Raw genomic sequence first — 141,301 nt, forward strand, 5'->3', positions numbered from 1 at the left:
TCGAGCAAAAATTTATTTTCTATATAAAATTCGTAAACCGGTTTTTTGGTAAAATTGAAATTCGAAAACCGGTTTTCTGAAATGTCGGTTTTTGTATAAACCCAAATACCGACATATTTATATACTAAAAATACTAAATTTCACCACTTGCCTGTATTCCGGGGATCAATGTTCGTCCAAAATGTCCAAAATGTTCCTGCGCCGTTCTTTTGTCACTTATCCAATATCCTTCAAATTGTATTCTAAACTTGATACCACGTTGTACCACTAGTATTCATACTAAACAACCAATTAATATTCATCTTTCGACAATATTCCTTCAATTGATGTCCTACAAAGTTCTGAAGATCGTTATTTGTTGAAAGTCGATGGTAAACTTTTACATTTTGACGTCAGAAGAAATTTGTTTGACAAAACAAAAGATCGAGGATTCGCCAATCGCGATGCGGTGTCAAAATTTGACAAAAATCGAAAAGTCAGATAATTGATCCGTGAACAAGTCATAGTATTTTAAAATAGTAATAGAAATTCAAAAATGGTGTTATTGTAATAATTTTGGGTAAAAAACGTAGCCAAGTATGAGACCATGTCAAGCGATATAAATGCAAGTTAAATTAAATAAATTCATTAAAATGGATAGCCAATACACGTACATCGATTTCTGTTATTTTTCATAGTACAATCATAATTACTTGTATTATCTATAAAGATCATAAAAATTAGTACCTAAGGGGACGTCCATTTCACTTGAGGTTTTTAGAGAATTTGACAAAAATCACGAAATATCACGTGGGGGAAGGAAGGGTATATTAAAATATCACGTGTATTTATTTTTTTCTGATTTTTTTTTTTAAAATCTAAACATTTTGAAAAAAAATCAACAATTTTACAATTTTTGTGAACGTGATGTTTAGTGGGGGAGGGTGAGTAATTTTGAATATCGCCAAGGCGGAGGGGGGGGGGTCCAAAAATCTTTAAAAAAATCGATCACGTGATTAATGAATGAACGCCTCCTAAGAGGTACCAAAAAGGTTTTTAAAAAACGTCGACAAAATTTCAAATTTTGATTCACACATTTCTTTAAATTTTGGTCTCAAACGATTCAAAATGACGTCAAGAAAACATAAAATTAGCATTTAAAGATCATAAAAATTAGTAACAAAGGGGTTTTTAAGAAAACATGGACAATTTTTTTTTTCGATTTTGGACTCAAGCGGTTCAGAATGACGTCAAGAAAAAATAAAATTAGTATTTAAAGATCATAGAAATTAGTACCAAAGGGGTTTTTAAGAAAACCTCGACAAAATAATTTCTTTTCGATTTTGGTATCAAACGATTCAGAATGATGTCAAGAAAAAATAAAACTAGCATTTAAAAATCATAGAAATTAGTACCAAAGGGGTTTTTAAGAAAAACTCGACAAAATATTTTTTTTTTCGATTTTGATCTCAATCGATTCAGAATGACGTCAAGAAAACAAAACTAGCATTATGAGCAATACTTTATCTTTATCTATTTTTATTTCTGTTTTTCTCGCTTTTAAGTCTTAAATTCAATTTTTTTTAATAATTTGGAAAAAATAGCACTCATTTATTCATATTTATAACTTTTATTAATTGACCTATAAATTTTCGAAAAATCGGGACAATCCGGGACAAAAGGTCTAATTGCGGGACATAACTTGCTTTAAGAAAAACCCGGGACACAAGATAGAAATCCGGGACTGTCCCGGCCAAACCGGGACATATGGTCACCTTACTTAAGGCAAATTGCTAGAACTTCCCGGATCGAAAATGAAACTATTTAAAAAGTTAAAATATATCAAAATATAAACATATTTTAAATTTTACAAACAAATCTCTTTTATTCATTTTTTGAAAATTTTGAATAAATGAGATTTCTGAGAATTTTGAATTTTTTGAAAAAAAATGACTTTTTTGTAAAATTTAAATTTTTTGTTTATATTTTGAAATGTTTTAACTTTTTTAGTCAATGACGATATATCAAAGCGTGTAAGCGCCGCGTCGCATTAGTACAGATAATTGTATCAAAAAATTTTTTTTTTCACAAGTATAATCAAAATCTGTACGTATTAATAAAATCTCTATAAGGTGAAAAGCAGGTGAAAAGCAGGTGAAAAAACTCCGATGAATTTTTGTAATAGGTGGTTAAACCTATAATATTTTAGTATGTTATTTTAGAGTACAAAATTAAAAAGTGGACGCAAAATTTTGCACTTTTTCGCTAATTAGAAAAAACGGCTCGGCCGATCGTCGCACAAAACTGAGAAACTCTAGTCCTTATCGAGTTACATCGAATAGCTTTGAAAATTTTGAGATCGCTTTTGACAAAACGTCGATGAAAGGTCAAAAATCAGCTTACACACATACACACATATTATACATTTTCTAAATTTGGTCTCATTCGATTCAGAACGACTTGAAATGTCGAGAAAACACAAAATCAGCAAATCGAATGTTCTAACAAAACATAAATTTTTCGTTCGGGAAGATAAATAAATACCCAAGTTTTCTATTCAGGTAATTTACTGATATCATTTTTTACATTGTGAGTTACACATAATGTAATAATTTTATTTAATAATAATTTTTATTTATTTGTCTTATAATATTTACAAGTAGAAGCGTCTCATTAAATGAATTCGATGACGAGGGACACATATCCACAGAGACAAAAATAATTCGTCATAAACAGATTATAAAATAAATATATAATAACATAGATTCTGATAAATATTTTTGTCTCTGTAGATGCAAATCCCGAAAACGGCTTTCTCTATAATGATATGTGCGTAAAATAATAAATGATAAAGGTAAAAAAAACGTTGAAAAAATTGAAAGAAAATTAGTTTGTGGTTGGCTAAATTTTAAATAAAAGTATATATATTATATATATATATATATATATATATATATATATATATATATATATATATTTGTAAACATTGATGAACTTTATTTTAGGTTTTTCACTTAAGTATTTCTAAGTTTTAAGGTAAGGTAGGACGAGGCACAAAGATCTAATTTGACTTTGAGCATTTTATAGTAAAAACCAAACCAATTATGTCAGAACAAATAACATATATCAAACAAACAACTATCTGACTAGTAAAACTTCCCAGCCAATTCTTCATTGTAAAAATGAGTTTTTTGCTGTTTTTCAAAAATTTGTCACCTGCCAAGGGCCAAATAGATTCAAAGTCTCATTTTTAATTTTAAAGAGATTTTACGAAATAATAGTTACAATTTTCAACCAATGCAAATATAAATTTCATGGGTACATTTTTTCAGAGATAAACTGTATATAACCTTGATCTGGTATTTCGTCAGAAATATTTATCAGCAGAGCTGGAATAACTATTTATTTAATATATCTCTTGTAAAATTGTTTTTTTTAGCTTAATTTACGTGTTTATTTACTATTTTTTGTTGTTTACACCTTTGCCAGGGTAAAGGATCAGTTGGCCCTTATTGCCCAACCCACGTGTAAGTTTTATATAAAAAAAAAACTGTTGAATCTATTTTAAAATTAACAATACATCTTGTAAAACATTTAATTAATATATGTACTTAAATATTATATTAAGGTCTCGTAAACTTAACAACAGTGCTCACGACGAAAAAAAACTAACGACAAAAGAAAATACTTTTGTTATGGATTTTTAAACTTTGTCATATATCTCCGTCGTAAGAATCAAGGTGATGGCTGGTTATACATCTTTTGCCCTCTACTTTCAAATATTGTTGTTAAAAAATCACGAATAATCACGTGGGGAAGGGAGGGCTTTTGTAAAATATCACGTGTATTTATTATTTAACCAAATTTTCAAAAAAAAAAACGAAGGGCGGTCCCAAAATCCCTAAAAAATCGATCACGTGATAATGGACAACCCCAAAAGGCTTCCCTATAGGGTAATGTCGTTCTAATATGTTTTGTGACATAAAAATTGCGATTTTCTAGAAATTTTGAAAAAAAAGGGGGGGCGTCCATTGATCACGTGAGGCTTTTAGAAGGAGAGGGAGGGGTTGGCATAAAATCACAAATAATCAAGTGGGGGAGGAAGGGGTCTAGTAAGATATCACTCGTACATATTTTTTATGTAAATTTAAAAAAAAAAATTTTTTATGTTTTTTCGTAAATTGGAAATGTTTGTTCGGAAAATTTGGTGGGAGGCTGTTAATTCTATTTATGACGACGTATCACCAAAGGGAAGGAAAGGTCCAAAAATCTCTAAAAAAAAATCAATCACGTGACCCCAAAGGGCTTCAATATATGCCATGTCGGTCTAATATGTGTGACATAAAATAGCGATTTTCCAGAAATTTTGAAGAAATAAATTTTCTTTGCGTACTTTCAACTAAATTATCTAATAAAGTTACCATTGACTGTAAGTGGTTGGTTGTAATTTAGAAGCCAATTAAAATAAATTTAAAAAAAAAGTTACCATGGCATTGTAATTCTATATATCACTACGTATCATCGAGGAAAAGAGGGGGGATTCAAAAATCTTTAAAAAATCGATCACGTGATTAATGGACGCCTCCAAAAGATGTGACATAAAAATAGCGTTTTTCCAGAAATTTTGGAAAAAAAAAGTTTTCTTGGTACATTTTTAACTAAATTATCTAACAAAGTTACCATAACCCATAAGAAAAATTTTAACTGATATTATCGTTGCGATTACCCTGTTAAATTTTATCAATTCTTATCCTTTCATCAATGTTTACAATAGTTAAAATTTCAAACTCAAACCAATATATCACAAATTTCATTTTCCTTATGGTGCGATAACGTACATCAATTACAAATTTATCTTCAATATTCGATGCAAAAATATTGGATTACATCTTATTAGTAGCAAAACAGTTTTACATATTTTATCCTTTTTTGAGCCTATTGGAACACAAACACCAGCATATAATATATAATAATATATAGATATACATTTATAATATACATGTTATATACAGACATAATCGGATTTTATTTTTTTAATAATATACCGAAGTATTGAAATGATCACAACTTAGGGACTGCGTTGCATTGGAACCGAGTCGGAAATTATAATTATAATATATATATATATATATATATATATATATATATATATATATAATTCTTCTGTACGGTTGAATGATTTGATACTTCTCCTAAACGGTTATTCGGATTTTGATAATTTTTTTAGAGTTTGTCAAAGGAAATTTTGAAGATTTATTGAACGATAAAACTATAGTAATATTGTAGAAATAAATGGCAAAAATTACAGAAAACCACTTATCATTGTTTGACATTGACTGTCATCTGCTAAAAATGTCAATTCACTTGAAATTTAAATTTAGCTGAAATTATGAGCCTAGATAATATTAGAATGTACTATACAAGAAAAATGTAATGTCCACATTGTTATTACCGAAAAGCAGCCGAAATGTGCCAAAAATTAAAATAATATAAGAAATGGACAGCCCTTAATAAAAATAAATTGTTTTTTCAATTAACATTTAAGCATTTGCAGAAACCCAAAAAGAATCTTGACCAAAAATTTTGTCAGATGAAATTAAAATTAAAAGAAAATTTATTCCAAATTAAATAAAAATAGGGGTGACAATTCTTGATGAAAATAAATAGGTTTGCATAGTGAAAAGTGTTCGAATTTCAAATTATAGAAAATTAAAATAAAGAAATTTCATAACATTTTTTTTTAAATTTTGAGACTAATTTAAATTAGTTAGTTTAATAAATATCATTTTGTAAAGTAAAAAGGGTTGTATGTAATTTGTCCATTACGCATTAAGAAAAATATAATAAAAAATTGACCGCAAAATTAAAAAATAGTATTAGGGTTGGACAACCCTTAATGATAATAAATTGTATTTTTATTAAAAAAAAAACTTTTTCTTCAAGCTTTTCTTCAAAAATCTGAATCTGAATTATGTCAAAAATATTCAATGATAAAAAAAATGATTGAATTGCTAAAATGGCTATAAAAAATAGGGGTTGGTGATAAAAAAGAAAATTATATAGATAGATAAAATATATATTAATATATTAATAAAAATTAAAATAAATATGAAAATTGGTATAAAAATTTAAGAAAAAAATGTTAGGAGTAGACAACCCTTGATAAAAATAAATATGTTGAATTATTTGTAAGTAATTTATCCATTATGCATTAAGAAAAATTAAAATAAAATAAGTTGACCCCAAAATTTAAAAAAAGTATAAGGAATGGACAACCCTTAATAGTGATGAATTTTATTTTAAAGTAAAATTTAAGGTTTTTCTTCAAACTCAAAAATTTGAATTAAAATTATGTCAAAAATATTTTAAATAAAAGATAAAAAATGATTGAATTGCTAAAATGGCTATAAAAAATAGAGGTTTGTAGTAAATAAGTAAGAATTTTGGTTTGAATGTATTCTTAAATGCCACATTATAAAAATTAAAAACAAAAAAAAATGCCAAAAATAAAAAAAAATAGAACGAACAACCCTCATCACTTAGGGGTGTATGTCTGAACGTCGAACAAAAAAATCAAAAAAATCTAAAAATTATATATATATATATATATATATATATATATATACATATACATATACATATTATACGTACAATACATATATATATATATATATATATATATATATATATATTACTATAACAGCACCCTTTTTTGCATTAATTTACTAAATAACATTAATTTTACAAACGTTTCGAGACTAGGTTTGTCTCATCATCAGTGTATTACAATCTAAAATCTAAAATATGAATGTAGCACACTTACAACGATTTGCAATTTTTTTTAAACAAACCGTTACCTATCAAAAAATATAATTTGGCGACATCTATTTTTCAACTGGGCCCTATTCCTTCTCATTCCTATTTGATATTTCATGAGTCACCAAGTTGACCTTGTACAGAGGTTTCAGTCGCCTACAAGTTAGAATTGTTTACACATAGTGCTATTTTAGATTTCATATTTTAGGTTTTAAATTATAATACTGATGATGAGATAATCCTAGTCCCGAAACGTTTGTAAAATTAATATTATTTAAAAAAAAGTATTAAAAGGAGTGCTGTTTGTTCGTATTTCTAAATTAATATCTAATAGATGTGTGTGTGTGTGTGTGAGTGTATGTGTGCGAAGCACCAGAAATATATAAAAATTGATAAATATATTTATGATGTAAATTATCAGAAATTTGGAATTATGTAGGGAATTTCTACTGTATCCTAATGCAACACAGTCAGACATTGAAAACCACAGACAAATATCACTGGACTTTATTAAAAAAGATTCTTTTTCACCACAAAAAGGCCATTTTTTACTTATTATAAAAAAAGCAATAAAATTATTTTTTTTCAGGAGATAAATATTTTGTCCAGAGTTATAAGTCCACAGTACAAATGTTATTAGTATGTATATAGAGAATATTATCACATTGCCGCATTTAAAAAAAAAAAAAAATTATCAAATCAAAATAGTTTAAACCAAAAACAGTCAAAGCATTTAATTTATTTAACAATGAACATTTCTCAAGACAAGTAAGATTTTTCGCAAAAAATCTTACTAACCACTTAGTATCTTAAAATTACTTCGAAGTGCCAAAATATATACTTTAATTTTTATTGTGTGAAAACATGGACATTTTTTTTAATTTATGAATTTATGCGTGTGTGATTCGATGAATTATGTTAATTTGTATTATTTAAAGTCGTCTAATAAATTCTATATTCATTATAAAAGTTCGAATATTACACCACGTTGTAAACACAGTTACAATGTGGTAAAATAATCTGTTTGTTGACTGTGCCTAATTTTTTTTAAATTCATTTCCAATTTTTTACCAGAGCCTGAACACGTTCTAAATCATAGGAAATTTAATAATAATTATGTCAATTTTTAAAAATAAATTTATATCTTGAAACTATCTTTCCTGAGCTTCGACTATTTCAATCATCACACAATTGAGCATATAATTTTTATCATTTTGTAATGCAAATTTTCAGGCCCTTGCGCAAAAGGTACTATTTTACACATCAGTAGAAAAAAATATCACCATAAAATTATTACTAGCAAAAAAAAAAATTCTTCAAATATTTAAAATTAAAAAAATAACTTAGTAGTTTAGTATTTAGGGCATTTTTTTACATTTTTCAAAACGACTTGAAATTTTTATTCCGGATATTATCAATTATTTACAACACTATTAAAACATTTACTAAAATCCAGTAAAATCTGTTATATACACTTGGATATTGAAATTTTGAATAATTCGCAGTTATTTAAGAATTTTCCTAATTTGCAATATGTGAAAATTTAGGACATTTTTTTACTATTTTTAAAACCAGCTAAAATTTTCATATTGGACAGTTAATATGTGCACATTAATAAAAATTAGATAAAATTTACTAAAATCTAGTAAAAACTGTTTAATACAGTTGGATATTAAAATTTTGAAAAATTCGTAGTTGAAATGCGAACTTTAGTATTTCGATTTGTAATACATATATGGATTTAGAACATTTTTTTACTTTTTTTCAAATACCTTCAAATTTTTATACCGGACATTAAATTTTGTTTACATTAGTAAAAACTGTTTAATACAGTTGGATATTGAAATTTTGAAAAGTTCGTTGTTGAAATGCGGACTATAGTATTTCCATAACTTGCAATATATGATTTTTGAATACTTTTCTTCAAAAAAACATTTCATTTTCATTTGGTACATATCAATTTGTTTACATCAGTAAAAACTAGATAAAATTTACTGAAATCCAGTAAAAACTGTTGAATACAGTTGGATAATAAAATTTTGAAAAATTCGTAGTTGAATTGTGGACTTTAATATTTTCATTTGCAATATATGGATTTAGAACATTTTTTCACTTTATTTCAAATAGATTTAAATTTTTATACCGGACATTAAATTTTGTTTACATCAGTAAAAACTAGATAAAATTTACTAAAATCTAATGAAAACTGGTATATACACCTAGTAAAACCTATTATAAGAAAATAAATAAATGAAAAATATGAATATTGGTGATACCTTCGAGCGCATTACTAATGTGTAAAATATACCTTTTAAAATCATCCGCCTACACACTAATAAATATTTATAATGTTAATAAATTTTGTAATAAATCACAAAAAATTATTATTAATTTATTTATTTTAGTGTGCAGACGTTCCCACCACGAAACACTTTTAAAACGAATTTAAATCACTATGAAATATATTTTGTTGCAATTTAATATTGTCATGTTAACATTATTTACCAAACGTTATTTCATTGAAACTTTGTTGTTGTTTTTGTTGAACAAACCAAAATTTCACAAAAACAACGTTAAAAATTCATTGTATATAAATTTTATATCTAATGCTTCTAATAATTTTCGTGAATCGCTCCAGTAGAATATTATATTGGAAACTGTGATACCAATAATAATTTGATAAAGGAGTTAGTAATAGATTTATATAGCTTTCATGTAATAAAATTTATAATAAACAAAAGTTATTTTGAATTGAGACTTAGGGGCCAGTTATAGGATTATCTTCGCTATGTATTTGCTGTGCAATCAGACGTTCTACACATAAAACGTAACCTCCAAAACGCACAAGCATCAAATAACAATTTTATCATAAGTGCAACTTTCTGATGTGCATTGATAACACATGTGAAGTTAGGTTTTATGTGTAAGTTGACCATACGAACTACAAAATAGCTTTTTAACAGTTCATACGAATGTAGACCCGTAACATTTCTATTTAATCGCAGAATTGGCCTCTTAATTATTTTAATGAAGATACACAAATTAGAAATCGTTGTTTTAGGTATTTTTATTTTTTCCATATCTAAATGACTAAATTATTTTTTTCCTTTGAATTATCAAGATACCCTTAATGAGAGCAACTAATTGATTTTATTTAAAACTATCCTTCTTATATTTGATCTTAAAGTGAAATTTTTATATACTTAAAGATTCCATTATTATATCTATTTTATTACGAGAAAGCTCTATAATTTTATTATTTCAAATAATAAAATGCAAACAAATTTGTACCACAGCTCTTTATTTAATCCTAAACAAATTTTCGTAAAATAATTGTAGTAAAAATAAGAATTTGTTTTTTTATATATCATTGTTTCTTAATATGCATTGAAAACACTTCAACATTGTTTATTTAGAATTACACAATTCCCGAAATAACATTTCAATAATTTCATTTCATATCCTAAAAGTAGATCTATACTCCAAAAATTAATGATAAAATAATTAATTAAAAAATAATTAATGCCTTGCGATAAATTTTACTATGCAGGCAACTTGAGGACAAACAAAATTTGTAAAATGAGAAAAATTTTAGTCGAAATTAAGGACTAATTTTCGACTGGAACCAGAATTTTGACGAAAATTTTACTTCTAGATCATGAATTCCAAGTAGTTTTACAAAAACTGAATGTCAACGTTTTTCACACAGAAAAATAATACAAAGTGGTGTAATATCCAAAACTTTGAAATTGCCATCGACCATACTTATAAAAAAATCTTATAAAAAAATATATATCTTATAAAAAAAAAATTAAAAAAAAGAAAAAGATAAAGCAAAAATTAAAAATAAAAAAAAATAAAAATAAAAAAAAATAAAAAAATAAGAATAAAACAAAAACAAAAAAATAAAAAAAAAGAAATAAAAAAAATAAAAATGAAAACAAAAAATAAACATAAGGAAAACAAAAAGAAAAAAAAAGAAATAAAAACGAAAAAAATTAAAAAAAAAAAATAATAATAATGAAAAAATAAATAAAAGAATGATTTTTTTACCTATCATCGATATAAAAAAAAATTGCTCTTCTAAGTTAGTTAAACAAATTTATACAAAGTAAAAAAACTTGGACCATCTTGGACTTAAAAAAAATATAAAAACAAGAAAAGCAATCAAAAATTAAATCATTTGGAAACAACAAAAATTGCTCCGAATTGAATCCATCTTGATTATCAAAAGATTATGATTTCAAACTTTGGACCAAGTAGGGCTGAATTTGCAGCTTTTTTATTTTTACTTTATACGCTATTATTGTTCTGTGTGAAAAAAATCTGTTCTAATGGGGCAATTCTGCTGTAACAGAGCTCATAAAATTACTTTGTCATGACAACGCTCTCTTATTCTTGTTCTTGGTATTGAAAATTATGAGAATGTCTTTCTATTTGCCGCACGATCAGGCGTATTTCACATATCAAGCAAGGAAGAATGTTATGATAACATAATCTTCGATGATTCGAAGTTGTCATAACATTTTCCATTGCTTGTTTATATGTAAAATACGCCTGATCGCACAGCAAATAGATTGACATTTTCACAGTTTCACTTACAAGTAACAAGCATAAGATAGCGTTCCCATGACAATACTCTGTTATCGAATAATTGCCCCATAAGTTACCCTGCATAGAAAATCCATAAACCTAATTTGTCTGTGCAACTATTAAATAACGAGCAAAATATTCTACCATTTATGGTTTAAAGTGCCATTTAACATGTTTCACATACCCATTCGTAACCAATTTCAAGAAACTTATTCAAAAAAATATTCTATTAATTACTAAAATCCTATATAACAAATCACCGACCACAAAGACACAAAAAATTAATAACAAATACAATAAATATATTTCTAAAAAATACAAATCAGATGATGAAACTGTACAATATTTTTTACTCTCAATTTGTATTACTTTCCTTACTTTAATAGATGTAAAACCGTTGTCTCAGACAAAAAATAATATACGTTTAGCATTTATTTACTATTGTTGGACTTAAGCCTAATATCTGACATCAGGTGATAGAAGAAAGGCAGTTTGATTGAAATTCGTTATGTGGTGCTGTTGGTTCGCATAATTTGAATAAAAATAAAAAATAAAAAAATAATCAGTTACTTACATCTTATATGATTACTTATGTGGCTTCAAAAAAATTTGCTATCGAACCCAAAATCAAATATGTAAAATATATCCTTTTCCACTGTTTTCAACCAACGATTTTCTTCATTCACAGATCGAAGTAGTCATTGTTCTGAGCGAACAGTTCGTGCTATTTCTTCGTGGGCGTGCCCCTTTGTGTCAGACCCTCGAATCGCTTAAAGGTATAATTTATGAAGACCCAATCCTTGTAAATCACTTCACCGTCTTGAGGCATTGGTGCTGATGCTGGATGAAAAAAAAAATTAAGTATATAGTAATAATATATTGGTGTGCAATTGTTCCTGAAGTTTTGCAAGAAGCACTAGTTCTTGCTAATAGTTTGTTGAAAATAGTCAGGAGCACTTCTGGTCAGTAGCAAAATTGTTTTAGATCACAAAATTAAAGACCAAAAAATACAATTAGCAAGTATTTTATATATAACTCACGAATTTCTAGTTTGACATCAGGGAAGTCATCGAAATTGGAGGTATCATCTATGGATCTAACTTCAACTGGAATTGCAGCAGGTCTTTCTCGTGTGTGCTCCCAATCGACTCCAGCAAAGAAAGAGGAACATTTCAATTCGTCTAGGCCTCTGTTAGAACCCAATCTGGGGGAAAAGAATTATTCAAAAGAATTAGAAGTTGATACATATTTTAGATTAAAATTATAAATAGATATTCATATATTATTTCATAAACAAATATGAACTTAAAATTCATATATTTATATAATAAAGACAAAACCTCTATGTGGACTTTGTTGTTTAACAAAATATCTGTATAAAATTGAATTGTTTTGGTAATATTGATTATCATATTTAATATGTAATATGAACAATTATATTTGACACCAAAAAAAACATTCAAAGCAAAATATGAATCTAGGTGTAAGTGACAATAACCGGTTTGATAATAAGAATCAAGATCTAAAAACTTATAAAATAATGATTAAATCTTCATAATTTGTCAAAATTGATATCTCTCAATTAAACCACTTTTTACAAGCTTGTAATATTTTAGGGTGTACATTAAATCCACACATACATTTTTCAATGTTGATTTCAAACAATTAAGATTTTCTGGTAATAAGAAACTTCTTTTGGTTATGAGATAAAGAAGTTAAAATGTGTACCTATTATTATTTACTTTTTCTCAACATTTTCATATAATTATTTAAATTAATATTGCTTATTATTTTTATAAAAAAAATGACTATGAGTGTTATAAAAACTAAAAGAATTTATAATTCACCGTCTATCAGCTTCGCAGCAAAATTTAACAATTGTTTCCCTGGCTTCTTCAGATATTGGTACTTCAGGAGGGAATATTAGAGTTTCTCTCCAATTCATGACCTAGAAAGAAAAAAAATAATTTATTAATTTAACTTTACCATAAAAAATATTATATGTTGTTTCAACGACACAGCACTTAAATACTTTTTGAAATTTTTGAACTAATAATACTCAATGGTAAAAATGAATTACCTATATATTAGCAGCACTCGCTTTATATATTAGGGTGGTCTAGATAAGTTCCTAACTCAAAAAGCAATGGAATCTTTGTTTAAGAAATTTTGATAAGCTATTTAGGAACCACGTGTTTGATTCGTTCAGGGCCGTGTTGTCAAATCGTTTGTTTATGACCCTGTCGTTATGCAATTGCAAAAACAACCCCTCAGCGAATCATCTTTTAATTACGTTCTCTTCAAAATGTTAAATTTTTGCGTCGAAAAAATCTATATTATGATTTAAATTATTTATATGCTCAGTTAACATGGTCTTGAAATGTTTGGTATTTTTTGAGTTATTTTTATATAGATAAAGGCGTTTACTCAGGTTCTGACTTGTTTATCTGTTATAAAAAAGATCACAATTAAAGCAATTAATCGGATATACTACGTTGCTGTTCTTAACTGCTTCAAGAAGAAATGTGGCATTTCTATCTTAGATTCCGAATAGTAAATACATAGTTTTGACATCTTATTAAAAGTTATTATTATGAGAAAAAACTCATATAAGCCATGGTGACATACTTAAATAATTTAGTTAAGAATGTATCAAAAAACTTAGTATCAAAAATATTTATTTTGCCAAAATTCCTGGACAAGCGCTACTTTCATGTCACACATATATGACTGTCTTAGCTCCATATTAAAACTTCTTCGTGGCCTCCTATCAAATCGTGTTTGTCAGACATATATATCTGACATGTCCCACACATAAAGTCTTAGCGTCAAACACATATGACTAACAAAGGAATTAACGTGTTAAACTCTATGTTACTTCCAATATTTGTCTTTGCCTAACTCTGTCCCTTATATTTTCCTCTAACCTTTCTATATGTTTCCTGTGGGTTTTCACTGCAGAACGGCGGGTATCCGATTAACATTTCGTACATGATGACACCCAACGACCACCAGTCGCACGCCCTTCCGTATCCTGTTTGCAAGAACACTTCCGGGGCGATGTAGTCAGGTGTGCCAACTGTACTGTAGGCGAGTGCCCTCCGGTTCTTCTTCCAGCTCTCTGCTCGCCTCTTTGAATCCAGGGGGCTCGATGAAGGCGCCACTGGAATAAAAAATTGTAATAGAAATAACTTTAATGGAAATAAATATTACAGTTGTGCCCCGACATACGAGTGTTCCTAGATACGAGCTGCCAAAGCACGAATCGAGCTTTGAGTAAGAGCTTTCTAGCAAAATGTTAATGGCAAAATGAAAATATTAATACTTTCATCAGTTGTAACAATGATTTTCCAATCAGAAATATTTTGGCTGTTTTATGGCAGTAGTGGGCGTCCATTAATCACAAGAGGTTTTTTAGGAGAGAAAGGTTTGACAAAAAATCACGAAATATTACGTGGAGGGGTATAATAAGATATTACGAGTATTTATTTTTTAACAGATTATTTAAAAAAATCAAAAATTTGCAAAAAACAATAAAAAATTTTACAGTTTTATCACGTAACCAAAAATACACGTGATATTTGGTAGGGCGGAGATCCAATAATCCTTAAAAACTCGCTCAAGTGTTTATTGGACGCCCCCTAAATTATTTTATAGCAATTTTAATTATATGTTAATATAAATTGTGTAAATTCAACTATACGCTTTTTTTGCTTTTTGTACATTTACATAATATTATTAACTTTCCGTAGGGTAAGTAATCGTAATCATCCAAAAACTGAAATTGAACTTTTTTGCATTTCTTCACGTTTTGAAGGTTTCTGAACATTTCGGCACATCTTAGAGAAAAATGGATGTGTGTGTATGTATGTGTATGTGTATGTATGTATATATGGACACAATTTTTTGTCCACGTCTTTGGGCATACGGATCAACCGATTTGAATGGTTCAAAAAACATTCGATTCCTATTGATAGGGAGATGTGCTGATTAGTTTTTGGCAAAGGCAGGTCCAGCCGTTTGGGAGATACGGAGAAAAAAGTGCAGAGTTTGAGAAAACGGAACATCCGATTTGAATGATTTAAAAAACATTTAATTTGTAATGATTGGGAGAAGAGGTGATTAGTTTTTAGCAAAGGTAACTCCAGCCGTTTATGAGATACAGAGTTAAGTGTGCAAAAAATTGCAGTTTTTAAGAGAACTAAGCATTCGATTTGAATGATTCAAAAAACTTTCTGCTTGTGTTGACAAAAAATTGCTTTTGAGCTAAGATTTTTTTTTCAATTTCCAAAAATCATTGTTTTCGAACATCCAAAATAATTCAGATTTTAATTTTAATTCTGGCTAAAGTTCTAAAGCTCACTTATATACTTGAAATAAATAATTTTAACTTTACAATTCAGTTTATATAATTCTTATAAATATTATACAATGTCCGTTATTTTAAATCCGATTGATGAAAGTTTTGTTTATTTACTTTTGCGCAAACATATATAAGTTACAGTATTTATAATAATCTATTTGAAAACATTTAATATTCCTCGAACATTAAGGTACGGGAAGTTCCAGCTATTTGCCTGAAGGCACGATGCCATACACCACGAGTTTATTTTCATAACCAAGGACACAAAAAAGCGCCAAGTCTCTTGAATTAAAGCGTAAAATTATTGAAAAATATGAGGATGGTTAGAATTACATATCTAATAATTAATAAATAGTGAATTTATTTTTAATATTTACAAAACTTAACAATAAGGTAATCACAGTCCTGTAACAAATTCCAATATTTTCTAGATTGACTAAATCTTGAAACAAAATACTTGACAAGTAAAATATGTGAATTTTGTATGTTACATAATAATTTTATAATTTTCCTGATTATTATTTATTACGTGGGCTCAATTTTCGGAGCAATTTTTTTGTGATATGAAATGGCCGAAGGTGCATCATGTAGTACAAAAATGCAACATTCAGGTAGAGGACCAGAGACACAAATGGGTTCAGTTTTTAGGACTTCAAGTGAACTTGAAGGACTAAGCCCAGAAGAAGCCGAATTGAAAAGGGCTGAATGGACCCAAGAACTTGCAATACTGGAAGACGAAATCGGTACTCTACGATCTGTTTTAGCATGTAAACTTCAAAGAAGTGGAGAACTCAAGGCTAATTTAGGTATATCAGTTTGGAAAGAACTTACTGAAGAAGTCAATCAGAGTCTACGTACAGTAAAAGACAGTCAAGTCTTCGGCAATATTGAAAATTGTATAGGACAAATAAGTAAAGCTGTGACTAGTGCGTCTATTTACCAGAAAACAGAATCGGTGCTGAAATCTACTGCTGAAAAAACTACATCTTTGTTAGGAGGAATAACTGACGGTTTGACTTTCAAACTTGGTCAGATGAGGAACTGTAAATCTTTCAAATCGCTAGAAGAAAAAATGGGCTTAGCCTATGAAAATGTCAAGACAAAAGTTTCGTCAGCTTGTTCTACAACTCCGATTATTCCTGAAAACTCAAATAGCATTTAATACGAAGTAACTCTTGATGTTTCATTCCATTTTTAAATTTTAATTATTAAATGTGCCTGCTATTATTATAGCTTTATTGAAGAGGTATTTTATAAATTAGTATTTTCGTTAAATATAAATTATAAAGAGAAATTATTGTTTTTTCAATGTTTTTATATGTGGAAAATTGCTTCGAGATAATAAATTAAATAGTGGTGTATGGCATCATGCCTTAAGGCAAATTGCTGGAACTTGCCGTACCGTGATGAATAATTTAAGAAATATAAAATGTTTTCAAATAGATTATTATAAATACTGTAACTTATATATGTTTACAGAAAAGTAAATAAACAAAACTTAATCAATCGAATAAAAAATGAAGAACATTGTATAATATTTATAAGAATTATATAAACTGAAGTGCAACGTTAAAATAATTTATTAGATGTACATAATTGAGCTTTAGAACTTCAGATAAAAAAAATAAGCTCGGTATCTCCAAAACGGCTGGACCTGCCTTTGCCAAAAATTAAACACCACTTCTCCCAATCATTACAAATTGAATGTTTTTTGGATCATTCAAATCGGATGCTCCGTTCTCTCAAAAACTCGATTTATATTTTCTGCACACTTTGCTCCGTATCTCCGAAACGGCTGGACCTGCCTTTACCAAAAGCTAATTACCATTTCTCCCTATCAATAGGTATCGAATGTTTTTTGAACCATTCAAATCGGTTCATCCATACGCCCGAAATCGTCGACGAAAAATTTGTCTCCACACACACACACACATCCATTTTTTCTGAGGTATGCCAAAATGTTCAGAAAACTCTGAAACGTGAAGATATGCAAAAAAATCATTTTTGATTTTTGGCCCATTACTATAACTAACCCTACGGAAGTTGATATATGAATTAACCCTTTCCACTCGGATGCCGGAAAATTCATATAAATCCCAGAATTTGCCAGTGGAAAGAGTTAAACTCGTATATGGGATATCACTACACATATATTTGGATTTGTTTTGAAATTTCTCTATTAAAATTGCCACCTTCGCTCAAATAAGAATTCTTCAATAAAACCTACAATTGCAAATTTTATTGCAAAAGTTCAATAGAATATTGAAAAATTTAATATTGTTTATGTAGTTTATGTAGTAAATCCAACGATAGGGATTCAACTGGGTGTAAATGTATGAATATATTTTAATTATCTTTTATAATATTTACAGAAATCTGAAGGTTTCGCTTGACTAAGGTCTCTGTAGAAATCTGTCCTATGTGATTTTTTCAATCCTGTACATAAACCAAAATCTGATAATTTCAAATGCCCTCTGGCATCTAACAGTAAATTATCTGGCTTGATATCACGATGTATGAAACCCTGAAAACAAAAAAAAAATTAAAAAATACATCAAATACCACTTGTATTATAAAATATTTTTCTTAAATCATAGTTTACCAATTTGTGTATCGAATCAATGGCTAATGCTGTTTCGGCTATATAAAATTGTGTACATTCTTCTGATAGAGTGTCCTTTTTCATCAATAGCGTCATCATATCACCACCGGGGAGAAATTCCATTATTAAATATAAATTTATGGGATCCTGAAAAATAATAAAATAATCAAATGTTTAGAATAACAAAAACAATAAACTAATTTGCTTCTGAGATTGATATTTTTCCTCTGTCTATGAGCATTATAAAAAATAAAGCCAAAAATATTATCCTCAAATGACAGTTATAAATAGTGTTTTATAGTTTTTATCAAGTGTTTTATATTAGTTAATTTTATTTAGTATTGAATATTTTGTTTTGTTCTCTTTATTTAGTGTTTATGAACTCTAAAATACTATATATTTTTTATTGGTCTTTAGCATATAAGGTACACACTATAAAATGTGAATCTATTGCATTGGCGGTACAACTAGTGTAACCGCTTAAAAAAGGTGATTTTTGGAAATTTATATTAAAAAAAGCTTTATCAATAATTTCAAAATTTTAAGAATATATTTACACATGTTTTAAGAATACATAGTAAAATCTTTAAAGAAAAAAATTAAACATTTTTTAAGTTATCGTCGACATCCAACGGCGCGAAAAAAAGGCCCTTCACTGCTGCAGCGATTCCGGCCTTCTACGTGGATGAAATAAAAAAAAAAAAAAAACTCGTTAAACTAGATAATATTGTCTGTAAAATGACCTACGATAAATAAAAAAATCAAAAATTTGCAAAATGGCGGCGTTTTAAAAAAAAGTTGAAGTTTACCCAAAATTTTGGTCGTTTTTGGACTGCCAAAATTCGATTTTTGATCCGATCAGAAAATCGATATTTCATTTTACGGAGAACTATATATAGAACATGTAAAAAAATTGATAGTGTTCGGATCATTTGTTTTTGAGTGGTCACTGCAGCAAATTTGGAAAATGCTGTTTCGAGAAAAACGCGTTTAAAGATAAAATAATCGTTATACTATATACTATATATACACTCTTTAAATGGCTGTGACTCAAAAACTATTCAAGATATCGATTTAAAATTTTGGTATGTTATTTTTAAAGGTGTAACCTTTTGAAATATGGAAAAATTGAAAATTCGATTTTTTGAAAATTTCACACTAGTTGTGCCCCTTAATGGTATCGTAGATTGATAACATACTAAATTTATTAGTAGTTTATTTTTTAAGTTTTTACCTGAAAACTATAATACATTTTAACGACCCATTGATGGTCTGCTTCTACTAACATATCCCTTTCTGCTCGGACATGGGCAACCTGCTCCTTTTCGAGCATATCGGCTTTTCTTAAGATTTTCATGGCGTAGACATGTCCAGTGTCCTTTTTCTGAACAAGGCGCACTTCGCCGAATGCACCTCTGCCTATAACCTGAGGAAATAAAAATTGTAAAATTATCGAATAAAACTAATATAGGTATTAAATAAATTTATGAAAAATTATAATTTTACTTTGAGTGGTTCAAAATCTTCGACGCCTAGCCTTGAACGTTTTAGCCTTAAGAATTCGGTTTCCTTCTGTGCATGTTGCTGCCTTTTCTCCTGTTTCTGGGACTCGGATAATCCTTCATCTTTCAAAGATTCTTCTAATTTTGCCAACCTGAAACAAGATAATTGATAATTAATAAAACAAAACATATATGCAGAATAAATAATATGATATAATACATTTTTTGTACATATTTTTTATTCTAAAAAATATAAGGAGTCAATAACGTGATCTATTTTTAAGGATTTTTGGAAGTTTTAGAAAAGTTTAATTAAAAAATAAATACACAAGATATCTTACTCTCCCACGTGATTATTGGATGGCCCTTAAGTATATTCGATATTGAAGCATATATGTATCAAAAAACAGTAGTTATCATTTAATCAATAATTATCTAACAATAATTTTTCAAACTCAAGATATTTCAAGCACCTCTTACAATTAGAATAATATGTATAATATTGATAATAACAAAAAATAGCAGAACTGAAATTGCACTTATATTTTACTTTGTATAATGAATATAAAACAATAATATTGTTACTTTTTACTAGCCTCATATTAATAAAACTAGGATTCTGGAATTTTAAACCTGAATTTAAGCAATATTCGAACAATTGTCAAGTAGCCTTTAAAAAATAAAAAATTGATAAGAGTTGATATAGTTGAATGCTGATATATGTAAATTTAGATTTTTTTCGACGTCGAAGAAAATTCTTCAAATGTTTATTTGCAGCCAAATAGTATAAATAATAATCAATAAATAATTAAATATTTATTATGTACGATGTGTATCATTATTCAGCACGTTTAACAAATTCAAAAAAATATTTTACAAGTTTTTAAAAAAATGCAAAATTAGTACAAGATATATCATCATATCTACTTAATTATCTATTAATTTTTACTTCCACTATTGGCTGCAAATTCCCATGAAAAGTTGCATCAGGCATTAACATTAGACCATCAAGAATATCGGCTTGTAGATATCAATTTGAAGAGCATATTAAATATTAATTTAGCGCATATTTAGATAAGATATATATATATATATATATATATACATATCACTTTATTGATTTATCATTTATCGACTCGATCACTGAAAGATTGACGTCATTGTATATCGAATGATTCCACAATATTTGCCAAAATACTTTGAGTTTGCAAGTACTTTTGAAAATATTAAATCAATATTAATTTATGATATTTCAACAACTAATAATAGCAAATAAATTAGTATAAAAACATATTAGTAGTATTTCTCAAGTAAGAAATGTGTAAATCATGTTCAAATTAAGAAATCATTTCCAATAAAAAAAACAACTCTCCCCATATCTTACCTTTACGACGAATGTAATTACAAACATTGAGAAGGTCACAAAATAAACTTTTTAAACAAATTTTTGAGACAATTAATTATGTCCTAAATTGACTTATCCGCCAAGACAAAAAAATAAAGAACTCTTTTATCTAAATACAATACTGAAAGAGTGGAGCTAGAAAATCATCCAAATCAACTTGCTAAATGTCAGGTTTCTTCAAACATCTCAAGAAAATCAATCAAATCAAAAAGCAAATCAACTAGATTTATCAAGTGAATGTGTAATATAGATTTTTTTGTATCTTCAATTTTCAAATTTAAAATGACTGCCACTCAGTAGCTTTTTAAAATTTTATCGCCACATATTAGTAACCAAGATACTGAATACCTTTCCAGGCAAATTGTAATTACACGAAATAAATTTGTAAATTATAAATTATATGTAATCTTCTATGTGAATAAAAATGAATGTATGTCTGTCTGTCTGTGTAATTGCAATGCATTCATAAACTATACGTCCAATCGTCGTAAAAATTTGGGTGAATCCCCGAAAAAAATATTAGGTGAATCCCCGAACAGATTTTTGGATATTTTGATTGAAGCCAAGTGGTAGAAGTTGGCCGCCCGAAGATTTTTTTATTTTTTCAGTCACATGTTCTTATGATGCGTTAATAAAAAACACATATTTTTAACCCTAAATTTTTAACTTCCTACCACAAACCTCTATTTTGTAAGAATTATTATAGTAATTACATCTTTTTTAATTAATTGGTAATTGGTAGATTAGCAGACTGAAAGACAAGGTAAACAGATAAATAGTTAAACAGGAAGATAAATACAGGCGTAGACAGATGAACAGGTAGACTGGTAAATTGGTAGATAAATAAACGGGTGGACAGATAAATTGGAAGATATGTGAAATCGTGAACAAATTGGTTGACAGGTAAATTAATGAACAGTTAAATTGTTGAATAGGTAAATTAGTAGACAGCTAAATTGGTAGACTGATAAACAGTTTAATAGGTATATTGGTGGACAGGTATGGTTGCAGGTAAATTAGTGAACTGGTAAATTGGTTGACTGAAAAACAGGTTGACAGGTGAAATGGTAGACAAGTAGAGAGGTGGATAGATAGTCATATAGACTGGAAGACAAGAAAACTGGTAGACTAGATATAAAAAAATGCATTTTTTTTTTCAAATTTAATTTATTTGAAAGTAAAACACGGCAAAGCGTGAACGCGTACAGCTACTTATATATAAAAAAAATATTACCTATTAGGATAGAGGTTGAAGTTTGACAAACGAACACTTAGTTAACGTTACTTTAACAAGTTAATCGCCACTATATCAGGACAGAAAAAAATCGAAAAAAAAATCAGGTTTTGTGCCAAGCTTTCGAAACATACTGCAAATATGTCGAATGCATCAGACAATTGTGATTGACGTGACATTCTACCAAATTGCGTATTTCAGATACATCTGACTGACAAGTCGATCGACGTTAATTTAAATTCGCCTTTAATTCAAATGAAAATATTTCTCATAATCTCACCTTTGTTGCCTCTCCCCATACTGTGCTATCAGATTGGAGTAGTAATTCTCTAGGGTAACCTTAGCCTTGGTGGCCTTGTCCAAAGTGTGACCGCTGAAACAGACCGAACCCTCGGCAGCGGCCATTTCTAGCGGTCCGCCTGAAAAAAAAAAATAAAAAAAATTAGAAGAAAAATTAAATTTCGATACAAAGTTAAATCTCTGACACAAAGTTAAATCTCCGACATATTTATTTCAAGACTAACAAGTTGCAATGCAGTACCTAATAATAAATCATGATCTGGTTTATAATATGGCCCAGTGTGCCATCTTTATATATAATAAAGCATAATATGGGCGTTTGTCCACGAGTTATGATGGCAGATTTAGAAATCTATTTTTGTTCTTCGTATAATATCTCATTCTCTTCGCATAATATCGCATGTAAAAGCACTGGCTTAATGTAGTGATTGTTCTCATATCATAAATAATATAACATAAAACAAATGTATTCTTAGTGGTTAAATATTAAATTAGAAATATGTACAAAAAGCACTTTTTTGCACTAATTTATTAAATAATATTAATTTCACAAACGTTTCGAGACTAGGTTTATCTTATCATCGGTGTATTATAATATAAAATTTAAAATATGTTTATTTAAAATAGCAAATTTTCTTAGTAAAAAACAACAAGCTGTAAGAGTTAACACATAATGCTATTTTAAATATTTATATTTTAAATTTTAAATTATAATTACTGATGATGAGACAAACCTAGTCTAAACGTTTGTAAAATAATATTATTTAATAAATCAATGCAAAAAGAGTGTTGTTTGTACATATTTCTGAATTAATATAATATATATATATATATATATATATATATATTCATAAATATTATGCATATAAGATAAAAGCAAACACAATCGAGTTCATTGTTCGATTGCCGTGAGTAATTTCATTTACTTTGATAAGGGATTTTGTTTTTTTTTTCATTTGGCCTGATAAATATAACCACATACATAATATTTTCAATTGCACTTTTTAAAAGATTTTAAAATAAATACTATAAAAATCGTTCATCGCCATGATAATATCAGAAAAAATCACACGATCCATGGTAACTTTATTAGATAATTTTGTTAAAAATGTATCAAAGAAAATAAAAATGCAAAATTCCTGGAAAACACAATTTTTTATATGACTATTTAATTTAACTTTCCTTTGTTTATTTTTTGTATTAACCCTTTCCACTCAGATGCCGGCGACAAAATTCATATTAATTTCGCAATTCGCGAATGAAAAGAGTTAATATGTTGTTGGGCATAACTAAATAATATTTACATTTATTTTGGAAACAAATTTCAATTTTCAGATCGAATTTACGATTAAAATGACTTATTAACCAGAATAATCTAGATGTGTCGCATACAAATATTTTGTAAATGAAACAATGTTGTGTTTTATAAGAATAAACAGAAAATCAAGTAAAACATTCCTACAGTGTGGCATTCAGAAATTATTAAATATTTAGAATAAATATTGATTGAACGATGGTTAAATATTTTCAATAAAAATTTCAGTTTTAGGTCATATTGGTAAAAAAAAAAATATCTGCAGATTTTTGTGGAGCTTTTCTAGAGCCCATGTCTTTAGTCTAATCAATTAAGGACATAATAAATATAATAATGCAAAAATGAAATTGAAATTATATATTTATGTTTACTTAGTAGAATTAATTGATTCGACAAATAAGTAGGAAAAAATATTAACTTGGGATTCATTCATTCCTGTACTTTTGCATTAATGTATATGCTAGCTTAAAATTGTACAGTAAAAACTACTATATTTTTGTAAAAGACTTTTGAAGTATAATTCTATACAATCTTGTTACAATTTCATTCAATAGAAAATTCACTATTTCACTTTCATATATTCTTTATAGTACAGTCATTATAGTAAGTTCACCTCAGAATTCGAGATACCCAGCTGTAAGTCTGTAAATACTTGTATTTTGCACCCTAAAAGTTGTCTCAAAACCTACATATGTTGCGTACACCCTACCATATGCAGGTTTTGGGACAACTTTTAGGGTGCAAAATAGTAATATTTATAGACTTACAGCTGGGTATCTCGAATTCCGAGATTCTTACCTAATTTAAGCTTAAATGACAGGACTATTACCTAGAAAAGGAGTGTCTATCAATATATATAGATAATGAAAACTCATGCCTCAACTTTTAAATTTGTCACATCATAAACTTCGGATATATTATTATTACCTATGACAGGAGTGTCCTTTGTTAAAAAATGACTCATGTCGCAATAATAAATCATTGTCCAATATCATTCGCTGTAATAATACATTAGTTACACGTTACGTCATGTATGAATTAAAATCGCACAGACTTAATTAACGTAGGCCTGTCTTGAATATGATTATTTAATCATTGTAATACAAGAGAGGCTGATTTTTGATATTGTGCCAATAGGTCATGTAATGAAAAAATATATACGATATAGTAGTCAGAATTTATACTAGTGATGTAGATTTTTTTTTCCGTTGAGTTCTGGGATACACCTTATATATACACAGTTAGTACTGGTGAGTCAGTTATCCGTTTCAACATATAAAACATATCGTCGAGAACGAAAGAATAACACTAGGAACTATACTGTGACCTGTTTTGACCTAATGGCCCAGATGTGAAAAGACAGGAATTTAATGGTACACATTGCATTCCATACAAGTATACATATGAACAAGAAAATAATGTAATAAAAAATGTTAAAAATGTACTTAAAAAAAAAAGATTTTAATTCTCTTTAATTTTTTATTATGTTTGATTATATTCACTTGTACCTTAATGTGGTACCACATTTTGTGTTAGTACAAGTTATTCAATTCTAAGGCACAAATACGATATTTTGTCTAAGATTTCATCAACCTACGCAGATTTTTATTAACAATTGTGCATTTGACATTTGATATTAGTAAATCTTGGAGAATGCTAAAAGATTCCATGTAGAAATCATCAAGGACGCACTCGTATGTGTATGAACCACATATCGGGTTGCGTTTCCGAGATAACTATTAAATAAATCGTATTGGACAAATGGACTTCTTGCAAACAATGGAGGTCATACAAATTCTCTTTGCTTTTATCGATAAAAATATATCGAATATCGTTATTTGTGTAAGATAATTGTATTTGCGTTGGAGAAGTTCAGTTCCATTCATTCTACTGATTAGAGGCTGCTCCTAAAAGTCCCAACGAAGTTAAAGGTCGACTATTTAATATGAATGATTTTTTTATTTCAATTTATTTTTTATTTATATTTCTGGTATGTGTGTAAAATATGGCGCATGTGCTTTTTCTGTTTGATAGTCCACGCTTCAATCGGCATGTGGTTTTAAAACCAGATCTAAATTTATAAATGCCTATGTGCATATATTTTGTCTATATTTAAACTATATAGATTTTGTGTTACTCAATAAGTGCATCGCGGTCTGTTCTATTTCAAAATTAATCACTTATTTTTAAATAAACATACTTAAATAAATAATTTTTTATGTTGGACTCGAGGAATTGTTAAATAGTTATAATATACACATAACATTGTCTTAAATACTTTAATTTTCTATAACAAAATATTATAATAATAATAATAAAAAACATATCAAGAACAGATAAGTTAATGGCTACTTTGTATGATGACAAATAAATTTATATAAACCAGTATGGCATCGTGCCTTAAGGCAAACTGCTGGAACTTCCTGAACCGTAATGAAATATTCGAAATTTTTTAAATGTTTTTTGAATCATTTGAATCGGGTCGAATCTCTCAAAAATTGCCATTTTTTACACTTTTATCCTGGGTCTGCCTTTGCGAAAATCTAATAATTGTAATAGTATAATTGTAAAAGTAATAGTATTGTAGATTCATCAATTGTCCTGAAAATTGTTGGATTATCTGAAAATTTTACAAGTTGTCTTAAAACATTGTAAATTGTCTGAAAATGTGGTTGCAAAATATAGATTGTTTAAAAACGTTTTTTTGGAAATGTGGAAAGGTGGAAATAATGCATAATGTATGAAAATGTTGTGAATTTTCTAAAAATGTTGCATACAGTGTGAAAATGTTGTAAACACTTTGAAAATATTGTAAGCTGTCTGAAAATGTTGTATACAGTATGAAAATTTTGCAAATTATACTGAAAATTTTGTAAATAGTGTCAAAATGTTGCTAGCTTTCTGAAAATTTTGTAAATAGTGTGAAAATGTTGTAAGTTATATGAAAATGTTGTAAACAGTGTGAAAATGTTGTAAGTTATATGAAAATGTTGTAAACAGTGTGAAAATGTTGTAAGTTATATGAAAATGTTGTAAACAGTGTGAAAAAGTTGTAAGTTATATGAAAATGTTGCAAATTATACTGAAAATTATACTGTAAATAGTGTGAAAATGTTGTAAGTTGTCTGTAAATGTTATAATCAGTGTGAAAATGTTGTAATTTGTCTGAAAATGTTGTAAACAGTGTAAAAACATTGTGAGTCGTCTGAAAATGTTGAATATTTTTTTAAAATGTTGTAGGCAGAGTGAAAAAGATATTTATTGTCTGAAAATGTGGTAAAACTGTGAAAATATTGTAAGTTATCTGAGATTTCTGTGAAAATCTGTAAACAATAAGAAAATGATGTAAACACTGTGAAAATGCTTAAATCACTGAGAAATTTGTCTGGAAATCTAAACAGAACAACTTCTCATCATTACGAATTGAATGCTTTTTGAATCATTCAAATCGGTTGAGCGGTGCTCTCGAAAACGTCGATGAAAAGTAGTATTCACACTCACACATGCTCAGAAACGTTTGAAACGTAAAAATATGCAAACATTTTCAATTTCAATAATTTACTCTACGGGAACTTAATAAGGCATTGTAAAAATAAAGGATATTTCTTTGGAAAAACAAATATATAGATGTAGAAGTTACTAGAAATATATCTAAAGAACTACAAATATGCATAAATATTTAAGGATATGTGTAGATATAATTATTAGTTAGAAATAATTATATTAGACTGTACGTGGATTGATTTGACTTTGGAAACCAAGAAATATAATTAAAATATATCTGTTATCCCAATGAATACGTGGTTGAGTCAATTTTTGCAAAGCTTGATTTCAAAGTTCTATTACTCGTGTAATATCGCGTATTTGAAATTAATGGTTTAAATTTTATATAAAGTACTTCATTTACTTTTGTTCCTAACTAATAGTTTTTCAATTTAATAACTATTTTTAAAGTAATAGTTAATACCGCGATTTAAAACATTTTTGTCGAAATTCCACTTAACCACTTATTCACTCGGATAACAGATACATTTTAATTATATTTATTAGCTTCCAAAGTTACATCAAACCACGTACTCTTTCCACGATATATTCTCTTTCCAAATAAATTCAAATATAATAATATTGAAGTTGTTACACATATATGATTGTATAAATATGTGAGTGTTTGCATAATAAACACTTTTTTTGAATTTTAAATAGCGCGGGCGACGACGTTACCGTTAAACCTGTATTTGCTTTGTTTCTTGCACTAAGTACATTGTATATATTTACATCTATATGTCGGTTAATGCAATAGTTTTCTTTTTATTTATTTTTGGCCGTAATAAAATGATAACAGAGAAAAAAATAGAACAACTGCTTCAGCGATTTCGTAATTTAGTTCCAAAAAAGGTAAAGGAATTCACAAAAGCTTAGCACGAGAATTTAAATCAGAACTAGGTATCATAATAACTAAGAAATTGTATTGAAAAATCAATATGAAAAAAGAGCAAGTTTTGATTGAAATAAAATTGTACGATTATACAAAGCACATTGTAGACAACTAAATTCAGAACGAATGTAAATGTATATAACTTTAAACTTCATTCTAAATACAGATCTGTAGCGGGTTGCCAACACGCATAGCGGCTTGTCAACACGCATCACATGTCTCTGGACAGATTGGCCCATATAGTGACAGCACTGAGAAAAACAAAAGGAAATTCAAGTGTCAGATCGGACACGGTTTTTGTTTCTCCCTAGTCCAAAATTAAAATTCTTGAATCTTTTTTTTTATTGTAAATAAGTAAATACCAACTATATTATAAATGATAAATATGATAACACTTAGTGTCGTTACTATTTTATTATAAATAAAATATATTACATATGGACCACACCTCCATATTTTGGTGACCCCGAGAGTGAACTAGTAACACACATACAAGAAGGTAAGAAGATCAAGACATATTTTGAAGTAGCACAAAAAAAAATAAATTGAAGTCTCAAGAATTACTAAGAAAAGAATTTTTAAAAATATAAATAATTATTATAAATGGCTCACAACCGCCATACTAGAAGAACATTCTAATCCTACAACTGAGACCCCGACCACGCACTTCAAGATCAACAATAACACGTGCTCAATAAATCACTTATTATCATGGTAAATAAGTCGATAATAAGCACCATGGCAACAGACAGGGAGCAAACAATTTGGCAACCGCCACATACACTCAACCGCTAACTCACCAGCGAAGGGCCACATACACTCAACCGCTAACTCACCAGCGAAGGGCCACATACAATCAACCGCTAACTCACCAGCGAAGGGCCACATACAACCAACCGCTAACTCACCAGCGAAGGGCCACATACAATCAACCGCTAACTCACCAGCGAAGGGCCACATACAATCAACCGCTAACTCACCAGCGAAGTGTCAAATATACTCAGCCGCTAACTCACCAGCGAAGGGCCACATCTACTCAACCGCTAACTCACCAGCGAAGGGCCACGTAAGCAATCAACAAACTCAACAAGCCAACACGGCAATTTATCACACAATCTCAACCAAAAGAAATTTACAAGGAAGTTCAAGAATGGCAGTCAGAGATGCGAAACAATCTTTTTCATTAGGGCGGAGTGATGTAGCGGGTTGCCAACACGCATAGCGGCTTGTCAACACGCATCACATGTCTCTGGACAGATTGGCCCATATAGTGACAGCACTGAGAAAAACAAAAGGAAATTCAAGTGTCAGATCGTACACGGTTTTTGTTTCTCCCTATTAGTTTTTGCCAAAATGTATAATTCTTGAAACCTTTCTTTTCTATTATAAATAAGAAAATACCAATAACGTTTTATTAATGATCAGTATGACAACACATAGTGTCGTGGATATTAATCATATATAAAATAAACGAAATATAAATAATATTTTATGAAATTTATTATTGTCTATCATTTTGGTATTTAATTTGGACCAAGCCTCCATATATATATCAATCATTTTTCACTTCCAAATGGAACTTTTTGTGCAAAATCCTTTTTTTTCGGAAACGTTGCAACAAAATCGTATCTCTTAAATCCATCATTTTAACAGTAAGATATGCCAAAATGATCAATGATCTTGAAACTTAAAAATATTTGGAATTTATAGAGAAACAAGAGATATTTCTTGGTCACAACTTTTAATATTACAATTAACTCAAATATAGTATAACTTATTATCATGTTTAGATTTTTTCCTACAACTGTATCTTTTTCTTATTCCATTATATTTTATGGTACAATTTTAGTTCGGCTGTACTTTATTTACAAGCTTTTACACAACCCACATTTTATGACACATTTCAGATGTACAAAACTCGAAAAGATAAGAATGAAAAAAAAAGTAGTTTTACCCATATATGCTAATGTACACAATGGAAAAAGTGTGTTACGACAAGTTCAAACAGTCAACAGGTGCTTGTTCCTTCTAAATAGGAAAACTAGGCAGAGGGCACACGACAGTAATGTAATGGAGAATTTCCATAAAAATATTTCGAAATGAAAATATAATGTAAATATGAACTAGTTGTGTATGGCATTGTACTTCGAAGCAAATTGCTGGTACTTCCTGAACCAAAAATTATAATTTTTAAAAAATCTTTAAACTTTTTTAAAAACTTTGAAAATATTGAGATTGTGCAGAATTTTGAAATTCTTGAAAAAAATTTTGACCTTTTTGAAAAAAACTTAACTACTTACTACTGAGGCAAAAGTAATTTTTACCTCAGTTACCGATAGAAATAATTTACATAATAATATTTTAAATAAAATGAGTACGAGTCACAATTAGTGCAACACAAAAATATTGATAAAGGGATATAATTTTTATTACCACCACTTAGAACGAATTTAAATTATACATAACATATAAGGAAAGCAAATATATTTTTTATTTAATTATTGAATTTTTGTCATTGGATCTCCGACTACATTTTTCTGCAACTTGATTTTAATTTTACATTCCGTTCACCATATAAGAATTCATCACTTCTATTAAGAAGCTGTTAAGGTTATTTATGTCAAAGAGGCGTTACAATGACTATAATAATAATATTCATTTGTAAAGAATTATTAGACGTGAAAAATATTTAATTAATATCTGTCACATTTCTGAACTAATAAATACTAATAATAGTAAGAGGAAACGTATTTTAATAACTTTCTGTGCACCCCTGATCTAAAATAAGTCAAGAAATTTGATGCAAAATAGAGTTCTGACTATTTTGAATTTAAATTTACAAAGTTCAAAAGATAAACAAAACAAATTTCAGATATTTGTTAGGAACAGTGATTACCAAATGAGGTAACAAAACAATTTATTCAACTAAAAATTTTAATAATTTGTTCAAATTTCCGACCAATATGGATACCATGAGCAAAAATTAATATTCTGTAAATAAAAAAACCCACAGGAGAATTGAAAACGATGTTAGAAATCATATTTAAAACCAAAAATTCTATATAGATTCTGTATATAAATTTATTAACAAATTTGTGTAATTAATGAGTATATTAATATTAATTCTAGAAAAATAGTTTACAATATTAAATTAAATTTAAATTTCTATTCAATTTGTATTTGCAATAAACTACTTCATTGTCTATGTACTAAATTTACAAGATAGGTTCCATTAAAAACAACATCCTTAATAGTTATTTAAGACACGAAAACAACATCTTATTTAATTTAATCATAGCAAGATGTAAATGTTCATTCTTAATTTAAATTGATTCATGAGACTAGAAAAAATGCTAATAATAACAATATTCATTGTTAAATGAGTAAAGTACGGGTTTAAAAAAAATAAACTAATAATAGTTTATTTATATTACAATAAATATCTTATATCAAATACAGTATTTTTCCACATTATGTGTCAATTGGTCAAAGAAATTATCAGATTAATAGATTTAAATCTGTGGAAAAAATTAAATGTACCAAAAGATCAGAAAAGCGAAAATAGTGTAAGAAAAATAGCATTTGAAAATACAGAGAAGACATTTCAATAGAATAAGAAACTAGTGGTGCATGGCATCGTGCCTTACGGCAAATTGCTGGAACTTTCCGTAAGGTAGTTAAAGATTCTTCAGAAAACTTGTGTATGTATGTTTATAAAAAATTTGTTCATTTTTTTAATTAGATTTAGAATATTAATTAGATTAATTTTGATAATTTAGAATTTTCTTTAAAATCTTGAATATTTTTTGGATTTTTTTTGGAAAAATGGATTTATTTAAATTTTTTGAGAATTTAGAAATTTTTGAAACATAAGAAATCGATTTTTTTTAAATTCTGATATTTTTTGAAATTTTTCAAAATTTGGATTTTTTTTGAAAATGAAAAATTTCGAAAATTTGAATTTTTTGAAACGAATTTTTTTTGAAAATTTGTAATTTTTTTTGAAAATTTTCAAGATTACAATATTTTTTAAAAGCATTTTTTGCACACCGTTTTTACAAGCAAAATAAAAATAAAAGGTTTTTTGAATTAATCTAATCGGATGATCTCGAAAACTGCAGAGCAATTTTTACACCCTCTGCGCTTCATTCTCTCAAAAACAGAATTATCATTTTTGCTGCCTTTGCCAAAAACTAATCAGCACATCTCCTTATCAATACGAATCGAATGTTTTTTGAATTAATCAAATTGAATCGGTTGATCCGCGATTCCAAAATCGTCGACGAAAATTTGCATCCGCACACACACATATAATTCTATTTTTTCTAAGGTATGCCAAAATGTTCAGAAACCTTTGAAACGTAAAAGGTATGCAAAAATTTTAATTTTTTTATTTTTTTGCGATTACCCTACGGGAAGTTAAAACTCAAAATTATACTAATACTAACTTACTATGATATATAGAATTTTCAATAATATGTAAACAATTTTACAAGAAAAACATAGGTAAAAAATTAGAAACTGGTTTCTCTACAAATACTCGGACTCGAGGATACTGATATTGGTTTATATTCTGAAAGTCAAGGTTTAGAACTGTTCTTTTATATTGTCTGAAGTAAATTTTTAACGATAATATGCTCTTTTATCACTTTCGACTATTAATTCACATTAGTAGTAAATATAATAAAACCACCTGATACCTAGCAGCAGTGATATTTATATTTACTTAAGTATAGATAGATCATAGATTATGAAGGAAAATATTACTATTACCATCATTTGCAGGACAACCAATTAGATGTTTTTTTTAAATAAAAATGATGACTAAAATAGTACAATAATTATTTAATTGCCTTCTAAAAGAAATTACTAAAAATAATCATTATAAACAATTATCATCATAACAGCTTGTAGAAATCAAAATTCTGAGTCTTGTTCAAAATACAAAAAACATGGAAAGGATATGTCCTTTCAAACATTATTCTCCTTTACCAAATCTAGGCCAGGAAAGAGGTCCTAGGTCAAACATACCTAATGGTGATAAATGTGTTAGCCAAAGTATTAAAAACCCATAAAAATAAATGAGAGTCCGAGAAAAAAAAACAGTACCAAGGCCGTTGATTTTATTGGCAATCAGTTTTATGAGTAAGACGGAAAGAGGCAGAAAGAGATTGTCAATTTTATGCGAAATCAATACCGAAGAAAGCGAATGGTATTATTTTTACGAGCTCCAAGGACATTATGAGCTCCACTTGGATGGATCATTGGGAAGGGTTGGAGTCGGTGGATAAAATGGAGATAAGGACGACATTGAAATGAAATTCAGTTGTTTTGTATATTTTAATAAATACATTTTTATAAATAAAGATTTTATTCTTGAACTAGTATGAAATTAATTTTAAACTTTTCAATTATTATTCAAGAATCAAAACTAAAAAATTCATAAATCGCTGTTTAAGAGGCCTTCCATTAATCACGTGATCATTTTTTTAAGAATTTTGGACCTTCCCTCTCCCTTGAGAGAGCGTCCATTAATCACGTGAGGTTTTTTGGGGTGAGGGGTTTGATAGAAAAATTACAAAATATCACGTCGGAATGGTTTAGTAAGATATTACGTGTATTTATTTTTTACGTGAATTTTTTAAAAAAAATTCAAACTTCTAAAAAAAATTATGATTTTTTCTTCAAAATAAAAATACTTGTAATGTTTGGTGGGGGGGACGGAGATATTTTTAAATATCACCACGTATCACCGAGAGGGAGGGGGAGTCAAAAATCTCTAAAAAATCGGTCACGTGATTAATGGACGCCCCCTGATATTCAAAATTACCTTCCCTCCTCTCCTCCAAATGTATAATTTTTTTTTTAAATTCAGGTCAAAAATAGATGCATGTGATATCTTGCTATACTACTCCCTCTCTCACGTGATATTTCGTGATTTTTTGTCAAACCCTCAAAAGACCTCTCGTGAATTAAAGGCGCACCCTAACAAAAAACCCTATTTGCAATCAAACAGAATCTTGGTTTTGACGAGAATCTAATATAAACTTAGATTTTGCCCTCCTATTAGCATTTTTTTTTTATTATTAATTTATAAATAGTAATAAAAATTACATAAAATTCTATGAGCTCTTCTGCTATGGTTTAACAACAAAAAAAATATATATAATAAATATAATAATAATATAAATAATAATGATAATAGTTTTAAAAAAAATATATAAATAAAAAAATAATAGTTTTAAAATCTGCTTCTGGAGAAATATCAAGAAAAAATATGTAGTAACAAAGTTATAAATTTTACTAGAACAAATAGAAACAAAAGATTTAAATCCCTTAAATAAACAAATATCAGCAGGTGAGTGTTGCTATTCTTTGAAGTTAAAAAAAAAGAAAGATTTCAGACCCCAAAAAAATTATATCGGACATCATCATATAAAACACTAAATTATTCAATCATCTTCTCATTTTGGAAATGCATTCGTCTTTGCATAAAAGTAATAAACATATTTAAAAATGAAAATAATTATTACTGAAAGACACTCAAAAGGCTTAGAATATTCAATTAAAAGCATCAGTTTCATTCGAATTTATAGGAAATTTATTTATTTGTAATAATAAACTATGTTAAGCTGGAATTAACAAATATGTGATTTTGGAAGTAATGGAAAAATTCTATAATTATAAATAATCCAAAGAAACAAAATAATTATCAAAGATTTCTGGTTATAAATTTATCTGTTCCAATTACAACATCAGCTCTGCCTTTAAAAGTCGAAAAAACAGTATTGTTCCGAGTTTTATAAAATGTTTCTTCAATCGGAAAATTAATCTCGTTCTCGGTCGTTTTTTTGTTTCTTCTGTTTTAATTTAATTTTGGAACAAATTTTAAAGTAATTCTAGAAAAAAAAACTACAAACTGCTACATACATTTTTAGTATGCAAATAAATCCAGAAACTTGAAATAGCAAGATTTTTGCGAATTACAATTCTATATAAAAAAAACAATTTTGAAAGAACGTTAACGAAACTCTACTTTTGACTCAATCATATCATAAATGCGACCGTCGACATGAGTTTTTACTATCATATTTTTTCAAATTTTAATGATTTTTTTAAAATTAACCCACTAGTCGTAGGGACGTGAAATTTTAGTATGTATGATTATGATCATGTATGAAATCATAAAAAAAATCATTAAAATCGTCAAATTTTTACCAACCAATATCTTTCGAACAGATTTTGAATTTTTAAAATCGATTTAAAACATGGACGAACTAGTGGTGCATGGCATTGTGCCTTAAGGCAAATTACTGGAACTTCCCGTACCAAAAATTAATTTTTTTAAAAAAGATTCAATTTTCTTTAGAACTCTGAAAAAAAAAACGATTTTTTAGATTTTTTAAATTTTTGTAAAAAAATGTATTTATTTGAAAAACTTGATTTTTTATGGTTTGAAATATTTTGGAAATTTTGAACAAAGCAATCGGTTTACGTCAGATGCGTAGAAATGAAATATCGAAGCGCGTGGGCGCCGCGTTGCAGTATTACGGGTAAACAATGGTACGAAACATACAGAAAAGTGAAACAAATTTATTATTATTAAAATATCTATAAAATGTGTAATAATTTGATGTGCATTAAAATTTGTATCCGCACCCATACATACTCACAAACTCGGACACACACACGTTAATTTTTTCTGAGGTGTGCCAAAATGTTCAGAAGCCTTTGAAACGTGAAGATATGCAAAAAAATTCTTTTTCGATTTTTTTTTGTAATTATGTACTATAACTTATCCTACAGGAAGTTAAAAATGTTTCACTTTTATGCTAATTATAAGAAACGGATTGGTCGATCGTTGTGCAAAACTATAAGCTTATTGAAATCCCTTGGCTTTTATTTTTGGAAATTGATATAGCAGTTTTTGAGAAAACGTCGACGAAAGGTCAAAAATCGTATATGTCTCAATACCAGTATTGTGAGCAGAGCCAGTCACACATCAATCTCGCATATCTCAGAAACTATTAAATGTTCCAACTTTAAATTTTTGTCAAATATTTAGTAAAGTGTAGTAACAATGTGTGTCAAGTTTCATCAAAATAGAATTATGCATTTTTGAAAACGTACAATCTGTTTCAATACCAGTATTGAGAGCCTAGACTTTTCAACCTGATTTAACATTTTCATACACATATGTGCGAACATTATAGAAGGCTCCTGTGACTTGAGTATCACATAATTCATTGATACCAAAATACCAAAATTTATTAGGAAGTAACATGAATAATACTTTCTATATCAATAACTCTTTTTACAAAAGTGTTTTTTTTATTACCTGTAGCCCCACAAAAAGCGTTCCGTCCGATCCTTCCGAACCATTTCAGCATCCTACTCAAGGATGCCTTGTGCAGATTTCTGACCTGTTGTTCAGGCACAGGTTGACTATTCGAAATTGTCTCTATTTCAGATTCGTTAGGTTGGCAACCGTACAAAGCTTCGTAATGTTTGCCAGCCTGTGCAATCACGCACGCGTTTTGCTGCTTTTCTGGCCCATAAAGGGCCACCGTCGAATCTTTTCTACTGGGGGGATACATGGTAAAAAAAATTTGGGAAAATTTTGGGATGATCACGTAATATCCATTTTTGGAGGATGCTACATGGCGGATTCACTGCGTCTTGGCCTAAAAATTTGGCACTACTTTAAGTATGAAATACTTAAAGGTAATAAACTATTTTTCACGCCTCGTTTGATGTTTTGGCACCATATGAATAGGCACTAAATCACTTAGTGTAGAAATCCATAAAAAATCACAAATAGTTTGAAATTTGTTTGGGTCTTATAAATATAATATACAAATGCACTTGCAACTTTTAATTTATTAAATCTTGGAACACACTTAAAATTTTTATAATAAATTATATATAGTTTATTTCATACTATATCACAATTTCTTTAGTGTTTTTATTCTATAATACTTATACGATCACAGAGCGTACGTTACTAATTTTTTTTTACCTCAGTTCATTTTATCACAATTGTTTTATTCACTGCTAAATATATTTTTATCTAGTTAGTATTAGTATTTTGCCTTGCGGCAAGTTACATGAACTTCTCAATATGTGTAAATAATCGACCTAATCAATGAAAAATAAATTCATTTATGAGTGATTAAAAGTACTCCGAGTGGATTTATTAAACATAATTGTAAATAAACGAACACGTTAACTCGGAGTATTTTGTAAAAGAAAATTTTTATAAACCAATATTTTTTTTATTGTACCAGTTTCCGTAGGACTTTAATAGTTTAGTATGTTCATCAAGACCAAGTACTCTATCGTTATACCAAGTAAATTTAACAAACTTAAAAAAAACTACTCATATTCTCAAACTTTGGTGAAATTTTAAAATTAAACAACTTGTTGTAAGGCCGTAATATTTCAGTAAGTTCTATAAGACCATGATATATATCACCAAAAAAAAGTTCCATAAAAATCGACTTAAATTTTTTGCAACAGTTAATTACAAGAAAACAGCTCGGTAGATTTTCACCTAAAACTAATCAGTATAATTTCCAATTAATATCTTTCGAATAGTATTTGATTTTTTTACAATTTATTGGGTAGAATGAGCTTAAATGTGGACGAAAAGTTTAACACTTTTTTTCAAATTACAAAGAAACGGCTCAGCAGATCGTCTCACAACGATAGTCCTCATTGAGATACACCAAATGGCTTTCAAATTTCTGAAATCGGTTCAGGCGTTCTTGAGAAAACGTTGATGAAAGGTCTAATTTTGACAAATGCCAAAAAACGATACTAATTTTTGCAAACTTTGACGATTTTTTAAAATTAAACGACTTGTCGTAGGGCCGTAATATTTTAGTATGATCTATAAGACTTGGTATCTACCGTCAAAAAAATCATAAAAATCGACGAATTTTTTTTCAACACTTTATTATAAGAAAACAGCCCTGCCGAACTTCACCAAAAACTAATCACCACGATAACCAACCAATATCTTTCAAGCAGTTTTTGAATTTTCAAAATCGATCCAGAATTGCGGGCAAAAACGTGGACTATTTTTTTTTCACTTTTCTGCAATTAACAAAGAAACGGCTTGGCTGATCGTCGCGCAATTAGTCCTCATCGAGATACATCGAATGGCTTTTAAATTTTTGAAATCGGTCCAGCCGTTTTTGAAAAAACGTCAATTTACGGCAAAAAATCTGTTCACATACACATACACATATACACACACATACTTTTTACGTCGAGAAAACATAAAATTAGCGAATCGAATTTTTTGATGAAAACAAACTTCTTCTTCGGGAAGTTAATAAATGCTAATATTCTTAACTCACACTTAAAATTTTTACAATAAATTATATGCAGTTTATTTCGTATTATATCACAATTTCTTTATCGTTTTTATTCACAGAGCGTACGTTACTATTTTTTTACCATTTTATAACAATTTTTTCATTCACTGCTAAATATATTTTTAATTAATTAACGACGATATATTCGCGTCTGAACACATGTTTATAATTAAATAATAAATTATTCCGTAACGATTATTATTTATTGGCGTAGAAATAATAACATTCGTTAACAATGCCAATTATAAAGTTTTCATAGAATATCATGTTCCTTATCGGGAAGCTAATTGAAAGACACACACTCGTGTGATTTACAATATGAGAATTGGTTTTTGCCTGGGTGCTCCCATTAATCTAGGAAGATCAACAGTATAAAAGTTTATATACGCCCTGACGAGATATGAGATGGCCAATTGTATAATATAAAGTGGGTCAATAGGTCAATTTATATAAAAACCAAAATCTAAGGTGTTAATAAACTTTAAAGAAAAACAATATTCAGCCTGTATATGGATTACAGTACAAAACCCAAATTTGGAGACTTGGTTGATGACAGCAAATATTATTTTCACCAATGAAGATACCACAGAGATACATATATACATCACTGATTTTTCAAATAGAGTTAGGAATTTTTTAACAATAATATTTGAAAATAGAGGGCAAAAGATGTATAACCAGCGAGCACCTTAATTCTTGCGACATTCCTATCAGGAGATATATGGCAATGTTTGAAAATCCATAACAAAAGTATTTTCTTTCGTTAGTTTTTTTTGGTCGTGAACACTGTTGTTTAGTTTACGAGACCTCAATATAATTTTTATGTGCACGTTATTTAAATGTGTCATAAGAATATTAATTTTGAGTTAGATTCAACAGTTTTTTTTATATAATCTCTAGAAAGACTGGCATGTGGGTGGGTTAAAAAGGACCAACTGAACCTTCATCCTTGCAAAAGTGTGAATAATAAAACATAGTAAATTAAGTTAAAAAAAAACTACTTGACAAGATATAAGTCAAATAGTTATTTCATCTCTGTTGATTATTGTTTGTGAAGAAATTCCAGATGAAGGTTATATACAATGTTATCTCTAAAAATGGAGGTTCATTTAAGCAATAATTACCTGAATTAGTTACTTAAAAAATTGGTAACCTTTTTCCATGAAATTTATATTTAGTATTAGTTGAATAATGTAGCTATTATTTCGTAAAATTCCTTTGCAATTAAAAGTAAGACATTGACCCCTGGCTGTCCCATTATACCCTGACTGTAGAGTAAAAAAGACCAAATGACAAATTTTTGAAAAAGTGTAAAAAGCACATTTCTACTTTGATGGGGGAGTACTGAACATAGTCAGACAGTTGTTGTAAAATACCTTTAAAATTAAAAATAAGACATTATATTAGTTTGACCCCTGGTTGACCCATTTAACCCCGCCTATAGGGTAAAAAGAACCAGGTGAAAATTTTTTGAAAAACAGCAAAGAAAACAAATTTATACTGTGATGGGAGTTTTACTGAACACAGTTAGTTAGTAGTTGTAAATCCTTTTAAAATAAGACATTGTATTTGACCCCTGGCTGAACCATTTTACCACGCCTATGGGGTAAAAAGGACCAGATAACAAATTTTTAAAGAACACCAAAAAACACTGCTCTACTATAATGGGAGTTTTACTGAACATAGTCAGATAGTTGTTGTGTAAATCCCTTTAAAATTAAAAATAAAACATTGTATTTGTTTGCCCCCAGGTTGATCCATTTTATCCCACCTATGGGGTAAAAAACACCAGATAATTTTTTAAAAAACAGTAAAAAACATTTCTACTATGATGCGAGTTTTACTAAAAGTAGTCAGATTCTTCTAAAATTTTGTCAGTTCTTGCCTAAACAAAACCTCTACAATGAATAAAAATTTAACGAGAAAGGGTCACCAATTTTTTGGACAATTTTATATAATTGAAGTATCAAAAACTTTAAAACATCAATTTTTACTTTATTGTTTTACTTTAGATATTGTATAGACATTTTTTTTTTTGGTTTTGCTCGGTTTAAAAGTTTGACGCTTTTTTATGAAGATTACATATTTCAATATATTTCTTTGAATTTATTTATCGAATGTATGCTTAATGTCATAATTCATTGATCAGCTTTATATAAACTTTGCACATCTCAAAATTTTGATTCACTTGTCGCTAAGTTAGAAAATTCTATAAAACAAATGAAATTTTACCCATAAAAAACTTTGATTGGAGTGCGGACTATCTTAAAGTTAATATTAAGAGCTCAAACTTTCAGAGAATAGTTTATTATTTTGGAAGCATTTTAGCCCCAGGAAGCAACAAAAATCGGAAATATCCATATTAAAGACCACACTTACATATTATGAATTTTACTTTTTTATTTTGAAGCATATTTATAAAATTTTAAATCTTTAACACATCCGAATAACAAATTCATCCAACTTGCTTTTTTCTTAGCACATTCACAATTTCTCACAATCGCGCGACCATTTTTAGACAAAATCATTTTTTAAACTTGGCGCTGGACCGCTTAAGGATGCTGTTTCCGCCAACTAATAATTTTATGAAAAATAAAAAAACAATTCTGTCACATCTAAGCATCTTAAATAATCGACCATGCGCGCGATTTACAAACCATTTTACGAATGTGATTTCTCATTGGCATATTTGAACTGACGGCAAAATATTAGTCATTCACATAGATGTTTTATATATTTGTTCACACCGATTGTATAAGCTATAAGGAGTCAGGGTTTGGAAACCTATTGATTAGGAGGTCTACTTTATATTTTCAAAAGCCGTCTAAAAAAATTTGCACCATTACGCGTGTATGTATGTAAATATTTACTCTGGCTTGTGCTCGAACAAAAGTTTATAAACACTTTTTTTTGTTTTCTAATTCCAATTGAAATTAAACATAATATTTACAATCAATTTATAATTTCTATTTGTATTTTAAACAATTTCAAAAATATTTATAATTCTTCAAATTTCCTCGTCGTTAAGTAATTTACCTCGGATATCAATTTATTAAACATTTGTTCAACGATAAATGTTTATAAAACAATAAATTTGTAAACATAAATATTAAAGCCGATATCGTACTTTATCTTTTCAATTAAGCTAAAATACGTAGATCAGGTTGAGTGAAAATTTATTTATATTAAATATTTATATATAAATACGACTTCAATGGGAGTGATATCGTTTTATACAATGGCAAAATGTGATTCATAAAAAATGTTTATAAACAAACATTTGATTGATTATTATTTATCTAATAGTATTATTTATCGAATAGTAAACAACTTGTCAGCATTCTCTGCTAAATGTGATTATTTTTATAGATTGCAGAATTAAAATAAAATCAAAAAAAAAAATTGACTTGTATATTCAACAACAAATGTTTTTAAATAATTGAAATTTTTTTAAAGACTGTCATCAGATTTTGTTAATACATAGAAATTGTCAAAGCTGAATAAAGAAATATTTATAATGTTTTTCCACCTTGGGTTAAAATCGATTAAATTTTATGAATATGTTTTAAAATAAAAAAGTAAAATTCATAATGTAAGCAAAACGAGAAATTGAAATAAATACATATGTAAGTGAGGTCCTTAATATGGATAATTTCGATATTTTTTTGCTTCCAGGGGCTAAAATGCTTCCAAAATGATATAAAACTATTTTCTGAAAGTTCTAGCTTTTAATATTAACTTTAGGATAGTCTGCACTTCAACTAAAGTTTCTTATGGAAATAACATGGGTAAAATTCCATTTGTTTTTTAGAATTTTATAACTTAGCGACAAGTGAATCAAAATTTTGATAATAACATTGTATTTGCTTATTTTGATCATAAATAAAACAAATTACAACAAAAATTTGAAATATCTTATAAAACAAGCGTTTACTTAGGAAGAACAACCGAGAAACTTTGGTTGGAGTGCGGACTATCTTAAAGTTGATATTAAGACTTAAAACTTTCAGAGAATTTTTTTTTTGTCAATTTGAAACCATTTGGCCCCCTGGAAACATAGAAATAAAAATTTTCTTTTTTTTTATAATCCGTAATTATAAAACCTTAAGTTTTCACTTTTTCTAGTCTAAACATTCACAATTTTTTACACTGAACATTTTCTAGAGCAACATTTGAAGGGTCAGCTAGTATATATATATATATATATATATATATATATACCGATTATGTCATATCAATGATTTATATATGGAGATTATTGAACAAGGCCTTGGAACAAACATATAAAAGTTGGCTATTCATAGCATAAGTCAAACAGGAGTCAATTTGTCATTAGTATTTGTTTTGTAGTAAAGTAAAGGACCTGATAAAAAAAATTCATTTAAATTAAATTTATTTAAATCAAATTTATTTAAATCAAATTTATTTAAATCAAATTTATTTAAATTAAATTTAAAAATTTCGCTGTACAAAATAAAAATATTCATACACGAACAAGCAAAGCGATATTGATTAAAATAGAGACAAATTTTTAAAAAAACTAGCTGTAAGTGGAATTCTGTCTTGAGGCAATTATGGCATCGTGCCTTAAGGCAAATTGCTGGAACTTCCCGTACCGTAACGAAATGTTCGAGAAATACTGAATGTTTTCAAATAGATTATATATATTGTAACATTATCTAATATTTATCAGAATTATATAAACTGAATTGCAGAGTTGAAATTATTTGTAAAGTATATTAGAACTAGAGTCAGAATTAAAAATAAAATCTGAAATATTTTCGATATACACAAAACTAAAAAAAAAAAAAAAAAAAAAAAAAAAAAAAAAAAAAAAAAAAAAAATTGAACGAAATTTTTTTTCCAAAATCAATTATTTTGTTAAGACATGCAGAAAGTTCTTTGAATCATTTAAATCGGACGCTTAGTTCTCTCAAAAACTGCCATTTTTTACATATTTAGCTCCTTATCTTCAAAATGGCTGGGCCTGCCTTTGCCAAAAACTGATAATCACTTCTCAAATTGAATGTTTTTTAGTTCATTCAAATCGGATACTCCGTTCTCTCAAAAATTCGATTTCTATTTTCTGCACTCTTTGCTCCGTATCTCCGAAACGGCTGGATCTGCCTTTGCCAAAAACTAATCAGCTCTTTTCCCTATCAATAGGAATCGAATGTTTTTTGAACCATTCAAATCGGTTGATCCGTGCGCCCGAAAACGTGGGCGAAAATTTGTATCCATACATACATACACACACACACACACACACACACACACATCCATTTTTTCTGAAGTATGCCAAAATGTTCAGAAACCTTCAAAACGTCGAGAAATGTAAAAATTTTCAATTCCGATTTTCGGCCCATTACAATAACTTACCCTACGGGAAGTTAATAAACAGAATTCTAAATAATTTTTTTTAACTTGTCCGTGTAGTTTACACGCTTAGCTAATAATTAAACAAGAAAAAACAAGAAACTAGAAAAAAAATTTTTTTTAGAAATTTGTATCCAAGAGATCTTAGAAGTCTAAGATTTCTAAGTATTCATATAAGCACAAGCAAAAAAGATGTTAATTAAAGTGAATGCAATTTTTTTTTTTTAAAAAAAACGTCTTTACAAAATTCGAAAAATATTTTAATATGCCCTTTCACCTCTTTTAATGCATTAGTTATTTAATATTTTATATATTGATAATTAACATACAAAAAGTGTCAGATACTAGACATTATTTCCTGAGGTTATAAACTATAAATAATGGCTCTAAAATGCAAATCAAATTTGTTTTTAGGTCTATAAATACTGATGATATTTGAAACATAACTTGATCATTAGAAAAGAATTACAAAATATTATTTAAAAGTGTTTAAAGCCAAAATGGGTAACTCTTTATTACTTATTACACCAGCCCCCAGTCTAAAAACTAAATTCAATTAGTCACGCGGTCATTTATAAATTGGTATTATATTTCTGCATTGATTATTATAATAATATAATTAATAATATTATTAATGCGTAGCTCTTTTTATATGTGAAATAAAATACTGACATTGATTTATAATTTATTGTTGTTTCTGGTGGTGCAATCTGATATGCTTGCATAATCATATTAATCCAAGGTAATAAAATTCATATCATATGGTTGTAATTTTTTTGTAAAAAATGTATGAACTTCGTTCTCATAAATATTCATAAAAATGATGAAAATTAGTTAAAACGTAAGTTACTATCATTATGGTTGATGATATGAATAAATGGATAGAGAAATCTTAAAAAGTTATCGGAGATTTAGGCTTGTATTATCAGAAATCAATTTAAACACTTTATGAATTCTGTAAAAAATCAGAAAAATAAATACAACATCCTAATAGCCTACCTAGATCAAATTCATAAATTTAAAAACCATCCTTAAAGCTTATTTCGAGTCTATTAAGGAAATAAGAACTGCATCACTAAAAAGTTGTTTCTAGATTTATTTTTATCCTTTTTAAACAATTTATTTATTGTCTCGTGTATATAGATGAACATTTGTTCAAATAAAAGTAAAAACAAATAACTTTCATCTAGCTAGTTCATTCTGTTCCTGCTCCTTGTAGGCACAATATGGCGTGACGACCCGGGCGCCAAAAAAACCGGGTCACGCGTTGTCGATATATCGAAGGAATAAGGTCAGTTTTAATAAAATACGTATAAAAATTATTTTTTGTTAATAAAATTAACGTTTGTGTTTGGAACCTTTATGGATAGACAAATTTGGATACCGTCAGGGTAAGAAGTCAATTTAGATGCTCGAATAAAAAAATGTTCAACATTACAAGAAGAAACACATCCACACTTTTAAAAATTTTATAATCATATTTATGTACTCAATTAACTATTTTTTACAATATATTTTGAGAAACATATCATTTATATAGTAGTCTGAACCGAATTCTGTTTAAAAGAATTGTTTTTAAATTATTCTTGTGAACAATTTTCAAATATCTTATTTGTATTAATTTAATGTAATAAAAACTGAGATTAAAAATTTCAACAACCTTTCAATATAGTCTTAAGATTTTTTAAACTAGTGTTTTTTGCTGAAAACTATGTGATTAAATCAGTAGATGAAGACGATGAAGTAGAATATATAAAACATTATCAGAATGACATAGTTTTTGCAATATGGTTTTGATACTTTATAAAATTTTGTGAACATTTACAGGCAAAATAATTGATTACTAATTCGATTTCTATCATTTATCCATTATTATCATTATCAAAAATTTACAAAATACTAGTAAAAAAAAACAAATAGCATTTATAATTACAATGTATAAAAACGAGTACAGACAGAAGTTCTGAAAACAATCAGAGCGTGTCGCAATATAGTGCAGATGGTTTAGTTTTTACATTTATAAATAGAGATGAGAAGTATTGAAGAAAAATTATACTAAAATCGACAAAAATAATGATATGCATACTAATGATATTTAAATAAAAAAAGTATTTGAAATTTGTTTTGATTTGATTCAGCACCATATTATAAATATTAACTTTTAGTATTTGAATTAAAATTGGAAGTGGCATTATTTAGACATATATTTTTTGCTTAATATAATATAATATCTGCACAAATCTACTATCTACAATTTTTGAAATTGTACATGGTAAAAGAGCAATTTGCATGGCAAAAAAGTAAATCAAAATTTTGTTTTAGTTTTATTCATTTTATTACTTCAAAAATATTTATATTTAAGAAAACATTATAAATAACATTACCATGTTAATTTTTGAAAATATTTACTCTATTTACTAGATTTTTTGCATTAATTTTAAATTATCTCCGAAAACACCCTTCTGGAAATAGTACTGTACTCGATTTTTAATTTCAGCACGATGAAAACCATCTCTGAGAGTTATGGAGAAAAAAAGGCAAGTACATTGACAGACTAATTGGAAAATATATAAAGCAAATATTTGCAGTTATTAGCAATTAACACAAAAAATAATTATTCGCAAAAATCGAAAGAATAAGATATCCATAATATCCAAATTCTACCAATTTCATAAGAAGATAATCGTAAAAATCTAACGAAAGAAGAACGGAATTAGATACTCTTCTTCTATCGAATTCTAGTTCTTTTCCCTCCACTAGTTTCGATAGAATTTTCTATTTATTATTCTAGGAATAGTATAGTGTAATGTAGTGTATGTTCTGTATATATTGTTTAAATTCAAATGAGTTCCATGTCAATGGAACGTTACTACTAGATGGACTGTGACGGAATAAAAATCAGCGCATCGTAAAAGTTTGTTAGGCGGCACGAGCTATTTCAAAACCAGAAATAAATAAAAGACATCTTCTTGTCAGCAGGATCGGAAATAGATTACGAAAAATTCATTCGAATGTATAGAAACAATGAACTAATTTAATGAGATTAAAAATTCTAGACGCTAATCGCTATGTCAGTCATATGTATCTGACGATAGGAAGTTCTACATAAACCATGTAGAAGGAGAGCGATTGTAGAAGGAAAAATAAGTTTTAATTATATTTGGACAAAATTGTTTTATCACATTGTATATGTAATTATATGCTGTGATGTTAAATGTAATGTTATATCTATTAGTGAAGTTGATAATGGTGTTTTTCTCCCACCATCTCATAAATCCACCATTTTTATGTTTATATGTTCATATTAAAAACTAAGTAAAATAAACTCTTTTGGTCGACAGCAAAAACGTATAACATTAAAATAAACTAGTATGTTTTCAAATTCTTTCGAATTCTATTAAAATTCTGGCAAAAAAAAATTCTCATTGTTTTTTCAATTATGTATCTAATAAAGTTATCATAAAGCCATGTGAAACTTTCTCTAATATTATCGTGGCGATTAACGTATGAATATAACAAAGTCTTCATCCAATATGATGATGCAAACAAGAATTTTATGTTATATATTTTAAATATAGTGAGAAAGAATAGCTCAGTCAGCAGAGTGCCCGACTAACATGCCAGGGATCTATTGGATCGGTCCTTGGCAATAGCATAAAAATTTCTAATGTTGAGTTAAAAATTAAATAAAGTTTGAATTATTGATTTGAAATTGTATAGAAATAGAATTAAGAAGTAGAATTTAAAAATAAAATACTCAAATTAAATATGTATATGAATTAATCTAACTAGTTTCGAGACTTAATGAAAGTCATGTTTAAGCTAAAGTATAAAAATTCTAATAACCTAAGACCCATTCTCTTATAAATATAATGGGAGTTCATCCCAATGTAACATACAGAGCAATCGTTACAGTTCATTTTTTCATCTCTCTTGTTGATTTTTCAGATTCAAATTTAATTTGCTCGTAAGTAGAGTCCTTTTTCTACTTTGCTTATCAGTAGTGTTCTTTTCTTACTTTACATCGAGCTGGTCAGTTCATTTTATTTTCTCTCTCTCATTCCCAAGTTAATTTGAAATTAGATGGAACTTCATTTTTTTAGGTGAAATTGAATAAAAATTACAAGTAAAAAAAACAATTAGAATTGGAAAAAAGAAGAAATCAGTTGTAAAGAGCATAAAGAAGAAAATTGCATAGAATAATGTAGGATATATATCTTATATATAAAATTATTCTGTACGGGTGTATGATTTGATATTTCTCCTAAACGGTTATTCGGATTTTGATAATTCTTTTTAGAGATTGTCAAAGGAATTTTTTAAGATTTAATGAACGAGAAAAGTATAGTAATATTGTACAAAAAAATGGCAAAAATTACAAAAAAAACACTTTCATTGTTTAACATTGAAAGGATTTGAACTAGTCATCTGCTAGAAATGTCACTTGAAATTTGAATTTAGCTGAAATTATGAACCTAGATAATATTAGAATATAATATACTAGAAAAATGTAATGTCTACATTATTATTGCCGAAATGCAGCTGAGATGTGCCAGAAATTAAAATAATATAAGATACAGTCAACAGTATATGTTTGGCAGATGAAATTATATAATTCAGTTTAATAATAACGCAATAAGTCCAAAATTGCATATACATTATTTTTTAAACTAATTCATGTTGCATTTTGGTTCACTTTACTAAATTATTTAACAATACAAAAAAATATTTCTGCTTATTAAAAAAATTATTTACAATGTTGTTTAATGTGTCAAAAATTCATTTGTTCGACATTGGATATGGAATATTTAGCAAGTTGATCTTAGAATGAAGAGCGCTCATAAGAACTAAATTTTACAAATTAATTCACCTAAGATTTGAACGTTGTAAGAACACCTAAGATTGTAGACGTGGGTACAGGACAACGTCTGTCGGGTCATCTATATATATATATATATATATATATATATATACTCAAAATTGCGCTTCTGTCGCTACCGGTAAAATATAAAAATATTTATTTGCGTCTGGGATTAAAATAGATTAGAAACATTAAGTGTATTTAAACAAGAATTGTGTTATTATCTCATATTCACGGTTTCGAGTATTTTCGCGATTGCAAAGTCAATTAGCAAAACATCATAATAAGAAAAACATACGACACAAATATATATTGAAAGAATTCAGATTGACTTGAAATATCAAAAAACGTGATATGAGCAAGTCGTATTTTCTGGCAATAACAGGCTTGAGAAGTTAGAATTATAACAAATCGACTATTTACAAATATATCCTTTAAGCAAAATATTGTTTGAAACTAAAAAATTGCACTTTTTAAAGCTTCAAGTTAGCAAAATATTTAGGAACTTCAAACAGGGTCAATTTATCATCACCTCACCATCACTAATATTAAGCACATTTTTCTAATCACATTTCTTATTTTCAACACCAACATTATATTTTATATATAAACGTTATTTTATCATTTCTTATTTTTTGATAAAGTCACATTATCAAATTAATTTTACCGGAGCTGCACGCAAAACAGCGGTTTTGACACTACCATTATCACTAGATGATAAAAACTATTTAGTTCATATATGACATAAGCCGAATAATCAGAGAGCCGACGACAAAATTAGAAAAGAAAAAATCGAGTATGCCAGGACCAGAACTTTGAAGAACTTTTATAATTGAACCAGTTTTCGTAGGCCTATAAAATTTTAGAGCATTCGTTGCGAATTGTCAAACAAGAATTATAACAGGTAATTGTGAAGGAAAACTAATTAGAACAAAACCTAAATTCGGTAAGTTTTTGAACTTTTTAATTACATACACACAAGGGTGGTCCTCAATATGGACATTTACGAATTTCCTTGCTCCCAAGAGTTCAAATGGTTCCAAACTGATAAAAAACAATTCTCTGAAAGTTTTAGCTCTTAATATTGTCTTTTAGATAGTGCGCAATTCAATCAAAGTTTTGTATGGAAAAATTTTCAAAAATTTTAAAAATGTTTTTAGATGTAATTTAGCGAACAAATGAATGAATAAAACTCATTCATTTGTCGCTAAGTTATACCTAAAACATTTTTTTTTAATTTTCAAATTTTTTTCATGCTTTTTCCTTATGAAGTTTTATTGAATTGCGCTCTATCTAAACGTTAATATTAAGAGCTAAAACTTTCAGAGAATTGTTTTTTATCAATTTGGAACCATTTGAGCCCTTGAGAGCAAGGAAATTCGAAAATGTCCATATTAAGGACCACCCTAATACACACACATATATAGATCAAACGATTCAGAATGATTTGACACTCAAAAAAAATTGCTGAAAATAATCATTTAATTTCAAAGAGTAGTTTTGATATATAAAAAATTATATAAATTTTTTTTTGAAAATAATAAAAAAAAGATTGTTATTCCTTAAAGTTTTAATTTTTTTATTTATTTTATTATTTTGATTTAAAAGTCTGTCTAAAACTTTTCTTAAACTATTAAAATTGGGGAATTTTATTTATATAGACGTTTTTAATAATAAGAATTATTAATGAGATTACGATTAATAAATCTTATAGAATAAAATTTTAATGGAAAATATATATTCCATCTGTTAATTTTACTATTATTCATATACTATTCCGGATTCCGGAGTAAAATTTATGTGACCCTTGGCTCTCGGCTAACCAGGTGATCCGGTGGTCGAGGCACTTAAAACATTGTAACTAATTAGCGAGTTGATTAACACGTTCTTGCTTAAAAATATCGAAGAATGAATAATGATTTAGTAATATCGCTAATCACATGCCAAGGTTTAATTTCTTGTGTTATGAAAATTATTTTATGCAATTGCAAGTATTGAAATATATTAACAAAATAATATATAAACAAAAAGAAAAATCCTTTGATTTATTTTTTACCAATATGATGGCTTCAAAGTATTTAGATCGCGCGCAAGAAAAATGAAATCTGTAGAAGATAACCTCCGTTTTCTACAAGAGACAAAAGATAGCAGATGTTTTAGTCGATATTAGGTTAGGAACTAAAAAAGAGTGGATTTTTGTTAGGAAATCAAAGAAACTAAAATCTTTATTCCAAAATGCATTGTCCATTTTCATCATTGACTTTTTGTCATCTTTCTGCATCATCATCTCATTTTCAAAAAACTTCTGGTTTTTATTAAGTTAGGTCTAATTTGACACCATCATTAATTTTTTTTTATTCAAGAAGTTTTGTAAAAATCGAAACAACTAGTGGGGTGTATGACATCGTGCCTTAAGGCAAATTGCTGGAACTTCCCGTACCGTAACAAATGTTCGAGGAATACTGAATGTTTTCAAATAGATTATTATAAATATTGTAACATTGTCTAATATTCATAAGAATTATATAAGCTGAATTGCAAAGTTGAAATTATTTGTTCAAAGTATATTAGAACTTTAGTCAGAATTAAAAATAAAATCTGAATAATTTTCGATACAAAAAAAAAATTTGAAAAAAAAATTGAAAAAAAAAATTGAAACAAATTTTTTTTCCATAGTTAATTATTTTGTTAAAACAAGCAGAAAGTTCTTTGAATAACTCAAATCGGACGCTTAGTTCTCTCAAAAACTCCATTTTATGCACATTTAGCTCTGTATCTCCAAAACGACTGGACCTGCCTTTCCCAAAAACTAACCACCACTTCTCCCTATCATTACAAATTGACTGTTTTTTGGATCATTCAAATCAAATGCTCAGTTCTCGCAAAATCTCGATTTCTATTTTCTGCACTTTATGCTCTGTATCTCCGAAACGGGTGGACCTGCCTTTTCCAAAAACTAATCAGCACATCTCCTTATCAACAGGAATCGAATGATTTTTGAAACATTTAAATCGGTTGATCTGTGCGCCCGAAAACGTGGACGAAATATTGTATCCATACATGCATACATATACACACACACTCATGGAAAGAGAAAGTGCGAATGGGACTCCGCTCATTTAAAAGAGTATAAAATCAATGTAAGAACGATTCATTCTAGACATTCTAGATCCTCCCCCAGACCAGAAGCAAGGTCATAGCGGAGGTTTTAGTCGGTATTATACCCAGGCGGTATTGAGTCCGACATACCCAGACAAAAGACCTAGCCTGGGATGCGTGAAGGCATTTCTTTCGCTATACAAAAAAAAAATCACACACACGCACACATCCATTTTCTCTGAGGCATGCCAAAATGTTCAGAAACCTTCAAAACGTCGAGAAATGCAAAAATTTTCAATTTCGAATTTTGGACGATGGTAATAACCTACTCTACGTGAAGTTAATATTTTACGATTTTTTTTTAATTTTTGCAACTTACTCTACAGGAAGTTAAGACTAATAGCGTACATTATTATGTGTTTGCAGAAACAATTGGAAAATCTCTAAATATAACGCAAGTATGATAAGATTACAGTGAATTGTCACATTATGAATCACTATTTATTTTAAAATTGTGAAAACTGAATATAAATATTTATCAAACACATTTTTATTTATTTTTGTGTGATTTATTCTCGACCGACACTTCCATAAAACTAATCACTCTAACAAACCACTTTTTCATTAATTAATTTATATTATAGTTTTTTTTAATAATTAGTATCACGAGCAACTGGTAATAACTGAGGTAAGCAACGACTAGACTAATGAACGCATACGATTCCTATATTAGCTGAATATGCATGTAATGATTATACGTATGATAACTTATCACATATATTGCGAGATTATTTGAAAAGTAGATAAGATTTAATATTAACTATAACACATGTGGCCATTTTAATGAAAAAATACACATTTTTATAATCAACAATAATAATGGTACCCATGCTTTTTTCTGAAAGAAACGCATGAGTCGCCTTTGGATTTAATATAAAGGATATTGTATCTCAATTTTATTAAATGATGTTGAAGTTACAAAGGTTTACGTGAAGTTTGTCTCAACCTCATAATTATTAATTTTTATTATTTAATTTATTTAATTTTGTTTAATTATTATCCTCATAATTATCAGTGAAATTCAATAATTTTTTCAGTAAAAATTCAAATCACATATGAATCATAAATCCTCCAATATTGCCTTATATACCTGGTATAGAGCTCGATGAAGGGACAAACCATAGTCTCGAAACATTTGAAACGTTATCACTTAATAAAATAACCTCGCTAATAGTAGCAGCTTGATGTCAAGCAGCAGTGACATCAGCTTTAACTTGGAAATATAGATGCAATATGTTTCCAAGTGAAAATAGCCCTCACCCGGCATTGCTGCATAAAACAAATATTCGCTCTATTTCGGAAATTGTAATAATAAAATTTGTCACACAACACCTTATGGGACTCGTGTGCTTGCAGTTCAAACATTGTTATATAAAAATTTAGAATAGAGAAATATTCTTTCTCATAATACTACAGAAACTAGTGGTGTATGCCACCGTGGCATAATGAATTTTTCGAAGAATTTTAGAATTTTAGCTAGAAACAAAATTTAAATCTGAATTATTTTCAATATTCAAAAACAAATTTTTTTTTGGAGAAAAAAAATTTGAAATTAGTGGGACGCATGACATCGTGCCTCAAGGCAAATTGCTGCAACTTCCCGTACCAAAATTTTTTTTTTTTTAAAAGATTAACATTTTTGAAAAAAATTTACTCTGAAAAAATTAGATTTTTAAGAAACTGTAAATTTTTGATAAAAATTTACTTTTTTTGAAAAAAAAATAATAAATAAATTTATCTTGAAATATTTTGGAAATTCAGAACATTTTTTCAAAGCAATCGTACTGTTTTAACTGCATAGAGACGAAATATCGAAGCGCGTAAGCGCCGCGTCGCCGTCTAACGGATAAACATTGGTACGGAACCCATAGGAATGTAAACAAAATTTATACTTATTGTTAAAATCTCTATAAAATATCTGATAATTTGATGTGCATATGTCCTATACAAGATCTCCGAAACCGCTAAACCTACCTTCATGAAAATTTGATCAGTTCTTCATCTTGTTAATACAAGTAAAATGTTTTTTGAATTATTTAAATCTCCGACGCTCCGTTATCTCAAAAACTGAAATACCATTTTTGGCACTTTTTGCCCCATATCTCCGTAAGGGCTAGACCTGCCCCTGCCAAAATCAGCACGTCTCCTTATCAGTAGAAGTCGAATGTTTTTTGAATTATTCAAATCGGTTAATCCGTGTTCGCGAAATCTTCGACAAAAATTTGTATCCGCACACACACACATACATCCATTTCTGCTGAGATATGCTAATATGTTCAGAAATCTCTAAAACGTAAAGATATATAAAAAAATGCATTTTCGATTTTTTGCGATTACTATAACTTAATTAACACTACGGGAAGTTAACTAGTAGTCTTTTACTATTTACTAACCTAGTGTTGCTTATACTTCCCCCTGTTCTAGACTTTTTTATAGGTTTAATATAAAATAAAACCATTTTTGGACACGTTAATAGAAAATTAAAAAGTAAAAAAACACATTTTATTTTCCAAAAAGAATTACTCTAAAGTGCAAGGAAGGGAACACACTTGTTGCGTTCGGCGCACAGCTATTGACGACGGTCTCACGCAACATATGCGTGCAGATTTACTGAATATTATTTTATTATAATATTCTAGCCTATTGTAGAATGAATTACTCTTTACTATTTACTTATAGTATAGTGCTATTTCTTTGGTTGAAAAGCCTCTTCAAAATTACAAACAAAACACTTATTTTTTTCTTGCCCTCTAATTATTTTAGTGTCATATACCAAATCAAGTTTATTTCATAATATTTTTTATCAAAATATTACAGATTTTTTAAGTCAAGTAATATAAAGCAGTGGTATAAAATTAAAACGAGCATTTGATTTTAACAGTAATAACATATCCCCGGAAATATTAAAACAACATTAGTTGCCAATTACCACTAATTGCATACGAATAAACAATAATGGTAGTATAATTGTACGTCATCAGCCAAAATCAGGGTTTGTCAACTTTTAGGGAAAAAGCACTTTATTGTTGTTATCATAATCACCAATATAGAAAATCTATAATAAATGATACTATAGATTTTTTTCTGTAATATTTTTATTTAAATTCAAAAAATATACAGGGTATTTTAGAACTCAAAGTAAAACTGAAACAGTGAGTAAAATGCACTTGCAAAAACCATGTTAGTTTTAGGTTATTATTATTTTACTCTATTTTTTTTTAATTACTTAAAGAGTATTTTACCATTTCCTAACTTTTAAAAGTTGCCAACATGACAGTGCATTTTTTTTTAAAAAAAGATACTCTTTTAAAGTAGGCTAATGTTGAAAAGTTGGGGCAAGTTTTAATTCTTGAAAAGTTGGGAAAATTGTGTTATTTTTAACTGTGGTCCTAAAAATTTTATTTACGACTACGGATCTAAAGCTTAAGTGAACAAAATTAACCACAATAACCGAAAAATGTTCACATTTTTACCAAAATCTACTACTCGAAGATTAAAAAAATGGCCTTACGAACTAAAATGAAAAGTAGGTATCTCATTGGAGATAAACTCTTTAAAGGCACAAAGAACAGCATCACGATGTATTTATTTTTAACTTAAATGCCATCCTGTACGATAACAAAACAGTTATTTTCAATCGCGATGAACCTTACGGTCACTCTTTTTTCAATATGTTGCATATGTTTCCGAGTCCTCATTTTTTTTGTTGAGTTTACTTATAACTCAACATAGTTATTGTTTATATTTAAGTTTAAACCATTTTTCAACAAGTAAATATATAACTCTACTTATTCTTTATATATAATTATATTTTTTCCTTTTGACATATAATAGTATATGTATATTTACACATTTGTGTCATGATTCGCGTGGGTTGCTTTACAATTGCGAAAAATGAAGTTTCAAGGGCGTCTAAAGCGAAATATTGATTTTATTGGCTGCCCACGCAAATTTATATGCCTCTTATCAAATAATAATCTTTTATAGACACATCCACTAAATCGAGCAAGGCCAAGTCAATTTAAATGAAAGACCTCTGAAATTAACACAAATGAAGTGTTACATTAGAACCTCATTATAAACACACTAGTGACTAGAAAAAAAGTGATTCAGTTCCAATTTGATGGACTAACAATAAATATATTTGATAAAGAAGTACTTCTTGATTTCTTGAAAAATATAATAACTCAGAACTACCAAGTCTTAATCGAATCTACGAGTTCTTCTAGTTTTTATTTACCTGTCAGCTTTTCATATCCTGAGTTTGCTGTGTAAGGAAATTGACAGGAAAATAGAAAGAAAAAGTCAACTCACGTCCGCAAAAGTGTTGATTATATTATTCCTTAGTTGATGATTTTATTATTTTAAATAGATATACCTTTCTATAGTAGATATTTAGATATAGTGCAGTAAACGGAGCGTTTTAGGTCTGAATTTTTTTACTGTGCTCCGAAATGAATGAAATTTTGGAATTAGGTTCATCTTACCCTCAAGTTGAAAAGTGAAAACCATTCGGGTTGCGCCATCACCACCCGGGGGAATGACACCCCTTTTCAATTGTGTAATTACATTTTTTTAAAATAATGTCGAAAATCGATAGAAGAACTAATTATAAGCAAAAAATGTCTTTTATAGTTTTTCAAAAAAACTAATACTTTTCAAGTTACTGGCCACTAAAGATTCATATATTTTTGGCGTTTTTCTTCGTTTTTTTGCAAATATCTCCTAAAATATACATTTTAACGAAAATCTTGTAATGAACAAAATAATGTCAATAAAAATCTTAATAAATCGGTGTTACATAAAGTCTTCTAGGAAAAATATTAAGCAAGACTTGAAAGAGCAAAGTCGTTTTTTTATTTAGTTCAAGATTTAATTGTTGTATTTAAAGCCATCTAGTGGCGAGGTTTTACATTTTATACAATTTAGTTAAATTGGGTTTTATAGTGCTTAACATGAGCTTTAAAATGAGTGCTGCTACAAGTTTTTTGCGTGTAAAATGAGTGAGCTATAATGCAAATAAGAAGTATATACGAGGTTTTTTTCTTTTAAATCATATGGTTTAATAAGCGCCATTTCCACCAGAATTAAAGTAATTCACATTCCATCTAGAATTTACTTCATTATAGACATCTTGATGGATTCTAGCAGATTCACTACTTTAGTACAAACTATTTTCAGAAAACTCACGATTTTATAAAAACTTTTTTCTCCAATTTTTTTAAAAATCTAAATTATTTTCATTATATCTCAAAAAGAATAAAATATACGTATAAAAACATATAGATAAAAATCAAAGGGATCTTTCTGGCTTATTATTGTTTTTTATTATTTTTCTTTCACACAAAAATTGACAGACTTATAAATGTTTAAAGACTGCGCAAATTGGAAAGATTTTTTTTAATAAAAACGTGAGTTTTCTGAAAATAGTTTGTACTAAAGTAGTGAATCTGCTAGAATACATCAAGATGTCTATAGTGAAGTAAATTCTAGATGGAATGTGTATTACTTTAACTCTGGTGGAAATGGCGCTCATTAAACCATTGATTTAAAAGAAAAAAACTTCGTATATGCTTCTTATTTGTATGATACCTCACTCATTTTACATGCAAAAAACTTGTAGCAGCACTCATTTTAAAGCTCATGTCGAGCACTATGAAACCCAATTTCACCGAAATGCATAAAATATAAAACTTCGACACTAGATGGCTTTAAATACAACAATTAAATCTTGAACGAAATAAAAAACGTCTTTGCTCTTTCAAATCTTGCTTAATATTTTTCCTAGAACACTTTATGTAACACCGATTTATTAAGATTTTTATTGACATTATTTTGTTCATTACATGATTTTCGTTAAAATGTATATTTTAGGAGATATTTGCAAAAAAACAAAGAAAAACGCCAAAAATATATGAATCTTTAGTGGCCAGTAACTTGAAAAGTATTAGTTTTTTTGAAAAACTATGAAAGACATTTTTTGCTTATAATTAGTTCTTCTATCGATTTCCGACGTTATTTTGAAAAAATGTAATTACACAATTGAGAAGGGGTGCCGTCCCCCCGGGGGGTGATGGCGCAACCCGAATTATTTTCACTTTTGAACTTGAGAGTAAGATGAACCTAATTCCAAAATTTCATTCAATTCGGAGCACAGTAAAAAAATTCAGAGGTTATACCCTTTTTTCCTCTCCGTTTACTGCACTAATATGAGTTATACCAATCCAGTATTGCCTGGTACATTCACTCCATTATTTAATAAATAGTGTGTGAGAAATTCTGTATGTCAAGGATTTTGTTATAATAGATAATTAAGGGGAAATAACTTACTAATTCTTAATTTGTACCATCAACGTTGTGAATATATAAATAAAGAATTATAATTATATATAGTCACAAGCTCCTAAATATTTTTCGAGCTTTATACCATTTGCATAAGACAATATTGGAGAATTTGTGATCACATAAATCCGAGTTCAAATTTACGTTTTGTGCGACTTGATTTCAAGCGGCAGTGATATCCGATTTCACATAAAGCAAAACTTGTGAGTCAACTATTAAAAAATTGTGAAAAAAAATAGTAATTCCACTATTATACAAAATTTAAAATTAAGAACATGAATATGAATGAAATATGTTTTCAAGTGCAATGAGGGTAACCTTTGTTTTCTCACATAAAAACATTACAAATGAAAAAAAACTAGTGGTCTATGGCATCGTGCGTTAAAGCAAATTGCAGGAACTTCCCGTACCGTAATGAAATATTCGAGAAATTTTAAACGTTTTCAAATATATTATTACAAATACTGTAACTTTCATTATTTTTGCTATCTTGTTATATCTGAGCAAATCAAAATATCTGAGTAAATTATAAATCAATTTATCTCCAGAACATTAACAATCGTCATTTCATTTCGAATTCAATTTCAAAAAAAAATAGTTGCCAAATTTACACAAAATTGAAACAGTGCTCCCATATAGTCACAGTCTAAACGCATTTGCAAATAATTCTGTGCGACATTTTCACTTATACTGTGCTTAGCTTGGCGGCATTTCACATTTTTCAATAGTTTTCACAAAATTGGAAAAGTGCTCCAATACATAAACAGTCTACTAAACGCACTTGCGGAAACATTTGTACCAGAGTGACGCTTAGACTGTGCTTAGCCTGAGTAATTTTTTGAATTTTTAATCCAAAATTACAAAAATATTTTATAGAAAATAAAAAAAAGATGTATTTTTTATCCTCAAAAGCAAAAATATTTTATAGAAAATAAAAAAAAGATGTATTTTTTATCCTCAAAAGCAATTGTTTTGTCAATATAAGAAGAAAGTTTTTACTCCGTTCTCTCAAAAACTCAGGTTGTATTTTCTGCACTCTTTGCTCCGTATCTCCGTAACGGCTGGACCTGCCTTTGCCAAAAACTAATAGGCACATCTCCCTATCAATAGGGATCGAATGTTTTTTAAACCATCCAACGTGGACAAAAAAATGCGGACATACAAAACACACACATACACATCCATTTTTTCTGAGGTATGCCAGTAAAATGTTGAGAAACCTTCAAAACGTCGAGAAATGCAAAAATTTTCTTTCCGATTTTCGGCCCATTACTATAACTACCTCACGGCAAGTTAAAAATGTATTATTAGGAAAAAATTCTAATGACTTCTCAATTCTTGATCTAATAACAACTGTCCCGTGCTCTAAGAAATGATAAGAAAATGATTTGGTTCGTGGTCTAGATGTTCTATTTTATGTTTTAATTTATTCTTAGCGTTTATTCAAGTTTCAAGAAGCAGGTAAGACGTTCAGTACCAATATATCACGAACATTACTTGGAAAAGATCTTATCATAACATTTTATGTTAGTTCAATGACATATGACGCTTGGAGCACAGTCATCATCACTCGGGTAAGAGACATGGATTGTAGATGGAGAGCTAGGATATAATAAAAAATTTATATAATTTATATTATAAATGATTGTATAATATTGCAACCAATAACATATATAAAAGGATATATTTATTATCTACTGGCAAAAGCAGAAAGTAGATGGTTTCTAAATGTAAAGGGAAGACTACTACTATATCATCGATCACTTGGAGTAGAAAAAGTACATAAAAATGACAGCAAATGCGCAGAACATAAAAGTGATCACATGTATAATACATCAGATGCAAGATAAAAATATTTGATTTGAAAGAATAAAATCGAGTCCCACATAAGAGAAATTTTCCTTGAAGAAACGAAAATAATAATGTGGTGCTATAGAAACTATAAATTACATATTTTTAATTTTATTTCCGAAATAATAAATTTATGACCAGCTGAGAGCATTAATTTTCATAGCACGTAAACAATTTAAACTTGACTTTCAACATGATTTATAATGAGCACTGACTTCTAAATTGCCGTAAGGATCATTTCATTTTATCTGTAGGAAAAATACCAAATTTCTAAATAATACAAAAATTTAAATAGAGAAAAACAACTATTCTGATATAACTTGAAAATTTTGACTCAAATATCTTTTCTCTTTATACGTGTGTACTAAAAATTTTACCTAAAAAATTAAGGATAACCAATTGGGTTGCCAATGATAATGGTCCTAATTGTTGTTCAAAAAGCAATAAAAAATGAGTGCGCGTAAGATTCACACGCGGTTGAAGTAAAACTTTTTTGCTATCGTATGAGATGGCATTTAAGTTAAAAATAAATACAACATATAACAATTTTCATTCATTGACTGATGGTAGTATTTTTTTTACATTTTTGTTGGCGATATTATCTCATTCTTTGAGCAGCTGTAATATTTGTCTTACCTAAAATATTTTCTATTTTAATAACTTTAAAGACTTATAAAAACTACGAATAATATAGAAATCATTTTTAATCAATAATCTTACATTTAGTTCACGAAACAAATGTGTAATTTATTTTATTATTTTCAAAGAACATGGTAAAATATTCTTCTGATTCAGGCATTTTTCATTAAATCAAGGTTTGTATTACGATGTAACTTTAAAATGCTTATTTATCTATGCCGATTTGCTTGTTGATATCGGTACGCATACAACGTTGATGCCGGTACGCATACAACGACAGATCTCTATTCGTATAGAAATGATATCATCGAGAGCGAATGACGAACAGTTTGGGCGTAACGCAATTTCCGTTGCATTTTCACTAATTTACGCCCTAGTCGCGCCTAAAGAAGTTTGACTCCAAAAAATCATTGTTTTGTCAATGAATTTCGAGTTGGCTTTGGCGTGTGAAAACCAAAATAAAAGAATTGTGACTTGTCGACAGATTTTATTTAATATAGATTTATACTTTCTACAAACATTATTTTTACTGAATACTTCTTTACATGTCGACGAAATTAGCACATTTTTTTCCTAATTTTTATTAAAGTTCAGTTCAATATAAATATTTTAATAATTTCTTAGAATTTATATTGGAGTATAATTGTATATAAATATGTCAGGACGATGACTCGAAGGCTCACAGTCAAATATTTATAATTCCTGATAAGCAAATAAGTTGTATATATAAAAAAATATTACATTGCAAATAAGAATACCCGCGAAATATGCGTCAATACATTGCAGATAGTATTTATCAAAATCGTTCATTATTTCCTGTGATATATATATATATATATATATATATATATATATATATATTATCCTCGTCCAATCTAATAGCATATTGAAGACGAATCCACCGACATATTTTTATATGAGAAATCCTGAAGTAAATCTTCATCCTCATCCATTTCTTGTCCTACCAAAATATATATCACTATAGCAATGAAATAACCAGGTCAACAACCCCAAAATTCGTACACATGGGATACAAGGGGTTGGAATCCCTTTTGTTATAAAAAGAACTACTACACCACTGTACTGGTGGGAAACTAACTACTTGTAATATCGGAGATGGATACTGAGATATATTCAATGAGATGGTTTAGAATTGTTAGAAAAATGAAAAAAACTAATGGTGTATGGCATCGTGCCTTAAGGCAAATTGCTGGAACTTTCCGTACCGTAATGAAATATTCGAGAAATTTTAAACGTTTTCGAACATATTATTACAAATACTGTAACTTTCATTATTTTTGCTATCTTGTTATATCTGAGAAAATCAAATGTAAATCATAAATCCAGAACATTAACAATCGTCATTTCATTTCGCATTCAATTTCAAAAAAATATTTAGCTAATTTTGCACAAAATTGAAAAAGTGCTCCCGTATAGTCACAGTCTAAACGCATTTGCAAATAATTCTGTGCGACATTTTCACTTTACTGTGCTTAGCTTGGCGGCATTTTCACATTTTTCAATAGTTTTCACAAAATTGGAAAAGCTCATCACAAGTGCTCCCGTACATAAACAGTCTAAACGCACTTAGGTAAACATTTGTACCAGAGTGTCGCTTAGACTGTGCTTAGCCTGGGTAATTTTTTAAATTTTTAATCCAAAATTACAAAGATATTTTTTGGAAAATAAAAAAAGATGTAATAATTTTTTATCCCCAAAAGCAATTGTTTTGTCAATACAAGCAAAAAGTTTTTTTAGATCATTCAAATCGGACGCTTAGTTCACTCAAAAACTGCCATTTTTTGCACATTTAGCTCAGTATCTTCGAAATGGCGGGACCTGTCTTTGCCAAAAACTAATCACCTCTTCTCCCAATCATTACAAATTGAATGTTTTTTTAGATCATTCAAATCCTATGCACCGTTCTCTCAAAAAACTCGATTTGAATTTTCTGCACCTTTTTGCTCTTTATCTAGGGTAGGCAGGACCTACCTTCGCCAAAAACTAGTTAGCACATCTCCCTATCAATAGGGATTGAATGTTTTTTAAACCATTCAAACCATTTAGTTTCTGAGGTATGCCAAAATGTTCAGAAACCTTCAAAACGTCGAAAAATGCAAAAATTTTCATTTACGATTTTCGGCCCATTACTATAACTCACCCTACGGGAGGTTAAATATGTGTATATACATTAGGGTGGTCCTTAATATGGACATGTTCAAATTGTATTACTACCGAGTTATTGTTACTTGAAAGGAGAGAAAAACAAGTTAGAATAGAACAAGAAAAATACTTTAGAATTCACTCCTTTTGCCCCTTTGTGAGTTCTGAAATTCACTTCACCCAAGTATTACAAATTACAATTTTACTTATTACATCGATTGTCTGTATTTTCCTATCAAACATGTTTTGGTCATGACATTGAATTTTTTGCCTGAAGCTATTGATTAAAAATGTATGGAATATTCTGTTCAGCATTCGGATTGTTGAGACGTTATTAATATTGAATCACGCACCTGTAATTATGATTCATATGGACAATAATTTTATTTCATTCATTGTTGGTCGTTTTAAGTGATTTTTTTTTCAGAAAAATATAATAAAAGACTCGCTTGTTAGATATATATTTGAATATTAGGGTGGTTCTTAATATGGATATTTTTGATATTTTTGCTTCCAGGTGATTCCAAATTGATAAAAAAAAAAAAATTTCTAGCTCTTAATATTAACTCTAACATGGTCCGCACTCCAACGAAAGTTTCTTGGTTCTATGATTTGGTATATTTATTAAAAATTTGGTACTGGTATATAAAGTAGCTCATATGAATTTTTAGTAAATTTTATCTAGTTTCTGCTAAGCTAAATACATCACAGTGCGCAAAACAAAATTTTCATGTAATTCATTCAAACGTAAAAAAGTGTCCCGAATCCATGTATTTCTCAATACATAACATCGAGTTCCCATAGTTCAATATTTGAAAAAAAAATGTATTGGGGCATATAAAACAGTTTATACAGTCTATATATACATTAGGGTGGTCTTTAATATGGATATTTTCGAATTTCTTTGGTTCCAAGGTGTCAAATGCTTCCAAATTGACTCTAAAAAATCTCTAAAAGTTTTAGCTCTTATTATTAAGTTTTAGATAGTGCGCAATTCAATCAAAACTTCGTATGTAAATAGCATGGAAAAAATTCGAAAATTTTGAAAATGTTTTTTAGGTAACGCCCCTTGGCGGTCAAAAATGATCATTAGACATATGCACATCAAATTATCAGATATTTGATAAAAATTTTAAAAATGTGTACTAATTTTGTTGGGTTCCGTACCAAGATTGTTAATTTTTAAAGTTCACTCATACGGTTCAAACAAATTTCAAAATTTTCAGAATTTTTTTCTCAAAATTTTCTAAAATATACAAAGTTTTATACTTGAAATATGAATTTTAAATTTACAATTCAGCTTAAAAATGTATATATTTCAAATGAGTTATTCTAATCGTAAGAAATATATCCTCAGATGGATTCATTCGGCACCTCTTGCTAATGTAAACTTTCTCAAGTATTTTGAGCGATAAGATCGACAATTTTATGAACGATAAAATATATAGTGATTATAATTATCAATTTGAAAATGTTTAAAACAATTGTTATTGATCATTGATCAATATTTATTGATTACTGATTTTTTTCCTCGAATATTTAATTCTGGTACGGAAAGTCCCAGCAATTTGCCTTAAGGATTGCCACGATGCCATGCACCACTAGTTTTATACATACATTCTCTCTATGTAGGTATTATACATACTTTCTCTGTATTATATTTAATTTAGTGTTATTATTTTTAGTATTTGGTATTTCCATTTTCAGACAATGAATTGGTAAATTCATTGTTTCTTAGCATAGACAAGTAGAAAATATTTCATAATGATAATAATTAATACCTACGAGATAAGATAAGCAATATGAAACTGTAATAAAATAATATACCGTATAACAGTCTCAGATGAATCCTGAATCTAAAAACATGTTTTATTTCGAAGAAAAGACCCCAAAAAACCCAAAATGTGAAGACAAAAGTTGTAATAAGTGAAAACAAGTTGAAGGCATTTTTTTATAATGATATAATGTAATAAAAATGTGTAATAACTTTATCACGAGGACAAGAACTATATTATAATTGAAGACAAGTAGAAAAAATTCAACAATTATGAAAGGTAGGATAACTAGTTGTAAGTGGCATTTTGCCTTAAGGTAAGTTGAATGAACTTCCCGAAATTGGTAATAATTGACTTAATCAACCGAAATTGAGATTTAGATATTTAGATGAAATTAGTTCAACTGCACTATTACATATATCATATACGTAGTTCCTGATATTATTAACTTCCCGTAGGGTAAGTTATTGTAATCGTCCAAGAATCTAAATTGAAAGTTTTTATATTTTTTCACGTTTTGAAGGTTTCTGAACATTTTGGTAATCCTCAGAAAAAATTGATGTGTTTGTGTGTATGTATGTATGGGTACAATTTTTCGTCCACGTTTTCGGGCGCGCGGATCAACCGATTTGAATAATTCAAAAAACATTCGATTCCTATGGTTAGGGAGATGTGCCGATTAGTTTTTGGCAAAGGCAGGTCCAACCATTACGGAGATTCGGAGCAAAAAGCGCAGGAAATAGAAATCGAGTTTTTGAGAGAACGGAGTATCCGGTTTGAATGATCCAAAAAATATTCATTTTGTAATGATTGGGAGAAGTGGTGATTAGTTTTTGGCAAAGGCAGGTCCAACCGTTTTGGAGATACCGAACTAAATGTGCAAAAAATTGCAGTTTTTGAGAGAAATGAGCGTTCGATTTGAATGATTGAAAGAACTTTCTGCTTGTTTTGATAAAACAATTGCTTTGGGAAAAAAATATTTTCTAATTAAGTTCTAATATACTTTAATCAAATAATTTCAACTTTGCAATTGAGTTCATATAATTCTTATAAATATTAGACAATGTTACAATATTATTGATAATCTATTTGAAAACATTTAATATTGCTCGCACATTTCCTTACGGTACAGGAAGTTCCAGCAATTTGCCTTAAGGCACGATGCCATACACCACTAGTTTCAGAAGGACTTCAAACGTCGAGAAAACATAGAATCACAAATAGGATTTTATATAAAACATAAACTGCTCCTTCGGAAAGTTAATAAATAATATAAATATTGAAAAAGTATAAAATTTATTAGAAATTTATTAGAAAAATAGAATTAGAAAATTATAGGTTGATTTTTGTAAATTACGCAAAAACAATGTTATCTATACCGATAAGATAAAACAAACACTGTGATGTGAATTATAGTGAAATATTATATTAGACTCCAAACAGTCTTGCATATTGTTTGATAAAGAAAGCACATTTTTAGTGAAATTTGTCGTTCTGGTACACAAGTGTGGTATTATATAATAAAAATAGACTCGATCTATAATCCAAGACCAAGCATATTTTACACAAACGATTAAAATATACATAATTTAAACTGCATTTTTCACTAAAATTAATGCACATTATAACTAAACCAATTAGTTAAAAACAATTAAAACTAAAAAATAGTAAAACTTACCTTTCAATATTTCGTGGACTATTATTACGACACCTTTCCAGTAATCCAAGATCCGAATTATTTATTTGTACACCATTATATTATTTTTGATATTACACAATCTTAACACAGATTTATTTAGTGCAAAAACACACATACAACAATCGCTCGAAATTTTATTAAAAGTCCGTTTCGGATTTTCTCACAATATACTCCGAATACAAGCGGAGTATATTGATTTGTTTAATTTAACAAACACTCTTATTATTTTAAGCACTGTAGAGAATTTTAATAAAAAATATAATGAAAATAACGGGATTTAATACACTGAAAGATGTCCGAAAATCTATAGACGTCAAATGAATATAAGAACGAAGTAAGAGGAATGTTGTGTGTTAGAACGGTGTTGCCAATTGGAGAATGTTTAACAAACAAAGATCTTTCTGGCATTCTCAAAATAACATGGACGACGTTTACCGATTTGAAATTTTGTTTAGAAAATAATAAACCACCCATTAACTACCATTGAATATTTATAAATTTACTTTAGATTCATTAACAATATTTTATTTGTACACATTTTTATATTTTTTTGCAGACTTATAAGGAAGAGTTACTAACTTCACGAAGGAGAAGTTTATGTTTCCGCCAAAAAATCCGATTGGCTAATTTTTTTTGGCTATATATATTATGTCCTTCTTATATATTACATATTATATATTATTGGCTATATATATTATGTCTTAATATTACGGCCCTATGACTGGCCTTTTAATTTTATAAATTTATCAAAGTTTGAAAAAATGAGTAGCGTCAAATTAGACCTATTATCTACATTTTCTCAAAAACGCCTGAACCAATTTCAAAAATTTAAAAACTTAATAAGAACTATCGTTTATCACTTTTGCGCGTCGATAGATCGAGCCGTTTCTTTGTAATTAGCAGAAAAAAAATAATCCGTCCACGTTTCAACCAAAAACTCTAAATCGATTTAAAAAAAATCAGAAACTATTCGAAAGGTATTATTTGTGCTGATTAATTCTGGACAAAAATTGGCCGAGCCGTTATTGAAAGCGAAAATTTATTTTCGAAATAAACAGTTGAAAATATTATCTAAATATCTAGATTTCAATTTCGGTTGATTAAGTCAATTCTTACACATTTCGAGAAGTTCATGCAACTTGCCCTAAGGCAAAATGCCACTTTCAACTAGGTATAATTTTTTCACATTTTGGATAATCAGTTACAAAAAATGTAAAATTTATTATTACCATAGATTGAAGAATCTGCAGTTTGAGAACATGTGTAAACACAAAACTTCTAGATGACATCTGCCAAATTCTTAGGTTATGTTATGGAAATAATAATTTTTTCTAAATAATTTTGTATTGGATGTTTTCTATGATATGCGAAAAGAAAAATACGTGAATTTATATATTTTTCTGGTTTATATCTTGTAATCAATAATGTCGTGTCAACCTTCTACAAGTAAGCATGTATTTCATTCAAATTATAATGTATATAAAATAAATACAGTGGTAACCCGGTGTACGAGTCTATTTAGTGTCTTAACCACGCTCGTATGTCGAGTTGCTCGTAACTCGAAGCATTTTTTTCATATAAAAATATTCAAAGGCCATTAATTCGTTTTAGCACTGTGATTTTTGTTAGGTTTTTTAAGGTTAAAAATAAATTAACTATTGACTAATCTAATTATTACTTCTTTCTGTGCATTTATGGTATAGCAAAAATGATTTAGACATCATTGAACGACTCCCATGTTTGAACTGTTGAAACTTTTTCAGGTTGATTTTTGTCAACAATTTTCAGATAGGTTTTTATAAATTGTTGCAAGACCCTTAGCTGGAGTTATACCCTTTATCATGCCTTTATTATCTCTGTATTTAAACACCAAACATATCTATGGGGGTCATCCTCATACTATTCAATAATTTTACACTTTAGCTCAAGAGATATGGCCCTTTTGTTTAAACCCACATTTATAATATATAACTGTATAATATCAATATTAATGTATAGTCAAAATTTCAAACGTGAATTTTTTTTTTCAATATACTCAAGTGGGTAAATCGTTCCTACACAATTAATATTAATATATAATTGTAATGATTATAAAATAATTTATTACCATACAACAGCCAGAATATTTTGATGCTAGGAAAATCATTGTTATGAGTGATGAAATTTTTCATTTTTCCTTTTTGCCATTAACATTTTTCTCGAATACTTTTACTTGCTTAAATCTTGTATCTCAAATTTTGCTTGAATATCAAGTCTGTATTATCTGCTTGATGCAACATAATGAGTTGTTTTGCAATATCTACAGTAATATCCACTTTAATTTTAAATGTTATTCATATATATACTAGATGACCTGACAGACATTGTCTTGTACCCACGTACACAACTTTTTAATATCTTATACTATTATTTACCATTTAGCTAAAAATAATAATTATTGTCAATCTGCCATACATATACTGTATCTTATATTATTTTAATTTCTGGTACAACTCAACTGCGTTTTGGCAATAATAATGTAGATATTTCATTTTTCTTATTCATAATCATGAATTTATAATACACATTCTAATATTGTCTAGGCTCATAAGTAAATTGAAATTTTTGGCACATGCAGTTTTCATTTGTTTCCAATGCCAGATAATGAATGTCTCAGATATTTTCAATGTCCAAAAATGACATGTCGTTTTTTGCATTTTTTTCCATAATGTTACTATATTTTTAGAATCACATACATCCAAAAAAATTCCCTTAACAAACTTTAGAAAGATTTATCAAAATCCGAATGACCGTTTAGGAGGAGTATCTTTTCATACATTATTACAGAAGAATTTTATATATGAGATATACACTTCTTATATGCAATTTCAAATCAATTCAAATCTATTTCAATTTTCCCTCAATATTTCAAATTTTTGAGTCAATGTCAAGGATCGATCTAAAGATCGCTGGCGAATGAGTTTCAATTGAAAATAAAAGCTCTATTAATTTCCAGGTTCATCAATGCAAAATGACGATGACAAAACCAATAACGACAGCAGCTTTGAATTTGATAACGATACCACAGGTGCAAATGCAACTGACTTAAATACTTCAACAGCTGATTCCGATTGCCTGGATGAAGATTCAGATTCTAGAGAAGCCGCTTTAGCAATCGAAGAAAATTTACTAAGAGACGATAACAATGAGGATACAGAATACAATACACCTGAGAAAACTGTTAAATTCGCTGAGGAACATACAGAAATTAAAATGGAAAGCCCTGATATCATCTTACCTCAGTTATCGGATGAAAACATGACAGCAGAACAGAGAGAAATTGAGGCTGAGAAAGAAAAGCGTAGGGAGCTGAAGAGCAAACGGGAACTTGAGGAGGAGGAATGTGAAAAGATGCAGTATGTGCCTGAAATGATAAAACTTGTTAACAGATTTAAGGGTAATTGATAATTAATTTGTTTAGAGTTCTAGTTTCTAACTTCACTGAAGAGCAACTTAATAGATATGAAATGTACCGGCGATCAACATTTCCTAAAGCAGCTGTTAAAAGATTAATGCAAACTATTACGGGATGCTCAGTATCACAAAATGTTGTTATTGCCATGTCGGGGATAGCAAAAGTTTTTGCTGGGGAAGTTGTCGAAGAAGGTGGGTAAAAATCAAACAATGATCAAACAATATTCTATTTTATTATTGATGAGGTTGATAGAAAATTTATTTGGAATTCTTTTTTATTTCTAGCCCTTGATGTAATGGAAGAGATGGGTGAAACGGGGCCACTTCAACCTCGCTTTTTGCGCGAAGCAGTCAGAAGACTTCGAAATAAAGGTCAAATACCAAAAGGCAGGGCTTACAAAACAGCATATCGATTGTGAATGCATCACAGAAAAATTTAATATGAACTAGATAAATAAGTTTTTTTATCCTTATGAAAATATTACATCCAATTAAATTTTATGGTGGATGATAGTAATAATTTAATCTTAAAATTGGAAGAATATTAGTTGAATAATGGTTTATGATGAGTATATTATGTTTGTAATATAAATATGGCTCAATTTTTTTGTATGTTATTTACTTGTAAAATTAATTCAATAAAATGATTTTTTTTTATCAATTGTATGATATACTTATGTTTTTCAGGATACTGTATATTTTATTATAATTAACTTCCTGAAGGAGAAGTTTATGTTTTCATCGAAAAATCCGATTCGCTAATTTTATGTTTTCTCGACGTTTCAAGCCATTCTGAATCGAATGAGACCAAATTTGGAAAAATGTGTGTGTGTGTGTGTGTATGTGAACAGATTTTTTGCCGTAAATCGACGTTTTCTCAAAAACGGCTGTACCGATTTCAAAATTTTAAAAGCCATTTGATGTATCTCAATCTCTATCGTTTGTCAGTTTTGTGCCACGATCGCCCGAGCCGTTTCTTTGTAAATCGCAAAAAAGTGAAAAAAAAAATCCGTCCAAGTTTTGGTCCGCAATTCTGAATCGATTTTAAAAAATCAAAAACTGTTCGAAGGATATTAATTGGGAATGATACTGAAAATAGTTTTAGGCGAAAGTCTACCGAGCCGTTTTTTATAATTAACTGTTTATAAAAAATTTAAGCCGATTTTCACGGAACTTTTTTTGGCAATAAATATATATATATATATATATATATATATATATATATATATCATAGTCTTATAGAACTTACTGAAATATTACGGCATTACGACAAGTAGTTTAATGTTAAAAATTCATCAAAGTTTGAGAAAATATTATAGTCAAAATTAGTGTCAAAATAATTAATATAATTACAATTAATTTAAATATGTTTGAGAAAATTCTATTCGAAATGGCAATGTTTAGATTCAATTGAAAGCGATGACTTTATTTGAGAAATAAACAGTTGAAAATTTTATCTAAATATCTAAATTTTAAATTCAATTGATTAAATCAATTCTTACACATTTCGGGAAGTCATGCAACTTGCCTTAAGGTTAAATGCCACTTTCAACCAGTTTTCATCAACTTTACGATATTCTGATGTTTTTTAAGATAACGTATATTTTATTATAAATTTACCAATAATTATTTATTTCATAAGATACCGTGTATTTTATAATGAATTTACCTTTTTTATTCAATGTAAATTATTTAATTTAAATAAAAACTGGTTATCAAGTTTTATATATATAAAATTGTTTTACTGTAGAGAAGTACATATGTTTAACACAACCGCCTAAAGTGCTACAAACAAAACTAGTGGTGCATGTTATTGTGCCTTAAGGCAAATTTCCGTACCATAAATTAAACTTTCTTAAATGAACTACAAAATCCCCGGGACCTGTCTTTCCGAAAATTGTATCAGTCATTTCGCCAATACAAATAAAATAATCATTGAAATCGGACGTTCAAATTACCATTTTTGGCACCTATGGTTTTGCCTTTGCCAAAAACTAAACTAGCACGTCTCCCCATCAATACGAATCGAATGTTTTTGTATTACTCAAATCCGTGTTTCCGAAATCGCCGACGAAAATTTGTATCCGCATACAAACAAATATACATTATTTATAAGATATACCAAAATGTTGAGAAACCTTTGAAACGTAAAGATATATAACAAGTTTCATTTTCGATTTTTCGGGATTACAATTTTTGGTATAAATTTATTGTCTTAACAATTGCATTTACAATTTAAACTGCGCATTCACAAAATTACTTTCATAGAAATACATACACATATCATGATCAGTATTTAAAATATAAAGTTTTTACCTCAATACCTTCTTGCTAACTTAAAAAAACAAAAAGAGGCTAATTCTCTGTTTAAATCTATATTACATAATCTTTAAAAAACGGTGCCAAAAAGAAACTTTATAAAACAATATTGATTAAATTATTTTCATAAATATTTAGAAGCAACATAATACACCTACGTGTAAGTCCAGTTTAAAATTTGAATTCCTTATATTTCTTAGCTTGTTTACCATCCTGTGTCTGTTGACGTTTCCTTTTAGTTTTCTGTTTGGCCACATGTTCAGCCAACATGTCCGATAAATCTTCCTTCTGCAGATGGCTTTGTTGTTCCTTCAATTGTTGCTCATAGCGCATGGCCATGGCATCGTTATCCATGTCCAACTCGGATGGATCCAATGCTAATTCTATGGCACCTTCCTTCTCAGAAACATTTTGAATTCCACCACGTTTTGAAGCTACAGAAGAAAAGATATTATGAAAAAAAGTGTAGTGGCATAACTGAAGTTGTATAAATTACTGCACTTACCAATAACGCTGGGTGGTTGAGCACCTCCAGCTCCTGTCATGTCATATACGTGAGTAGATCCCATCATTGCTGAACCGATGCGATCAGTCCTGCGTTCTGGTAGAACTTGATACAGTACTGGTGTCTCTTCGCTAAAAATTAGAACAAAATCGTAAATAACTAGTGGTGCATGGCATCGCGCCTTAAGGCAAATTGCGAGAACTTCACGTACCGAAAACTAAATTATTAAGAAAAACTTCAAAATTTTGAAAAAAATAGATTTTTAAGAAGTTTTAAAATTTTTGAATAAATTTGACTTTTTTTTGGATTTTTTTTCTGTATTCTGATTTATTTAAAAACGCAAGATAAATAAAATTTTTCTTTTTTTTGCGATTACTAACCTATTACTAATTGATATACACATAATGAATGTAGATCGAATCACTTAAATAATGATCATCTTTCAGGAACTTTTAATATTATTCACTTCCCGAAGGAGAAGTTTATGTATTCATCAAAAAATCTGATTTGCTAATTTTATGTTTTCTAGAAATTTCAAGTCATTCCGTATCGAACGAGAACAGATTTGAAAGAAGTATATCTCTCGTCAAAAAAAAAGGTTCATAAAAATCAGCAAAACAATTTTTCAACAATTAATTTCAAAAAAATTTACCTAAAACTCATCAGTATCAGTATCAACCAATATCTTTCGAACGGTTTTTGAATTTTTAAAATCTATTCAAAATTGCGGGCTAACACGTGGACGAAAAATGTTTCACTTTTCTGCTATTTACAAAAAAACGGCTTGGCCGATCGTCGCGCAAAATTGTCAAACAATAGTCCTCATCGAGATACATTGAATGGCTTTTAAATTTTTGAAATCGGTCCAGCCGTTTTTTCAGAAAAGGTCGATTTAAGGTAAAAAATCTATTCACACACACACACACACACTTCTTCCAAATCAGTTTTTTAAGAAGAACCAAAAAAGACAATTTTTTTAAAGAAGCCGCCATTTTGTCAAAATTATTTTACTTATTGCTTCGGTTAATTACTAGATTTATCTTTTTTTTTAATGAAATCTTTTTGGTTGTATAATTTCACATGATTTACTTCAGAGATTGAGTGGTCACCGCAAAACCTGTTTTCGAGACTTTCGAGACATTTTTACTTGCGATTTTTTTTAAAATATAGTTAAAAGATGCCTTTATATGTGTCCAAATTTTTGTATCCATAGATTTAATAGTTTTCACAGGAAAAATTCTTAAAAAATAATTTTTTTGAACGATTAACTGTATATAACACCTTAAGCAAGGCAAAATGCCACTTTCAACTAGTTTTAATATTATTTAACAAAATCTTATAGCGCTTAGACTTACGGCAAAAATCTGAATTTTTTATTTTTACAATTCAATTGCTTATCATAAGCCTATAATATTTTAGTGTTATTTTAGACTGCGAAATCTATCGTTGTACAAAGTTTCGTGAAAATCCTGAAAACAGAATTTTTCCACATTTAATTATGAAGAAGGCCCGGCTGATATTTACCAAAAACTATTCAACACAACTCCCAAACAAGATCGATTAAATCAATTAAAAATTGTGGGCTAGAACGGGAACGAAAAATTTTACACTTTTTTGCTAATTACAAAGAAACGACTCAGCTGATCGTTGAGCAAAACTGATAAACGCTAGTTTTTATTGAGAAACATCAAATGGCTTTTACATTTTTAAAATCGGCTCAGCCGTTTTTGAGCAAACGTCGATTTACAGCGAAAAATCTGTTCACATACACACACACACATACTTTTTCTAAATTTGGTCTCATTTGATTCAGAATGAATTAAAATGTAGAAAAATCGGTTTTTCTTGGGGAAGTTAAGAGTATAATAAACATTTGACTAATTTTACAACTTACCCATCCATATCATTTTCAATCTTCTTCTTACGAAGTTCTATTGTCTCTGGAGTCTCCATTCCAGCAGGAATAGAACTAAATCCTGAAGGTGTTACTAATCCTAAAATTAAAAAAAAAAAAGATTTGTTGATAGAAATTTAAAGTGTATGAAGAAGAAGCTCAAGAAGAAAAGAAAATTATTCACATAGAATTGTAATGAAAAAAAAAATTCAAAACAAGTCGCATAACAAATGTTTGAGAATTGAATAATGCTAATTCAATAGATAAAAAATTCATTAATGTTTACCTTCCGCCGGTGTTATTAAGCCAGTCTCATCTGGCTTCTCCGGTGCCTCTTCTTCTTCCTCCTCTTCAGTAGAAGATTCTTCAGATTCTGATTCCATTTCTCCCCAGGCGGTTTTATCATTAATGTTTACCTTCCGCCGGTGTTATTAAGCCAGTCTCATCTGGCTTCTCCGGTGCCTCTTCTTCTTCCTCCTCTTCAGTAGAAGATTCTTCAGATTCTGATTCCATTTCTCCCCAGGCGGTTTTATCAATTGTGGATTCATCAATATTCTATAAATCATTAAAACAAAAAGAAAATTATATTAATTAAAAATTACTCAAATATTAGCAAATATATTTTTATTACCTCATCGATTTCTTGAACCACTCCAAAGACATCACCATATAACGGTCTTCCTTTTTCATCAACAGGTGGCTTACCCCAACCTCCAGTGTGGTAACCGAAAGCACAGCCATCTGGAATTGGTGCATTCAAACCTGGTATTTTCAAACTGGGATAACTCGGGGGAGGACCGTAACGTTGCTGAGCGATTAACCATGGTGGAGGAATCTAAATAATTAAATATGAAAATTATATGATCAATTGATATGTAGAAAACTTCCTGAAATTTTAAAATTAAGTAGAGTGGAAGGGTTGTTAGCTTACTTTATTACTGCCAGGTCCAATAGGCATTCCCAAAGCTGTTTTTAGTTCTTCTGACAAATCACCAGGTTTCTTTTCTTTTAATCTCGTTTCATATTCCTTTCCTTCATAATATAAATCACCATGAATAGTCATTCGTGGTTTGGTTTGCCATCTAAAAATATGTAAAAAATTTGTTAAATGTATAAAATTAGTAATAATATAAATGTAGGTAATTTTATTGTCCATACTTAAAGAAAGCATCATGTAGTTTCTGGTAATCAATATCAATCCTTCCCATTTTTGGTCTGGCCCGTTCTCGCATTTTAGACTTCAGTGACCTGGACTCGTCCTTATCTTGTAGCGATGCTCTCATTTCCATAATACCAGTGCGCTTTATAAATGCTGGTAAATCAAAAGCAGGCTTTTCAATTCCTCGCTTACCTTGTAGATACTGAAATAAATTGAAAATCAATACAATATAATAATTGTATAATATAATATAATAAATCATATAAAATTTAGATAACCTTTCTTTTAAAACACCAATGCCTTGGTACTTGAACTGTATTCCTATGTGCTTTCAATTGCACCAGCAATTTAGGATCCCGGGCTGTAACATCATGCATTTCGACAACATCAGGTCTTGAAACAAGCTGTTTTAATTCAGCAACTGATAATCTGGTTAATTTTTTCAATTTTCGTTTAGACAGTTTTTCTTTATCCTCAATGGGTGCCTGATGATAAAACATATGACATCAAAAATGTGTATTTTGTAATTGAAATTGTAATTATATATTTTAAATAATATCTGCTTAAACAAAATACCTCATCCATATCATCTTCATCAACAAAGTTATCTTTCGTTTTCATATCTCTTTTCTTTTCAGCTTCCAGCTTCAAATTTTGTTCACTGGCTTTAAGAGCTTCGGCATGTTTTTCTGCTATTTTAAAAGCAACAAAAATTTTGAAAAACTGCCTATGCATTGGTGCTAATTCGGTAATGTTTATCATTTCCTGAACATATCTGCAAAAAGATGATTTTAAAGTTTAGTTTATTATTTACAGGAAAAATTATATGGAAGCCCATATATTGCAAACTTATTTATTTGTCAAGTATTACAATTTACACAAGATTTGTATATTATTTAACTATTAAAATATTATATTTTGATGGTACATAGATATTTAGCACTTACTCAATTTCTGGTTCAGGTTCATCTGACTTTTTATCCTTTGTATCACTTTTATTTGTATCTTTCTCTTCTTTTTGTTTTTCTTTTACTTGTTCTTGTTCCATTTTCTTCTTATTTTTGGCCCTTTTCCTTTTCTCTTTTTTCTTTTTGTGTTTGTTTTGACGATTACCAGCTTTTGAACCATTAACAGATGGGGCAGGTGCTGATGTTTCTTCATCAGATTCATTATCGGCATCTGTGTAGTCCACACTAACCACATTTTCGCTTGATACTAAAAATTTTCAAATTTCTTGTATTATATATTCTATACATTTTTATGAAAAATAATTCTTACCCTTTTCAGCAATATCGACCTCTGTTCCCAATTCGGCCGCTCTTTGATCCTTAAGGGCGAAGACTTGCTCCAATGCTTTTGGCAAAACTACCTCAGTTTTTGTTTTAGCAACTTCATCAGGCTTTTCCACATGTAAAGATAATAAAGATGGCAGATCTTTTGAATTTTGATTGCCGGCTAATGTCGGAGGTATTCCTGGAGGTGGCAACAGTACTGGATGATTTATTGGAGGTGGCCCCGACATATTCGGTGGCATATTCCCTGTTCCAGGAGGCATTGTGCTGGGAGCTATGCTTACTGGTGGCATTGTGCCAGGAGGCATACTAACAGGTGGCATTGTACCAGGAGGCATGGTTGCCGTTGGCATAGCACCTGGTGGAACATTGTTAAGTGGAATGCTTACTGGAGGCATTGTGCCAGGCGGCATAGTATTAGATGCCATTGTTCCAGGTGGCATATTTGACATTTGACCCGGCATATTTGGTATCATTGTACCAGGAGGCATATTCGGTGGTAAACCACTCGGTGGCATGCCGACCATTGGCATATTTGGCGGCATACTTCCTGGTGGCATATTAGGCGGCATACCTCCAGGCGGCCTATTCATAGGCGGCATTGTTCCAGGGGGCATGTTCATTGGAATCGTGTTAGAGACGTCTTGATTCAATTCATTCATCTTGATTAAGGTTAGTTTCAAGTTAGTTTTTAAAAGTATCTATTCAACCACAAAACGATAAGAGACACACTTAAAATTAAGGAACTTTCCTATTCATTCTTAGTACGTACGATTACACTTAAATTAACAGGTTCTTCTTACGTTCAAGAAAAAAATACTTTTGATATAAATTAAGTTGACAAATATCGGTGGTGATGAACATAGAGTGTCAACTCTGCATTATATAGATAGGCATTTTGACAGACAAATAGTATACAATGGCGGCTGATAAAATGCATGAGCATTTGCGATTTGCGCGCCTCTGTGAATGTGTTTATTAAATTAAATTGAATTAAAAGCATTTAAAATTAAAAAATATATATCACTGCAAAATGAAATTCTAAATTTGAACACTGGTAGAGTAATAAATAAGAAAAAACAAAATGTTTGTAAAATTAGAACGGCTGGAATTGCCTATACCAAAAACAAATCAGTACGTCTCCACATCAATACAAATCGAATGTTTTTTGAATCATTCAAATCGGTTTAACGGTGTTCCTGAAATTGTTGATAGAAATTCAATGGCAAAATACATTATTTTTAGTTCTAACACAATATATTTTATGTTGTATATACAATAGCTAATAATTTAACAATAACACTAAAAAAAGTAAAAACAGCTTGTATAAAAGTTTTCTATTTTCTTACATTATTTTTATATTCTATAGTATGGTCATCTAGGAAAAATCAACAATATTTGTTTTATTGTTACATATCAATAAATTATTTTATTTAGTCCCAGAGCATCCAGGCAAATTCAATTCTTCTAATTCTAAAATTCTTATCTTTTCTTTCAAAATTTTTTGGTAAGCAAATCCACCTTCTTTATCAACTTGCAAATTCTTTGAAAGTCTTTGGATAATACTATTCAATCTCTGTGTGGAAGAATTTTGAACTTTATTCAATTTAGCACTTGAAGGTTTTGCATTAATCGTATTTTTGGTATCAGGAACAAATGATGCAGAAACAGGCAAGGTATTTTTGGTATCAGGAATAAATGATGCAGAAACAGGCAAGATATTATTGTCCACATCAGGAGTTTTACCAGAATTCTTAATTTTTAGGTTTGGAGTTGCTTTGTTTTTGGCCAACTTTTTTGGGCGTGGTTTGAGGTTTAGATAATTAACTTTACTGTACTTGTCATTGTTAATTTTCTTGGAAGACTTCAAATTTTTTGGGACACTTTTAGATGTGCCAGGCACATTTTTAGATGTTATTTCATAATTAGCTGCTGATTTTGAAGTAGTTGGTCTTATATTTTTTGGTGTGTGAGTTTTTTGACTAGTACAATTTTTGTTCAAATTTGAATGTAGTTGACCAACTTCATGTTGGTTGTTATCGGTTTGACTCTTTGTTGGCAAATGGCGGTTGTTTTCTATTGAAATAGTATCAAAAATCTGATTACTTTTGAATAATTCTCGAAACGTGCCATTCCAAAATTGATTTGTATCTGAAACTTTACTAATCGTGGACGAGTTTACATTTATTGCCCGTCTATGATCTTCATTAAGCCTTGGAATTTTCTTTCTAGAAATTATAACCGGGTTACTTATGGTTTGTTGATTATTATTATCAACAATATTGCTTGAATTTGTTTTATCTAATTTATGATAATTATAAAACATGTGGTGGCTCTTGTTCTCGTGGATCTGAATATTTGGTTTGCTACTAATAGTTTCATTATCAGATTCATCGTCTTCGTCACAAAGCATTTGAATTAGTTCCTCCTTAGTATAAAACTCAGTTTTATTAGCAATTGGAACAAAATTGTATTGCTCAGCTTTATCACATACAAGTTCTTCAACTTGTACACACATTGTTTTCATAAATTCATCATCAATTACTTTTGAAGACTCATTTTCTTCATTAATTCTAGTCAGGTTGTGCTGGTCTTCAAATGTTAAAGTCTTGGTCGTCGTTTCAAGATTATTATTAACACAATTAGCATTTAATCTCGGATAGTTGTGTTCATGGATAATTGACTCATATTTCGTTACAGTTGATGATTTTGTACTGTAAGTTTCGCGTTTTTTTGGAAAATCGCAAGGTTGTATCACCAAATTCGAATTTCCAATATCTGGATTAATATATTCTACGTCTATAGGTACATCATCAATATAATAAAAACTGTACTCATTCTCAGGTAATTCGTCAACAGTATTTTCCAAAGGGGAAATAGTGATTACTTCAGGAACAAAACTTGTTTGAGTGCACTTGGTGTTATTGTTCTGATAGAATATTGGCTCAGATTTTTCATCTGATGTGCTCTGGGTTATGATTATCTCACAATCAGAAATATTTATATTTGAATTCGTCAAATTATTTGTAAAAGTCATGTTGTTACATAAGTTTTGAATAGATAATTCGTCACTCACTATCCAACTATTCACCGCCATGATATGATAATAAATTATCTTTCTTGCAGGCAGCAAATCTAGGAATAAAGAAATTCGATTTTATAATTGATGGAAATATGAAAAAATGTAAAATATTTTATTGGCATTCAAACAAGTGCGGTTTTCAGCTTTAGATTTGGTTTCAATTAAATTTTAAGGTTTGCTGGTGTAGTCCAAATGTAAAATACATTTTGTTAATGGATAGCAGGAAATTTAGATGTCCATAGGTAAAAAGTGTTTTTTGTTCATTACGCTTGTTGAAAGATGGAAAATTGAATCAAAAATGTATTGTAATCGTCCAAAAATCGAAATTGAAAATTTTTACATTTCTTCACGTTTTGAAGGTTTCTGAACATTTTGGCATACCTCAGAAAAAATGGATGTGTGTGTGTAAGTATGTATGCATAAACTTTTAATTTCGATTTTTGGACGATTACTATAACAGGAAGTTAAAAATGCTCTGGTCGTCCAGTTCAAGTTGATTATAAAATAATTGTCTCCCTTTTCTCTTAGAATAAAGTTATTCAGTATCATTGAAAAAATATCTTTGATTTTCTAACAAAAATCCGCACTTACTTAGTTGCCAACCGAATGGCGAATTTTGGAGTTGAAAATATAAATAAATAAAGTTATTATTTTCAGTATAACAAAATCTGAGTTTAGCGCTATTTATTTTAAATATTTTATCACACTCATACCGTTTATTTGATAATGGCGGTTTTTTTTCGAGAGTTATATGTCTACATAACCTAACAACTATAAACTATATAAACACTTTAAATGTTATAAAATGTATTTTCTAGTATATCTACAATAATTAATGCGTTTTAAACGAATAAATAGTTATGTAAAACTATATTCGGTAATATATTTATATAATAATAGATGCAAAATGGTCACTTTCATTTTAAGTTTGTCATACCGGTTTTGAAACGAATTTTCTATGTGAAACCGAAAACTTTTACAATAATGTATAACAATAATTGAATAATAGTATAAATAAATACAATAAATTATGAAATTAGTATTATTTATTACCTTTTTATGTGATGAACAATTCAGGGGCACATTTTCACTTATCACAAATAACAGGAAATTAAATTTGGTTCAGAAGACATTGAACACAACGTCCTGATTGACATGAAGTTAGTATATATATCGTATTTGAATCAATACATTATTCTACACATTTCGGAACGAAATATACTGCAACAACTTTTAAATTTGCGAATCTAAAATTTCTTAACTAATCAGCGCGATCCCTAACAATAGCAATAGAATGTTTTTTGAATCATTCAAATCGGTTGATTCGTGCTCTCGAGATCGTCGACAAAAAATTGTATCCGTACATACATACGCATACATACACATACATATATCCATTTTTTAAGCTGTGCCAAAATGTTCAAAAACCTTTAAAGATATAAAAAGTTTACTTTTTTTAAAATATCAACATTTAATTACAAGAAAACAACGGTCTGGCTGCTTTTTAAGAAAAATTTTACAACGTGAACTCCGACTGAAATCTTATTAGATGGCCGTTAAAGGATGAAAAACGGTTGAGGAAAAACGGCTCGTTGATACAACGCCTATTATTACTTGACAGTTCAAGTTGGTTTAATTTGATTAGCTACTTGATAATAAATATAATTGATAAGATTAATTAAGTCTTATCCCAGTGATAATCAAATCATTTCTATCGCATTTTGCTTGATATTTGAATTATGTTGAGCAAAAATAGCATAGCAATAATCGTATAGAAAAAATATTTATTGTCAATCAAAGTATGCAAACTATTTTCTTTACTAGTAATTTATTATCTTTTTACTAATTGTGCTTTTGTCTGCTTACTGTACTTTTTACTAAAGTATATTTTTACTTTTTCTGCTCATTTATTGAATTATGAAATATTGGATTTAATATCTTGAGTAAATTGTATTTGACGCTGATTATGGATAAAAAGTCTACTAACATATTAGTATTGAAAGGTAGTGATGACTTACTCATGAAAAATTATCAAGTATATTTATTTAAATCATTTACCCTCCACTTATTCGAAATTGAATTTACATAACCTCAATCTCTTACAGAAAACTTAATTGGCTACTAAATAAAATCATAACCAATGAAATATATCTTTACCAATTTTGTTTCCAAATGGAAATGTTTATTACTGATCCTCGGAGTGCGAGTGTTATCAGTTTTTGCTGTTCGTACATGGTACGTACCTGATGAATTCTGGCAATCTCTAGAAGTCGCACACTACTTAACATTTGGCTATGGATATTTGACCTGGGAGTGGCATGAAAGAATTAGGAATTTTTTGTACCCTCTTTCTATATCAGTTTTATATAAATGTCTCGATATATTGCATCTAGACTCTGTTTATATGTTGACCACTGTACCAAGAATTGTACAAGCGATTTTCACTGGCTTAGCTGAGTATAAACTCTATTGCTGGTCTGGCCGTAGTAAGTGGACACTGTTTATGTGCTTGTCGTCATGGTTTGTATTTTATATTGGTTCAAGAACTTTGCTGAATACTGTAGAATATGGAATTGCTTGTATAGCGATTACACAATTTCCATGGAGAAATTGCCGGTCAGGAGACCAATGTAGATTTTTGTACACAATCGGGCTTGGAACAGCCATGAGACCCACTTTTATAATACCTTGGATACCATTATGCATATATCATTTGTATAATCCGAAATTAATATTTCTGAAAGAAATAATTGTAAGATATGTAGTTATTACATTGATAATTTTATTTGCAAGTATAGGTATAGATAGTCTAGTCACTCAGAGATTTTCTCTCACTTGTTGGAACTTTTTAAAAATAAATATTGTGCAAGGAGTTGCAAATTTTTATGGATCACATTCTTTCCATTGGTATTTATTAATAGGATTGCCAACAATATTATCAATTTCAATCATTCCCTTCGCTCTTGCTGCGTATAGCATGATGAAAAATAAATTTTCAGACCATATATCTTCATTAATGTTAATATCGATTACTTGGAACTTAGTTATATATAGCATGATTACTCATAAAGAATTTAGATTTTTATCAGGTAGCTTACCAATGATATTGGTGGTAACATCTAAATATTTGTCCTTCGTCTGTTCTCTCAGAGCAGTTCCAAAACTTGCCTCATATTTCATAGTGTGCGCAATCATGCTTTTCAATTTGCTTCCCATGTATTACTTTAGTTGGATACATCAATCAGGCACTACACTCCTAATGCCGGCATTATTAAAAACTGTAGAAAATTATTCAAGGTCCAATGCAGTCCCCCCAAATTTACTATTCTTGATGCCGTGCCATTCTACACCATATTACAGTCACGTTCACCAAAACTTATCCATGAGATTTCTCACATGCGAACCTGATATTAAATATAATGGAATAGAAGATGAAGCTGATGTATTTTATCAGAACCCACAGAAGTGGTTAGATATTAACTATTTTAATGTTATAGATGATGAATGTAAAAACAGTTCTTGCATTGGAAGACAAAATATAAAAGATAAATTACCTACTCACTTGATAATGTTTGAGGAACTCCAAAATCGGATTCATAAAAGTCTGAAGCATTATAAAGAAGTTGTAAAATTGTTTCATACACATTTTCCTACTGAAAGAGTCAGTTCGCATATAATAATTTATGAAATTAAATAAATTAAATAGAAATACTTTCTTTCATTTTATTCAAAGGATTGATCTTTTGCAAGTATGATAGAGACCCACTAAAAAGTCATTATGCATATCGATTGAAAATATATTTTATAAACATAATTTAGTTCCCTTTCCATTAGAATTGTAACAATTGTACAAAGTTGATCACACACATTAAATAGATACCAGAGATCGAATAAAAAAATATTTATAAGCTAAGGCATTATAAGAAAAAAAATCTAGTCATAAAATTATAATGCTAATTTAAAACTGTGCAATCATAAGTAATTTATAAATCTATTTTATTTACCAGATAATTGTGAATGTATGATAATTTAACAGAAAATTTAATGAATAAATTGTATATAAGGAAATAAAATTTGAAAGCTTTTTGATTTATCGTTCTTCCTCAAGAGGATTTCATGTATATTAATATTAATATAATTAATTTGGTGATTGAATCATTTCTAATGACCACGTTCATCTGTTATATAACATTCAAGTTAAGCACAAGTGCACAAGTGAAATATGCAAATTAACATGTGGAGTACCACAAGGATCAGTCCTGGGGCCCTTGTTATACCTTGTATATATATATATATATATATATATATATATATATACTTATAGATATTTTGTACGATCTCCCATACCAGGCACTTCTGCCTGTCCTGTTTGAATATTAAAATTCAAATAAATAAAAAAGGACTAACTAGTTTTGTGCTAAAAGCTTTTTCGATGCTCACAAAAACTATTTAGTACTTGCTGATTCTTAATTGAATTATGGACATAAAAACTGATTTCTATATTGACTAACCTGTAATTACTTTCAGAAAACTTTCTTAAAGGGAAAATATCCCTTACGTTTAGTTTTTTTGTACCATTAATATACCTCATGTATGATATGATGCTGTACACTAGGCAGAGAATTGTTTGTCATCAGCATTTTTATTTATTAATGTTTATTTAATAAACATCTGCTAAGCAATGTCGAGTAAGCAATTACATTCTTCATCCTTTATGCTAAATTATATTCCTTAGGTCCTTAAATTTTCCAAAATATCTGACCCTACAGGAAACATCACAACACATGAAAAAAGTCAGCATCAACAAAAATCTGAAGAAAATCAAACTTTGAAAGTTCTTGTAAAATATACACTATACTAACCTAACTGATGTATAGGTTAAAAGTACTTTTATTTCATTATTTTCATATAAATTTATAAAATGGCGACTAAACTGTAACATTAAACAAACTGAAAGTACAAACTATTATTTTGTTTTATCTTTTATAAACTTTTAACATATTTAATTTTTTACACATTGTTTAGATGATTCTTGAAATGTAAAAAAAAGAAAAATAAGTACTTACTTAAATAAAATGTATCTCGTAACACGAGTACAATTACTAGTAACGACAATTATAATTATTTTATAATTATATTATATACAATCATTAAAATGAGAGTTATTAAAATTTCAATTTTAAATTTGACATTGTCGTTAGTGTTTCTCCAAAATACATTTACATACCTGTCACACATCTATTACAACACTTCATTTACAAAAATATTCGAATTACTATTTATAAATATAAATCTATTAAGTATATTAAACTTATATATCAGTCAAAATAATAAAATCACTTTTTACACATTGTTAACTGCAAATAAAAATGAGCAAACAGCTAACTGCCAACATGATGTAAGCTGCAATAGAAATTAAATTATGATAGGTTTTCATGCAAACAAGTCGATATGATTTAACAAATTAATAATAATAATTAGAAATAAATAAATATTTAGAAGTTTATAAGGAAGATTCAATCTGGAAATAAATATTTGTTTCCAAAAGCCATTTGAGCAACGTGGTTGTTCATGTTGGCACCACTGATTATGTGAAAGGACTCATGCATACTTCATATTAGTTTTGTGATTTTTATAAAAATTTTATTCGATTTTTAAATTTTATTTTATATTATTAACTTTAAGTTATAGTAATCTTAAAAAAATCGAAAATGTATTTTTTTATATATCTTTACGTTTCAGAGGTTTCTGAACATTTTTCTTGGCTTACTTCAGAAAAAATGGATGTATGTGTGTGTGCGTGTGTATGTGTGCGGATACAAATTTTCGACGATTTCGAGAACACGGATCAACCGATTTAGAAAATTTAAAAAAAACATTCGATTTGTATTCATAAGAGGACGTGCTGCTTAGTTTTTGGCGAAAGCAGGTCTAGCCGTTTCGAAGTTACTGGGCAAAAAGAGCCAAAAATGGTAATTCTTTTTTTGAGAGAACGAAGCGTCCGATTTTAATAATTCAGAAAATATTTTACTTGTATTTGTATGTAAAAACGGTTATGCAGTTTTTGAGAGAACGGATCATCAGATAAAATTAATTCAAAAAACTTTTACAGAAAATTTTGTAATATTGAAAATTTAAAAAAAAAAATTCAAAATTTTCAATAAAATTCAAAGTTTAAAAAAAAATTCTTCATTTTCATTTAAAAAAAAAACTAATTTTGAAAAATTTCATTAAATATCAAAATTTATTAAAAACAAAACGATTTCTTACAAAAATTTGAGAATATTTCGAGATTTTCAAAAAATTCCTGCTATTTACAAAGAAACGGCTCGGCCGATCGTTGCGCAAAACTGATAAAAACGCTCACGCTCAACTCATCGAGATGCATCAAAATACTTTTGAATTTTTAAAATCGGTCTAGCCGTCTTTGATAAAACGACGATTTACGGCAAAAAATCTGTTCACGCACACGCATACACATACACACACGCACATAATTTTTCCAAATTTGGTCTCATTCTATTCAGAATGGCTTGAAACGTTGAGGAAACATAAAATTAGCGAATCGGATTTTTTGATGAAAACATAAACTTCTCCTTTGGGAAGTTAATAAATCGCAAACACGGTCGCTTTGTCATTACTTCAGTTTTAATTGTTTCCCAACTTCATAGGGGCACCACTAACTGCAGTAAATATACCTTTGGCTTTAATTGATTAATTTGAATAAATGAAATGAGAACGATATATACGCGTATAAATTATATTTTCAACAAAATGACAAAAATGTAAAAAAAAATTGAACGTATTACAATAAGAAAATCAGTAATTAAAAAAAAGTGATGAATTTGGGGGCACTAGACCCTTGTTGAGTGCGGAAAACACTAAAACAGGATAAAGTATGTACATTTGTTCTGTTTTTACGCCCCAAACTATAAATTTCCAAACCATATCTGTCGACAGTAAATGTTCTACTCATAATAAAACTATAAAAGTATTTAAATAATCTTAATGTATTTAAACTTAAAATCTTGTTTAACTGATAAAGATACAAAACTTAAATGCAAAAATACACTAAAATAGAGCATTTCTTCCACAAAAGTGAAAGTTTAAATAAAACTTATATCATAGGAGGATCAACCTTACTAACATTTCTCCAAATGAGCAATGTTACACATTAATAATGATATTTTTCACTATTACTTATTGCATTATGATTATGATTAAAAAGGATTATTACCATAATCGATTCTCATATTACTTCCATTATTTACATCATCGACGAATTTCTCCCATCTCTTTTCCCACTCCTGCATGAGCTCCTGTTTTTTCAGTCCTTCCAAAGAGGAATAGTTAATGGAGTTTATTGCTAATTGTTTCAATAAACGCAGATCCTGCCATTTGGCTGCTAGTCCCATAAACGCTTCATACCTTAAATAAATGATAATATAATTAATATATTTTAATAATTATTTTATCTTTCAACAGATTTCATTTTTTATATTCCCGAAAAATCAGACTTTTCAGAATGACTGATTAAAATCATATAATATCGTAGGGCCTAGAATATTTTAGTATGTTATTTCAGACTACAAAATCTATCGTGATACCAAGTTTCATTATAATATCGACAAAAAAATCAACAAATAATTACGAAGAATCGGTCCGCCAGATCTTTGCCAAAAACAGTGACACTCGACATTGGAGTGGCAAGGATTAAATTTTTGAAATTGATTCAGCCGTTTCTGATAAAACTTCGACAAAAGGTCAAAAGTGGACACACCTTTTCCATACACACACATAGTTTTTCGAAATTTGGTCCCATTCGATTCAGAATGACTTGAAACGTCGAGAAAAGTTGAAATTTTTCAAAGCTATCAGATTTTTTCGCGATATTATTAAAACTTAATATCTATGATTTATTATTATTATTTTACCAGTCATAAGAAGCTCCCTGGGCGCCCCAGAATCCGGGATCATCCGGAGCGATGACGACCGGATAATTGTTTGTCAATAGATAACTTCCAGGATGATTCCTCAAATCGCTTACTAATCCCAAAACCTGGAAAAAAGTAAATTAAAAATATTACAATATTGCATTTCCAAAACTTCAGTTAAATTATATATTATAGAAGCAAAATAAAAATAAAGAATTATAATTTTTAATAAAGGATTTGCACAAGTTATGATTTTTATTTAAAAAAACCTTATTGGAACAACTTAATGAATTAATTTTATTTAATTTTTTTATGGTTAAACACATACGCCAGGGATACTGGCACTGACATACAATTGTAAAAAAAATGATGTAGATATGGTTTAATGCTCTATGCAAACAAAATCAATAAATATAGAATTTTTTTTTACCTGATTTGATATCGGACAGACCTCGATGCCAATTTGGTTATTCTTAACAGTTCGAGCTACCTGTGTAAAAATAATAATTATACAAAAAATTTCAATATTTATTTTTAACCCTCCGTCGGTCCGATGTTTATTTACCTTCGAACGGTCGGAGTGGTCTGGTTCATTGATCGACAGCTAATGAAATTTTCGGAAAAGTCCAGAAATTTCAAGTCGATAGGATTACTAAAAGTATTTTTTTTTAAATTGAAGTCGAAAAAAGTCTTGCCAGACCACTTCGATCGACAGAGGGTTAAATATAAATTCTATGCACTTTAGGAACAGATGTATTACATAAACCTACAATCTCTTTAAAGATATCATTAGAAGGATTAAAATACTTGGTGTAATATTCGTAATAAAATTTTATACTTGTAGAAATATATTTATAAAGTGTATAAATAATTCTACAGCCATTTCGACTATGGGTATAATAATTCTAGCAGGATTAAATCATTTTATTACGAATGCTGTACCAGATAATGTAATCTGTTTAGTAATATTTTTCAATTCTACCGTAATAATTATAATATATAATTGCACTTTATAATTAATAAAAACAATTAAATATTAAATTAATTTTTTAAATATTAATTTTTTTCATTAATTTGGAAGCATTTGAGCCATTGGGAGCAAAGAAATTCGAAAAACCATATTAATGACCACCCTAATATATATATTATATATAATTCTTATGTAAAGATGTATGATTTGATACTTCTCCCAAACGGTTATTCGGATTTTGATAATTCTTTTTAGAGTTTGTTAAAGGAATTTTTTAAGATTTAATGAACGATAAAACTATAGTGATATTGTAGAAATAGATGGCAAAAATTACAACAAAAGTGCCATCTGCTAGAAATGTCAATTCACTTGAAATTTGAATTTAGCTGAAATTATGAGCCTAGATAATATTATAATATAATATACAAGAAAAATATAATGTCTATATTATTATTACCCAAAAGCAGCTCAGATATGGCAGAAATTAAAATAATATAAGATACAGTCAACAGTATATGTTAGCAGATGAGATTATATAATTCAATTTAATAAATAACGGAATAAGCTTATGCATGTCGCATTTTGGTTTACTTTACTAAATTATTTAACAATTCAAAAAAATATTTCTACTTATTAAAAATATGATTTATAGAATTTTGTTTCATGTATCAAAAATTCATTTGTTTGGCATTGGATATGGAATATTTAGCAAGTTGATTTCAGTTTAAAGAGTGCTCATATGAACTAGATTTTACAAATTAATTCACCTAAGATTTGAACATAAACAATAATGTTTATTAAATTATTAGTAAGAAAAATGTACTTTAGAAATTATAATTGCCAAAAAGCAACTAATATATGGTACGAGATTATGAAAATTATAGACTAAATTATTGAAGCAATTATGTTCTGTGGTAAAATCAAGTGTGATATTGTTCTTTTACCGCAGATACTATATTATTTTTTTCTGAATTTCTTATAATGCTTATGCTAAGACCATGAATGAATCGCAAAGACAGAACATCAAATAGGATATTAAAAAGTATAGGAAATAATATTAAAAAATTTGGAACTATTGAAGACGTGAGTATAGGACAACGGTTGCCTGGTTATCTAGTATATACGTGTATATATATATATATATATATATATATATATACATTTATAGATATATATGATTATTATTTATTACCTGGGGATGTTTCAGCAAAGCATAACCATGTCCAATTCTCTTAGTTCCCAACAGCACGGCGTCCACCAAATTATTATCCGTCGAAAATCCATTCCAATCAGTTTCACCGGCATGAAAATAGAAATTCATCTCACTCTGCATTTCCTCCAACTCTGTCGAAAACGAGTGTAGAGTTTCTCCCAAATCTTCCTGTCCAACAAGGTCAAATCCAGCCACAAAATCCGGGAAAGCATTTTTCAGATCCCTTGCAATCCTGGCATATTCCAGAAATTGTTGGTTGTTTACTAAACGGTGAGGGGCGTAGATGAATCTGGCACCGAAAAAAGTTGGATGTTGATTTTTGAATTTGTTTAAAGTGTCTACATAAAGTTGGCAAACTTCTTTTTCTTTTAATTCGGTACCGTCTAGTCTGTATACGTTGGGTAAGGTACCGCGGAATTCTATGTAGTTGATGTTGTCTTCGTGAAATTCTTTTAAACTTTGGTAGAAGTAGTCTGTCCAGACTGGTTCGTAGGTTAACATTGGTGTGATTTTACCGAAAATGCCACCGAATCTGGTCCAACAGCGTTGACGTCAAGACCTACATCCTGATGCCCTAAAGTCAACTGCATTTTCAACCAGTCATCAGTTTCTAGAATACCTTCAGTCTGTCTTATTTGTGCAACACTTTTCCATAGCCCATCACTGGGTTGTTTGGGGAAGAATTTTAATTCCTCAAGAATTTGGTTGGATCCCGTGTTGGCTTGTCGTAATTTGGCATAAAGATTTGGACGATACGTGATGTTTTTAATAACAAAATCTATACTAACCAACGCGGTATCGTGTCCGTGCAAAACTGCACCCTTCGGCATTTTCTTAAGCAAACCAAAAACTTGAGAATTCCTAACATCATTAACTGATTCCAAGAAACTCCTTGCCGGCGGAAAACGTGCAGGATCCTTAAAACCTTCATCCAATTCCTGTTTTTTGAAACCCATCAAAGTCGCATTGGCTTTTAACTCATCTTCACTCAATTCCAAGGTACCTCCGACACTATTTTCTTGTTCATTTTTCAAAAATTCTGCACGTTTCAACTCGTACTGGTTAGAAGACATAGGAGCTGGTCCGTTCATTCTGGCAGACGACACTAACTGCAAAAGACATATTGAAACAAATACACTATTTATTATTACCGACATTTTACAGACAATTTTGAATACAGACTGACGATTCAGAAGACGATATGTCGACTGGTTGGTTTTTATCCCTCCCCAAAAGTTTACGATTTGTTTAATACCTTGATATATACTCATACATATCAGTGGTGCACGACATTATCATATCCATGAATATAAAATTTGATCGGAAAACATTATGTAAATAGAGCGATTTCATGCAAATATTTATAAAAACTGCAAGATAGCAGAAGAGATTCCGAAGTAAAATATATAACATTTTTAAGCAAATAGGAAATGGATAATATATGTTTTATTGAAATATGAGACTGTCCAGGTGATTTGATTTTTTGAAGTGATTTCCAAAATCTTGAAAATAAATATACTAGGTTTAAAAATCCTAAGTAAAGAATTATAATTACAATTAAAATACAATATAAACTAGTGGTGTATGGCATCATGCCTTAAGCAAATTGCTGGAACTTCCCGGGCTTTAATTCGAAATTTTTATAAGTTCAGAAAACATTAGATTTTTTATTTGAGAATTTCCAATTTTTTCGAACATTTGTGAAAATTTGATTTGTGAACACATTTTAAAAATTTGATTTTTTTAACAGAAAAAAGTGTAAAAAAATGTCATTTGGTACTCGAAAATAAGATATTTCGAAAAATTCTGATTTTGCAAAATTTACTTATTTTTTTATTTATTATTTTACAATGCAGATATTTTATTTAACTTCAAAATTGTTTGAAAACAGATTTATTTCGAAATATCTGATTTTCAACCGCCAAATGGCATTTTAAATTTTATGAATCTCCGAATCCGTTGAACCTGCCTTTGCCAAAATTTAATTAATCCTTCAGCACGAGTAGAATGTTTTTTGAATAATTCAAATCGGTTGATCCGTGCGCCCGAAAACGTGGATGAAAAATTGTATCCATACGTACATACACACACACGCACACATTTATTTTTTCTGATAATGAGGTATACCAAAATGTTCAGATGTTATATATAATTTTTCTCAAAATTTTGAAAATATCTTCAATAAATCAAATCAAATTAATGATTATTGATCGATAAATCAAATGTGACAGTTTAAGTTTTAAAATCTCATATATATATATATATATATATATATATATATATATATATATTTACTAGCTGGGCCTGCAACATGAAATAAGAGTTTGCGGTAGAAGGGAGAATTTAGGACAAATCATGATTTTTAAATTTCAAAAAAAGTTTTATGGGTGGACAATCCTTATTTTTTTGATGTTGCATATTCTTTTTAAACACTCAAAAAATTTACAAAAAAATTTAGTAATGGACAAACCTTAATAATTTTTTTGAAGTAAAAATTGAAGAAAAAACATTCACTGACTGTAAGCATGGTTAATAAAATGTACGTTATAAAATAGGGTATAATTTAATTAATTAAATTAATAATTTTTGTAGCAAGCTGTGAATTTAAAGTTGTGTGCATTTTTCAATTTTGCATTATAAAATCGAAATAAAAAAAATTAGTACCAAATTAAACAAAAATATTAGGAGTTAATCCTTGATAAAATGAGAAGCTTTTTGAAGTAAAATTTAAGCTTCTTTATAAAATCTGAAAAATCTGAACTGATCATTATCATCTGATCATCTGAAATAATCATTGGCTAAACTAAACATAAAATAAGAAAATTGGTCCAAAACCTAAAAAAAAATTTAGGGGTCGCCAAGCCCCTATCAATTAGGGGTACAAAAACCGTATAAAATAAATGATGACCGATAATCAGTCATACTGAACTTGTAAAATTTCACAAAAAAAAAATTTAAGTTTTGTCTCCAATGTTTTACAACGGTTTTCCAAGAATATAAATAACAATAACATAATAAACAAGTGAAAAATCACAATGAAAAATACATAAAACCAATGATGCATCAATTCTGAGTAATCTAAAACAAATAAAAAATCCACCATTTAAATCTGTTTTCTTTCTGCTCGATATATATTTGCACAGGCGTTTGCAGAAGGCGATGCTTGATTAATAATAAAACAAATAAAATTAAATTTTTATATTAAAAAAAACATCAAAGTGACAAACGAGTGTACATTTTTCATAATCGAACCGATAATTCAATGGAAACTTTATTTTCCCACATAATATTATTAGCAAATCTGGAAGCAAAATTCAAAAAAAAAAGATTATAAATCTCTGAGCGATAAAAAATCCAAGAAATACATAAAATGTATATTTATTTTCCGAGCTTAAAGTAACATCAGAAACTCAAATAATAAATATTAGTCATGTCGACGTGTGAATTTTAAACATACGCCATCGACAGATATAATATTGAATTAATAAATAAATACACAAAGTATTTTAATATCATGATTAAAACTGAGGTTTGATATCAATGATAGAATCTATTCTTTAGATAACATTGTTCGTCCAATTGCCCTTACATAATTTTTACAATACCGGCGGACTTATCAATGAGATGACAATGACGTGGAATCGTCTCGTTTAATTAAAATTATAATATTTATATAATAAACATAAACTGGTGATGCATGGCATCGTGCCTTAAGGCAAATTGCTAAAACTTCCCGTATCGAAAACTAAGATTTTTCGAAAAGATTAAAAATTTTTTTTGAAAATATTCGATTTTCCAGCATTTTAAAAATTTGGTAAAAACGTGACTTTTTTAAAAGGTTTAAATTTTTTCCCATAGGGTAGTATAAGTTATAGTAATGAGCTGAAAACCGAAAATAAAATTTTTTGCATTTCAGAGAAAATGGATGTGTGTGTGTGTATGTATGTGTGTGGAGACAATTTTTCGTCGACGATTTCGGGCGTATGGATTATCCGATTTGAATAGTTAAAAAACATTCGATTCCTATTGATAGGGAGACGTGGCAGGCCCACCCGTTTCGGAGCAAAAGAGTGCAGAAAATAGAAATAGAGTTTTTGAGAGAACGGAGTATCCGATTAGATTAATTCAAAACAATTTTGCTTGAGAAGACGGTGTGCAAAAAATGCTTTTACAGAAAATTTCGTAATTTTGTCAATATAAAAAAAAACAAAATTTAAAAAAAAAAAAATCAAAGTTTTAAAAAATTCATGTTTTCGGAATTTTTCATTATCAAAAAAAAACTTAATTTGAAAATTTTAAAAAATATCAAAATTTAAAAAAAAAAAACAATTTCTTACAAAAATTTGAGAATATTTCAAAATTTTCAAAAAAATGGCATATTTTCAAAAATTTCCAAGTTATCAAAAAATAAAAAAATATTTAATTTCAAAAAATTCCAAACGTCTAAAAAAAAATTCAAAACTTTAATTTCAAAATTTAAACTTAATTTCTAAATTATCAAAGAAAATAACGATAAGGCTGCAAATAAAAATTTCAAGAATATGTATTTGAAAAAAAAATTATTTGAATTTATTATAATTTACTTAATGATGGCACACATATAATATAGCGTCGAAACGTACACAGTAAAGAGTAATTTTTTTATCGCGACTGTTTTGTACACATATTTACATGTGCATATATAAAAAGTGAAAAAGATGAATGTAACCTGCTTATTAGGCTTATTTATTTATGAATGTAACATTGACTGACGTGGTTGTTTAAAAGTTTATTTTCGTGGCAATAACATAAAAATTTAATTATTGGAGCTTACCTATGTCCAGCCTTGTGCTGCATTTACATTAAATTTATTTCACTCATTTGTTTAGTCTTGTAATAATACTTTTAATTATTTAACCGTGATTTGCAAAAGTCTGTGTCCAAACAGCAACGTAAACATAACCATAGATAAATAAACATGGCGCAAATATTTTTGATTATTTATCTATGGCGGCGCTGATGCAATCTTTTCTAGTAACTTCTATGTCCTATCTATGACATCGCCATGTTTAGTCTCTATGCTCAGCTGTCGAACTGACAGCTGCTGTCTGCAAAACTAATTACTCAAACTTATTCCTTATAAATTATTTAAAAAGTTCAAAAAAAAAAAACTAGAAAAAATGGCAAATGTAGGAGCTCCACCAATTGTAGGTAGAAATATCATGTCAAGATCTGAAAAAGAAAGATATATATCACAATTTGATTTCCCTTTGTGTGCCGAATCTTCAAAATATGACAAACTCACCAAAATTGGCCAAGGAACTTTTGGGTATGTTTAAGTGTAAGTAATACACTCTCATCATTATGTGATATTAATTATACTTGGTGTCGCAGAGAAGTATTCAAAGGACGAGAAAAAAGTACTTCTAGGACCCATCCATAATGAAAAATTTGTGGCCATGAAGAAAGTTCTCATGGAAAATGAAAAAGAAGGAGTAAGTGTAATTGAAAATAGTATCCTGCTTTATAAATGATTCATAGTTACCTGCATAATTCATATTATCTAAATTTGATTTTTCATTAAGGCCCTCTGATGTTTAACAATTTTCTATCTATTTTCTTCCTCTCTATTACAGTTTCCGATAACAGCCCTGAGAGAAATCAAGATTCTGCAGTTACTCAATCATGAAAATGTGGTAAATCTCATAGAAATTTGTCGAACAAAAGCAGTGTTAGAAAATAATTACCGTTCCACATTCTATTTAGTTTTTGATTTCTGTGAACACGACTTAGCAGGTTTATTATCAAACGCCAATGTGAAATTCAGTTTGGGAGAGATCAAGAAAGTTATGCAACAGTTATTAAATGGATTATATTATACACAATAATAAGGTAATAACTTATTTAATATATAAAAATAATTTTAATCCCTTTATAATCCTTTTTCCTTTGCAGATTTTGCATCGGGATATGAAAGCAGCAAATGTTCTCATAACAAAAAATGGTATTTTAAAATTAGCTGACTTTGGATTAGCTAGAGCGTTTAGTGTTCCTAAAAATGGTGTAGCAAATAGGTAAATAAATCATTCTTCAAATATTTATGAACTCTAATTTATCATTTACCTAAAAATGTATCCTTTATCTATTCAGATATACAAATAGGGTAGTTACCTTGTGGTACCGTCCTCCAGAATTATTATTAGGTGATCGAAACTATGGCCCTCCTGTTGACCTTTGGGGTGCTGGATGTATAATGGCAGAAATGTGGACGAGATCACCTATAATGCAGGTATACAATATTTGTAAAGCAATAATATAAAGATATATGTGTAATGTTAGATATAATTGTGTAATGCAATAATATAAAGATATATTTTTCATAATGAAGGGTGGTTCTGAACAAGCGCAACTTATATTAATTTCACATCTATGTGGAAGTTGTACGCCTGAAGTGTGGCCTGGAATTGAAAATTTGGAGTTATATAAAAAATGGAATTGCCGCTAAATTATAATAGAAGGGTGAGTTATGATAATCGATGATATAAATCAAAATTATATATGTTTTAATTCCATTACAGGTGAAAGAAAGATTAAAACCGTATGTGAAAGATGCTGCAGCCTGTGATTTGCTAGATAAATTATTACAATTAGATCCATCTAAAAGATTAGATGCTGATGCAGCATTGAATCACGATTTCTTCTGGACTGATCCTATGCCCTGCGATTTAAAAGACATGTTAGAGCAACATAAACAAGTAGGAAAGATTTTTCTAAAAAAAATTAGTTACCATAAATAATTTTATATAATGATATGCATTTTATCAATCATTATTTTCAGAGTATGTTTGAATTCCTGGCACCTCCACGAAGACCGGACCACATGAGACACCACCAACATCAAATGGCAAGAGCTGCACAACAAAGAACAACATTAGAAAGTGGATATCAAGATCGTGTATTCTAATATCTGAAATAAATAATGAATTATTATTTAAACAAATACAATATTGACAATGCCCTGTATAATCCCAGGCGAGAATTTTGGGACACATGTAATAATTTTATAACAAGTAATCTGCGCCAATGTACCGATATGAATGTAATTTTGTACTGATATTGAATTGTAAATAAAGTTGAGGAGAGTATTATAATATGAGCTGTAATTCATTTGTGGTAGAAAGGAATTGTGCAATAAATATAAGACATGTATATAGAAAACAATGTAATTAAAGTCACACTTCAAATACGACATGATCGGTTTGTCATTGTAATTAGCAATTAGGCCTATAAAAATAATTTTCATATGAATAACCTCAATTATATAGTAACCACGAATAATACAAATTACTTCAATAAACTTACGTTTCTTACACCCCAGATTTTTCATTTGTTTTATAATTTTCACTATAATCAAAGCAATCATACTCACGTGACACGACGACCGATCTCAATCGACCCATATTAAATTGATATCTAGGCTCGATTGGCACTCAACTCGAGCATAACGCTCTTCCGTTCCATTTGCACAGATTCACTCCCTAGTCGCGCCTAAAAAAGTTTTACTTCAAAAATAGTTAAGCATTGAGTTTCATCTGGAAATTTTCATGTTTCCAATATCCACGTTTTCTTGAAACACACATCACTTTCTGTTACATCATTGGCAATCGACTCGGCCGTAACGCTTTTCCGTTGCATTTGCACAGATTTACACCCTAGCCGCGCCTAAAGAAGTTTTACTTCAAAAATATTTATGCATTGATTTTCATCTGAAAATTGACATGTCTGCAATATCCATGTTTTCTTCAAACTCACATCATTTTCTGTTACATCATTGGTACTCGGCTCGAGCGTAACGCTCTTCCGTTGCATTTGCTCAGATTCACTCCCTAGTCGCGCCTAAAGAAGTTTTCCTTCAAAAATAGTTAAGCATTGAGTTTCATCTAAAAATTGACATATCTCCAATATCTATGTTTTCTTGAAACACACATTACATTCTGTTACATCATTGGCACTGGACTCAAGTAACGCTCTTCCGTTGCACTTGCACAGATTTACTCCCTAGCCGCGCCTAAAAAAGTTTTACTTCAAATAGTTATGCAATGATTTTCATCTGAAAATTTACATGTCTCCAATATCCATGTTTTCTTGAAACTCACATCACATTCTGTTACATCATATATTAATTAATTTTACATAAACTATAATGTAATCTTACAAATATGAATACTTCTCGATTCTCATCACTGGTTTTATGTTAATTTTTTAAATTATTTAAATATATTGCTTATTATTTAAATACATTCATTAATAAATACATATATCAATAGAATATTGATGATTACATTAAATCTCCTAATCTTTCATCTTTTATTTTAATTATTAAATCTTTATGTTCAACTTTGATATAATAAATTGTTTAATTTCTAAATCTATATGTAACCTGCACAAGTAAAACTATTATAATAATTCTTACAAAGAAGAATTTATAGTTTTTATAGGGTTTCGCACACACCTCAAAACAAGATGTTAAACTAAAAGTTATTCACGCTTTAATTTACTTAAAAAAAAATTAGAGAAATATATATATATAAAAATCAAGGTGTGTGTTATCTTATATATAAATAGAGAGCTAGAATATTTTTGAATAATACTCCATAATATTCACATATATTGATATATTTTGCAGCCCAATCGTCGAATTAAAAAAAAAATTAAAATAGATTTTTTTTTATTCTATTAATGTGTGTCATCATTCAGTATTCAAAAAAAGATCTCACATAAATAACAATAGTAGATATTAAATATAAAAATATAAAAAGGAGAATATTATATACATACCAAAGCAGGAAAAACATAAAAAATTAATAATATAAAATTTATTGAATACTAAACTTGTGTGAAAGAATATCATAACTAATATAATTAATTAAAGAGAAATTATAGGAGCACATATTGCCCTCCTATATTGTGTGTGTTCAATCGCTGTGCATTGTGAAACACTGATCAAGGTTACGTGGCATGTGCGGTAGAGTGAGTGAATGCGGGGTATAAGAAACAAAAGAGGAATGAGAAACAGAGAAAGGATATAACGAACGAAAGTAAATGTAAATTAATTAAATGTAATTTAATTAAATTTTTATTTTCTCCTTTTTATATTTTTATATTTAATATCAACTATTGTTATTTATATAATATGTTTTTTTAGATTACTAAATGATGACACACATTAAGTGTCGAAACGTTTAATGAAATAAAAAAAATCGATTTTAATCTTTTTTCAATTCGACGATTGGGCTGCTATATATATATATATATATATATATATTACATATATATATATATATATTATATATTTTGTTTAACACTTTGCACTTTAAATTTGTACAATTAGCGAATAAAATTTAATCTACAACATTTTTCAATCAAGAACTTAACTCAGTATTTAGAAATGTTTTTCTGAAAACTAAAACTTGACTGACAGATTGGATTGATTTTTTAGACTAAATTAGATTAAAAAAGATACAGTTTCTACATAAATTTCACATTTTCTTCAAATTCTACAAATAAAATGAAGAAGAGATTTGTTCATATCATAATATAAGATGAAATTATAATTTAATATCATATTGCACTCAATTATTTTGCAAACAGAATTCCTTTTCACATAAAATTCTTTACCACTTAAGTCGCGCCATATTATTAAACAACAAAAAGTATAATAAAAATGTTAAAAGTATAATAAAAATATGTTATCATAGCATAATAATTTATACACTAAAAGTAGAAAATAATTCAGTAGGTCGTCGATTACAATTATTCAATTATAATTTTCGCAAGTTCTCATTTTATGAGATAATCGACGATCCACCAAATACATTTTCTGAAAATTAAGAGAAAGCCAATGCTCGCTATATGTACAATTTATAAATAAAATCAAATCATTTCTTTTATATTGAGATCATATGTTTTAATCACTTTTTAATATAGACTCTAAAGGATTTGGACCTTTTCTTTTCGAATGGGGCGTCGGCCTTGGCGATACTGAAAAAGGAGAAAATACATATTTGTAAAGGACAAAAAATTATTAAGACTACGATATAATGCTAACAAGCACGGTGGATTTTCCATTACTTCATTCTTAATTGTTTCCGCATTCCAAAGAGGTCGCCACCAATCGTAGCACGTAAATTTACCCCTGGGTTTAATTCTAGATAAAATTTATATAAACGTATAATATAGAAAAGATAAGACCCCCTTGATAAGATAAGTTTACCCGCCTATGAGGTAAAAAGGATCAGGAGACAAATTTTTGAGAAACAGCAAAAAATAAAATTTCTACAATGATGATTTAGCTGAGAGTTTTACTGAACATAGTCAGATAGTTGTTTGACTGATATAAGTTATTGGTTTGATTGTCATAATATAATAGCTCAAAATCAAATTGGGCGACCTTTGCGTCCTGCCCTACCCTATTGCAAAAAATAACTAGTGGTGTATGGCATCGTGCCTTAAAGCAAATGGCTGAAACTTCCCGTACCAAAATTAAATATTCGAGGGAAAAAAATCAGTAATCAATAAATATTGATCAATGATTAATAACAATTGTTTTAAACATTTTATCGTTCATAAAATATACAGATATGATCTTATCGCTCAAAGCACTTGAGAATGTTTACATTAGCAAGACGTGGCCGAATGAATCCATCTGAGGGTATATTTCTTACGACTAGAATAACGCATTTGAAATATAAACATTTTCAAACTAAATTGTGAATTTAAAACTCATATTTGAAGTATAAAATTTTATATATTTTTGAAAATTTTGAAAAAAAAATATTTCTGAAAATTTTGAAATTTGCTTGAACCGTATAAGTAAACTTTAAAACTCAACTCAACAGAATTGTAACAAAATGATTACTCATTTTTAAAAACTTTATCAAATATCTGATAATTTGATGTGAATATGTCTAATAATCATTTTTGACCGCCAAATATCATTTCTTTACACTTTTTTATATGCATCTCCGAAACCGCCGGACCTGCCTTACCAAAAATGTCATCAATTATTCATTTCGTCATTACAAGTAAAATGCTTTTTGAATCATTCAAATCGGGCGCACCGTTCTCTCAAAAACTGAATTACCGTTTATGGCACTTTTTGCCCCTTATCTTCGAAACGGCTAGACCTGCTTTTGCCAAAAACTAATCAGCAAGTCTTCTCATCAATAAGAATCGAATGTTTTTTGAATAATTCAAATCGTTTGATTCGTGCGCCCAAAATCGTGGAAGAAAAATTTTATCCAAACATACCGACGCACACACATACATCTATTTTTTCAGTGGTATGCCAAAATGTTCAGAAACTTTTGAAACGAAAAGGTATGCAAAAATATTCATTTTCGTTTTTTTTGCAATTACTATAACTTATCCCACGAAAAGTTAATTATAATTACCTGTCGATTCAGTAGTCCTCTGCGCTTTTAGGCAATCAAGCCATTCCGACAATGTTATTTTCTTATCGTGATTTGCATCACAATATCTTGGTAGCTTTTTACCACATCTTCTCAAGTTTCTGAAATTCAATTCAAAACAATTCAAATCAATTTCGTCCATAGCTTACTTCTAATAATCATCACTTACCTATGATTACTTATTAATGTTCTGAAAGTCTTCCACTCTTTGCGATCTAGGTTCTTATTTTTGTTCTTGTCGAACATTACAAAGTGCCAAGTGGCAACCTGCTCATTTATGGGTGCCATCCAACGCAAACTGTCCGGACTAAAAAAAAGAAAGATGAAAAATTAATTATACAAAAATTTAAAAATTAAACAATTAAACTCACCTGTACATATTTGTTCCGTTGGTTGCAGCATTCATCTGTTTCTTCAAAAACTCCATCAAGTCGCGAAGAAATTGTGCCTTTTTCTGCTCAGGACATCCTAATATATGGTAAGATTATATTAATTAGAAGCTAGTTGAAAGTGGCATTTAGCCTTAAGGCAAATAGCATGAACTTCACGAAATGTGTAAGAATTTACTTAATCAATCAAAATTGAAATTTAGACATTTAGATAAAATTTTCAACTGTTTATTTCAAAAATAAGTTATCGCTTTCAATTTATTCTAAATAATGCGATTTCGAATAGAATTTTCCCAAACAAATTTAAATTATCTGTAATTATACTAATTACATTGCACAGACACGTGCTTGTAAGGCCTAAAATTGTAGCTTATTATTATAAATTTTAATGAATTAATAATGTTTGACTCATCGCATCACAAAAGCAATTTTTGACACAAATTTTGACTATATATATTTTCTCAAACTTTAATAAATTTTTAACATCAAACCCTTTATCGTAGGACGGTAACATTTTAGCATGTTTTATAAGACTATGATATCTATTGCTAAAAATCTAAAAATCGTCGAAAAAATTTTTTCGTCAGTTAATTTCGAGAAAACGGTTCGGTAGATTTTTACCTTAAACTAATCATTATCATTCCCAGCCAATATCTTTCGAACAGTTTTTGATTTTTTAAAATTGATTCAGAATTGAGAGATAAAACGTGAACGAATTTTTTTCACTTTTCTGCCGATCGTCGCAAGAAACTGAGAACAGATAATCCACATCGAAATACATCGATTGGCTTTTAAATTTTTCAAATCGGTTCAGTCGTTTTTGAGAAAATATCGATGAAAGTTCTAATTTTAATAAATTCCAAAAAAACGATACTAATTTGTGCAAACTTTGGCGGATTTTTAAAATTTAACGACTTTTCGTAGAGCCGTAATATTTTAGTATGATCTATAAGACTACTATGGTATCTACTGTACAAAAAAAGTTCATAAAAATCGTCGAAAAAATTTTTTATAACACTTTGTTACAAGAAAACGGATAGATCTTTACCAAAAACTAATCAGCACGATTACCAACCAATATCTTTCGAACAGTTTTTGAATTTTTAAAATCAATTCCGAATTGCGGACTAAAACGTGGGCAAAATTTTTTCACATTTTTGCTATTTACAAAGAAAAGGCTTGGCTGATCGTCGCACAAAACTGACAAACAATAGTCCTCATCGGGATACATCGAATTGCTTTTACATTTTTAAAATCGATCGAGCCGTGTTTGAGAAAACGTCGATTTACGACAAAAAATCTGTTCACATACACATACACATACACATACTTTTTCCAAATTTGGTCTAATTCGATTCAGAATGGCTTGAAACGTCGAGAAAACATAAAATTAGCGAATCGGATTTTTTGATAAAAACAAACTTCTCCTTCGCCTTTTATCACTAAGTTTGTTATTTTTATTTACCCTTCATAGGTCGGCTGGGTGTAGGCAAAGCATCACATTGAGGCTTCTTATCCTTGGTCGAAGTTCCGGCAATGGGTTTTCCCGAATCTTCCTGGACGCACCAGCAGTAACCTGTACTTCCGTAACATTGCACCCTTTGATATCTTCCATCGGCAGTGCATTCGGGAACGTAAGGGTCGCTTACTGCTACCTGGGAAAATAGATAACTGAATAAATATAAGCAAAATCCTAATCAATAAGAATTGAAATTTAGTAAATTAGAACTATCATATAAACCTGATATATTGAACGGATATACCAGGAAATTAGATTTAGAATTTATTATTAATTACCAATTGCTCATCCAAAACTGCAGCTCTATCCGATAAGCAATCCGAATCGGAGTCTTCCCGAAGGAATCCGCCCTTTCCACTGTTGCTGTCCCTTCCGCCAAATTTAGTATTTACCAAGGGATGAGAAACACTGCCATGTAGCACTGTTTGGTTAAAAAGAAATTTATTATTGAAGGTGTAGTAAAAGGAAGAATTCATTAATTGAAGAAATAGAGTGGTATTAATAGAATAGTACGAAATCCATTATTGAAGGTGTAGTAAAATTAAATCCATTTTTGAAGATAAAGTTGAAAGAAATCCGTTATTGAAAAATAGTAAAATTTACGTTCTTCACTTACTTACTTTAAAAAATAAGATAATTAACTTCCCGTAGGGCAAGTTATAGTAATCGCAAAAAAATCGAAAATGAAAATTTTTATATATCTTTACGTTTCAAAGGTTTCTGAACATTTTGGCATACCTTAGAAAAAATGGATGTATGTGTGTGTGTGTGTGTGTGTGTGTGTATGTATGTATGTATGTGTATGTATGTATGTATGTATGTATGTGGCGTGTGTGTATGTATGTGCGGATACAAATTTCGTCGACGATTTCGGGAACACGGATCAAACGATTTGAATAATTCAAAAAACATTCGATTCGTATTGATAAGAAGACGTGCTGATTAGTTTTGGCAAAGGCAGGTCTAGCCGTTCCGAAGATACGGGGCAAAAAGTGCTGAAACGGTAACTCAGTTTTTAAGAGAACGGAGCATCCGATTTGAATAATTCAAAAAACATTTCACTTGTATTGACAAGATGAAGAATCGATAAAATTTTCATGAAGGTAGGTCTAGCGGTTTCGGGAGATATGGAGGAAAAAGTAAAAAAATGAAGCCATTTGGCGGTTCAAAAATGATCATTAGACATATGCACATCAAATTATCAGATATTTTACAGAGATTTTAACAATAAGTATACATTTTGTTAACATTCCTATGGGTTCCGTACCAATGCTTATGCGTTAGACAGCGACGCGGCGCTTACGCGCTTTATATTTTGACCGTATGCAGTTAAAGCAGTACGATTGCTTTGAAAAAAAGTTCAGATCTTTCACAATATGTCAAAATAAAAAATTTTTTTTTTTTTTTTTAAATTTTCAAAAAAAAGTAATTTTTTGTCTAATCTATAGTTTCTCAAAAATCTTATTTTTTCAAAGTAAATTTTTTTCAAAAATGTTAAACGTTTTTAAAAAAATAATAATTTTTGGTACGGGAAGTTCCAGCAATTTGCCTTAAGGCACGATGCCTTAATTGCCTTAAGACAGAATTCCACTTACAGCTAGTTCATTCTTTATTTGAAATTAATAATTGCTTCAATATGGATAAGTATTTATAATGAATATACGTACTAAATAATAGCAGTTTAAATTATAAAATTAACTAGTAGTGTATGGCATCGTGCCTTAAGGCGAATTGCTAGAACTTCCCGTGCCGTAACAAAATGTTCGAGGAATATTAAATGTTTTGAAATAGATTATTATAAATATTGTAACATTGTCTAATATTTATAAGAATTATATAAACTGGATTACAAAGTTAAAATTATTTATTTAAATTATATAAGTGAGCTTTAAAACTTTAGCAACCATTAAAATTAAAATCTGAATTATTTTCGATATACAAAAAAAAAAATTGAAAAAAAAAAATAAATAAAAAAATGAAATATTTTTTCCGCCAAAATCAATTATTTTGTCAAAACAAGCAGAAAGTTTTTTGAATCATTCAATTCGGATACTTAATTCTCTCAAAAACTGCTAGTTTTTGTACGTTTAGCTCCGTACGCTCGGAACGGCTGAACCAGCCTTTGCCAAAAACTAATCAGCATATCTCCCTATCAATACTTATTTTGCGAAACAATAATCACGAGAACTTCAAGTTTTATAAGTTAATATTAACTATATAATATTTGCTTAATAAATATAAATAATGAAAATAGTATAATAAGTGCAAAGTGCGATAATGCTAGAAATGATTTGCATGCAACATGCATCTAGTAAAAATTAATAAAAACAATTATAATTAGGTATACACTATTAAGTATAATTATTAAGATATATAATAATTAATAACATGCAAAGATTATACATATTTTTCCTAAGTTCATCTTATTATTTGTGCAAACCATGAATAGTTTTTCTATTAAATCATAAAATCAAAGTTAATTATGAATGTTAAATTTATTGTTTGGTTAATACTTTAATCGAGATGAAATTTGAAACGTAATGAAAATATTTCTTATGAAAATTAAATCGATTGAATGAAAAATATGTGAATTAAATTATAGTTTTAATGTAGATTAATGATGAATTAAATATATATTTCGTCGTAGATTCCTAAAACCAATTACCAAATTTTAATGATAATCTTATACATCATTTACTACTTTTATTTTGTAGTTAATTATTTGTTATCTGTTTTTTAAAAACCTCTTTGTAAATTATATGCTAGACTTATTAAGACGAAAGAAATAGCTGTGATAAAATGCTTATTGCAGAGTCAATTCTATGATATAATTTTTTATAACTAAATAGTATTTACGAGTATAATACTAAAAAAAACGAATAAATAAAAAATGTAATTTTTTGTTACTTTGCAAATTTTTAGTTATTAAATACGTTTTATTCTAGAGGGCATTAATAAGGGTATTGTCAGATATTCTAGTCTAAAGGCATGAATTTTATGCGATTTTTTGAAGGACTATAATAAAAAATGCAAAATTTTTACAAACTTATTATTTTATAAGTTATTAATTAATGTTTTAAAAACACAGAAAAAAATAAAAAAAATAGTTGTGATTCTTGCAAGTGATGAAGTGAAGGACTTAAAAAATTGGCACGTGATCCTGATTTTATTTCTCCAAATAACACAATAAAAAATATTAATAATCTAGAATGATAAATAATGGACAAGTTAATTTTCACAAAATAGCAATGTTAGAAAAAAATTACAAATACAAAAATACAATTTTTTTTGATACTCTCGATTTTTATAAAAATCGAAATTTGGGGTTGAGTGTAGTTCATACTGATAAGCAGACTATAAAAAACACTCTGTAAAAATTTCAAGTAAATCGGTCCAGTAAAATTTAAAAGATCGTGAAAATGGTGTGAATTCGAAGAAAAACGCGTTAAAGTTTCGCAAAGGAAGGAAATAGCCAAGGGTTATTGAGATTAAGGGGCACACCTAGTGTGAAATTTTCAAATAATCGAATTTGAATTTTCCATATTTCGATAATCGATATACAAAATCGATAGCTTAGATAGTTTTGAGTTACAGCCATTAAAGAGTATATATATATATATAGTATATAGTATAATGATCATTTTATCTTTTTTCGCGAAACAGCATTTGCTGAATTTGCTACAGCGATTACTCAAAAACAAATGATCCGATTACTATCAAATTTTTTACATGTTCTATATATAGTCCTCCGTAAATGAACTATCGATTTTTTTATCTGATTAAAATTCGAATGTGGCAGGCTAAAAACAGCCAAAATTCGACTTTTTTTAAAAAACGCCGCCATTTTGTCAATTTTTGATTTTTTTTTTTTTCGTAGTTCATTTACAGACAATATTATCTAGTTTAACGAGATTTTTTTTTAAATTTATCCATGTAGAAGGACGGAATCACTGCAGCAGTGAAGGGCCTTTTTTTGTGACGCTGTTGGAGATCGACAGAAACTTAAAAAATATTTAATTTTTTCTTCTTACTACGTATTTTTAAAACATGTTATAAATATATTCCTAAAATTTTGAAATGATTGATAAAGTAGTTTTTTTTATATGAATTCCCAAAAATCACCTATTTTTAGGCGTGTTACACTGGTTGTGCCCCTTAAAAGTACGTGTATAATAATAAGAGAATCAGTTCTTTAAAAAAAGCTGAATTTAGGAACAGTAGACCCTCTATCGAGTGCGGAAAATACTAAATCAGGGTAAGCAACATATTTTGTGTATCACTAGAAAAAGCATATTACGACCCCAAATTAAATACAAATTAATAAAAAATCAACTTACACAAGCTTCTACATACGTTACAGCCGATACATTTTCTCGTGCCGGACAATAGTTGTCCGGCCGCCATCTACAATGGTTTTTGTTAGCAAATGAATAATGTGTACATACACAGTGCCGGTTTTGTTTTCTGTACGCTATAGTGCGGTCCACGCTCACCCTGTTGTCGACCGCCGGAACCACCAAGACCACCAGGACCACCAGAACCGCCGAGCGGGGGTAAGTGGTGACCCAGATCGCCGACGTCGTCGTCGAAGTCTTCTTCTTCCTCGTCGAAGTCATCGGAGTCTTCCTCGGAGTCGTCCAGGATCGGACGGGGCCCCATCTTGCTCCAACTGGGAGGAGACACGTTGATGGGGCGGTGAGAGGTCGAAGATACGGGGAAATTGCCGCCTCTGTTCACGGGCTGCAGGCGCTCCACGGTGGTGACGCCGCTGATGGGGTAAGACGGTTTGCGGTGGTTGTTGGAGGAGGACGATGCAGATGAACCCGAGGTGTCTTCTAGAAAAAAAATGGACAAAAGTAAATATTAGTAAATTTTAATTTTTTGAAGCAAGAGTTTATGTTTAAGGACGTCCACTAATTACGTGAGCCTTAAAGGGGTTTCACAAAAAATTATGAGATATCACGTGGGGAAGATGAAGAACTAGTTAGATATCAATCAATTTAAAAAAAAGTCCAAGTATTTCAAAAACAAATCAGAAATGTTTACGATTTTTTTTTAGTAAGGGATCGTTCAAGTATTACGTAAGCAGATTTACTACAATTATTTACCCCCCCATCCCCCTTGTCAGTAAAAGTAAACAAAGCTCTTACTCCCTACCCCCATGCTTACGTAAACGTTTTTGCAATTAATGTATTGTTTTTTTAAATATTCTAATGATTAGGTTATAATTATAATTTTAAAAATAAGAAAATAGATTTAGGATGTAGAGATTTTACTGATATGGTATTCAACATAGAGTAACAAAATTATTATAATCTCACGAACACAATAAACTTATTTTAAGTTTTTGGTACTGGCAAAGAGAATGTGAGGTTGCCATTTGGTAAAAAATAAAAATACTACCTATGACGTAATCATCATCTAGACACCCCTGCCCCCCATGTCAACCCATAATAAGCAATCAACAACCCCCCGCCCCCCTATAGTGCTTACGTAATACTTGAACGGCCCCTAACTATAAATACACGCAATGTTTGATGAGGGAGGGGGGAGGTAATTTTTTTTTTTTTAAAATATCGCCACGTATCACCAATGGAGGGGAGGAGGCAAAAAAACCTCAGAAATTGCTTACGTAATTCATAGATGCTCCCTTGCTTGCAAAAAAAGCCGATTCTACTAATTTTATGTTTTCTTGTCTCTTTATTCTAAATGAATGAGACTAAAATTGAACTAGATGAAATTGGCATTCAGCCTTAAGGCAAGTTGCATAAACTTCCTGAAATGTGTAAATTGGCTTAATAAACCGAAATTGAAATTTAGATATTTAGATAAAATTTTCAACTGTCTATTTCAAAAATAAAGTTATCGCTATCAAATAAATCTAAACATTGGAATTTCGAATTGAATTTTCTCAAACACATTTAAATTAAGTGTAATTATATTAATTATAGTGCACAGCCATGTGCTTGCATGTCCTAAAATTGTAGCTTATTATTTTAAATTTTTGTGAATTGATAATATTTGAATCATCACATCACGGAAGCAAATTTTGACTATAATATTTTCTCAAACTTTGATGAATTTTTAACATTAAACTATTCGTCGTAGGGCCGTAACATTTTAGTATTTTCTATAAGACTATGATATCTATCGTCAAGAAAAGCTTCATAAAATCGGCAATTTTCTTTCTGCGACAGTTAATTACGAGAAAACATCCCGGTAGATTTTTACCTGAAACTAATCGGTATCATTCCCGACTAATGTCTTTCAAACAGTTTTCGATTTTTTAAAAACGTGGACAAAATTTTTTTCACTTTTCTGCTATTTACAAAGAAACGGCTCAGGCGATCGTCGCACAAAACTGAGAAAAGATAATCCACATCAAATTCATCAATTGGCTTCTAAAGTTTTGAAATCAGTTTAGGCATTTTTAAGCAAACGTTGATGAAAGTTCTAATCTAGACAAACGCCAAAGAAAAATCGATACTAATTTTTGCAAACTTTGACAAATTTTTAAAATTAAACGACTTGTCGGTAGAGCCGTAATATTTTAGTATGATCTATAAGACTATGGTATTTACCGTCAAAAAATGTAATAAGAATCTTCGAAAAAAAAAATTTATCACTTTACTGCAAGAAAAGGGCGCAACCGATCTTTACCAAAAACTAATTAGCACGATTCCCAACCAATATCTTTCGAACGGTTTTTGAATTTTCAAAATCGATTTAGAATTGCGGGCTAAATGTAGACGAAAATTTTTTCACTTTTCTGCTATTTACAAAAAAAAAACGGCTTGGTTGATCGTCGCGCAAAATTGAGATGCATCAGTCCTCATCGAGATACATCAAATGGCTTTTAAATTTTTGAAATCGTCAATTTACGGCAAAAAATCTTTTCCACATACACACATACTTTTCCTTCGGTCTCATTCAATTCAGAATGGCTTGAAACGTCGAGAAAACATAAAATTAGCGAATAGGATTTTTTGATGAAAACACAAACTTCCCCTTCGAAAAGTTAATGAAAGCATCATTTTTTTTCTCTTCATGCAAGTTACTGTACCTTTAATTCCTCCAGTTTTATCTTCTACATTTCTAAATTTTGTATACTCAAATTACGATCGATTTTAGATCCAATTTTAATCGTCACCATCAGCTTAATAATATAACGAAATTATATTTTCAATAAAGACCATTTTATTGACTATTGGCTTTAATATCTCATACGATATTGAAGTTAAATCTGTCATAAAACTTTATTAATGGAGCTTATGGTTTTATCCACAATGACTCCATGGCAAGTATTTAGATGATTCAATTTATGAGTCTAGACAATGACCGAGTAAAAGCCTTGTGGGCGTTTTCCTGCACATTTTATAACAGATACATGGACAAGATTCAGAACATAAAAAAATATGCATTTTAAATTATGTTTATAACAATTCGCTTAAATTCTCTTTCTCGAAGGTAACCCAATGGTTGTTTTAAATACTTTGATATATTTTTTTTAAAAGGCAACCCAATGGTCTTTCTATCTATTGACTCAGTGGTTTTGATATATTTTTTTTTATCATTTACGTAATGTGATGTGTAATGATGGGGTACTATGAGCTTATTATTAGGTCGTTTAGAGCACTTGTTGGTGATTAATTGACTGCAATTAAATAATAACACTGGAGACGCATTGCAAATAGTTTGTATGTATCTCGATTCTTTAATTAGTGAAGTAACAGACAGCTGACTGCTGCAATGCAATATAATTTTGCAAGTCAACTACATGTGAACTCAATCAATCTTATTGAGCAGCGGCTGGTGTAAATAAATGGTGATAGGAAAACATTTTTTGACTATATAACATTAAACGCGTTTTTCTCAAAACTGTGTTTTTCGATGCTATACCCACGATTTATCAACTATTGCAGAACCGATTTACTTGAAAATTTTTCAGAGTCTTTTTATGGACTCTCTTTAATATCAACTAAAAATCAAATCAAATTTTTTTGGCAGACTTCAGGCTCAATTCATGGGTATGGTCGGGTGTCAATTTTTTGAGACTCTCCATCTTTCAAAATTAAAACTTTGACATTTTTTAATTTTTATATTTTCTTATAATTTCCAAATTATTAATTAATGACTTGTAAAAAAATAGTATTGTTTGCCTGTTGTGCCACCTTCTAAAAATTGCATAAAATTCGTGCCTTTTATAATTAGACCAGACTCGCTTAAATTAACTTCCCTAACTAATAAGGAGAAGTTTGTTTTCATCAAAAAATCCGATTCTCGACGTTTCAAGCTATTATGAATCGAATGAGACCAAATTTGGAAAAAGTATGTGTGTGTGTGTAAACAGATTTTATGCCGTAAACCGACGTTTTCTTAAAAACGGCTCGCCCGATTTCAAAAATTTAAAAGCCATTCGATGTATCTCGAAAAGGACTATTGTTTGTCAGTTTTGTGCGACAATCAGTCAAGCCGTTTCTTTGTAATTTAGAAAAAAGTGTTAAACTTTTCGTTCACATTTAAGCTCATACTACCAAATCGATTTTAAAAAATCAAAAACTGTTCGAAAGATATTAGTTAGGAATGATACTAATTAGTTTTAGGTGAAAATCTACCGAGCCGTTTTCTTGTAATTAACTGTTGAAAAAAAAATTTAAGCCGATTTTTATGGAACTTTTTATGGCGATATATGCCATAGTCTTTTAGAACTTACTGAAATATTACGGCCGTACGACAAGTAGTTAAATTTTAAAAATCATCCAAGTTTGAGAAAATGAGTAGTTTTTTTGACGTTTGGTAATAATAAAATTAGACGATTTACTTGGTATAACGATAGATTACTTGGTCTTAATGAACGTACTAGACCAACAAAGTCCTACGGATACTGGTTCAGTTGTAAAAATCATTGATTTGTGAAAATTTGCTTTTAGAAAATACACGGAGTTAACGTGTTCGTCGAAAGTTCATGTAACTTGCCATAAGGCAAAATACCAACACCAACTAGTTTTATTTGGCGGGGTACGACTTAGGCAACCTTACCCTATATAATTATTATTGGAATCAAAAATAGTATTGAATATGAATAATAAACATCATTAAATGACATTCGTAGTTACCTATGGTATAAACTCCAGGAATAAATAAAATTCAACTTACGATTAATTCCTTCTCTCGATAAACAATCTTCCCACTCAGTCTTCGATAGTTTATCATCATGATCCAAATCGCATGCTCTTCCAAAAGTTCTTGCACATCTTCTTGGTTTAACAATCTGAAAAGCAGTAAATACATGCAATTATAGATTTATTTAAAATAAATAATTTTCATCTTACCTTTTTCACAAGTCTTTTAAGTTCTCGATACTCATTCTTGTCAAGCCATCCGTCTTTATTACTATCCATTGATGAAAATTTCCAGTCGACAACTATTTGATCGTCGTTATTACCATTTGAGGTAAAAGATCCACTTTGTGACCTCTGATATTCGGTTAGAAATATTTTTATAAGATTCATGTTGAAGGATGCTCGGTCTGATTTGCTACAACCTGGAATAAATAGATAGAAAAAATCCTAATGTGTAAAAAAAGTAATTAAAAAGGTTAATGTAAAAATAATCATAGAAAAATGTAAAATAAAACTCAATTTTTTCTGTTTAGCAGGAAACAAATTATAGTCTCTGACTTTGACTTAAATAAATGTGTTTTTTTATTTTATTTTTTATTTATTTAATTATTTATATATTATTTTCATATCTCAGTCAGACAGAAGTGTCGATGAGAGATTATGAAAACAAATTTCATATTTTTTATTTACAATTTGGGATCAATAACCTATATATTAAAATTCCATTAATTTCATCGCCCAATGAACATCTAGCCTAGATCTAGGTATTACTAATCATTAATTAGCATATTTCACTGACAATATAAAAATCAATATTAAAAGAAAACTAGAGCAAAGGTTCAAGAATCATATCGTGAATTAAAGATATAAAATTATTTAAAATCGTTGTACTATTTCTTAAAATTCATCCTTAAATGCAAAATGATTCTAATATTATTAGCCTTTTAAAGTGAGATATAATTTTATAACAACATAAAATTATTGAAAAAAGTGGTTTTACCTTTTTTATTATTTTTCTCTCTAGATGACGATCTCCTATGTGTTGACTTTGCTGTGAACAATAAAAAATATAATAAATATGATTATAAAAAAAAACAATTTTGTTTACTAAAATAAAAATTGAAATAGAATAGCAATTAGAATAACTAGTAATTGAAGTAAATAGCAATTACTAAATATGGTACATTTTTTGGTAATATTTGTAATAGTAACATCATAGGTAAAAATACAATAAGTTTGGTAAAAATATAATAATATGGTACAAATTTACACAAAATGCCTCATATAAATCTTGCTCATTTTTCGCCATATAAATAATCAATGCTGCTGATACAAACAATTATTTTGATTTAATATCAAAGAGATTTTATATGATGCATCTGGATAATTTCTTTGACAACACAACGTGTTTAAGGTCTTGATGTTTCAGTAAACATTTGTACAAATTAAATTCACGCCAAGCAATTCATTTACACCAATGACTATTTTGATTTATATCATGAAGTCAGTAATAATTATTTTTTTTATTCAATTTATTCTGCAATCTGTTAGATAAATATATAAATAAACTAGTGGTGTGACAAGGCAACTTGCTGGAACTTCCAGTACCGTAATTAAACATTCGAGACATGAAAATAATCAATGTTTTGAATAATTTCACATAGATTATTATAAATGCATACTTTAAACTTAAAAGTGCTTTTTAAATTAGGCGACGAGCGTATTTTACGAACTGAATTTTTTTTTGGAAAATATGTGTTTTTTTTAACTTTTTTGAGAATTAAGAAATTTTTGAAAATATCCGATTTTTTGAAAATTAAGAAATATTCTCAAATTTTTGTATGAAACCGTTTTTTCAAATGTCGGTGTTTTTTGAATTTTTTCGAAATCTGTTTTTTTTTTGAAAATGAAAAATTTCGAAAATTTGAATTTTTTCAAAAATTTTGATTTTTTTTTGTTGAAAATTTTCATAATTACGAAATTTTCTGTAAAAGAATTTTTTGCACACTGTCTACTCAAGCAAAATGTTTTTTGAATTAATTTAATCGGATGATCCGTTTTTACACCCTTTGCGCTCCATACCTCCGAAACGGCAAAATCGCCTCGCGATCGAGTACGAACCGAATGATGAGGACATTTGTTTGAACCATTTACGTAAATTTTAAAATTAAAATTCTTGGTACCAATGTCTAATGAAAATGTTTGACCGCCAAATGGCATTTATTTAACTTATTCTTATTGAGAGTCCATAACCGCTAAATCTGCCTTTCCGAAAATTTGAACAATTCCTAGTTTAGTCAATATAAATAAAATGTCTTTAGAATTATTCGAATCGGACTCTTCGTTCTCTCAAAAACTGAATTACCATTTTTGATTCTTTTTGCCCCGTATCTTCGAAACGGCTGGCCTTGTCTCTGTCAAAAACTAATCAGCACATCTCCCTATCAATAGGAATCGAAAGTTTTTTGAATCATTCAAATTGGTTGATCAGTGCGGTCGAAAACGTGGATGAATAATTGTATTCATACAAACACACACACATCCATTTCTTCTAAGGTATGCCAAAATGTTCAGAAACCTTCAAAACGTCCAGAAATGCAAAAAATTTCAATTTCGATTTTTGGACGATTACAATAACTTACCCTACGGGAAGTTAATACAACAGGTCTTGCTAGCTTAAGAGAGGTATTTGTGAAAACAATTATGTTGATCATATTACCTTTCCTGGCGCACAGAGGTCTGCCAGTGCGTACACTCGTATTAGGGATAGGCTGTCCACGTCTGGTGACACACCAGCAACCCGATCCGGCCAAACATTGCACCGGGGAATACCCGCCGTCTTTCCTGCAACGCGGAATGAATTGAAAGTTGACGCTTCCTGGACGTTTAGAACGCTGTTCCAAGGCGTAGGCTTTGCTCGCAAGACAAGCATCTGAAATAGTAACAAAAATTTGAGTTATTAAAACAATAGCTGTTAGAGAGACTTCTTCTTAACCTACATTATCATCACGAGGATGAATTGATTCGACCACTCGACTCACCTTTACACTGTCCGTTATGTTTCAATGTAACCGCGAAGCCGAGACATTGCTGTCTCTCCAGGTGACACTTTGATTTGTAAGTGTGATTATCGGAGCCGCAAACGGCTCTGAATCTCTGAAACCTGGTCGTCTCTATGGAGCGAGATGTACGAGACACCGCCACCGCTTTGTTCATGCACTCTCGCATGCGGATGGAGCAATCGTTCATCTGGAATGGATAGAGGATTGAAATCAGATTGGGAATAAGGAATGAGAAATTTGAAAAATATTAAAACTAAAAAAATCTTTTGCAAGAAAAGTTTATGTTTTTGCCAAAAAATCTGAAATGCTAATTTTACGTTTTACCGACGTTTCTGAATGGAAAGACACCAAATTAAGATAAAGTAGGTGTGTGGAACCAATTTTTGACTTTTCGTCGGCGTTTTGGCTCCAAAAATCTAAAACCTTCTATATGGGCTCGATTAGATTAACTCATTAATCAGGAATATAATTAATAAAAAATAACATTTTACATCTAGAAAAGATTAGAAGTAACATGATTGATAATTTGCTATTTGAAAATTCATATATGTATCTCAGTGGGTGCGGTGCGGAAGCTTATATATTACTCCGACTTACGAGTATTTTGAGATACGAGCCTCTAAAAGAGCGATTTGTTACTTTGACATATAAGCATAATTCGAGACACAAGCTTAAAATGATTTTTTTCTAGAACTAGTGGAGTGCATGGCATCGTGCCTTAAGGCAAATTGCTGAAACTTCCCGTACCGTAATCATCTTGGTACAAAAACCAAAAAAAATATATACACGTTATTAAAATCTCTATAAAATATTTGATAATTTGATGTACATATGTCCAATAAATATTTTTGACCGCCAAATGACTTTTTTTTAACATATTTTTATTGAGATTCCATAACCGCTGGACCTGCCTTCCCAAAAATTTAATCAGTTCCTCAAGTAAAATGTTTTTTGAATTATTAAAATCGGACGCTCCGGTTCTCTTAAAAACTGAGTTAGCGTTTTCGGCACTTTTTGCCCCGTATCTTCAAAACGGCTAGACCTGCCTTTGCCAAAAACTAATCAGGACGTCTCCCTATCAATACGAATCGAATGTTTTTTGAATTATTCACATCGGTTGATACATGTTTCCGAAATCGGTGACGAAAATTTGTATCCGCACACACACACATACATCCATTTTTTCTAAGGTATGCCAACATATTCAGAAACCTTTGAAACGTAAAGATATATAAAAATTTTCATTTTCGATTTTTTTGCCATTACTATAACTTACCCTACGGTAAGTTATAAATAGACCTTTCTTCGCCAATCCTAAAAGCCAAGAAAGGTGTTGTTAAATTAAATTCATAATAAGAATAAATAAAATCTTAGTCTACTAATTAGTAATTTATTTTTATTTCTTAAACTGTGAAAATTCGAGATCTTAGAAATAAGCCCAATAGATTTTTATAACATTTCAGGAAAAATAAAGTTTTATGTTTGTCATAATCATATTAGGCTCTTTGGGTTACCAAGATAGCTCTAAATCGATTCTAAATTTCTAGAGCCCTCAGGGCCTTCATTTAATTGCGTGATCGTTTTTTTTAAGGATTTTTGGACACCTCCCTTTCCTTTGATGATAACGTAAAGAAATAAATTTAAATATTTTTTCTCGTCAATTTCTGTCTACGTTTTGTATTTGAGTATCGTAATCTTACCCATGAAATTTGTGTAATTTTCATAAAAATTTTGTTTACTTTTTTTTAAATCTTTGCCCTCATCTATTGGAAGTTCTGTTCCATCCATGTACATGATTATTATTGCCAATTATATTTTTTTAGAGAGATCTTTTACTTGCTTCGACTACGAGAAAAAATCGAGATTCAAGCATTAAGTGAGTAACTGTTTTCTTGTAAATGGCAAAATGAAAATATGAAAAGTTTCGTTAGTCATAACAACCTACCACAGAAATTTTTGGCATTTTGACCAATTATTTGTCTTAAATATTTTGCTGATAAGGTCGTTTGGATTTTTAAATTAGCATCATCCTAAAGCCTATAGATTTTATTCAAATTGTGCGACATCTCACATTGATGTAGAAGATTATAATGACAAATATATATATATATATATATATATATATATATATATATATGTATATATTATATATATATATATATTATAATACATGATGCAAAACATATAAAAAGTAAATCGTACACGGATTTGGCCTTAATGATTTTAAAATGCGGGAATGCATGGAATTCTGTTTGACCAGAATGGACTTTGTCCACGTTTTTAATAACGTTTGTTTAGCTTTAGTGGTTTCTTTACATTGCAATCATTATATTATTATTTTATAGGAATAGAATAATATTTATATATCAATTTAGTAGTATTAATTGAATTAAGAAACATTACATAATTACAAAAGCATTATTAATGAACATAATTTTTTTCTGACTTTGTTTTACTTAAGATACAATTCTATACAAAAGTAATTTAGCTTATTCGACAAACTTAATTTTTTTTATATTCCAATAAACCTATTTAATTCTGAGAAAGTATAAAAACAAATCGCCAATAATTTGTAAAAAAAATCTCTGAAGCAAAAGCCTCTTGTTCTTACATTTTGATTTTAGTCCTCATCAGTTACATTCGAACGCTGTTTTTTCGAATATAATCTAAATTGGTCAAATAGAATCGAAATAATATAAATATTTATATCGATTTTGTGATAGACATCACTTGATGAGCTGCATGCCAAAGCGTTTTAAAAGATTTATTTGATCCGGTTTTATGGCCCGATATTAACAGAGTAAACACTTTTGACAGTTTGAATAATTGTCCAAGTGTCATTCTCTGAATATTTTATATTCTTTTATTGAATTTTCGATATTTAATCATGTTATTTGATAATGAACGCAGTAATGATGATCTAAAGCAAACATGAAGTTTATCATATATTTGCATGCCAAAGCCTATATCTGAAATTTTGCTCGTATGTCGAAACAACGAATTATTCCTATGGTGGTTCGAATCTATAAACTTTTGTAAGTCGGGGTATATAATATAATGATGAAAGAGTAAAAAAATATGATTAAAATCCATAAATCTATATCTAGTTATTAACTGACAATAAAACCCATACTTGAATTAAACATAAGTTCCAATAGAAGATGCTGAAGATGCTAAAGATTTTGAAACAAACTAAATTTTAAGAAAAAATACAAAGTTTCTGGAGCTAAAATTTCGATAGTGGAGTACAAATCGTAGACAGAAATTGACACAAAAAAATTATATCCGTGCTAAAGCCCTAAGCATCAACGCTCTAGAAATTTAGAGTCTATTCAGCGTAGTTTTAGTAACCCAAAGGGGCTAACATTGTTTTACATTTTTAATACTTGAAGCATCAAAAAACTTCCCAAATGTAAATAATATCAGGGTCGAGTTATGGGTTTGTTAGAATTTTTCAATTTTCCTGAAATTTTATAAAAACTATCGAGATTTATCTCGATTTATTTTATATTTAATTAAGCACTTAACAACTCAATTGCCTTAAGCTAATTTTTAACTTGCCATAGGGTAAGTTATTGTAATCGTCCATAAATCGAAATTGAACATTTTTACATTTCTTCACATTTTGAAGGTTTCTGAACATTTTGGCATACGGATATGTATGGATACAATTTTTTGTCCACGTTTTCGGGCGCACGGATCAACCGATTTGAATGGTTCAAAAAACATTCGATTCCTATTGATAGGGAAATGTGCTGATTAGTTTTTGGCAAAGGCAGGTCCAGCCGTTTCGGAGAAACAAAGCAAAGAGTGCAGAAAATACAAATCGAGTTTTTGAGAGAACGCAGTATCTGATTTGAATGATCTAAAAAACATTCAATTTGCAATGATTGGGAAAAGAGGTGATTAGTTTTTGGCAAAGGCAGATCCAGCCATTTCAAAGATACAAGGCTAACTGTGCAAAAAATGGCAGTTTTTGAGAGAATTAAGCGTCCGATTTGAATTATTCGTTTAGAAAAAAATAATTTGATAATTGCTTTTAGGAAAAAAATGGTTTCAAATGTTTTTTTTTTCAAAAAAATTTTTTTTGGTATATCGAAAATAATTCAGATTTTGATTTGAATTTTGTTCTAATATACTTTAAACAAATAATTTCAACTTTGCAATTCAGTTTAAATAGTTCTTATAAATATTAGACAATTTTACAATATTTATAATAATCTATTTGAAAACATTTAATATTTCTCAAAAATTTCCAGTTCCAGTAATTTGCCTAAGACACGCTGCCATACACCACTAGTTTAAATTTATCTATTGTAATTTTGATCTAACAACATTCTTGCTAGTCTAAAAAGCCTATTCTTATACTTCTGACCTCACTTAGCAAACAATTTTTCACGTATAAAATAAATATAGGAATATATAAAATTTTCTCTCTAGAATCCTTAAATATCGTCCTAAAGGTGATATAGACCTTACAATTGATTAATTTGTGTGTTTTCTGGTCGTGGTTCGATGATCATCGTGATTTGCTATCCTCTAACTTTGAAAGTCAAGTTTCTGAATTGGTCTATTATCACGAAATGAAAACTTTTCTCAAACAAATTTCTTTAAAAATTATCAGAAATCACTTCTACCGCTTCCCAGGTTCCATGTAAAATTCTCACATTACATCGCCCATATTTCTACCATACAAACCAGTATATGGAGAAATAAAAAGAAAAATTCCTGCACGACAACTACTTCGATTACTAAATCAGTATATGTATTATCAATTATTAATGTTACATAAATTTATATCTCCGCATTCGGATTCTGTCTAAGAGAAGAAGATATGCATAAGTTTTGCTGACATTGTATGTAAAAAATAAATACTTGTCGCATTCCCGGCGAAATTCCAAAATATTCAAAACGGCATTCTTTCACCTTATGTCGTATCTCTTAATCGGATCAGAGGTAATAAACCATTTGTTGTAAATAATTTATGACCAGAACAAAATGTACTCGAATTTCCCGAAGAAGAAGTTTATGTTTTCATAAAAAAAATCCGGTTCGCTAATTTTTTGCTTTCTCGACGTTTCAAGTCATTCTGAATCGAATGAGATTAAATTTGGAAAAAGTATGTGTGTGAACCTATTTCCAAAATAATTTAGTGCAACGATCGGCTGAGCCGTTTCTTTGTAAATAGCAGAAATGTGAAAAATTTTCGTCGAAGTTTTAGTCCGCAATTTTATTTTTCATAAGTTAAAAACCTTTCGAAAGATATTGGTTGGGAATCGTGCTGATTAGTTTTTGGTAAATATCGGCCGGGCCGTTTTCTTGTAATAACGTGTTAAAATATTTTTTGACGATATTTATGATTTTTTTTGACGGTAGATACCATAGTCTTATAGATCATACTAAAATATTACGGCCGTACGACAACTCGTTTAATTTTAAAAATTCGTCATAGTTTGCAAAAATTAGTATCGGTTTTTGGCATTTGTCAAAATTAGACCTTTCATCGACGTTTGCTCAAAAACGCCTGAACCGATTTCAGAAATTTAAAAGCCATTTGATGTATCTCTTGTAATTAACTGTTGAAAAAAAAGTTATAAATGAATTATGACCAATCCAAAATGTACTCTAATATTGATATATTTTGTCTACCCCTTTCTAATGGTGATGATGTAATATAATTTAACTTATGGTATTATTTTCACAATGAAAGATTTGATCTGAAGATCATTTTTTTGCTAAACAAATTTCAGACCCTTAATTGAACCTTGCTAACACACTTTTAGTGCATTTTTTGCATTGTGTGTGTGTGTGTATTTGTGTGTGTGAACAGATTTTTTGCTCTAAATCGACGTTTTCTCAAAAACGGCTGCACCAATTTCAAAAATTTAAAAGCCATTCGATGTATCTCGATGAGGTTTAGCGTTTCTCAGTTTTGTGCGATGATCGTCCGAGCCGATTCTTCGTAATTTGAAAAAAAGTGTTAAACTTTTCGTCCACATTTAAGCTCATACTACCGAATCGATTTTTAAAAATCAAAAACTATTCGAAAGATATTAGTTGGGAATGAAACTGTTTAGTTTTAGGTAAAAATCTACCGAGCCGTTTTCTTGTAATTAACCGTTGAAAAAAAAAATTAAGCTGAAGGAACTTTTTTGGCAATAAATATATCATGGTCTTATAGAATTTACTGAAATATTACAGCCCTATAAGTAGTTTAATTATAAAAAATCATCAAGGTTTAAGAAAATGAGTAGTTTTTTTGACGTTTGTTAAAATTAAAATTAGACGATTTACTTGGTATAACAATAGAGTACTTGGTCTTAATGAACATACTAAACCATTAGAGTCCTACGGAAACTGGTTCAATTATAAAAATTATTGATTTTTGAAAATTTGCTTTTAGAAAATACTTCGAGTTAGCGTGTTCATTTGTTTTCAATTATGTGTAATAAATCCACTCGAAATACTTGGAATCACTCATAAATTAATTTATTTTTTATTGATTGTCGACTATTTACACATATCGGGAAGTTCATGTCGGCAAAATACCAATACCAACTAGTTTAATTTTTTATTTTTCATTTAATCTATTGATTGATTTCTAATTAAAATTATACTTGTAAAGATGGACAATTGTTGGTTTGACGCTTAAAAGGCAATGCAGTTATGAAAAAAGAATAATCACAACTTCAATATCTGATTTTAAACATTTTTAATTTTAGATTTGGAAGCACAATACGAGTTGAAGATCTAACAAAAAACAGGCAGACTTGATAAGCGATTTAAAATTTAAAAGAAAATATTTTAGCCAGATCTTCATATACTAGAACGTACCTAACCTACGGTCCTACTACCGTATTTAAGGTTAAATTTATTTACCTATATAATTTATCTTTTACCACAGGTTCCCTTCCCCTGAATTTGCTATTAGTTTGTGAATTCTGCAACAAAATAAATTGGAAAGGCCGTTTGCTCGAGTCGTTTATCGATCGTATATCGATAGCTAGGTCCGGTTATGCGATTTTTTATGGATTTTTTGTTATCTCGAAATGATTTATTAGGTCTGCGGAATTTCGCGGATTCGATCGTCCCACCTGGGGAAAAATAGAAAAGTACACGCATACGGACACATAAAAGATATTATTATAAATATTGTTAGAAACATGTAAAGATCCTTACATTTTAAGAAGTACAGCATATATAGGGTAAAGTCGGGCTTGAAGGTAGGTGGGTAAAAAGGTCCACCACCTATATCTTAAAAAAAAGTAAAGCCAAGAATTTTTAACAAAAATATTTGAAAGTAGAGGGAAAAAGATGTATAACTAACCATCACCTTGATTCTTACGACGTCGATATCGAGAGTTAGACGGCAATGTTTGAAAATTCATGACCAAAGTATTTTATTAGTTAGTTTTTTCGGTTGTGAGATATGTTATTTAGTTTCCGAAGCCTTAATATAATTTTTAAGTTTGCGTTATTTGATTGTTTTTTTAAGTCGTGTTGATATTTTTTAGTTAAATTCCATAGTTTTTTTATATAACCTGTATAAAAGCTTGAATGTATATGGGGTTAAAAGGACCTATGAGTCTTTGCCCTCGAAAAAATGTAAACAATGAAAATTAGTATATTAGTTACAAAAAGCAATTTTACAAGAGAAAAATTAAATTAGTCGGAATTTAAATTTTGCATTGGTTCAATAACGTAGCAATTATTTTGCAAAATTCCTTTAAAATTAAAAGTAAGACCATGGGGTAAAAAGAACCAGGTGACAAATTTTTGTAAAACAGCAAAAAGATCACATTTCTACAAATAATTGCTCAAAATCAAATTTGACCTTTGTGCCCCGCCCTATTCTATTATATTTTATATAATTAGAAAAAAAAAGTGGAATTAAAAAATTGATCAATATTTTAAACGTTTCGACACTTAATGTGTGACATGATTGAGAAAAGACTTTTTAGTCGTGAAATATTAAAAAATATTTAAAAAGAAAATAAAATACATTTTTTTTTAAATTGATCGCGTAAGAACAACAAATCAATATAAAATAAAATTTTAATTAATAACAAAACACCAAGACAGAAATCTTCATCATCCAAAATATTTTCACCAAATGAAATTTTATTCTGAGGAGTAAATTTCTGAAAGCATTTTTTTTTAACTTTCCGTAGGGTAAGTTATTGTAATCGTCCAAAAATCGAAATTGAAATTTTTTACATTTTTTACGTTTTGAAGGTTCCTGAACGTTTTGGCATACCTCAGAAAAAATGGATGAGTCGTCCACGTTTTCGGGCGCACGGATCAACCAATTTGAATGGTTCAAAAAACATTCGATTCGTATTGATAGGGAGATGTACTTAGTTTTTGGCAAAGGCAGGTCCAGCCGTTTTGGAGATACCGAGTTAAAGGTGCAAAAAATAGCAGTTTAAAATTTAAATGGCTTAGAGAACTAAGCATCCGATTTGAATGATTCAAAAAACTTTTTGCTTGTTTTGACAAAATAATTGCTCTTAAAAAAAAAATCAATTTTTATTTTCTTTGTTTTATTTTAGTTTTTTGTATGTCGGAAATAATTCAGATTTCAATTTTAATTCTTGCTAAAGGTCTAAAGCTCACTTATATACTTTAAATATATAATTTTAACTTTGTAATTCAGTTTATATAACTTTTATAAACATTAGACAATGTTACAGTATTTATAATAATCTATATGAAAACATTTAATATTTCTCGAACATTTCGTTAGGGTACGGAAAGTTCCAGCAATTTGCCTTAAGGCACGATGTCATACACCACTAGTTTAATCTGATTTTGAATTTTTTAAATGTGGCATATCGAGAAGACTACTCTGTATTTTAAGGCATAAAAATTATTTCTTATAAATTCCTAATAATATAATTCCATTTGTATGATGAGAAAAAATATTGCAAAAAAACACCTCAGTAAAAGTATACAGAAATTATTTAATGAAATTCATGTACGATCTGTCTGTCATTTTAATGGACTATTAATTAATTTAACAATCTAATTCCCGGTTGAAAGACCTGTCTCATTATCAGTAGAGAAAACCAGGGCTGATTATAATAATATTAAATCCCAAATATAAATATTAATTACATAGTTCATGTTCTTACTTTAAATTAAGCCTATTTTTCCTAAATTCATTTTCGTACTGATGTATATATAAAATGAATATTTAAAATAGTTGGTTCTGACCAGATGCTGAATTACAATCTGATCTTGAAATGTTTTCTTAAGCAACGTAGTACTATTTATAGGAACTCGTGCAGAACTTCAATTAAAATAATAAAGATATCCATAGAAATAGATATATATTTATTTATACGTAGTCATTACATTGCTTTATGATTATTATTTATTAATATTGTTTTAACTATTATTAGAAATTTTATGTTTCTGATAAATAACTCGAAGTTGCTAACGGTAAATATAAAACGTAACTGATTCATTAAATATCAATTATTTAAAAAATGATCGCAAAAAAACGGAAACTAGTGATGCATGGCATTGTGCCTTAAGGCAAATTGCTAGTACTTTTTGTGCCAAAATTTATAAAAAAGCTTTAAATTTTTTGAAAACTTTGAGAAAATTGGAATTTTGAGAGTTTTTGAAAGAAATTGACTTTTTTTTAATTATTTTTAATACTTTGATTTTTTTTTTGAAAATTTTGAACTTTTTTCCAAAGCTATCGCAAAAAAAGTCAATTTGTTAATTTGTCAAAAAAGTTTGATTTATTGAAATCGGACGCTCGGTTCACTCAAAAACTAAATTACCATTTTTTTCACTTTTTGCCCTATATCTTCGAAACGGCAGGTCCTGCCTTGTGCAAAAACTAATCAGCACGTCTCCTTGTCAATACGAATCGAATGTTTTTTGAATTATTCAAATCGGTTGATGCGTATTCACAAAATCGTCAACAAAAATTTGTATCCGCACACACACGCGCGCGCACACATGCACATACACACAAACACACACATACATCTATTTTTTCTAAGGTATGTCAAAATGATCAGAAAGCTCTGGAACGTAAAGATATATAAAAAATATCCTTAATAACTTACCCTGCAATTTTTACAAAAAAAAAATACAAAAAATGTAGTTTTGGAAAATTAAAAAAAAATCTAATTTTCGAAATTTTTCATTTTCAAAAATGTCTAAATTTCGAAAAATATCAAAATTTAAAAAAAACAAATTCTCACAAAAATTTGAGAATATTTCGAAATTTTCAAAAAAAAATCGAATATTTTGAAAAATTTCCAAATTCTCAAAAAGTTTAAAAAATTAGATTTTTTCCAAAAACTCCAAAAAAACCAATTTAAAAAAAAATTAAACATTAAAAAAGCCATTTGGCGGTCAAAAATTTTCATTAGACATATGCACATCAACTTATCACATATTTCATAGATATTTTAATAATGTATACTATACACATTTTGTGTCATTTTTTTTGGGTTCCGTACCAATATTTTTAATTTTAAGTATGGAATAACCAATTTGTATGATTGAAAAATCATTCGGTTTGTACTCGATCACGAGGCGTTTTTACAAAAGGCAATTTTGCCGTTTCGGAGATATGGAGCGCAAAGGGCGTAAAAATGGTCATGCAGTTTTTGAGAGAACGGATCGTCTGATTAGATTAATTCAAAAAATCTCTTGCTTGAATAGACGGTGTGCAAAAAATTTTTTACCGAAAATTTCGTAATTTTGTGAATTTTCAAAAAAAAATTAAAATTTTCAAAAAAAATCAGTTTCAAAAAATTCATCATTTTCAAAAAAGACACTAAATTTTGAAAAATTTCAAAAAATACCAAAACTAAAAAAAATCGATTTCTTACAAAAATTGAGAATATTTCGAAATTTTCAAAAAAATCGAATATTCTCAAAAATTTTCAAATTTACAAAAATGTTTTTTTTGGGATTCCAAAACTTCTAAAAAACTTCTAAAAAACTTCTAAAAAAATTCAAAATTTAAATTTAATTTCAAAATTTGAAATTAATTTAAAAATTTAAATTTAATTTCTAAATTATCAAAAAAAATGAACCAATTTCTTGTAAACATGCACATAAGTTGTTTGTAGTATACGCTTGTCGCCCAATTTAATAAGCACTTATAAATTAACAGTATGTATTTATAATAAATAATCTATTTGAAATTATTTAAAACAATTATTCATTATTATCATTCCTCGAATTTTTAATTACGGTACGGGAAGTTCCAGCAATTTGCCTTAAGGCACGATGCCATGCGCCCTACTAGTCTTTTGTTCGATCAATTCAGTCAATATCTATGATACCTCTTTACGATCTCTACTAAAATATTGATGTCTACCAAATTACAAGTATGACATTATCTTGTTCTCAAAGGTTGCCATTTGAAGTTTTCGTTGTATGCAAATCGAGGTCTGAAACTTGAGAATTTCAAATCTGAAGAACACGAGATGAAATGAGTATTATCGATCGTTTACTAAAAAAATATGAAGAGTCATTAATCAAGATAATAGGACGTATAGCAAATTAAAAGCGACATAAAAAGTGCGAACACACGCGGAACCCAAAAAACAGAGGCGCCAGGCGGCCAATGTTGATAGACCGAGAGCAAAGGGACGAATTCGTAGGGAAATCATTTGAAATGTAGTGTAAAAGACTACCTAATGGGGTGCATGGCATCGTGCCTTAAAGCAAATTGCTGGAACTTCCCGTACTGTAATTAAAAATCTTAGCACGGAACCCCAAAAAATTTAACACAAAATGTGTACACGTTATTAAAATCTCTATAAAATATCTGATAATTTGATGTACATATGTCCAATAAACTTTTTTGACTACAAAATGACATTTTTTAACTTACTTTTATTGAGAGTCCATAACCGCTGGAGCCCTAAGCCTTATATTTATACGGCAAAGGTCTTAGGCGCTATATATATATATATATATATATATATATATATATATACACATAGGAACAGGAACTGGGTGCATCACCATGATTATAGACAATATACGTACAGGGTGTTCCAGAACTCAATGTCAAGCCGAAACGGAGTGATAATATTGATAGTCATGAAAAAAATGATCTAGAGCAGTGAGCTTTGAAGTGAAACCTAAGACCTTTCTAAAATTATGACTATTTTTCGGTTATTGTGGTTAATATTTATTTTCCCGTAGGGTAAGTTATAGTAATCGCAAAAAGATCAAAAATAAAAATTGTTGAATATCTGTACGTTTCAATTGTTTCTGAACATTTTGGCATACCTTAGAAATAATGGATGTATGTGTGTGTGTATGTATGTATGTTTGGATACAATTTTTCGTCCACGATTTCGGGCGCACGGATCAACCGATTTGAATTAAAAATACATTCGATTCCTACTGATGCGGAGACGTGCTGATTAGTTTTTGGCAAAGGCAGGTCCAACCGCTTCGAAGATATGGGGCAAAAATTGCCAAAATTGGTAATTGAGTATTTGAGGTAACGGAGCGCCCGATTTGAATGATTCGAAAAACATTTTACTTGCATTGACGAAATGAAAAATTGATTACATTTTTAGCAAGGCAGGTCCAGCGGTTTTGGGAGATACAGAGGAGAATGTAAAAAAATTTTTTTTGTCGGTCTAAATTGATCATTAGACAAATGCGAATGAAATTATCAGATATTTCATAGAGATTTGTATTTTTAATTTTTAAAGTTCAGTTATACATATGAAGATTTTCAATTTTTAAAGTTCAAACAAATTTCAAAATCTTCAGAAAAAATGTTTTTTCAATATTTTCAAAAATATATAAAGTATTATACTTCAAACATAAATTTTAAATTTACAATTCAGTTTAAAAATGTCTATATAATATATCTTCAGATGAATTCATTCGGCTTCTCTTTAATATAAACATTTTCAAGAATTTTGAACAATAAGATCGTCACTGTATGAACGAATAAATATTATATACAATAATTATAATTATCTCTTTGAAAATATTTAAAATGATTGTAATTAATCATTGATCAATATTTATTGATTACTAGCTGACCCGGCTAACGTTGTTTCACCATATAAGGTGTTTGTAAACAATTTCTAGAGAGTCCTAAGAAATACTAATTTATTGTAAGTGTATAAAGATGTATTGTGTTGCATGTCTTTTCATATTAACATTTCAAAAAAGTTGATGTTTTGAGTTTTCGTGTATGAATAAAACTAATATCCTATCAAATTTAGTTGAACCAATTGATATTTGACGTATGAGCCGCCCTCTATTGTTTCATTCCAAATTAGGCTTTAAAAAAACAAAATTAAATTAAAAATGACATTTTTTACGCGGTTTTAAATTAATTTCTCATCTTTCCCACAACCTCTGGATTAGCACGAATTTTTTAAGACTAAAACTGGCCAAATCGGTTCAGCCGTTTTAGAGTTTTAGCATATCTACCATACCGATCTCCATTTTTGTATATAAGATTAATTTTTTTTTGCTCGAATATTCTGGTACGGGAAGTTCCAGCAATTTGCCTTAAAGCACAATGCTATACACCACTAGTTTGTATTGGTCATTGAATTGGTAAATGTGGTTGTATCTTTATATTTAATAAATTATTAGTATGTAATAAATAATGAAAGAAGCTGTAGTAATTGAATTAGTAAATATGCATAATTCTCTAAATATCTTTGTATGAAAAAAAAATTGTGATTAATAATAATAAATAAAGGTATACAATTTTTTTCCAGCTCCCTTTCTATGAAAAGTAAGTTGGCATATACGAAGACAATGAAATCAACATAAATTTATGTTTATGTGAATAATTTTTGTTTATGTACATAATTTTGACGCCTTCATAATAAATGAAATATTGTTCTTGGAATAAAATGCCAAACGTGCAAGGCATTTTATTCGATGGATAACTTACACGTGCTGGTAACTTATAGCAAAAAATAATTATTAGCCTTAGCTTTCAACTTTTAAGATATATAAAATAGTGTGCAACACAAAATGTTATTAAAGTATTTCATCTTCTAATTTTTTACTGAAAACAAATGAGGAAGTATTAATTTTATTGCTACAAGACAGCACTTTGGACTAGAAGAAAACGAAACTGGACAGGACCCATATTGAAAAATGAATGCTTTTTACATGATTTCATCAAAAACAAAATGAAATGTAAAAAGACTAGGATCACCAAGAATACAGAGTACTAGGCAAAAAATCAAAATACAGGGAAAAGCAATCTAAAAACAAAAATTGTTTGTTCTTATTCCTTTATGAAGTAAAAGTTTTTCTAGTTCGTGGTAATAACGAAATTTTTCTTTACTCATGTGTGGTATAGAAAGCGCGTGCGCCTTACAAATTTAATATTCTCGATGTTTTAATATTTATCGATGTGTTTTTTATCGAACGCAAATAAATAATCGTTTCGGACATAAATAATTACGTATTCTGACATCTGTGGCGCCAAATCCAAGTGATGTCTTTATTCTGTTGTCGTTTTCAACGTCACTGGTCTGTGTGTGGTTTTTGTATTTTGATGTTTTTAAGCTATGGTCACATGCACCAATATAAATATACTCAGTTGTATAAAGAAAGTGCAAAAAATCATGAGTCCAACACATCCAAGGAAAAAAATCTCCCTCCCAACCAATTTTATAATATTATTGACGAAGAAAAGGATCTATGGTGCACTATACAATTATACACAAGCAAATAAAATGAAAGTGTAAAGATTAATTATAAAATGTATGATGACTAATGTACGTGTATACAAAGTCAACAAATAAACACTAGTGGTGTATGTCATCGTGCCTTAAGGCAAATTGCTGGAACTTCCCGTATCGTAATGAAATATTCGAGAAATTTTAAACGTTTTCAAATATATTATAAATACTGTAACTTTCATTATTTTTGCTATCTTGTTATATCTGAGCAAATCAAATGCAAATCATAAATCAATTTATTTTCAGAACATTAACAATCATTCGAATTCAATTTCAAACTAGCTGTAAGTGGAATTCTGTCTTAAGGCAATTAGGGCATCGTGCCTTAAGGCAAATTGCTGGAACTTCCCGTACCAAAAATTATTATTTTTTGTAAAAACGATTAACATTTTTGAAAAAAATTTACTTCGAAAAAATAAGATTTTTGAGAAACTATAAATTGGACAAAAAATTACTTTTTTTTGAAAAAAAATTTTTTTAAAAAATTTTTTTTTAGAAAAAATTTTTTTAAAAAAATTTTTTTTTGAAAAAAAAAATGTTTTCTTCATTTTGACATATTTTGGAAAATCTGAACTTGTTTTTCAAAGCAATCGTACTGCTTTAACTGCATAGATACAAAATATAAAGCGCGTAAGCGCGGCGTCGCTGTCTAGCGGGTAAACATTGATACGGAACCCATAGAAAAATAAACAAAATTTATACTTATTGTTAAAATCTCTATAAAATATCTGAAAATTCGATGTGCATATGTCTAATGATCATTTTTGACCGCCAAATGGCATTTTTTTTTACTTTTTTCCTTAGATCTCCGAAACCGCTAGACCTGCCTTTATGAAAATTTGATCAATTCTTTATCTTGTCAATACAAGTAAAATGTTTTTTGAATTATTAAAATCGGACGCTCCGTTCTCTTAGAAACTGAGTTACCGTTTTCGGCACTTTTTGCCCCGTATCTCCGGAACGGCTAGACCTGCCTTCGCCAAAAACTAATCAGCACGTCTCCTTATCAATACGAATCGAATGTTTTTTGAATTATTCAAATCGGTTGATCCGTGTTCCCGAAATCGTCGACGAAAATTTGTATCCGCACATACATACACACACGTACATACATACACACACACATACACACACACATACACACACACATACACACACACATACACACACACATACACACACACATACACACACACACACACATACATCCATTTTTTCTAAGGTATGCCAAAATGTTCAGAAACCTCTGAAACGTAAAGATATATAAAAATTTTCATTTTCGATTTTTTTGCGATTACTATAACTTACCCTACGGGAAGTTAAAAAATAGTTGCCTAAAACAGTTACACAAAATTGAAAAAGTGCTCCCGTGTAGTCGCAGTCTAAACAGCATTTGCAAATAATTCTGTGAGACATTTTCACTTATACTGTGCTCAGCTTGGCGGCATTTGCACATTTTTCAATAGTTTTCACAAAATTGGAAAAGTGCTCCAGTACATAAACAGTCTAAACGCACTTGGGTAAACATTTGTACCAGAGTGGCGCTTAGACTGTGCTTAGCCTGGGTAATTTTTTGAATTTTCAATCCAAAATTACAAAAATATTTTTTGAAAAAAAAAATTAGAAACATTTTTTTTTCCAAAAGCAATTATTTTGTTGAAACAAGCAGAAAGTTCTTTGAATCATTTAAATCGGACGCTTAGTTCTCTCAAAAACTGCCATTTTTTTAACATTTAGCTCTGTATCTCCAAAACCGCTGAGCCTACCTTTGCCAAAAACTAAAAACCACTTTTCCCCGTCATTACGAACTGAATGTTTTTTGGATCATACAAATCGGATGATCCGTTCTCTCAAAAACTCGATTTGTATTTTCGGCACTCCTTGCTCCGTATCTCCGTATCGGCTGGACCTGCCTTTGCCAAAAACATCTCTCTATCAATAGGGATCGAATGTTTTTTAAACCATTCAAATCGGTTGATCCGTGCGCCCGAAAACGTAGACGGAAAAATGCGAACATACAAAACACACACACACACATCCATTTTTTCTGAAGTATGCCAAAATGTTCAGAAATCTTCAAAACGTCGAGAAATGCAAAAATTTTCATTTTCTGTTAGTTAATAAAAAAAAACTCATCCAACTTTACAGGTTGGAAGTCAAATGTGATCCAATACATAATAAAACAAATCCCATAATATCCTACTCAATTTGATTATTTTTTATTCTTTTTTCTTAACCCAATAATGGCCAAAATTTCAGAATAATTTTCATATGGGCCATAGAAACTTTATTAGATAATTTAGTTAAAAATGTATCAAGAAATCTTAACCCTTTCCAGAATTAATACGTATTTTGCCTTCAGAGATTTAAAAATCAAATTTTTCAAATAAAATTCCTGATTATTATGTTTTTGAAACTCTATCGAACAATTATTTTTCATTCCTCTCATCAATCGAAATTCAAGATTCAAGATATCAAAATAAGATCAATTTAAAAACCTGGGAATATCTACCAGAACATCAGCATAAAACAGTTTGACATAGAATTATAAAAATTCTGGGAACATTTACACTTATAATAGATATATCAAAAGCAGTTTCATGGAAGGACTTTAAAATTTGAGATAAGCAAACCAAGTTTCCAGGATGCTTCTAAGCAAATATCTATAAATCGATATGCCAATTGCTGTTTTTGGTCACAATTCTTGGTAAAAGGTTGTGACACAAACCGCACATAATCAATAAAATATTATATGATAAATAAAGCAAAAATATTAACCCAAATCCTACATCAGTATATATTGATTCCAAAAAAAATCTTAAGTATATTTTTCAATTAAATTGTAATGAATATGGTTAAAAAAATATTTCATGTATTTTGAAAATTATGAGCTTTTAAGTGCAACCTTTAGAGCTTTTGTGATAATGCGATCATTTATCGATTATTTTGGTTAATTTTTATTAATTTTGTTCATTTAAACTTCGGAACCCTAATCGTAGTTAACATTTCTAGGACCACGTTTAAAAATAATGACACAATTGCCCTAGGTATTCTAAAATTAATCCTATATGATAAACGGTAAATTTCAAATTTTCAAACTTGGTCGACTTTCAAAGACCCTTCATTTAAATAAATGTACTAAAATGTGTTGGTAAGTTCTATCAAGAGTTTGTGAATTTAATCAGGATTTTTAATTGGTAAAATACTTAATAATTTCAGAATTTAAAAAATAGTAAAGAATAAAAACCTAAAAATAACACGATCAACACCCTGTATAAAGTTGTCCAAAGTTCTATGACTTACTTATATATTATTTTAGAAATTTGATCTATACAGATTAAGACACCAAATACGATTATTTAGTGCTAAAATTCAATTGTGAATTATAGCAAAGTTATTAAGGTGGAACTCATAAATCTTTAAATAAATAATCTATATAAAATCTCTTTTCACATCTAACCCGTTCTTTTACATCGCATGTTCTGCAAATAATGTTTGAGCCACTGAGAACTTGGCCTTTATCAATATTTATGTTTTTGACAAATATATATATATATATATATATATATATAAAATCGTTTGTCTACGGTGTTAAACGATGAAAGGTCACAAAATAACGCCATTCATCACGGGTAAGTGTCAAAATATGCCGTAAACTTCGTTTTCCAAATACCAAACGAACTATTGAATTATCATTGTCGATATGCTATGAGATCGAAACAACATTAAAATAAAGTTCGAAAAGTCGGTGAAGCAAAATAGCTTTATTGATGCGCACGCACACGGTGCGTGAGACTGTTTTCCGTAGACAGGTGCCAAACGCAACTGGTGCGTTTGCCTTTAGTAAAATAAGATGTTTATATTGAAATTTTGTACTGCATTTATTTCAAACAGAAACAGTCTTATTTATCCTATTTTTGTACCATTTTTTAATTTTCAGCTAACAGGGTTTAATTAAACGTGAATAAACAAGTACATTAAGTTAAAAATAAGCAATTTTACAAGAGACAAATTAAATAAATAGTTATTCCAACACTGATGAATATTTCTGAGAAAATACCAGATCAAGTTTATATACAATATTATCTCTGAAAAATGTGCCCATAAAATTTATATTTTGCATTGATTAATTAATGTAGCTATTATTTTGTAATATCCCTTTAAAATTAAAAATAAGTCATTGGACCTGTTTGGCTCCTGGCCGTGCCCGTGATCCCGTCTTTGAAGTGAAAAGGACCTAATAGCAAATTTTTGAAAAACAGTAAAAAAACATACTTTTCTACTATGATGAATTTTGCTGAGAGTTTTACTGAACACAGTCATATAGTTGTTTGTTTGATGTGTTATTTTAGTCCAGTCATTATAGTAAGTTCACCTCGGAATTCGAAATACCTAGCTGTAAGTCTGTAAATATTTGTATATTGACACCTAAAAGTTGTCTCAAAACCTAGATATGTTGGGTCAAATTTGGCTTTTGTGTCCGCCCTATATCTAAAGAATTTAAAACACCTTATTGGTGCTTGGTAATATTTTATTTATTAATCACATTGAACACGATAGAGATTGAGAGCAAATGTCATATGGAGCGCTAGCAAAATATATTGCTCATTGCCAAACGATATTAAGATGACCAATGATGACGATAAATTTAAAAGAAAAATAAAGAAACAATATAAGGAAATTGAAGACGAAGAAGACTGAAGAGTTATATATAAAGATATTTTAATTATAATAGATACTATATTAATGAAATAGTCAAATGAAATGTATATATTAAATTTGAAAACTGTTTTTCATAATCTCTCATACCAGGCACCTCTGTCTGACTGAGATATGAATAAAATGTATATATATATATAAATAAAAAAAATAAAAAAAAATAATAAAAAAATAATCATATCTTCATAAGACCAAATTTTTACTTAACAATTGCAGGTGTTATATCCAATTAAATCTTCGGTTAATCTTTCATGGAAGAAAAATTTGTTTGATAAGTGAGAAACAAAATTTGAATATAAATTTTCCTTTTCGAGTCTATACAAAACTTGCTCAAACTCGCTCCTGTTATTTGTATCCGTGCCTTGGCTTTATATTTTTCTTATTTTCGTGAATATTAAATCACTGGAACACCTCCGTCGTGCATATTGCTGCCCATATCGGAGCCCGAGCGACTTTAATAAAGGTTGGCATATGTTAAAATGTATACTATAAAATAAAATATTCCCATAATGCGCACCTGCACCGAAAACATACATGTATGTATATGCAGAATATAATATAGTAATAAGCATGCAATTTTCATAAGTTGCAACAGTTTTAACGACATAATCATAGTTCAAACGTAATTTTGCTCCATTTTTTTTGAAGAGGAGAGATTTTAACTCGGGATGTTATCAGGTTTTATTATTAACTTCAAATATTATGATGTTTTGCATCATCATTTGATATTGGAATTTTTTAAGGTGTTATACTCGTATGTATTAGTAACTTTTCAAAGATGTTCGTTTTCGCCAGAAAATTTGAAATTACATATTTATGTTTTCTCATCGTTTCAAGTCATTGTGAATCGTTTGGCGCCAATATTATAAAATGTGTGTTTCGGTAAATGTATATATTTTAAAGAAAATTTTACCCTTCTTTTAATTTTTTTTAAAGAACACATCTGCACCGATTTCAAATTATTGGAAGATTGTTAGGTATTGTAAGTAATCGAGATGTTGGTAATTGACACGATAGAAATTTTGGGGAAAAAAATAGAAAAAAATATTTTTTAGAAAATGATTTGGGAAAAAAATGGTGAAAAAAATTTGAATTCAATGGTTTCGATCTTAAAAAAAACTTAATATTGATAGAAATTCTAATAATTTTAATTATTACGAAATTATTATTATTATTTTATTATTATTATATTAGAATTATTTTACGAAAATTAGCAAAAATTATAAAAACGGACTTTTTGACTATCTGGCACAAGTAGTAATTTTTTTTAAGTTAGTTATGAAGAAAATTGAATAAAATTTTATACAAGACTCAAAAGTAAAAAATATATATAGATCCAAAATTGTAAGATTTTTAAGGAAATAAAGGTATTTTTAATAAACAATGATTCTTAAAAAAAATTCTAAAAAAAATTATTTCAATAAAGTATTTCATATTTTAACGCCATATTGCCATCCCCTGTCCAGGATTAACAAAACTAAAAATTGCCGTCCCTGTTTTGACATATAAAATATGATCATCTTATGATAAGACCTCGTAAACTAAACAACAGTGCTCACAACTAAAAAACTAACAACGAAAGAAAATACATTTGTTATGGATTTTCAAACATTGTCGTTTATCTCCTAATAGCGACGTCGTGGGAATCAAGGTGAGTGGCTGGTTGTACATCCCTCTACTTTCAAATATTGTTGTTAAAAAATTCGTAAATTCACTTGTTTTTGAGATATCGTTGGTGGACATTTTTACCCGCGGACTTTTAAGCCTCGCCCTACTCTATATAAAACACACCCTTAAACTAGTTTCTTAAGGTAAGGTAAGCAAAAAGATTTAAAAAAATATAAATTGAGTTTTTTTGCTGTTTTAATCCTATGCTTTGAGAAAATATTTTAAAATTTATAACTTCATTTTTTCTCGCCCAATTATGGTACTTATATCCATATTTAATACTATACCTCGTTAGTATCAGTTAGATCAATAAAAGTGTATTTAATTTTAGTATCAATAACAGTAATACCTACTTATATGTTACTACATCATTTTTGTCTTGTGTCCCTTATCCATTATAAATCGATATCGTTAAATAGGTCAATGCAATTTTTGTGTAATTGGCAGTTTTCTGATTGACGACTTTTACAATTGTGACAAGTCCTTGATAATTCCGATGAAAATATGCAGGTCAGTTTGAGAAATCGACAAAAAGTGGGCAACGCATAAAAATTAAAGTGTAATTATAATATAATGAGATAATGTGTAGTTGAATGCAATTTATTTGTCATAAAACTAGAAAATTCATGTCATGGCATAAAAATTAAATTAGTAGATTATTTTTTAATAACTTGGGTCCCTATCGTGTTTCGTCAAACAGCTTTTATTTTAGAATCGATCCAGCCGTTTTTTGAGAAGACATCGACAAAAGCTCAAATTTTGGCTCAACCAGTTTTGGTCCCAAGTGATTCAGAATGACTTGAAACGTCAAAAAAATAGCAAATCGTATGTTCTGGTGCCAAGTATTCGTTTGGCTGAATTATTGACCTGACCCACGTGTCTCCATCTGATTTATAGTTGGCTCTTCCTATCACAATGTTAATGCATTTAATATGCAGCATGCAATTTATAACAGATAGGAAAATAAAGTATGTGAATCATGCATGGCGCCGGATATTAAAATGATAAAATACTTCAAATCTATTTTATGATCGTTGAATGACGATTCAAATTTTGTTGCCATAGTAACTCAAACTAATTTAAAATTTGATAGCAATTTGCACAACCGGAGAAAGTGAGTTTATGGCGCATAGTTGTCTTTATTCTGTAGAAATAGAATGGATTAGATTGATACTAGTTCCTCATCCTATGGATATTTAAGGAAAGTTGGTAAATATTTTACAAAATTTAATAAAAACTGAAACTGGAGCATTTGAAATTTGATAAATTTGACAATTTATAAATGACCAATATTTCTGAAAGTCACTATGCACTTTGGTTGAAGAATTTTAATTTCTATCTACGAACCACGGGGTCAATTATTAATCTGTTTTGAATTCTGTTTTCGGCTGAAATGTATTTAATGAACTAATTAACTTCCCGTAGGGTAAGTTATTGTAATGGGCCGAAAATCGGAATTGAAAATTTTTACATTTCTCGACGTTTTGAAGGTTTGTGAACATTTTCACATACCTCAGAAAAAATGGATGTGTGTGTGTATGTATATATAGATACAAATTTCCAGTCACGTTTCCGGGCGAACGGATCAACCGACTTGAATGGTTCAAAAAACATTCGATTCCTATCGGTAGGGAAAAGAGCTGATTAGTTTTTGGAAAAGGCAGGTCCAGCCGTTTCGAGGATACGGAGCAAAGAGTGCAGAAAATAGAAATCGACTTTTTGAGAGAACGGAGTATCCGATTTGAATGATCTAAAAAACATTCAATTAGTAATGATTGGGAGAAGTGTTTATTAGTTTTTGGCAAAGGCAGGCCTAGCCATTTCGAAGATACGGAGCTAAATATGTAAAAAATGGCAGTTTTTGAGAGAACTAAGCGTCCGATTTGAATGATTCAAAGAACTTTCTGCTTGTCTTAACAAAATAATTGATTTTGGAAAAAAAAATTTTGTTCCAATTCTTTTTTTTTTTTTGTATATCGAAAATAATTCAGATTTTATTTTTAATTCTGACTATAGTTCTAATATACTTTAAACAAAATAATTTCAACTCTGCAATTCAGTTTACATATTTCTTATAAATATTAGATAATGTTACAATATTTATAATATTGTAATTTGAAAACATTCAGTATTCCTCGAACATTTCGTTACGGTACGGGAAGTTCCAGCATTTTGCCTTAAGGCACGATGCCACCCACCCCACTAGTTTTTCCTCCAATTGATATAGTTTTTGCCACTAAATGACTAAAATAATTTCATTGAGCAGATAATGCAAAACATGATGCACCATACGAACTGCAACTAATTGAAAACGCATACACGTGCAACTGCATACGGAGTGAACTTTAACGATTGAAAATAATCTAATTGAATCCATTGAAAAAGAGCTGGTAATTACAGATAGATATCATTTTTATCCATTTATATATATATATATATATATATATATATACTAGATGACCCGACAGACGTTGTCCTGTACCCACGTCTACAATTCGTAAGTTCCAATTTTTTTAATATCCTATCCTATACTTTTTAATATCCTATTTGATGTCCTGCATTTGTGATTCATTTATGGTTTAAGCGTAAGCAGTATAAAAAATTCAGAAAAAATAATATAGTATCTGCGTTAAAAGAACAATATCACACTTGATTTTACAACACAACATAATTGCTTCAATAATTTATTCTATAATTTTCATAATCACGTACCATATATTAGTTGCTCTTTGACAATTATAATTTCTAAAGTACGTTTTAATTACTAATAATTTAATACACATTATTGTTTATATTTAAATCTTAGGTAAATTAATTTGTAAAATCTAGTTCATATTTGCACTCTTCAATCTAAGATCAACTTGCTAAATATTCCACATCTAATGCCAAACAAATGAATTTTTCACACGTGAAACAAAACTCTAAATCATTTTTTTAATAAGTAGAAATATTTTTTTTGTATTGTTAAATAATTTAATAAAGTAAACCAAAATGCGACATGCATAAGTTTAAAAAAATAATGTATATGCAATTTTGGACTTGTTGCGTTATTTTTAAACTGAATATATATTGTTTCATCTGCCAAATATATACTGTTGACTGTATCTTATATTATTTTAATTTCTGGTACATCTCAACTGCTTTTCGACAATAATAATGTAGACATTACATTTTTCGTGTATATTATATTCTAATATTATCTAAGCTCATAATTTCAGCTAAATTCAAATTTTTAAGTGAATTGATATTTCTAGCAAATGACAGTTCAAATGTTTTCAATGTCAAATTATGTAAAGTTTTTTTGTACTTTTTGCCATTTATTTCTACAATATTACTATAGTTTTATCGTTCACAAAATCTTAAAAATTTCCTTTGACAAACTCTAAAAAGAATTATCAAAATCCGAATAACTGTTTAGGAGAAGTATCAAATCATTCACCCGTATTATATTTTGCAAAAAGAAATTTTTGGTCGCTTTGCTGTTATCTCGATTTTAATTGTTTCCTCACTCCAAAGGGGCGCCACTAAATGTAGCACGTAAATTAACCCCTGTTTTTAACTCTAGATAAAATTTATATAAATTTCTATTTATATTTACCTTTCCCCGGTCTATAAGAGCCCGATGGCTTGTCTTTAATTAATCAATTTGTTCATTAAATGCTTTTAGTCCGCAAGTACAAAATGTGCGTGACGAAAGTTCATAATGAAATTCATTGACTCCGAGCAATGAAAACCCGATGTACAACATGCAGTAATAATGCCGTTGATTGGCTCAAATTATAAAATATTAAGAAAAAGAAAGTTTTTGTGGGATCAAAAATGGCTAAAAGTAGAGATTGTTATAAAAAAGGTTTACCCACATTTGCTACTAATATCGGTGCTACAGAATCAAAAATTATGTACTGATTTAGAAGACAACATTGCTTTACGTTGATTTTCTTGAACAATTGTAATAATATTTCTTGAAGAATCTGACAAAAGATATGATCTTACACATTAACACCAACATCAACACTAAACCTCCTCTCCCTGGAGTG

The 141,301-nt window shown here is 29.0% G+C and overlaps 8 protein-coding genes across 10 annotated transcripts in view; 4 read left to right on the top strand and 4 right to left on the bottom strand.

The window, feature by feature from the left end:
- Nucleotides 1-11,698: 11,698 nt before the first annotated feature.
- On the bottom strand, nucleotides 11,699-67,039 carry LOC113375350 (serine/threonine-protein kinase tricorner). Of its 2 annotated transcripts, none has more exons than XM_026615297.1 (10): nucleotides 66,771-67,039; nucleotides 22,775-22,913; nucleotides 19,860-20,007; nucleotides 19,588-19,779; nucleotides 18,354-18,500; nucleotides 18,122-18,275; nucleotides 14,316-14,551; nucleotides 13,236-13,336; nucleotides 12,429-12,592; nucleotides 11,699-12,228 (listed from the first exon to the last, which is right to left on the bottom strand). In XM_026615297.1, exons 2-10 carry the CDS (start codon nucleotides 22,897-22,899, stop codon nucleotides 12,113-12,115), a joined length of 1,383 nt encoding a protein of 460 aa, XP_026471082.1. In that variant the 5' UTR covers nucleotides 22,900-22,913; nucleotides 66,771-67,039; the 3' UTR covers nucleotides 11,699-12,112. The 2 variants fall into 2 exon arrangements, with proteins under 2 accessions (XP_026471082.1, XP_026471074.1); XM_026615289.1 differs by lacking the exon at nucleotides 66,771-67,039 and adding an exon at nucleotides 36,883-37,330.
- Nucleotides 16,320-16,913, top strand: LOC113364120 (tumor protein D54-like). Its single transcript, XM_026606591.1, has one exon. It carries the CDS (start codon nucleotides 16,320-16,322, stop codon nucleotides 16,911-16,913), a length of 594 nt encoding a protein of 197 aa, XP_026462376.1.
- LOC113375368 (transcription initiation factor TFIID subunit 11-like) lies at nucleotides 65,206-70,750 on the top strand. 2 transcript variants are annotated; one of them, XM_026615312.1, is made up of 4 exons: nucleotides 65,206-65,371; nucleotides 69,787-70,186; nucleotides 70,252-70,436; nucleotides 70,530-70,750. In XM_026615312.1, the coding sequence occupies exons 1-4, from the start codon at nucleotides 65,365-65,367 to the stop codon at nucleotides 70,661-70,663; spliced, it is 726 nt and encodes a 241-aa protein (XP_026471097.1). In that variant the 5' UTR covers nucleotides 65,206-65,364; the 3' UTR covers nucleotides 70,664-70,750. The 2 variants fall into 2 exon arrangements, with proteins under 2 accessions (XP_026471097.1, XP_026471092.1); XM_026615307.1 differs by lacking the exon at nucleotides 65,206-65,371 and adding an exon at nucleotides 68,108-68,237 and having other exon boundaries at nucleotides 70,530-70,749.
- A 1,853-nt stretch (nucleotides 70,751-72,603) lies between these two features.
- LOC113363236 (splicing factor 3B subunit 2-like) lies at nucleotides 72,604-78,288 on the bottom strand. The gene is made up of 11 exons (XM_026605722.1): nucleotides 77,400-78,288; nucleotides 77,069-77,336; nucleotides 76,698-76,896; nucleotides 76,400-76,606; nucleotides 76,121-76,323; nucleotides 75,894-76,044; nucleotides 75,594-75,797; nucleotides 75,379-75,517; nucleotides 74,963-75,062; nucleotides 73,069-73,199; nucleotides 72,604-72,997 (listed from the first exon to the last, which is right to left on the bottom strand). Exons 1-11 carry the CDS (start codon nucleotides 78,073-78,075, stop codon nucleotides 72,735-72,737), a joined length of 2,541 nt encoding a protein of 846 aa, XP_026461507.1. The 5' UTR covers nucleotides 78,076-78,288; the 3' UTR covers nucleotides 72,604-72,734.
- A 44-nt stretch (nucleotides 78,289-78,332) lies between these two features.
- Nucleotides 78,333-84,254, top strand: LOC113377940 (GPI mannosyltransferase 3-like). The gene is made up of 4 exons (XM_026618408.1): nucleotides 78,333-78,378; nucleotides 79,025-79,126; nucleotides 79,343-79,378; nucleotides 82,697-84,254. Exons 1-4 carry the CDS (start codon nucleotides 78,333-78,335, stop codon nucleotides 84,190-84,192), a joined length of 1,680 nt encoding a protein of 559 aa, XP_026474193.1. The 3' UTR covers nucleotides 84,193-84,254.
- A 1,477-nt stretch (nucleotides 84,255-85,731) lies between these two features.
- On the bottom strand, nucleotides 85,732-91,779 carry LOC113377949 (adenosine deaminase 2-like). Its single transcript, XM_026618419.1, has 6 exons — nucleotides 91,232-91,779; nucleotides 90,592-91,154; nucleotides 88,860-88,919; nucleotides 88,430-88,554; nucleotides 87,733-87,923; nucleotides 85,732-85,898 (listed from the first exon to the last, which is right to left on the bottom strand). Exons 1-6 carry the CDS (start codon nucleotides 91,767-91,769, stop codon nucleotides 85,849-85,851), a joined length of 1,527 nt encoding a protein of 508 aa, XP_026474204.1. The 5' UTR covers nucleotides 91,770-91,779; the 3' UTR covers nucleotides 85,732-85,848.
- Nucleotides 91,780-95,706: 3,927 nt separating this feature from the next.
- On the top strand, nucleotides 95,707-97,726 carry LOC113363875 (cyclin-dependent kinase 9-like). The gene is given in 11 exon segments (XM_026606358.1): nucleotides 95,707-95,920; nucleotides 95,986-96,013; nucleotides 96,015-96,086; nucleotides 96,228-96,469; nucleotides 96,471-96,483; nucleotides 96,547-96,665; nucleotides 96,742-96,880; nucleotides 96,980-97,076; nucleotides 97,079-97,110; nucleotides 97,170-97,346; nucleotides 97,430-97,726. Coding segments are annotated over 11 exon segments (1,194 nt in total). The 5' UTR covers nucleotides 95,707-95,771; the 3' UTR covers nucleotides 97,556-97,726.
- Nucleotides 97,727-100,462: 2,736 nt separating this feature from the next.
- Nucleotides 100,463-141,301, bottom strand: part of LOC113377958 (SPARC-related modular calcium-binding protein 1-like) — a 116,996-nt gene continuing 76,157 nt past the window's right edge. Inside the window, exons 2-13 of the mRNA XM_026618430.1 lie at nucleotides 116,134-116,341; nucleotides 115,812-116,024; nucleotides 114,093-114,143; nucleotides 113,303-113,514; nucleotides 113,100-113,241; nucleotides 108,464-108,805; nucleotides 104,249-104,391; nucleotides 103,917-104,106; nucleotides 102,440-102,530; nucleotides 102,232-102,369; nucleotides 102,045-102,163; nucleotides 100,463-100,632 (exon numbers count right to left, since the gene is read on the bottom strand). Coding sequence (XP_026474215.1) covers nucleotides 100,559-100,632; nucleotides 102,045-102,163; nucleotides 102,232-102,369; nucleotides 102,440-102,530; nucleotides 103,917-104,106; nucleotides 104,249-104,391; nucleotides 108,464-108,805; nucleotides 113,100-113,241; nucleotides 113,303-113,514; nucleotides 114,093-114,143; nucleotides 115,812-116,024; nucleotides 116,134-116,341 — 1,923 coding nt within the window. The 3' untranslated portion in view covers nucleotides 100,463-100,558. The remainder of the gene's footprint in view (nucleotides 100,633-102,044; nucleotides 102,164-102,231; nucleotides 102,370-102,439; nucleotides 102,531-103,916; nucleotides 104,107-104,248; nucleotides 104,392-108,463; nucleotides 108,806-113,099; nucleotides 113,242-113,302; nucleotides 113,515-114,092; nucleotides 114,144-115,811; nucleotides 116,025-116,133; nucleotides 116,342-141,301) is intronic.

This window comes from Ctenocephalides felis, unplaced genomic scaffold (assembly GCF_003426905.1).
Source record: "Ctenocephalides felis isolate EL2017-DRISC unplaced genomic scaffold, ASM342690v1 CF-g0.4_SCAFFOLD_00845, whole genome shotgun sequence".
In the NCBI taxonomy this organism is placed as follows: Eukaryota; Metazoa; Arthropoda; class Insecta; order Siphonaptera; family Pulicidae; genus Ctenocephalides; species Ctenocephalides felis.

Coding starts and splice junctions, on each gene's coding strand:
- LOC113364120 (XM_026606591.1), top strand. CDS start 16,320: ATGGCCGAAGGTGCATCATGTAGTACAAAAATGCAACATTCAGGTAGA.
- LOC113375350 (XM_026615289.1), bottom strand. CDS start 37,141: ATGTATCCCCCCAGTAGAAAAGATTCGACGGTGGCCCTTTATGGGCCA. Junction 14,552..18,121: donor AGCGAAACCTTCAGATTTCT/GTAAATATTATA, acceptor TTTTTATTCCAG/TGGCGCCTTCATCGAGCCCC. Junction 13,337..14,315: donor CACAGGAAACATATAGAAAG/GTTAGAGGAAAA, acceptor TTTTCTTTCTAG/GTCATGAATTGGAGAGAAAC.
- LOC113375368 (XM_026615307.1), top strand. CDS start 68,216: ATGTCGTGTCAACCTTCTACAA. Junction 70,187..70,251: donor GAGGAATGTGAAAAGATGCA/GTATGTGCCTGA, acceptor TAATTTGTTTAG/AGTTCTAGTTTCTAACTTCA. Junction 70,437..70,529: donor TGGGGAAGTTGTCGAAGAAG/GTGGGTAAAAAT, acceptor TTTTATTTCTAG/CCCTTGATGTAATGGAAGAG.
- LOC113363236 (XM_026605722.1), bottom strand. CDS start 78,075: ATGAATGAATTGAATCAAGACGTCTCTAACACGATTCCAATGAACATG. Junction 76,045..76,120: donor CTACATGATGCTTTCTTTAA/GTATGGACAATA, acceptor ACATATTTTTAG/ATGGCAAACCAAACCACGAA. Junction 72,998..73,068: donor TCAACCACCCAGCGTTATTG/GTAAGTGCAGTA, acceptor TTTCTTCTGTAG/CTTCAAAACGTGGTGGAATT.
- LOC113377940 (XM_026618408.1), top strand. CDS start 78,333: ATGGCGGCTGATAAAATGCATGAGCATTTGCGATTTGCGCGCCTCT. Junction 78,379..79,024: donor TTTGCGATTTGCGCGCCTCT/GTGAATGTGTTT, acceptor TATTCAATTTAG/CACTTGAAGGTTTTGCATTA. Junction 79,379..82,696: donor AGTTGGTCTTATATTTTTTG/GTGTGTGAGTTT, acceptor TGATCCTCGGAG/TGCGAGTGTTATCAGTTTTT.
- LOC113377949 (XM_026618419.1), bottom strand. CDS start 91,769: ATGTCGGTAATAATAAATAGTGTATTTGTTTCAATATGTCTTTTGCAG. Junction 88,920..90,591: donor CTTTGCTGAAACATCCCCAG/GTAATAAATAAT, acceptor ATTTTTACACAG/GTAGCTCGAACTGTTAAGAA. Junction 88,555..88,859: donor TCTGTCCGATATCAAATCAG/GTAAAAAAAAAT, acceptor ACTTTTTTCCAG/GTTTTGGGATTAGTAAGCGA.